Here is a 125920-nt window from a genome sequence, read left to right as displayed (position 1 = left end):
TTTTTTTTTTCAAACTCCCCCCCTCTGTGCTCTGCTGTTTTTCTTGGCAGGGTGTTGTGACTGGAAATTGCACTTCAGAGTGGTGTGGCTGCAGTTTACTTTGGAGCTTTTCATTGGAGGAACTGTTTGGGTCTTACTAAATCTTAACTTTTTGGCCACTTCTTTGATGCTTACACTCAGATTTACAGAACTTAAATTATAATGGCTCGTAAATGCTCTTGTTCTTTGCTGAGAAAGTTTCGTGAGGGAATTAAAACTTAATCAAAAGTTGCTTTTATCACTTCCCAGACACAATATTGCTATATCTTTAGTCTGTGAATATCTGCTGGAACTACAAAGGAATGATTCAAATGTTTTGTATGTGTTGGAGGGAGACTGTGCATCTGTAGGATATTTTATAAGCTGCTTTAAAACAAAAAAAGATGTTGGTTTACAATAGTTTAATCGCATGATGAAGTGTTTCTCCTGCTGTACAGCCAAGAAGAGGAGAGCAAGCATTGAAATGATAATAAGTGTAAATTCTATGTCTCAGTCAGAGTATTGAGTGACAACATATTCAAACAAATGTCTTTGCTAGATTGTTTTTCAGTGAAACAATATAAAAAAAGAAAGCAAACAAAATGATGACAGCATTGGCATATAGATTTTCCTTCAGTGATGTTGACGTTGTAAGGTACAGATAACTAAACCTGGATTAAACCTTAGATTATTAGTTCCCACAACACACAGAGCACCAATATTTTCCTAAACCACAATTATAGTAATATAAGCATTACCGTAACTAGCTACTTTCTGCATTATTTTTCAGTTTCAGACAGGCAGCAGTCTTGAAGACGCCACTTCTCTACGAATGCAAGCTCAGTTGTTGAAAGGTGAGTGCATTAGACTCAGGACATTTCAAAACTTCACAATGAAAAAATATACAGGCACTTCTCTTAAGCAACTAAAAAAAACACATGGTGAAGTATAGTGCTATATGCTTCTGTGTCCCACTCTTCAATAACACCATGTTTTTGAGGTGGGAGAAGCTGTACTAATTTATCACTGTGAAAATGTCTGTAATCACATTTATTATATGAAGTGCTGTTGGGAAATTACTCACGCAACAGATCAACAGTGACTTTGCCTTGGATCCTCTCCAATCAGTACCATGTGTGACACAGGCTAGCAGCAATATAGGCCTTACAGTATCACCTCATTGATCAAATAAGTGTCAGAATTGTGTTTCAGAGGTAGGCCCGTCCGATTCCTTTCCTGGACAAGAACATATTTTAGCTGCTACAGATTATTTGGTGGCACGTAAAGTTGCACTTGAGGTCAAATAACAATAGTAAAAACAATAAACAGATGCCTGGTATCAGGAAGAAGGATTTTGATTTTACAAGTGTAAAGTTTACAAGTTTACATATTCAATCACCACTTTCTTTGTTCATGCTTTTTCAGTTAAAGCCTTCCGTTAAGCAGTGTAGCATAACGGCTGGTCATTTAAAAACCATTTCAAAATCGACACCAGATAAATGTGCCCTGCTCTGTCGTGATGTTGGACGTGCTCATGAATTGCCAAATATTCACAAGGAGAAACAGTTTGCTCTCTAGAGAAGGTACCGACCATGTCAACCTACGTCTGAACCCGTTCTCTGGCCCTGGCCAAGTTTAATCAGCCCCCTTCCTGTCTGTGATAGACCCGGGCTGATTTTGTTGGCCATTCTTTCATTAAGAAAAGAAAAGATTATTCGCATTGAGACATTTAAATCAGATGATTTAGGAAACCATAATATATCAGACGGTACTTCTGTTAACAGTGTGGTTCGACGCCATTACACCAAGCCTGTGTAAGTCTGCACCTGGAAGATTCGGTGCCAAAAAGTCATCTTGTCGTACAGTTTCTTACTACCACAATTACATCTCAGGATTCAACAGAAAAAGGAATGAGGTATAAGTTTCACATTTTCAGATGACAGGAGAAGGTTTATGTTCAGTTCTTAGGCCAAACACATACATTATATAGTGGGAGACTTTTATAGGGAGATAGAAGGAATTAAATGTCTTTGAGGGATCTTCCTATTAACACTATACAAATATAGCAGACTTCTGCCAATAAATAAATCAATAATAATATAAGAAAACACCACACAGCCACTTTACTATGCCTGTCGTAAAATGTTTGTGATGTCTCACTTTTATAATAGCTATACAAAAAAGAAACCAACTGTAAAGCCATTTCCGAGATGTCTAGACTAAGAATAATAGATCGTAGTAGTAATAATATGCTCATTTATAAATTGCTTATTTATTTGCTGATGAACAAACGGAAACTGTGATTCTTCAGCCTAGCACATCCCACCGCTCAGATGAGTGGGTCGATAAAAGTTACTTTTTTATTGACATAAATATCCCTCGGGTACAGGACACCTGTACTCAGGGCAGGACAGAGGAGACACATGTAGAACAGGTGGTAACAGTATTAGTCTGAAAACACTTGGAAATAAAACGGACAAATGCCTCTGAAACTAATCTTCTGCATGTCTCCTAGAGGACAAAATAAATGGAGAAGAATAACAAATTACATAAAATAAGTCAGAAATCGGATTACTGCTTAAATAAACATCCATAAAGTTTTGACTCTTCTTCAATGCCTCTCGAAGGCTGTCGTAAGCTATTTGTTTTCCTTTGATTTTATCCCGCATAAGTCAGACTTCCTTTTTCGCCAAACCTTAGAAATGGAAGGTCACTGCCAGTTCAGCCGTCCTGACAGACAATGTGCTGCTGTTGCTCGTGGATGAAATATAAGTAGCAACTAAAAATACCACTGTACTGGCATGGCGCTTGGTAAAAGACATCATTCACTAGCATCCAATAGATCTCATTCCTGCCTTCCGTAGAAATGATTCGAGTTCTCCCTGGAGTGGTGACCTAATTTGTTCTTCCAACTCAATTTTGAAGAAGATACTGTAAGCTAGTCTCAAAATCCTTCAATAGCTAAATGAAATAAAAATGGGGCCTAGTAAATGAGCAATGACTTTAAGGGTGAAATTAAATATATGTTTGAAAAGTGAAGCCCAGGGAGCATAAATTATGCAAAGGATTGGATTAGATGAATATTGTACATGGTCTTAAAATGAAGTGCAGTGCAGATACATCTGTGTGTGTGTGCGTGTATACAAATGTGTGTGTATATATTCAATTTACACACCTTAGTCAGAAGCATTGTCATCAAATAGGTCTTGGCATTTTCCTAGTGTGGGAGTGTAAAACAGGTGGCCATGTAATTGTTTAATGTGTCCCTCAGAAACAATTAAATACAGCTGGCATGCCACACATGTAACGGTTGGCTACATCACAGAGGAAACCACATATTTCTCAGATTTCCAGACAGGGTTTATTTTCGGTGAATGCCAAGCAGAAGTTACCATTGTTCTAATGATTCTAGATGAAGGACTTTCACAGGCAATCATACCCTGGTAGATCAGGGCAAAGTTGGCAGATGGGAGAACTGGAAAAAAAAAAAAACGAGAGAAAGGAACTAGGATAGACTATCTTCAGAAGAGGGATCTATATAACTTAGTGAGAACAGCTTGAGCAAACTGTTGATTGTTTTATTGTAACTTCCAATGTAGAACAAGAAAAGCACATTTGAAAACGGAATAATGCTCAGGTATTTCCATCTATTTTTGGTTCATCACTTCAGCCTATCTAAACAAACTGCTTATCTGGGCCGGAAATGTGGGGCCAACCATATGAAAGAATGGACTTTTAATGCTGTACATGTCAGGTGGTGAAATAATTGTGTGGGGAAGTTCAATTTAGAGGGATTGGGCCCCTTATTACAACTGGAGGGAAGAATTTCATCCTGGGATTACTTTTGTGTCAGGTGTTACCAGCCAACAACTGAACGACAAAGCTGACATCAATTACACTGCAGGTGTGCGCTCACTGGTTTCACCAACATAACTGAAAATGTCAGCATCTCCCTGGGTGCCAAAGTCACCAGATCTCAGCTGAGCATCTGCACAACGTGTGTAGGACTGTGCGATAGAGAAAGACAGCCCACAAACCATTGACCCTGAAGGAGTCGGAGCTCAGAATGCTGGAGGAAGGAGGTAAAATGGAAGCTCTGCCATGGCACGTTCGACTTGTTATTGCGGAGAAGATTCTTCTTCTGCCAATTCGTTTATAATGTTCAGATTTTCTTTGGGGATCTTGAAATACAGAATGGTTCCCTTCATATTTGCAGTATCAAATGCCAGATAAACAACTCTCCTTCCCTGTGTGAAGGAAATAGGAAGGTGACACACAGGTAGAAATTCAGCACCTTAAGTGTGCTGTGAGATGCATATTAACTAGCTTGGGGAACGTTTGCGTTGGCTGGTTTTGTTTCATTTCCTTAATCATGAGGTCTGAGCATAATAAAAATCTGAATGAACTTTTCCCCCTGTTATGTAAACTGGTAAAACTCATCTGATCACGACTGAGCACTTGTGCTGTCTGTGGAGAGTGTGCTCATGTTCTCCCGGGCAGAAGCCCCCACGTCAAATGGAGACAGAGTGCAAACACTCAGTTTCACACCAAGGTTATCTCTGGCATTCCTTGCCTGTGTTAAGATCTCAGCTTAGTCACTTTTTATTACATGTTATTTTACAACCTAATTGAGCTTTCTCTTATTAACCATAGTGAATAGTTTTGTGTTTTAACAGCTGTTAACTAGAATTTGACTTCTCATGGGTACTCTCAACACTTACCAAATATGAGTCCTTTTTCTTTTTTCTTTTCCACTCTACATAATGACCCTTGCCAGTGTATAAATCAGCAAATCGAATCATATAAAGTTTTATTTCGAACCTCGGGCCACCCTAACTTTGAGTCTCTGTGTTACACAAGTATGCCTTGAGCTCATGTGTTTGTGTTGGGCTGCTTTCTTATTAGTGACATATATATAGAGTCGACATGCGATAATGTTTGGATAGCGAATCCCTTAATTGCTGGTTTAATCTCCAAATACCATAACTCATATTTCCCCTTCCTTAAAAAATTGGTTTTTATGACTGTTACTTAAGGCACAAAATATGTACTGGTTCTGAAACCTTGGTCTCGCACACAAAGACAGGATGGAGTTATATTTCATTGTTGTACTTTCACAACAAATGCCAAATGGTTGACAAGAAGCTACTGGGGGCCGTGCTAAGTCATACTGGCCTTTTTATAATTTTTCTGAACAACTGTAATAAGTTGGTACCATTAAACCACCAGGCATTAGTCTGACTTCTGTGTTACTCAGCTTTTATAAAACCAAGTATGTGAACTGTTTGTAAAGGTAACCTATTCTCTTCCGAACAATTTAGTAGAACTTTTAAAGGCATTAATTTAAGTTTTGTGACCGATAGCTTTCAAGTAAAATGGTGCACACTGAATTTTCTCATGTAGCTCTCTTCCGTTGTCTTCCTGTGTTCATGAGAGTGTCTGCCTCCTTATTGTGGCTCACAGTCTTTCTCCTGCTTTTTTCTTTTTGCGCCCAAACCCCCCAACATTTTTATATTTTGTGAGACGCATTACATTAACTTATACTTTGTGACATCTATTAATTATCTCCAAACAGATAATACATTAAATAATGTCCTTATTCTTTGCCTGTTGTTGTCTATGTTCTTCTGTGATATATGAACAGTTTTAGTATGTAGCTTTAGCGCTGCTCCTGGAGTGCCACTGATGAAAACCACAACCTCGATTTCAACTGGTGAGCTCTATGCTGTAGACCCCCAGTCAAGACAGTTTTCTTTTTTTTTTGCTTGGTAGGCCGCTTCGTGAAAACATACCTTCCACTGACTGAATTTAGTTTTGTTCATGGACACGAGCGATATTATGATAGAACATTTGATATTTGATTGCAGTAGTCCAATCCATTCATCAACATGAAGCCGTCTCTGAGGTTTCTTTTGTTTCTAAGCAGCTATGCAAAGACATTTTTAATTTGTCAGGCTCTTACTTTTCCCCCCAGATCGTCTCACAGCTTTCCCTCTGTACTGTATTTAGGAGAGCAGGACATTTCTGCAGTGAAAAAAACCTCCCCCCCCCCCGATCTTACACTGCATCTGCGTTACATTCATAGCACGTTGCCTTGAACTGGCCGAGCTCTTGTCAAGTGGGATACTTTCTGTAACTAGTCTCCACGGATTTCACAGCAAAAGTCAATTTCAGCACAGTCCAGTCTTTATCTTAAGGCAACGAGATTGATTGCATTCAATATGAATTGTATTTCTTTTAAATATATATATATTTCAGGTGTTATATTTCCAGAAGGTTTATGGCTGTTGTAAATTTATATAATTATTGGTTTAAAAGTCCAATAATTTATGTTTTCAACTTTTTGGTGTAAAAAGTCACTTAGCGTGGGAATGAACACACAAAGTGTCCTGGAAGGAGCTGATTTTCTACAGTTTCTTATTAACCAGTTCTTCCTCAAAAAGGAGCTGAAGAGAAAACCTGATGCCTGATACCCCTTCCCACTCTATCCCACCACACCCATCCTACAATTCCAGAGCACCATATTGCGTTGCTAAAGCGGAGCATGAATTAAGGAAATAATTTGATATAGAAGAAAAATAACAAAAAGAGAAATTGCAGGGTACCAGGGTTTCCAGGAAACCCCTCATTTAGCCAATTAAATCAGCCACTTACTGCAGCCATTCATTTAAACCTTAAAACAACTCAAAGGTCAAGGCAAGGCCTGCTGGGTAGGGGAACAGTGTTGACTGGAATCATTTAAGTCTGCTGCACCCAGAACACCCATTTAAAGCCCTGTGGGAACTTCTCCCCATTGAGAGATTGACTGACTACAGTTTGCCAGAGATAAATCTGGACCAGAGACACGCTGAGAGGAGGGATATTGACAACAGAGGTTAAGAGGGGGGCAGTCTTCCAGCCCTTTGGAAATCATTATTCATTGTAATGTTGTTTAGCTCTTTGAAATGACTGAAGCTGTCTGAGACTCACCCCTATAATTACTGTAACTATAAAATTAAACCGTTAGGGTAAAATGTATGTTATAGTGCAAGGTAATGTACAACAGATGAGTACAGAGTCTCCAAACACATCTTGCACCTTCCGCAAACAGCTAGCTGAAATAATGGCATGGGAGGCACGAGGGCCTTGCTGTCTGGAAAAGCCACAGTGTGGTCCTATTAACTTATTTAATACTAACTTGAGCAGCGGATGCACAAACATACATGTTTAATTTGCAGTGATCCGTGGGGCTAATTTGCAGTAAACTTTGATTGACACGACTCTTGGAGTCACTGTGAAATTGCCTTCTGTCTTTAAAAAAACAGTCCCCTCTTAAACGGCTTCCTATCCAGCCCACCTCACAGCACATTAATAATCACTAGCCGTAGAGTAATCGGAGCCAGGGATTATGCAACGGTAATAGCTCCATAATGTTATCGGCTGCAACAACAAAAACAGGTACAAAGACAAACACATTGAGCGGCTCTGTCTGCCCTGGAATGAAAAGCACACTGTCTGTTTAAGAAAAACACAATTTTCTATCTGTGTGATATGGTTAAAAGCTAGCTTAGGGATCAAATTGCCCCCCAGCTTCCTGGAGAGAGTGCAGTTTCTGAACACTGTCCAGGTAAGGATTTAGTAGCTCAGATTTATGATCCTACTGGGAGCCCACAGCTGGGGTGGGGATTACCAGAAGACTGGAGCAGGAAGGTTTGGGGGGAATAAATCAGGGGGTCTCAATCTGATTTCTAGAGTGTCCACATAGAATCGAGGGATGGAGAAGGAGGAGAGCTCCCTTGGTTTTAGAAGCTTAACACACTAGATGGGACTTAAAATATAAAATTAAACTTCATATTTTGGGCTGACCAGACATTTTCTTCTGTAAATATAACTATTTCTATGTATTATATATCTGTAGAAGAGGGAAATCAAGAGTTCATCCTAAAGAACTCCAAGAAGCCCCCAAACATGGACACCTAACAGAAGGATGTATTATAGTTTTAAGAGCAGAATTTATTTTTAAAAAACCATGGTCGAGCCAGATACACTTCTAATAATCATACCAGATTAGTGCAGCTGGAAGTTGGCTTCCTCCACAATCTTGGCGAAAATTGGTCATATGCCTGAAAAGCTACCACATCCTGTTTTTAAAGAGATGTCAATTTGCTTAAGCATGCATGCAGTAATATACACAATTTGCCCAGAAGTTGGGACAACGGTACTTTTTTCACATATTTTTACTGTAGCATATGTTTTAAGTTTAACTCCAAAGTATGAAAAATTGCGAATAATAGAATGGCAAAATATACATTCCTTAGTACTCACTTCAGTGGCTGACTTTGTTTAGATTTGCTTTGTGTGTTATAAAACACATATAATTATACAAATAAACACCTACACTCAATAGTATAAAAAAAGTTTGGATTGAAACTGGAAAGTTATATATATTTATATAGTAGTACTATGCCTGATGCGTTTGTTCAAATTTAAGAGTTTTGCTAAACTACACTGTTAGAGAATAGCAGTGAAATGAGTTGCATGAAATATGTCAAGTTGTAAAATTCATAATGTTATGATTATTATTAATATTATTATGGTTACTTACAGCATCAAAGTCTCATAACAATATATAGTTTCTTAATGTAAAAGATCCCTGTCCCTATCCAATCATTTCTACCACAAGAGTAAGGATGCCCTGTTTTAATTAATGTAACCCAAATGTGGCCAGTCTGAAATGAAGACAGATTGTCTTAGCTGTGCTACTGCAGCTTGCTATTTGTATGAGGAGGGTTAGGAACTGCATTCTTCAAAGCCTCCTCATATCAAACATGGTGTTTAAAATAAAGAGACCTGCCTTTTTCTTTTTGTATAATTAGATCTAATCAATTTCACTGTGGTTTATCTACCAGTGTCTGCACTGCTAAAATATGATGATGTCATTATATGTTGTAGGCACATGTGGAGAAAAAGGGAAAGAAGAAAAAAAGTTCCTTATTTGGGGTAATTTGTAACAGATCTGAATAAAACTGGCTGCCAAAAGTTAACAGGACTGTTTTTCCTCCAATTAAAGGACTGTAAACTCAAATGTTAGTGTGTGCAGGTGCCACAAATTGGGGTCAGGCGGTATCAAATCTGTTAGTTTGCTGAAAGATACATTAGTCAATTGCATATGCAGGGCCGTTATTCGTCATGATTGTCCACAAATGCACTCCAATGTCTGCCAAAGTCTTCAAAGTGGTAGAAGGATTCTATTGTCAAGTGAGGAAAGGACAGACTAAACAAGTCTCGGGATATGTGAGAATGAATGCAATCCACAATCGCTTGCTTTTTCAGTGTGTTGTCCTTCATGGGTGATTATGTTTCACTTCTTCTAAAACGCTAGTGTTTCTGAACTGGAATGGCCTTTTCGGACTCCAAAGTCTTAAATAGACCTTGCCAGTCTGTTTGAAGATGCAGTAGAGGACTTCCAGAAGATTTAATGGGCTCCCATTTGAAAAGAAAAACAGTAAACCACATTGCAGTAGACAGTACACAACATTTTGTCTACTCAATCCAACATGCCAAGTAATAATGCCCAAAACTGACAACATCAGAAAATTAGTTTGGAAGATATGTGGTTCAGTAAAAATGTGTCTTTAAAGACTACCATTACAAACAACAGTTGTCCATGTGTATCACGCTGCAGTAATGTCACATTGGAGTCTCCAGCTATATAATGAAAGCAATGAACAGGAACCAAACATGAACTGTCTGGTCCCAAGTCAGACGCACTGTCTGTTCAGTGGAAAGAGCCAAGGGACAGACTTGCCGATGCATTACTCAACTGACTGGGGAGTTCATTACTCTAGCGGCAGCCAATAGCTCAGACTATACTTTCATAGCTTGTTTCTTGCAGTTACTACTCGACTACATCTGATACCCTGTAAGACTGCTTGGCTCAATACATTCGCAAGAGCTTGATTTCATTACAATGGAGTTCAGATAAATAATAAAATTCCTGTGTTGCTACAAAATCATTCAAAAACCAAAATTTGCTTAAAAATATGATCTCCCCGATTTAGACAGGAAAACCTCTACTGTTAACTGTGGTGTAGATTTAGGAAAAACCTTTTAAAAAAAAAAATCCACAAAATACCAAATGCAAGGAAAATATTAATATACCCTTGCAATGTCAATAATGTGCTTGGCTGCTACCGTTTGAATGACTCAACTTTTGAAAGGCATTGCAGCCGAGTTACCAAAAGCCATCTGTCTTTGGTATTTCAGGCTCTTAATAGAAACCTTTATTTTTCATGTTGTTTATCATTATCATATCCAGTGTGTCAAAGACTTTGGTCACTGAATGCTTAGCTTATGATGGAATCCACCAACAACAAAAAAAATGACGTCATCTCAAAGACTGCTTAGCTACTTGAATCCCTGACATCCCAATCGAACTCAAAGAGCTCTGATTCGACTTCCTGGGCTGGCCAGATACTTTAATGATGGTGACACCACTATGTGACTGGAAGCAAAACAGTAGGATGCTGTATTCACACAGGTCTAAATACTGTAGTATTACTGTGTATCAATGATGCTATACACAACGAACATTCTCCTTTCCCCTTTCCCCAGCTTTCCCCTGAAGCAACACCGAGAAAGGCTTTGAAGAGACTCTAGTGGTAAGACTAATTTCCACTTACAGGAGGCAGAAAATACTAATTTGAATTATCTCAATTTCAATAGTGGATATTAGCTGTTTGCTAAGACCTTCTGATGATTTGACTGTACTAAGCCTACCTTGAAAGAAAAAAAGAAACCACAGTATGGAAAGCCTCATATTCTGCCAGGCCTGTTTCCATAGCTTTTAAACTATTCAATATGATGCAATACGAGTGTTATTGAGTTTCACTGACAGGAAAACCACAGGTACACAGAGCTTGGTGTCATTATGAGCCAGACATGTAATAACAGCAGACCAAATATTCCTAAATGCTCATTTTGCTTCAGAAACAGATCTTTCCAACGGCATTGCCTATGCTAAACCTATAAAACCAGGGGAAGTGTAGCTACTTAACCAATTGCAAAAATATACAAACTTATTGTTTTCACTTACGTAATGCTGTACCTTAAACCTTGATGGAAATCCAATACAGGCCGCAGGAACTGACAGAAGTTTTCATTTTGTTACTTCAAATTCAAGTTTGAACAGCCCAGTCCTGAGAGGACACAATTCAGAGACACTGTTGCACTGTATTGTAGCTTAAACACTCTTTAATTTTGGCACACAAGCTTCTGTGAAAACTTTTGAATTTGATTCTAAGCCTTTGCATTTGGTGACAGTACTTTGCACAAAATAATATAGAATGCCTTATTTTTATGAAAGCATGCAGGTTAGTATCAATAATAATTTGGAAGTTACTCTAAGCAGAAGTGATATTTAGGTCAGAATTAGATTGCGTCAGTGATGATATGTGATAATGTAGCAGTATTATAATAGCAGGTATATAATAATAAGTTAGTATAAGTATGTCAGAAGCATGCTGAAACTGATTGAAGCAAGGAACATATCCTTATAGTAGGTAAGTAGTAGTACTAATTGTGTCTGTAGCATAGTTACAGAAGGATGTGAGCAATATTCTGTGATGTTTTTATTTTATATTAAATCAGTTAATAATAATGAATTAAATCAGGTTAAAAGCACAAAAACAGTAGTATTACATAAGAAGAAACATAAGAAAGTGTACAAACAAAAGGAGGCCATTTGATCTATGGTGCTCGTTTGGTGACAATTAATAAATGATCCAAGGATCCTATCCAGTCTTTAAATGTTCTCATCGCTGGGGAGTTTGTTCCAGATTGTGACGCCTCTCTGTGTAAAGAAGTGTCTCCTGTTTTCTGTCTTGAATGCCTTGAAGCCCAATTTCCATTTGTGTCCCCGGGTGCGTGTGTCCCTGCTGATCTGGAAAAGCTCCTCTGGTTTGATGTGGTCGATGCCTTTCATGATTTTGAAGACTTGGATCAAGTCCCCACATAGTCTTCCAGACCTGGAATAAGTCTGGTTGCTCTCCTCTGAACTGCCTCCACTGTAATATCACCACTTTTGAGGTACATGTGAAACTCTTCAGGGTTAACAATTGACTACGACTTGATGGTGTTTGCTATTTAATATATGTTGCAAAATATGTTACTGTTACTCTGATATTTGCTCCCGTATCATGCAAAATGCAGGGCCATAAGCATAGGCCATCTAAAATAAAAAGCTGGGACAGTTCAATAGAAATCAGGTGTCATCAATTAGTGTAATTTAAAGTGAAGTGTAGTGCCGTTCCTGTGCATGCATACGTGTGCTGGTGCATGTTTATTTGCAGGTGTGACTGCGCATCTTGTATCTTAGAAAATGAAAAGCTCTACAACTCTACTAGGGCAACCTGGCGCAGTTCAGTGGGTTCCTGGTACTTGGAATATTCTGAAATTACAAGTTACTTGCCCAGCGACTAAAGCTCAGCCCGATATCCAGTTTGATATACAGGGCGCCTTCTTCAGTAACGGGTTGATGTGGTGTGACGAGGTGAATCAACCCCAGAGGATTTTCCATGCCTAACCGCTCGCTGGAAGCCGGTTCTGCACTCTCCACGACAGCCATGGACTCTTGCCAAAACCCTGCATATACACTCAGCTCTGTCCTTAAGAAGAGGCACTTAAAATTGCTCCTAATTGACCGAGGGAAGATGGAGGGTCTGTACAAGCACAGAGCTGACATGGGGCATACGCACACATGTGGGCCATTAGGAAGTCTGACTATACAGCTTTAAGATTTGTACCGCTTTTCAGACATCACAGCCCACCATAAGGCAACACTGAAGCATGTTATGTTATGTTATATATGTGTGAAAAAACAATGTGTAGCGTAAAATATTTGAAATGAGACAGAAATTAAAAGCCCTTTTTTTAGCTTTATAATAGCCCAAACATTGCATTCATAATCAAACATTAAAATTAGTTTGTTGCTATATATTTGCCATAGATTTGTCCTTATCCTAGCATTACTAAACACATTGTGACATAAATATCATATTGTAAAATGGAACACTTGAACTGAAACTTGCAGGATTTATTTTGTTTAAGAGAAACCTGAACTCCTATTTCTTTCTTCCTTTTTGATGGATTGACCAGCTGGTAATGTAAAATTACAACAAATTTGGGTTTCAACTTAATTACACCTACCTAGATTTCAGCATTTCGAAGGCCTATGATGGGCCTCAGTTGATATGGGTATAGGCTAATCCAGTCTCAGAGTTTTAATTTATTTTTTGATTACACAGAAGACTACCTTTTATGCGTCTGTTGCCAATCTAAAGGCTTTAACTACTCCATAGATTTTATGATAGCATGCATGAGGAAATATCTGCTCCCACTGCATGGATTAAATACAACGAAACAACGAAATCAAGACTGAGGCAAACCTTCCCTCTGAATGTGTGAGCTGGAAGGATTTTCACCAGGGTTTGAGAGATACGGGAGATATGGTAAAGCAGCAGATGAAAGCGCCAGCTGCAGTCAATCAGACTGAGACTGAGGCTCCTCGGGCTACTCCTAGTGTTAATTGATAAATGTGCTAAGGTGAATGAAGTCCAAGTCATTTTGGGGACTTCAAGGAAGAAAACGATTAAACACTGGAGAGTCATTGAAATGTGTTTTTCTAAAGGACACACATTTCATCAGTCATGTTTAATACCAAAGTACTTCCATCTTATTCAGTGTTCCTCCTTAAAGTACTATTTCAATATTTCAAGAGCACAATCTCCCAATACAATCTCACTCACTGCAAACACTGAAAATGTACCAAACATTAGGTTTCTTACCTTATATATATATTTAGTTTCAGTTCTGAATTCAATTAAGCCTTCAGATCTCCTTTTGGGGGTTATTAGATTTACTGCTGTTACACCCAAGTCAGTTTTACAACCCTTTACAATGGGCAGTGGCACATTTACCAATTTGGTCACCTTTCATTCCCCACAAACTCTTTTTGGAGAGTTAGACAGATTGTTTGCACAAAAATGCAAATGATAATAAACTAGTAAATAAACTGATTATTTAGAGTTGTAAAAATCACACTGATGTGTGTGTGTAAGTGTAAAGTGTAAGTTGCCCCTAAACTAAGAAAAAACAAGAATAATTATGTTATTTAAATACTTAATTTCGTAGATTTACTCTAATCATCCAACTCCACAAACCCAATACGACACATTAAAACCTGATCTGTGAATTATAAGTGAAAGTGCACTCTGAAATGTTGGGAAAGCAGACAACTCAAAAGAATAAGTAAAGAAAAATATTGAATATATATTTGTGAGGTATCACTAGATTTTCCGAGTTGTCCAGGCATCTGCCCTGGGTGCCAGCAAAGTAGCATTATTGCCCTTATGGTTATCAGGCATCAAGCGGGTGCAAAGGGGCATCTTGCAGATTTTGTTTGGGATATTATCCTCCTCCTCCTCATCATCCCAATTCCGTACCCAACACTTGGAACCGGCCAGCTGTCTCTTCTCGCTGCCCCAGGTGGCCTGGACTGGGGTGGGTGCCTTTTCAGTTTGGCTGGACAGAGCCTGACGGTCCTGATTAGGGGCTGGGGAGTTGGCAGTGCCAGTGGTGGACATCAGCACACTGCAAGGCTTGGCCTCCTCCTTGCGCCGCTTGGCACCCTTGCTCTGGCGGCCTTTGCCCTGCGTAGCACTGGCTACACAAAGAACCATGACAACCTGAAGATATCAGAAGATATTTGAGGAGCAATACAGTACTTCAAAGCAGCTGTATGCCAGTTGATCTCAAGAGAAATGACTAGTTTAGCTCCGGAAAAGTTCTGATTTGCCGAACAGAACACCACTGAACAATGCAGGTGTTGCCAAGGTTACACTGATAAACATTCGATGTCTCCATTTCATGTTTATATGCCATATATGGATATGATGGCTTAGAATTTTCTTTATAGTTGCCCAAATAAAAATCATCCCAATAATTAAAAAACAATTAAAAATACACATCTCTCATCAGGACTTCCATACTACCTATTATGCAAATAGATTTAATGTCAGATAAATCAATAATCAGACATTTCATCAGGTAAACTGCACCTGCGGTATTAAAACCAGTTTAGCTTTCTAGACCTCAGAAGTGTTTCAACCTAAACGGCTTGGCAAGCTTTTTTCAGACAGCATCATTGAAGGAAATGGTCATTTGCATTTAGAAAGGGGTAGTGCAGTTAAATAATTAATGTCATTTATTCAACTTCATTCATATGTGCGAGACAACAATGCTTGACCATGACAATCCTGTGCAATGATATTCAATGAGAGTTTGCATCTTCTGGCTTTTGTTCCCATTAAGGTCCAAATCACCAAATTGGTCTGCACCCCAAAAAAATAAAAAAAATAAATCCATATTTTGGGGGCGTGTTGCTGCCAGAGGATTTTTATTTTTTTCGGTAGGGAAAAAATATATATATATAAAAATGTAGTCCAAGACCTGACATGTTTTCTGTTGAAACCCTTCTGAATGTTATCATACTGAGCACAGGTCCGTTTACGTGGCTCAATCATTGTAATGCATCTTTATGCTTAAGACCAAGGTTAAAGAAATGTGGACAGTGTCTGACACTAGCTAGTGAAACAGGGCTCACATGGTATATGAACACATTACAAGTGACTTAACCACTCATCAGAAAAGTCAGTACGGTGTCAAGCCATGTTGTGAAAGCAGGTTTTTCAGTGTAGTGGGCTTAACACTGTACTGTGCCGGAGTGGCCTGGCTGCGGCTCCTGTGGTGCGCAGCTCGAATCCTGAGCAGGCAACTCCGGCTACGCTGTTAGCATTTTGTCTGGTACATGTTTCTAATTAGTATAATTTATGGCAGCATTTTGATTTTGTTTCATAACAACACAACACAATGAAATAGATCAGGCTTTTAACCAAAAACGATTCGCAGGAGCAAAATAGTTTCAGTTCCTATTCATTTCTGTCGACTCGCGAGGTTACCCCTAAGAACTACAAAGGGTTTTGGACTACAGTTTTTTCATTTTTCTTTTATTTTTTTCTATTTTTTTATTGTTTCGAGTGGCAGCAATACACTCCTGTACAAATTTACAAACAATAGCAAAATAAATGCTTTAATTGGCTGTAACATTACCACCCATTTTGTGCAATAATTCACAGTAATACAACATAGCGTAATACAATTCACAGTGGTAAACACTGGAGCAAGCTAGTGGTGTAATGCAAGCTTTACGAACAAGGCGGAGCTTGGATTACAGTGGAAAAGACATCACTCTAAAACAATCATTACTGATACAACCCCAAATTAGCAGCCTTATATTCTACACCCCTGCAAAATAAAGCAGTTTTCCAAAGAGCAAAGACTCCTGTGTAATGCAGAATATAAAGCCAGAGAACAGTGATCCAAAAAGAAAGGCATGGTCTGGTCACTTCTGATGGAAAGCTACATTGTAGGACCACCAACAATCTGAATACTTTGAAAAGGTAGGGCTGTCAAACAGGCTTTTTGCTTCATGGTGCTGGAGGGGAAACTGAACAGGCAGAAATCTCCAATCCCCCTGATACAACTAGTAATTACTGTACATGGATCACCGGCCACAGCATTCCCATACCTAAAAATAAACACTACAACCACTGTGAAAGAAATATTAAGAAAAAAGCAGGGGGAAAAGTCGGCAACAATAAGTATGTATTAATCTTACAGTGCTTGCTTTGCAGGACACCAAGCAAGGAACTCTAAATATTTTAAATAAGGTACTGATTACAGTCATTAAAAAAGCAATACATTTTAATAATAAAATAGAATCAAATTGTGCTACAGTTATAACAAATGGGAATCAATCTTTCCTGGTCTGGAAGATCAGAGACACGAATCTCAGAGGTCTCCACTTCCAATTCTGGCCTTGCGGTTTTGTGATCTGAACAAGAAGCCTGTGGCTATTTATAACACACATACTTAAAGGGATACTTCTATATTTTTCAACGGCTCTGTTGTTTCTTGATGAAAAAAATTAAATAATGACCAACAAGGCAGGACATTTCCTGGCTGTTTCTCCTCCTAGTGGAAGAACTGATGGTCTGACATTTAGCAGAGCAGTTTTCAATATTTTAATAGCAATAAAACTCAGATTTATGACTTCTTTTTAATTTTCTTTGCCCGTTTTTTTCTTGGTGTTGATGTGGTTTCTCGACATTCCAAGGGTCTTTCCTGGCCATTACTCCAGTAGCCAATCAGAAGCCACAATTCAGGTTCTACTCTCGACAGGTTTATAAGGACTATTATTCCCATGTCCCAACCTGACACACATTTCTTTGATTTCCATGACACAAATAAAGAAAATCACACCACAGGGACTTTCGAAGCATAGTTTTAATTAAAAAGAAGCATTGAAAGAAAAAACAGTTCATCATAAATTGAATAACATCACTGACACCAACAGTCTGATCATTTCTTGAATTGCATATGGTCTTCCTTTCTAAATGAATGGATACTTGCACATTAATTTACTAAACGGCACAATCCATTAAACCCTCCACTGCTTTGGTCTCCACAGTTGTTTCCATTGGCACGGTTTTCTATGTGCATCTTACTTTTCATTGGCAGACTCGCGCTCCATGCATTTGTGGTCAGATTTTATGTGTTATGTGCACAGCAATGGCAGCTGCACATTTCAGCGATTGGAACAGTCTCCCCAGTCCAGACTGGGGTGGTGCATGAGACTAAACATGCCTGTTACCCCCTCTCGTTCAGCAGGAGTATCCTTGCTGCCTAGTGGATTCATCTTGAGGAGCAGTTGGTTCTGGGCTTTTAAAAAAAGTATTTGAATCAGGGGGGAAACACCAGGGACAAATATGTATTAAGATATAGGCATATTTTATATATAGTGTGCTGCTATTGGAAACATGGGGGAAAGGGGGTCTGGTTAATAACAAATATTAAAACCTTGTACGATTTTGCAGTACGGTTTAAAAGAGGTTTCACAAACTAACCAGACTTTTTATTTTCTTTTTTTCTTTCACTAAGTTTACGTTTTTCCTTTTCTTCAAGGTAAGGTAGAGGCGTAACACTGTCTGCTTGAAGACTGAGGTTGTTTCTTCATGGGTTCCAGGCTGATCAAACCAGCAGGCGTGTTCTTTACGCACCCACACCGCCCTTCGGGACACCTGCGCTAGCAGCTGCTCTATGTGAAGAGTCTGATGGTGGTGTCGGCTCCAGACGAGAACACCCAGGGCTGGGTGGGGTGGAAAGTCACATCCAGGACTCCCAGGTCTCTTGAGATCTCGTGGCCCTTGAGAACCTTGACTGGAACGATCAGAGGATTCTGGAGCAGATCGCTGGAGAGGAGATGGAGAGAGAACTTAGTAAGATCCAAGAGCTAAACCAGACTGGGCCTTCCTGGGCAGTTACAGTAAAGACTGTTTAAAAATAAATAAAAACAGCAAACTCCCATTACAGATAACATTGTATGCAGAAAAAGAGATGGGAAGAATTTGAAAGTTATCATACTGAGCACAGTATTTACAGATATCTTTAATTTGAAAAATAATAAATAAATAAATAAATAAATAAATGTGCTTCTTAAATGGATAAGATTTTTTGTTATGTTCACTAAAATCCTTGACAATACCGTGATCAGCATTGGCTTAAGGATGCAGTTGTCTTTTTTCCATATAGGGGCTGGATGGAAAGCAGAGGACAGGGGATTGGGAGAATAGGAAAGTCAAACTTACTTGTAGACCATGCCATGGCAGACGATCACACTGCCGTCATCGGAGGCAGAGGCAAACAGAGGGTAGTGTTTGTGGAAAGCCACACCGCGAAGAGCCTTCTTGTGATGCCTAAAATATTCAAACACACCCTATCAGACTACGGCTGGCTGAACAGAACCAAAGGGACCCCTCATTATATGCATATTAATATATCCATCCTGGAACGCTGAAAGAAATTATATTAATGCCCAAGAACAACATATGGACTATTTGCTTCAGCTGCCTATTCATGCTTAATCCTTTGTTAATACCGAGGCACGTAACTGGTATTATTCTGCAATTCACTTGTTTAAAGTATCGGATTCTCACTCACCGGAGAACCTTGTAAGGTTTTGTAGAGAGATCCAAATCAAACCATGCCATCCGGCTGTCGTAGCTTCCACAGATAACATTGTCTCCTGCAACAGACACAAAGACAGAAAAGTCAGAACACGCTTCAAGACAATGATCCCAGTGCAGGCCTCCAAGCCACAGACCCTTCACAGTCTATTTATAACACGTGGCACCTGTGGTATATTTGCGCTCTTTGTAGAACAGCAGAGCATGGCGAGGTTTAACTGCTTAAATACAAGACAAGTCACAGGGACACTGACCTGCCGGGTGGACTGCGATGCTGGAGATCCACTTGCAGTTGGCCATGAGTTTCTTGGTGAGCTCCTGCTTGATGAGGTTGTAGACGCGGACGTAGCGCTGGGTGGCCACAAAGAAGTAGGGCCGGACGGGGTGGAAGGACACGCACTGCACCAGCCCCTTGCTCTTGCGAAACGGGTTCTGAGTGCGCCGCTTGCTCAGCTGGTGGATCAGAACCTGCGTGTTGCCGTTGTCGGGCAGCACACTGGCAAAGTAGTCCCCCTTCCCATGCCATGTGACCTGCTTCACTGACTGGAGGACAGAAACAAAAACAGGATCAGAGGAACATCAGAGATCAGGAGAACGGATGGCAGCATTATACCTTAGAATAAAGAGCCTTAAAATGGGTAAAAATTCATGTAGCCCAATCTCAAGCTTCTAACAAAATTCCACATTTTCAGTTTGTCCAACATACACCTGCATTCCTGCAGACAAAGTTTCAAGACCAAATATAATACTGAACTAAGTGTTGCATTTGCCAAATCTGTTTTTTTTTATATTTTATTTCTTGTCCAAATATTTTTCATTAGAAAAAATACATTTATAAAGTATATGTGCTTTTAAATATACAATTTATGAGGAACTTAGCTTATCAACCAACAATCTTGGCAGTTGGTTACAGACCAGGAAAAATGTTAAAAGATGACTTTCTATTATTACTGCTACTACTTCCAGGGTCCCCATTGTCTCATATTTCATGTCAAATATATTTTTCCTATACTTTAATTCAAACGCATTACTAGAGGTTCCTTTATATTTTTTCCATTGGAAAAAATACCATAATCTACCCAACACAGTGCCAAACATCTTGCAGTTTCCCCAAATACAAATCATGTGAAAAGCGACAGGCCTCTTGGAAGCATTTCTTTGCTTGGTCATTCACACCAAAGTGGAATTCTGCAGGACCGACCAAGAGGTGTAAGCCCTGGATTTAATGGAGATGAGGTTTTCATCTCTGCTACCTTGAGGTGAACTGGAAGTCACTTCACTGCCCGAGTCAAGCCCACTTTGAGTGGATGTTTCAGACTCAATTCCTGGAGGGCCACAACGTCTCCCGAGCTCTGTTTCTAAGTCACCAGAATCTAAACATATATCAAACATTTGTTTACAAATATAATTCAGCAGTTCGATCAGCTGGGTAACAGATCTGAAGATGGACTGAAAAGCAGAGCAGCATACAGTCCTCTTGGATATGAGGTTGAGACCTGGTTTTGGAGTCGCTCATGCTAAAAGGAAACTGAAAACGTGTGCATGAACGCTCACCTTGGGATGCTTGATGGTGAGGCGCAGTCCTCTCTCGAAGTCCTTCCCCTCCGAGATGAGCCACTGCACGGGCTGCGGCTTGTCCTCCTCGGGCTGCTCATAGGAGGAAATGAGCTGGTCGGTGGCGCTGCACACAACTCGGTCTCCCAGGTTGGGATTCACCACCATCACGGTCTGCTCACTGCAACACAGACAAAACCGTTTGTTTAAGATATGTGAATAAAGCAATACACTACTGCAGATGCATAAAGAAAAAAAGAAAAAAGCCAAACACATTGACAATACACAATATTAATAACTTCAATTTCTATGTAAATTTAGCACCATTAGCATAGTACGGTTTTAGTTAGTAATCTAATTAAGAGCAGTCAACACATTTTACATTTTAACATGTAAATATATGCGTATGTAGACAAAAAAGAATGAGGTCACCTGTACAGTACAAAAGTCACTTTATGATATGTAGAGACAAGACTTACAAGCAGAGTGCGACTAGGCATATAGCTGGGTTGGGGTTCCATGCTATGCTTTTGACTGCTCCTTCAATTTCAATCGTCTTCATACAGCGAGCTGTGCTGACCTCCCAGAAGCGCACAGTACAGTCATCCGAGCCTGAAGTCAGCGGGAGAGAAAGCAGGAAGAGTGAGAAGCAGAACTCAATCACATGGACCAACGCAATGGCCACTAACAACATCAAACCAAGCAAGAGCAACAATCACTTTAATCCTTTAAGCAACAGAGTGGGCAGAAACTGATTTACAACACGTCTGAAGTTAGAAGAAAATCAGGTTTCAAACAAAATGTAAAGAAATGTTTAGCCATTCAACAAGGATTATGTTTGTAAGCTTAAGGAGTAACATTTGCTTTCAGAATCAACTCTTTTTGGTCATGTTAGCACTTTTTATAGAGCGCTAAAGTGTAATTAAATCAGGTAAAGTGCTGTATTTCTCCTGAGGTAGATGAGGAGAGAAGGGGAAATGCTTCCTGACCTGATCTGCTTTCTATTAGTGCTCCACCAAGGGGTGATGGGGGAATTGAAAGGGGATGAAAGACCTCTTCATACTTTGGGCTCTGATGCATGGAAGAGTAATGACACAGTCCTAAGTAACCTAGAGTGAAGCCAAATACTATTGTACCTTGAATAATTTCATAATCCAGTGTTTATACTGCGCACCTCATTACGACAAAGGCCAAATCTGGGCTTGAATCAGCACAGGATATACGTTCACAAAACACTACATTAAGAAATATGAATGCACACGGAAGGTTATTTATTGGGCCAATCTGTGTTCCTGGAGATCCCAGGGTACATCAGCTGAGTTTAAACAGACTCCTGCCTTCAAACTTCAGGCTTTCCAGTTGTCCATCAAGCATAGCTTTATATAAATAACTACAAACACGTGCCCATCTCGGGAGATTATATGGACTTCTGTGCAGAATCGTACAATACAAGACAGCAAATTAAATTAAATCAAATTAAATGTCTATTATGTACACAGAAGTGGACCCATTTGCAACAGAAAATTGGGCTTAATACATTAGGTAAAAATTCAGAAGTTTGGTAGTGTATATGTGGTTTGTTTGGGCATGATTTTTCCATCTGCTGACAAAACACTAATAATGAAAAAAACAACAGACAAGCAAATTTAAAATGTAAGATGTGCAAATGTAGTCAATTTGAAAAGCTCTGGGAGAATTATGACTAAACAGAACACATGCTATTCTACATATTCTGCTCCCCCACCTTACCACTACAGATTAGGGGCAAAAGTGCAACAGATTTCTATGAATAACTTCACATTTCCCCATTAATATTACAAGTTATGAAGGGTGTAAACTAACTCAGCAAATGGCTTTGATAAAGACTTTTCATATATCTTGGCAATTTCTCCCATTCATCTCTGTGAAATTCCCTTTATTTGCAACATGCAACTCATTATAACTTATCAAAAGCCCCGCTCTCCCTCTCTAGGCTTATAATGAGGAGGGTTATTAACCACAAGAGAACATGGCCACAGATGTAATCAAGGCTACTTTACTTTAGCAACAAAGCACTACTAAAATAACAATTTATACCTGGACGCCTCTTATAAAAAAAAGTATATAAAAAAAAAAAAAAAAAAAAAAAACATGAAAAAGCTTGGCTTACTTGTGCACGCAGTCTTTGAGGGTGGAGTGTAATAACTTGAAAACCATAATCACTTTTTAAGTATTAAGCGCTTTCACGACAGATATAGAAAAAGGAACTACTCATAAGGTTGTGTCCCGTTGGTGGTTTAAAAATCCTGTCTGGCACGCATAGCTGCGGTAAGCAATGGAAATGCACAGGGAATTACCATTAGGGCACAATTAAAAGATGATCGGTTACAAAGGCAGGCAGTTATGGAGCAAAAGTAGCTAAATATATGTGTCTAAGATGGTCAAGACTTAAGCCCCTCTCATCCCCTGCAAAACCGTTCGCTCAACAGCTTTCCGACACAGATTTTATGCTTAGCCTCTGGAAAATATGAAAACTTGAATTAAAAAAATATATATATATACACACACACACACATACACACCAAATTTATGGTCTTTCATCAAGCATGCTGTGGTTTTGTGTTGTAAAGTTTTTTTTCCACTGTTTATTTTCAATTTAGCCTTTTCTATTTTACAGCCTTTCACAAACACAGTGTAATGATTTTAAACCACCAAAAGCCACACTGGCTTACATCCAAGAGAGTGAACCAGTGTTTCAGATTTTTCAGCAGGAAAAACTTTTACGGAGGTCAACAGGAACAGAAGAAAGAAGCTAGTATCTGACACATTAAGATAGTTTCAAACAAATTTGTAGTGAATTTGGTCCTGTGCCCATGACAGAAGTATCAAGCATTGCTGGATACATCAGGTAGTAATATGAATAAATATCAAATGGAAGTATTGAAAGTTAGAAGACTATTTCTCTGTTAATATGACTTGCATTGCCTAAATGACAGATTGGATCATTTAGTGCATATATCAGACATGGTTGATTGGTAGGGACACATGCAATCTTATTCCATTACCTGGTCAAATTAGTTTTCAATTCAGCATTTGAAGAGCACTTGTGTTTTCTGATTTGGCTATTTAGAAATGTCACCTCATAGGACAACAAATTGGCGAGTCTTGTATCACTCAATATACTAATTCTCTAGGGGCTGTCGACAGCTATTTTTACTATGGGAAAGAATACTTTATTACTGCTTTAATATATTTTATAGCAAGACAATGAGTGGCCACAACTATAGTGGTTTCTCTTCTAGGGTTTATAAAGTCCTTTGTTATGGAAGACTTACAAATATTGCCACTAAACTGATGCCAGCTCCTCTTAAAAGATTTTGCCACTTGTCACCGTCTGTTTCACATACGATCACTCAGTACGAACAACAGAAACCGCTGCCCTTTGTTTTCTGCACATTGTTCATTTGATTACCTACACCACTAAATTCAAGTCATCTGTACAAATATGACCACATTTTCAAGTCTTAAAATATATAATTATATTTCTCTTTCTTTGGAAATAGCTTAACCGAGGTTAAAGTCATGCAAAGTCATGCAAAGCCAGCTTTGATTTTCAGTAGTAACTTCTGAAAATGATCCCACATTTGATCTGTGGCCAATTTGAGATTCCAGCCCTGTCCCTTAAAATAACAAGTAGTGGGGTTCCTTTGAATATGCCGTGTTCCTGCAACTGTTTAAGTACTGTGCTTGTAATTTCTCTCTTTGTAGACTTCCTTTCGTTAACACCCAGTTTTGTACACTTTGGACTTTCCAATCCACAACAAAGACCTTTGTCAAGATGGCAAGTCATTGACTGTGGGTTTGTGCAGAAAGGCGTGTTCTCTGATCACTAATGGGGAGAAAAAAAAAAATCAAATGCTTGGCTTTTGGCTTCCATCCATGATCATGCCATTGCCCATGACAACCTGTGCACAAGATGAAGATGGAAGAGAGTCATTTTCTCCAATCCACGAGTGACATTTAAGTTATAGTGGAGAGATCTTTCCAAGGGAGGAAAAAAAAGTTCTACCATCTGCAGTGATCATTCTGATCATAAAACTTTTTTTTTTTTTTTTTTTTTTTTTTTTTTTTTTTACAGAACACTGGAAAACAATAATACTGTGTTCTTTCCCCATTTAACCTAGGCCCTTTTCTGTCCGTGGTGGTAAATCTGAGCACTACAGACTTCTGTTTTCTTGGAAAACAAGGGTTGGATTTTTAATACAAACAGACGCCAGTGTAACTTCATCTCCACCGTTTTTGGAAAAGAGAGAATACGTACTACATCTTAATTTGTATTCTGCTACACAAACCCACACTATGAACCACAATTGTTTACAGTCCCCGGGAGGTAACTTTAGTGTTTCAAGTTTTTGGATGCTAGCAATGAAGAAAAACATTTCTAAATGGTTGTTGCAAAATGTGGGGTAGTACAATATATAATATGTATTAATTTACTACAAAACAACATTTTTGCAGTCATCTTATGTGAAATTAAAAAGTGAACTCATGTCTGGGTCTAATATCTTCCATACAGCTTCTAAATGAGTGTTCACTGTTCTGCAACAAACCTGGGAACAATAGCTGTTTTCCTTTTCTTTATTAAACTAATTGCATGCATGCACTTCATTTAAAGCACAACATATTTTTGGAGATTAAATCAATTGCATAAAGAACCGGTATGATGTTCTATAAACTGTTCCAAAATGTGACCTGTGGTAGTTTATTAACTGTTCCTCTAGACCAATAATGTCAACCCCTGCCCTTGTCTTTGAATTATGTTTATTACAGGAAGGGCTTGTAAAATTAATACATTTAATACCGGAGATCAAAAAACAAAACCCCAATGCAATGGTCTGATTTCCTTAAGGAAAGGTATAAAGAATGAATTGGAGGACTGCAAAATTGACCCTTGACATTTGTTCTAAAGTGACTGATTCAACTTACAGCCGTAAGATAGGGGTTCATACTGGGGAGCTAAGACTGAACCACATTACCACTAGCCAGTAACTGCAGTAAGCCTGACAATCACAAATTACTGATAGAACTGGCGAGGGCCTGGAGCCAGAACTCTATTACAAAAAAACCTCTTCGGAACAATGCATTTCATACAGCTAAATTAACTAAATCATTTGTTTTGACTATTAAAAGTATAAATCCAAAACTTGGATATAAAAATACTCCAAGTTCAGCCAAAAGGTGATTGATATATGCCTCAGTTATCCGCCCCTCCCCCTACAACCCCTTTTCTGTGCATTATGATAATCATATGAATGGTGTTCTTGTCCTTCTTTTCAAACTGTGAAAAATCACAATCGGTAATGTTCTATAAAAGATTTTTAATTTTATATTAAGCCGTCACCTAAAGCAATCTCCCATAAGCTTGGTTTAATCAGCTCTTTATCATAGCATACATAGCAGCCTAAGGCCTAGTCTTGTTACTTTATTTTCCATAAATGTTGCCTAAAACTACATTGTCAAAAAGTGTGATGTTGACATAGGCGGGGAGAAAAATAACCTGAAATCCCCTCCTGGCCACAACACTGCAACTAATTTCTGAGGGCAAAAGCCAATTGTCTCATTTCTGCAAGCAGCACAGTCTCAATCACAGCAAGATACTGTGAAGGCTGTGGGTGAGCAGATTACAATTATGAGCCGATTATTTTCCGATTAGCAATACAGACAGGAGGGAAAAAAAACAAACTAAAAACATATGTTCAGATGAAAGAAAAAAAGTCACGGTACAAGAAAGCCTTCACACACACAGGACAGCTTTAGGACAGCACCCCGTCCACTGAAACTGAAACTGCATCCTAGCACTCGAAACACATCAGCCTCTATTTGAAACGGATTATGAATAGGAACTATTTAAAAAAAATTACATGTAATTTGTCTATTACCATACCTATTCTAGTTCAATCCTTCATTCTTGTTCCATTGATTCTGCATTCTGCCACAGATATGTTAGTGGTTAGAAATGTTGGCACACACAGCTGAACAGAGTCTAAGGTGGCACTGCATCGTTGGTACACTGTTTATTTTAACTTCCAAAGTCAAACCCACAAGGGTGATTTTGTAAACCATTTGAACATTTACAACCTGCATTAAGGGTTTTCATATTGTTTCCTGATGTGGCTCACAGTAAGATTAGGCTGCCAAAACTATTAAAAAAAAAAAAGACCAAGAAGTTTCATTTGGGGGAAAGGGGACAGAGTCTAATTCTTTATTTATTTAAAGTGTGCCCACAAGTAATTTTACCCACAAGGCATCTGCCTCCTCCTCTCCATCCACTCGGAATGGATCACTTGTTTTTGAAGATTAATCTCCGTTTTAAAGCCAAACGCATGACATCACGGCTGGCACTGTGCAGCTGATATAACCGGCCAGTTAGCTACTGCTTAAATTACAACAAGCCACAAGACCTGATCTATTGAAGAGCCTTGAGCTTTTAAAAATAAAATCACAGTGAAGTCTTGCCCACATCAAAGAGGAGCGACCTCTGCACTCACCCGAGACCAGCCACTGCCCACTGGGGGACACGCTGATGCATCGCACCAAGTTGGAGTGGCCGCGGTAGACCTGGGAAAGAAGGAAGAATGTATAAACAATTAGCTAAAGGTGCCAAGCACATTAGTGTGAGGTTTATTACATAGTTAAAATAAAGTGGTTGTATGAGAGAGGAAAGACAAAGAGAGAGAGAAAGGGCAAACAAAGAGAGAAGGGGGAGAGTAAAAGAGAGATAGGAGGGGGAGTGCAAAAAGAGAGAGAGGGGGAATCCTGGACCATAGAAACTCACAGGTGTCCGAGCACACCAGGATTTAAAAGGGGGAAACCATCTTCATGAATTTTTAAAAGCTCCAATTAAAGGACTTCAGTCAGTACACATGGAAACCATCAGCAGCACTGTTTTGGGGCTTTAGAATTGAATATGCACTCTAAGCAAATGTTCAAAGTTGTCCGAGATTCGAAGCCCCTTCGAGTTTAGACTTTAGACTGACATAGATCCATGGCCATTTTTGTGATAAAACAAACATTGAAAAATACAGTTTCCAAATATACAATTAAAGTGGAAGAAAGGGGATTGGTCAAGGATTGTACTTCTAATGACCGATACCATAGCGTGAGCTGCATCTTTTGACCTTTATCTTTGCAAAGAGACACTCTTCCCACTACATTACTCTTTCTGATGAGGTCATTTCCACATTTAAAAACTTAACATTACCAGGGGGAGACTGCCCTGAAATAGATCATCTGAAAGCAAATGATTTACAGAGCTGTGAACAAAAGAGTTCAATGTGTGAAGTTACAGTCCCGGGAAGAATAGCTGTACCAGTGACTGTGTGGTGGGGAATGGCTGCAGATCCTTTGGCTTTGGTAACTTGGGAATCAAGTCTTCTGGATCCACGTTGACCTGAAATTCAAGACCAGAAATAATCAGAAACTTCTTGGGACAAAATTAATGACCTGTGTGTGCAATTATCTGTTCCAAGCAGTGCACTTGGTTTCAACTCTGCAGCATAAATGTCTCTTCAATCTACACAAGCATTAAATAATATGCTCTCTCTCCGAGGTTTTATAGAGGACACTGACCCTCATCTTGCGCTGTCGGGGGCAAAGGTAGAGGTCCAGGCAGCGCTCAAAACGCTCGTGGATGAAGCGGGAGAAGGCAGGGACAGATCTCAGACAGGAGAATTTCTGAGGGAGGATGTTCAACTTCCTCTCCACTGGATCCTGCTGCTCCCATGCCAGTTTCTGAGGAGAGAGAGAGTTTAACAGACTGACAAATACAGATTGATTACTTTTTCAAAATGTACAAGGATACTTTAGAATAGGGGATAAAATGTCCATGAGTTGTACTTTGTCCAACCTTCACTCAAACAGAAACCTTTTGGGGTGCAGACACAGAGTTCACATTTTAAGAATTTTAAACCTTTTTTCCCCCCCTTTAGGTTTTACACATTTTCTAACCATCTAAAGGAGGTTTTCTTTCAGTAATATTGTTTTTGAAAGTCACAGTATGGAGACATGCCTTCACATAGAGGTTGCATAGAACAGTTGGCGAAATTGGCGAAAGACTCAAATATTCAAATCGGCTCAGCATTTAAAGAGAAATTGGGACCACTGGGCATTCCATGCGCAACCAAAGATGGCGGGCAGATGGATGCAGCGTTTCCTGGGATTATCTACAGTTTGCGGGAAAGCACATAGTAGTCGAGCAATACTATAAAAAAGGAAAACTTGACTGCTTTTATAAATAATGCCCATCGGCATGTTCCCCAGGGATGGAGAGGTTGTGGACCACTTTACCTCCTCCTCGGTGAGAAGATACTCGGGGGGAGGGTTGTAGGACTCCTCGTGTCCGGGCAGTTTGAGCTTTGGCGCTGGGACATGCATCTTGTGTCGCCCCAGGATAGCGTTGGGATCCTCCTTGGCCCACAGATCATAGTACTGTGGAGTGCTGTCCTTGGGCCTGCGAGGTTTGATCCAGCCCATCTTTATAGCATGGACCAGCTTGGACACCTGGACATCACGCACAGATAGAGACATGGTTACCAGTGAGAGAGAGCGGACAATTTAATATGACAAAGCACTGGAATAGAAAAGGGGAGGACTGGTTCTGATTATAGCTTCCAATTTATGTTCTATTCATAATTACAAAAATGATTAATAGTTGTAATTAATAATATAGACTTAACAGTTGAGTATCACTTATGTTTAAATCAACAGTCATTTTAAATGTAGATCTAATATCTACTAACTGTTAATAAATCGTATTTATAAAAATATTAATTTTGACGGTGGTATAATTTCCTACAACATTTAATATTTTCTTGGATTAAAGTACAGGTCTGTTCTGTAGGATACCATTCACGAAGTGCATTGTTGAAAGAAAAAACAATACAATTTACAATGCCAAAAATATTGGCACACAGCTCAAAAAATATGAAGTCATCAAATGTATAAGAGCTAATCTAAAACTGAAGTGAACCACGTAAAGATTCATTTAAGTTTCCTCATGAATGTCTTATTTTATAAAATGGAAAAAAAAATATGAACAAGTAATAGCAAGATTGACATGATATCTATACACACACATTTCTTCTGCCACTGTCAGAGGGGGGAAAACCCTGCAATTTCATTTTCAATTGGGGCTCTAATTTCTTTAAGCTTTCAATTTTAAAGCCCCATTATTACAGAATTTCACCTCCGCTTCCACTTTGAAAACTATGTGGGAATCATTACTTCTAATACTAGACATATGGGAGCAGTTATGATTCAAATTGGTTGAAACATGAAAATTATGTATCATTCAAGGCTTATTTATGGTGACTATAAATATCAATTTTCAACATTTTCAAAAATCATAAAAAAACACCATGCAAGTGTGCCTGTATCTTCTCAAGCAGACTGCTTTCACATCTGAAACAGAAAATTAAATACAATGGCCTGTACAATATGCAGTCTACAGCAGGGAAGGAGCATCATTTTGGACATTTTTGAGCTTATAAAGCCTCTGGTAAGGACTGGCTTTGCTCTTGCTAAATTTCTGACTGTAAATTTAGCAAGCCAGCTAAGCAAAGGTTAAGCTTTCACAGAAGGCTTGCAGAACACAATTCAAACCCTTGTTAGTCTGGCTCATATTAGCTGATATTTCGTATTTGGTAACAGCACAATAATACAGCTTCAGTGCAGAACATGTTTGTATTTTCAGCCAAATGCATCACTGCAGCTTTAAAGTGCTTTTACCAATCTTCCAGTATAAATTATAATAATATAAGCATCTTTGTTCTCATTAATGTTTTTTGTTTAATCAAATAAGAGCTTGTTTATGTTGTGTAGTCATTCTTGATTTCACATACAGTGAGTGTTATATCCTGCTGCTGTAAAACTGAAGTACTAGATAGATTTCCATTATTCTAAAAGTTTGAATTTGTGTTACAGTTAAAAATACAGATTCAGGAGTGGGCAACCTAGGTCATATTCGCAGAGTGAATGAAAACATTTCAATAAAACACTTGGTGAAAAAGAAACCCACGCTTTGACCATGTTGATAACTAGTGCTATTGCTTTCAAAATGTATGTTGTGCTAAATGTTCTTTTGTTTTTTGTTTTTTCTGGAAGGTATTGAGGAAGATTAACAGAATGGCAGAATGGTTTCCATGAAAGCATCTCACCTTCTCCTTCTCAATGAGGGAGGGGATGAAGCTTCGCTTGTCCTCTGGTCGGTTGGTCACTGGGTGGATCATCGTCTCGTGAGAGAAAAAGTCAACATAGGGCTGTGGGAGGAAAAAAGTGAGAGAGGGATTTAGAAATTGATTTAAATGCATTTAGATGCAGTTATTAGCATTCCTAAACCCCCATGTGATGCATCTCAGGTCAAGCTGGAAGGAACAGAAAGACTCCACACAGCCTCAGGCAGCTGGACTGGAACATGTCATGTTCACCTAATCTTATCCCGAATAGACCAAACAAAAATGAAATTATAAAGAAAGCAGCTTTAGTATAAGTTTGTGAAAAAACAATGGGGGTGAGAATAGAACACTGCAGAAACATTGCTTTCGTTGCAGGTCAGACCTTTAAGCAAGTGCATATAGGGCACATGGTGAACCATTAAAGTTTTATTGGGGGGGGGAAAAAAAAGCATCCCCCCTTTAGAAATATGCAGTTTATACATGTAAGAATTATTGTTTGATTTTTAATAACTTCAAATTAAGTTTTAAGAGTGTTTTGAGCCGTTTCAGCCCTCTGATGTTTGAATCATGTTTCCGTTAACTAAGAAATGTAAGCTGGTTACAACCAGCAATAATGTTAATGAAAGTGGAGTAATTATTCCAATCATGCAGATGACACAATCTAACCACTTTTATATTTGCTTATAAATCTAAATTACAATGTTTCTCTGTAGTAACTCCTCTGTTTTCCCAAACAAACCCATTTCACTGAAATTCTTTAACAATAAAAAAATAATCTCTCAAAGCTGGGAATAACGTTAATGCCTTAAACTCTTTTGTTATTGGGAAGGGCAGACTGGGGATGGGTCGCAATGGGACAACAGGAGGTTTCATGTTCCATGCCGAAAATACACTCAAAAACGGAATACAAAATAAACCGATTCAGATTTAAAATATATTGCATTTCCAGCCCTATATTGTTTTTGCTGACAATATCTATTCCTTGACAACATGTGACTAACTCTATACCAGAAAGTATCATGTGTTTTATTGTATGCCTCCCATATCTACTACAAAGGTTTAGCTGCACTGTCAGTAAGTCATTAGTGGTGAGGCATGGCCACTGTAAAGTTATGTGGTCGAGTGGTGTAGAAGTAGGCATACCAAAGCCAAGATAAAGTGCAAAGAGGTGGGGGTTTATTGAGGTGCAGACTGCTGAAGTGGGAGGGGGGAAGCAACCAAAATAAAACAATGACAAGATAACTATTGTTAATTCTCCTAAATATTTAACCATATACTTCCAATAAAATGACCAGGAATCATTAGCAGAATTTGATATATTGCACTGCTCACATGCGCGTCCTACTAACACTCAACATACCCAATTATGTTGCCATCTCTCATAGAATGAGGACCAAGAGAGCTTACAAGGAGTTTTTGACCCATAACTCCTCCCATGGGTGAATCAATCGCTTACATGGAACAGTGCCTATTTGACAGGTTTACCTCATACTGGTTGAAGTTGGGATCCCCAAACTGTCCTTTCTGCAGACGATGCACAAGGTCCACTTGTTCATCAGAGAGACGGATATCAGTCCCTGTCATCTTATCGTGCACTGTGCGCCTGGGAAACATAGGAATATGGAATAAGAAAGCTTTCACTAACTTTGTCAACCCCCTCTGGATAAACAAGTATATTGAAGGTGCCACTGACCTAATCCAATGGCCTCACTGGCTTGGCTTGCTCAGCGAAGCTTCATTTTGAAACAGTGCATCATAGCCTCCCCCTAATAATCTGTGATCCATTTCAGAATGAAAATGAAACGTACAGAGGCCTGTGAATGAAGAACCTTAAACATTAGCGGCAGTTTCTCACCAGTAATCTGGATTGTCCATCTTTTCCAGAAACTCATCCAGCTCATCTTTGTTTCTGATTGGCTTAAATATCTTCTTGCCATCCAGATCATAGCCGATGTGGGGATAATCCTTATACCATTCCATAGGAATATTTCCAACAGTGTTGCGGATATCCTGAACAAGGGAAAAAGGAACAAACACTTCATTAAATGATTAGTTAAAAAAAAAAAAATACAGCAAAAAGAGCTGCCATGTTTCTCTCAAGTACTGAATATACACCAAGTTGGGCACACCAGGCAGAAATAATTGCTTTCACTCAAATAGCCTGTTCCTCTCCCTACTGCACACCAGATTAACTGCTATGTTTTCTTTACTCTTTTACAAAGTTCTGTTTTTTGGCTGCAAATGGTTTTCAGTCATCAGAATTTTCTTTGCTGAAAGTCAGTGCTTGGATTATGGTTTAAGGCCTGTGTTGATTTTCTATGACTAGTAAGTTGCAAGGTTTCCATAGCAAATCCCTCACTTCCAGGCTGGCGTTATTCAGCCCAACACAAAGTATGCTTGCGGTGTTGCATTGTGTGACTAATTAGTCCTAGAAATGCAATACAGGCACTGGAAACTTTTGATATCAAAACTAAACATAACTAATACAGATATGGAATACTGAAGGAACTCTTATAAGTTTCTGCTTTCATTTTCAAACCCTAGACGACACCTGAAAACAATCTGAATAAAATCAACCCTGCCACATCCAATAATTCGGGGCAAGTAGTGTACATGCTTATTCACATTTCACTGGTGTTACCTCCCAGAAACCAGCAGGGAATGGAGGGCACAGGTGGTCCATTTTAAGCATTCTTTTAATCAAAATTACAATTGTATTTGAATTCTCTCAGTTTTTATATACCTATATTAAAAAAAACTAAACCTGAACAAAAAAAAAAAAAACTACTTTAGAAAACTGGAGAATACAGACATGTCATACCAACTCAAAGTACACTGTAACTTTGTATTTACAATCTGATTCAGAAGAAACAGCAGCTTCCCATCATTGTAAACAGAATGCCTCAATAACCCCTGAATTGGGGAACATGATCTGTGGGTTTAATGGTGAGCAGGTCTGGTGCGGTGCACAAAGCCCAGTTACAAATGGCTGCTTTGTGAATCCTTCCCTGTCCCAGAGACCCAGAGCCCCATAGCGTCTGGCGTGACTCATTTCCCGTGTGAGCTCCGAGACACAGCCACCGGCAGCGCAAATGCATCAGTCTCAGAGCTCAACTGCGTCTTTGTTATAATCAGGCAGGTAGGGCGAGTTCAAGTCTGTCAGTGACCATGAATAAAATCATCTACGCTAATTTGAAATTTCCTGTCTGGAAACCCAAGCGCCTGTAAAATATATTTATATATACACTTTTTAATTTTTTTTTTTAAATAAAGGCTGCTCAGCTAGACCTACTGTGAAATGTATTCCAGAAGTGCCCCTGATCATATATAAAACATTATATCTCACCCAGCCCAGAAACCGTATCAGCGCGAAGGGAAGCAATTTTTCCGGGCAACAACATGCACCTGCCGAAGATGTCCTAAAAAACAGCTGAAAAATCAACAGCTGCCCTGTAATGGGGCCTCTAGACAACTTCTGCTGCGTTTCCAATTGTCAAGGAGAACTAGCTGAAGACCATCCGAATTTACCCATCACACCACAGCCTGAGCCGCACAGTCACACAGAGGTGCTCCTTGGCCCGTCTGTGATGACTGGAGATTTAGTTTCCAACAAAGCGGAATCACTTGCCATCATTCACACTTGCGGAGGAAGAGATGGTACACGTGCAATTATTCTGAATGATTCATAATAATAATGTTCGTAATAAATGTTTTACATTCTTTCTACAGAATGTTGACTGTTTTTACAATTATAACTGTCAGATCCACGAGCATTTCTGTCGGCGTAAGAATCTCAAAATATTTAACACCGACAACTGAGAGCTTGTAAAAAAATAAGAGTAGCAAAAATAAGAATGGTTTAGGGAGGCATTGGCAATGTGTTTACATACATTTCATTTCAAATACAGATGGAAAAAGATATTTACAAACCCCTAAAACACTGCAGAAAACCTGACTCAACTCAAGCGCAGATGTTTAACTGAAGATTAATTTAACAAAACTAGTGATTCTGTCCATTCTGTTCCAGATGAGCTCCCAATTACACAATTAAACTAATAATTTGCTGAAATTTACTTTTGGCATACAAAATGTTGGCGCTTTATACAAAAGTGCTGAACAGAATTTTTAATTTAACTTGAAATGTCCAACAGTTTATGATGATTAATACGATCCAATTATGCAGATTAGATAAATTCTATAATTTAGAGTTATACTGTAACCAAACTTTAAACGTCAAGGGGGTCCCCAGTACCAGGGTGGAAAACTACTGATATGAACACATTTATATGAATTGCCAGCCCAAAATCGGTAAGAGAGATCAAAATCTTGACATTTAGATGGATAGATAGAAAGTTAGCTGTGTGGATCAACTGGTTTGAGCAGCGTCCTAATTTCTGACACCTAGTATGCATGGAAGTAAAGGATTACGCTTTTCACACATGTATTTACGTATACTGTATTTATTATATTTTAGGGCAAGCCAAGAACATTGAAATTTTGTATGTTTTTCTTTTGGGGGGTACTTGGGAGGAAAAAAAAAAAGGGCACTTGATTTTAACAGAGTTCCAAAATTAGCAGAAGAGCTTAGCAAAGGTTGCAGACTGGAGAAGTTTAATTTATTTTTTTCCCCCTGAAGTTAGGCTTTACGAGCGCTGGCCGGAGGGCTCCCCCGGGAACCCGCTATCCAGCTGCTGCTTTACAAGACGACAACATCAAACAGATGGGGCCATGACTTCAGCTTGCCTCACATTTCTCACAGATTTCTGTGGCCGAGTAAAACAACATGCACCACGTTTCACGAGTGATGACTTCTTTAAGAGATTTCAGGGCGCTCTAAATCCTTTGAGGTCTCCAGTACTGTCAAGAAAAGCTCAAAGAGGTAACCCCTTATTTGCCCACGCTGACAAAGGCTAAACCTTGCACTTTATTCAATGTCAAAAACAATACCAATTTAATTTAACTTGGTGTGCTCAGCATTTAAGTTAATCAAGGACTGTGCATTTAATCACAAAAGGACGTTATGCAGTTCATTTTACACTTTTTTCCAGACATTTTTAGACATACGAACGGCTACACTGCTTGTCAAAACCCTTTGGGGAGACAAAACAAAGAGGCTGGTGCTGAAACTATGATGTCAGATGGTGCTGAAATGCTCTGTATGAAAGAATGCAGCCACAGATCTCGGAGAATAAAATCACTGCATAATGTTGATGTAATTAGAAGTGAAATGACTTTGGTTTAGCCTTTAGAAAGCAAGTAGCCTTACAGGTCACAGGCAATTGGTTTAGAGTTTAATGTGAAAGTCTGAACTGTGTTCTACAGCCTCTGGCTAAGACATCACTGACTATTCAACATGAGTCTAAACACTTCTTGTAAAGGTTAAATTTATAATTTGCATCTCGCAGTTCAGAATAAAAAATTTAAATAGAATCTGATTATGTTGAAGGTGTTTGCCAATTAATGTTGCCCCTCTATGAATTCAATATTCATTGGTGATACAGAGGTAGGAATTCCTTACAGATAAATATAGGTTGATTGAGTACTGCTGTGAAAAATTAAATATTGCATTCAAATAATTATTAGGTGTTCATATAAGCAATAGGTAAACCGCTAAACTGAATATTTCAAAGAGGTTTCAATTGTAGAATGGTTAACAAAGGGGAGAGAAAAAAAACCCTTGATATTCAAATATTATTATGCCAATTTAAGAAACGTCACCAACAGTAACACTTGTCCAAGTTTCCTCCTATGCCAACAAACAGATGCCCTTTATGTCACACAACATACAACACATGCAACAATTAAGGAATACATTAAACCCTTTGTGCTCTTCAGCACAATCTTTTCAGACCACAGAAGAAAGATGACTCAAGGAGCTCACCGCATCAAGTCAGTCCTCAGTGAATTCATCTCCTGTTGAGTAGTTTAAGCCATCAATTTAGGAGAGGTTTTCTAGGGAGATTTGTCAAAAAGGTAGTAAAATGAGGGATTAAACCTAAGTCTGTATAAGTACTGATGAAAGGGAGGTATGGAGTTCTTACCAAACATCTCCCACCTGTGTCTGTGATAAATCATCGTCACATCCTACTAATGAAGACAACGATTTAATTGTATTATTCTTCATTCCATTTAAATAATTGTTTTGTGCCATGAAACCTGACCAAAGACTGCACTGTCGCTCTGTAGTCTAAATTCATTCTGTGCTATGGAGTGCCCATCCAGCCTTACAAAACCTAAGCCTATTTCAGCCGAGACTAATAAACCCGAAAGAGCTGGACTGATTGCAAAGAAGAGGGCTCACTCAACTGGGACTGATTCCAAGTGGGACATCAGATTACAGCCTCTAGGGAAAACATGGATTCCTCATCCCTACTGTACATCAGACTAGGGCTGTCATACACAATGTCTGGTGCGACATTTAAAAACAGTTAATAAATGTACCATCATTAGAACTATTTAAAAATGTGATGCATTTTTTTTTAAGTTATGAATTACAATAATCATTCCCGACCACATAAAAAGCATATACTACTGATGTAAATCTAAAGATGCTTAATGTAATGGAACAATCAGTACATAAATTAATATTCCCTTTTGTGCTTTTAACCAAGCATGCAAAGATTTATTAGCCCTGCAAATATAAGGCCGCTGATGGTGTTGGAATGCATTCTTCCAAGCAGGTTTATTTCCCTTCCTGACCTTATAAAAACAATATTTAAACATTTCTTGAGGTTAGCATCTGTGCTTAGAAATGCTGAAATAGGAATGTATGCAATGTAAGCGATGTGCCATTAAAGGGAAAAGTTCCTGTACCACCCACCACCCTCCCTATTCTGAATATTCAGTGGCAAAATAATCATAAGATTTTGAATATGCTGCTTACATATTGGAATACTCTATATCGAGAATCCAAGAGGAATAAAAGTGGCCACTTATATGTAAATGCACTGAATGATAGCTACTGACAAGGTCAAAACCATATAATAAAATTAGCCTTCAGGGACACGCCACCAGTCTCTCAGCTGGATAATGTGCTATGCCAAGCTTGGGCTGGTTTACTGAAGTAAATCTGTCCAATCTTGGATATTGACATTGCATGGAAAACAAAAATTAAATCAGAATCCCCTCTTAAAATAAAGTGTTAATCGGTTCCGCTTTATTACCACTTTAGAAGAAATGCTGTAAAAATAAGCTGGTGTGCTGTCAGAATAGCTGTGGTTGGCAAATAAATTCTCGAGTCTGTCTTTCAGACCGGCGCGCGGCTCACTTTTTCCATTCCTCAGCACTGCTGACCTACTCGAATGCTGAATTCCTTGGCAGGAGGATAACAGAAGAATTGCAGCATGGAATTTAAGAAAGTGACTTCATCTTTTATTACAAAAAAAAGGGATGAAAAGCCCCAAAAAACTCCAATAAGGCATTTAGGAGCTGTGATCAAGATCACCAAATTATTACTTGTGCCTTCAATCTACCTGTGGCTTCATCCATGGCAGCATCTCCGTGGTATTCGTGGACCATGTGTTGAGCCGTGAGCAGAATATTTGAAGGGCGTATTTATTGATTTCCGGTGCATGCGGCCCACCTTCTCTTCCCTCTCAGTACAGGGGGTGTGAGTATAAACGCCACAATGCAGCTCTTCAGGAGTCATTCCCCATTGAAGCAAGAGCTAGGCAGGTTCTTTATTTTCTCAGCATTGAGAAGTCAGGAGTGAAATGGATATTTAAATGTTTGACTAGATACATGGTGATGTCACTTAAGTCCATTAAAATGCAGGTACTGAATATGAGTTATATTCCCTCTTGATGAAGTCACTTTCACATATTGCCACAACTGTAAAACAATTTAAGTTGTACCTGTTGACTGTTGAAAACACTATGGATAGAATGTTAATTTAAATTACTTAAAAATGAAAATTGTTTTGCTGGGTGATGGATAAGTTGCAATTGAGTAAATAAAAATGTATCTAAAACAAAATGTCTATTCTCATTTTATTTTGGCGTTTTCTTTTTAGTGTACTAGAAACCTACTTGTGCGACAGAATGAAAAATGAACAGTCTAACTGCTTAAATGTGTATTTCTATAAACACAAAAAAAAAAAATTGGGCTTTGTTTTATAGATCTAATTTTTAACACTTCAATATTAAAACCTTTTCAGCTTCCATTATTTTCCAGGAAAATAACTTTCAGGAATGTCTTTGATTTACACTGAAACTACTGGAGTGTATTAAATGTCTTTGCATTCTTGAGTGGATCCCAGGTTTTTGCTCCCAGTTTGTCAGACAGTGATTACATCACTAATGTACCCATTATTTCTAGTAAAAAGCACATATTGCTCACCACCACCAATTTAAATACACACTTTAGCCTGGATGCGTCTAGACAAAGGCAAAAGACAGACCACTACATTACTACCAAATGCACTTCAGTTCTGAAATGAGTATTTTCACACTTGCTATGAAATTAAATAAAAGGTTCCATCTTATGAAAGGGTATAGAGTCCAACAGTTAATGTACTTTATACAGACTTCACAAAATTACAAAGGCTGAGATATCAATACTTTAACAAACCCATTCATCACAGATTACAAACCCAATATGATGACAGGGCCCTTCATGCTTTGAACCACAGATCATCTAACACTTTTTTTTTTTTTTTTAAGCAGTTATCAGTACCAGTTCAGTATTTTCTGCTTTTTGTGGATGGGTGAAAGTTTTGATTTAATCCTGGCCATAGCTGCCTTAATTTGACTTCCACATATATAAAATCAAAATCTTATTTAGTTTATTATAATTTTTGTAATACATGAATTGATAGATTATTATTAGGTAACGTGATTTGTAAAATAGCACATTTGAAATATGGCTTTTTATGAAGATTTTTTCTGTAGTCAATGAAAGGGGGTCAGGTGAAGGTCACAGCAGATTGCCACCTTAGATTTTGGAAAACGTTTTTGTGAAACCAGAGAGCCTTTTTTTTTTTTTCCTTCCAGGTTACAGATTTTGTATGCATCAGAGACAAACAATTGCAGATTCCCCGATTTAGAAACTGCAAGTGATTCAGCTTTTGCAGTAAGCCATGACTAAGTGTCACAAGTAAAGGAGAAACACCCTGTCTACTAGTTTTCCAATTTACATAATACAATATAAACGACACTTTACAGAATCGGGATGCTGTCTGAAGCTCAAATTTTTCTTGTTTCTAGCCTTGATTTTAACACACACACAAACACATACATAATTTAGGCGTTCAGATATATGGCATGCTCTTGGCATATTTCTTGAAGCTTTATGGTCATTTTATGATATGCAAGATTAAACTGTTTTCCAGCACAGATTAACACATGGCAATGAACACTTACATACTATAATCATGGTTACTTGTGAATGAAGAGACTCCAAGTAGGATTAATTAGATCCCAAGGAAGAACATTCATAGTACACTATATCATTCTGGAATCATCAGTTTGCTTACAATGAGAAAGAAAGCACAACTTCGGCCTTGAAGCAGGTCTAATCAGGGTTGAAAAAAGGATGAGGGCAGTAGAACCAACCTAAATTTCTAACACCTCGAGTGTTATGTTTATCCAGGAGCAGCTACAGCATTTCACCTGCCTTAAAGTCAGTTTATTGCTTTGGAAAGGAGTCTTTTCTTCACCTCCCCAACACCCCTTTCCCTGCCTGCTGTCACTGGGGAGCGCTAGTCTGGAAGTTGTTTTTGGACATGGAGAAGCATTCCTGGAAGTACAGCATTCCCAGAACTTGGACTGGGCTAGAAGGAAAAGGCTTCTTAAAAATAGTTTCCTTCAAAATATCCGGAATACGTGTAGGGCTCATGGGACTGGCAGCCGCTCCGGGCAAATTAATTGCTACTTGACTTCAGTTCTCACTCTCTCTCTCATTTGTATTATTTATTTTAAATGTCAGGACTTTTAGTGCTTGAGAGAGAGAGAGAGAGAGAGAGAGAGAGAGAGAGAGAGAGAGCGCAACAGCCAAGGTTTTCAAAGTTGCATTTACCAAAAGAGCAGGAGATGCCACCATGTCTTCCATTCCCTGCAGTGACTGGCATTCTTGCACATGAGGGGAAGGTGGGGAAATGCAGTCCTCTCTTAAGCTAACACTGGCCTGCAATCAAGTGCACATTATATACAGACATACACATATATTATAACTACAGATAAATGTGTGTTTATCTCACAAACACAATTTCCTCAGCTTAACCAAAAAGGCATCAGTAGCTAGTGTTTTGGCATGAGCTTGCACTTATAGTTAAACTTCCACTGAGAAAACCGAGTACTCAACTGCAGTATTAAACTACAGGTAGTGAGGATGGCATGCAATACAGTCTACCAAAACAAATATATGTTTTATAGTTACAAACTAAAGCATTTCAACAAGCAAAAGCCCGGGAGCAAAAAAAAATAAGTATCTTGTATCTTACTGTATGATCTAGGGGTTAAAATCCAAATTCTTTGTCAATTCCCTGCTAACATTAACTACAGTACAAACGTCTATAAATTAAGATTTATTTTCTCAATGATTAAGGACTATGAAAACATCATTGGGTTCTTCATTTAGCTTTCTTCTGTGCAATTTTAAATCAGAAAACAGCCAACATGGAGAAGATATAAAAGGACAGGAATCAGTGCAAGACTCCCATAATGCTTTCGACAGCTGGTAGCGGATGTGTTTTAGCACAAGTTTGCACAGCATATCTGTGTGTGTGCACAGAGGTCTATTAGTAAAGTGTGTTTGATATTCCAGACGTTTATAGACGGTCTGTTTGCTTGGGGAGATCCTTGGATTTCGGAAGGGAAGGGGGGCGGGTTGGGTTTCGCGTTACAGCACCTGTACATCACACTCGCTAAACACGCATCTGTCATTACCGCTGTCTGCATAGGTGGAGGAGGAAGAGCCTCCTGGGAGCGAGGAGAGGACCCCTTTCCCCTTAACACTGTAACTGAACAATCCTCAATGAGAACTGACATGTCGCGGAAACGCCGACAGCCAGGAGAACATAGGAGAGGAGAGGAGCAGAAATGCAAAAAACGGCAAGAGAAACTCAGATGGAGAACAGTTGCAGAGGAAAAACAAAGGCTGTCTGGATTGCTTCCCGCGATTAAACGATCACTAACTTTAACAGGATCAGATGGGAGGTTAAATTAAAAGTATATGGGCAATTTATGCCATCTTGGATTGCCGTTTAATTTTTGTACACCTACTGCCATGGCCGAGGCGGCTTTACGGGACATTCTGCCGACACACGATTCCCTCGTTGCCATTGTCAGTGGGCTCTGTGTAACACAGCCGGCTTCAATATCAGCATCGGATCTGATCACACGCAATGAAATTTCCCAACTTGAAACAGTTAGTGGAAAACCACAAAATTTCAACCAATTTTCTTTTCCATGACTAAATAGAGACCTTTAAAATTTTATTAGTGGGAGGAGATTTTTTTTACCACCGTTTTATCATACTGCACAAATTGTCACAAATGTCATTTATATGTGCATATAATAATAATAAAACAAATGTCACATCATTTCATTACTTCATCAGTTTCCGAGTCAGTTTGTCCTTTGAATTGAGTCTGCTTCCATTTGGTGGGAAACGCACATTGATTCCAAACAGAGTCTATAATATTGACCAATTTTTCAAAATTGGAAATTGTACACTTATTTAACAAGTTTAATTCAGTTGTTAATAAATATCTGCTAGTTTATATTTATCTTACACATACATACATATACACAGAGACAGTATATATATATTCTGACAACCTTCAGAGCCTTAATGCAGCACATAGTTTTCCAGTCATCCACAATCATGCTCCTGACAAGTGACATCACATGTGTCATATGTTTTCAATTTCATAACCGGGAGATCCAAGATATTGTTGTGTGAAGTTGGGGGCATTTAGCTCACTAATTGGATGGCTTATCCATATTGACTGATCAATGCAAGGTAAAACAAATCCACAGATGCACTCTAGTTTGAGAAACAAAATGTGGTTGAGACTTAATTTTATCATTAAGGATCCAGCCGTCCCCAGTTCTTACCACTGCGTTACACAACTTCCAAAAAATGTTTCTTCGTTATACAAGTATAATCTAAATACTTTTTTTTTTTTTTTTTTTTTTTTTTTTTTTTTAAGGCAAGTACTGAATTCCTGAAATAAGTTAAATGACAATGCTCACGTAAAACTTGCTGTCCTCTTTCCACTATGAATCATCCTCAATTTGGTGATGTGACTACTACTGGAATGTGTATTAGTTAATGTGCTGTGGGTTCTCTGAAGAACTGCAAATAACTGCAATATGTATACCATTTGATAAAGTGTTACATTAACCACAAACAAGGAAAGACTGGCGTAGCAGTGGAACCGAGTTGAATGAAACTGGAAAAGATTATTTGCAGTTCACATGGTCCAAAACCAAAAATGTCACTTAAAAAGAAAAGTGAGAGGTAAAATGGGCCAAAGCCGAAGAACTCTTTCATTGCATCATGACACTTCTATTTAGCAGATGCCTTAATTTGGTAAAATCCAATGCAAGAAATGAAAGGATTTGTTTTGGTTATAAAATGAAAACATCTGATGTTTCTTTCAGATGCTTTATAGTGGTCCAAATGTATACAAATATATATACAAGGGACTTACCATTACAGCAAAGATTGATGGCAAAATAAATGATCGGTGCTAGGTGGTCCCATGCTAAAGGCAGAGTGTCCAGGTCTGTCCATACGTTGCCCTGTGTAATAAACTGGGAGTCCATGCTCTGTACTTGACTATACATTTCCCTCCACCTCTGGTTCAAAGAGAACCCTGCATTTAAATCTAGGCAAGTTTAATCAGTTCAGGTTTCTCTCTCTCAGTGTATGGTATCCCCTGATGCTATTAAGATTTGTTACCACCTTTTTTTTTTTTTTTTAACTGGGGAAGAGAATCAAGAAAAAGAAAAAAAAAAAAAAAGCAGAAAAGGAAAGAAAAATACTGTTAAAATACAATTTGTAATATCAGCCTCGACCATTTCAATCACATGCAATACCCTGAGTGTTCAAAAACAAACGCTCATAAAAACGAATGGACCTACAAGCCCGAGCATGGTCTCTTTTTATGATTTTTTTAAGGAAGTTATAAAAACATGAAGGAGCCTGGAGAGAAAAAATTAAAAGTACTCCTCCTAGCTGTTCTTTAACAAAAGGGATTGCATTTAAACTAAAATCCTAAAAGCCTGTTTACTTTCTATTATTTAAATAAACTGCAGAAAAACATACATCAGAAAAATAAAAAAAGTGAATTAATGGAAAATTCAGATCAGGATGAAGAACAATAAGACGATCCTTGTTATATTTTTCCTTTCGTAAACCTTCCCCCCTTTAAAAATTAATTGAAGGCATCAGTTTTCCTGACCCTAACAGGTTCTCTGTTCCCAAGTCTCTACTCCCACTATTTTCCTTTTAATAACTGCAGCTGTTGTATCTGCATCAAATTAAGGGCAAGGCAGAGAGAAGGGCTGAAAGCGATACAGCCAAGTCCAGACAGCTTCACTCTCCCAGAGCTGCACATCAGGCTGGACAGCAGACATCCTAATGGGCCAGCCGGGCTGTCTGTGGTCCAGCGTGGGGAATTATTTCCGAATTTTGACAGGTCTCTGACCCGCGACAGACCCGCGTCAGAACAGTTCAGCAGCACCAGGATTTAGGGGGGGGAGAAATTCACCAAGAACTTTTTACAGATGGGCGTATGGATTAAATGTCAGAAGAGAGGGGAGGAAGTAAGAGGCAATAATTACAATCATATGCTAGACTGTACTTCCACTTTAAAGGAGGGGGAGTAAAAGTATGTACTCCTATAGGTGGGAGATAATGAGCATCGTCATTTGTTACTTCAAATGTCAATGTGTATGAGGTAACAAAATGTTACATCTGAAGAAAGAACTGAAGATGTCTTAAATATGCTTAATGGAGGTTGTCGTTTTATGAACCGATTCTTTCTTTTATAAATTGACTGCTACCATAAGGTTTTGAGTCATAAATGTTGGGGTCAACACTAGTGTGTCTCAAGAAATATTCATGATCATTAGGTGTTAGATGCTGCCTCATACCAAATTCAAAAACAGAAATGGAAATTAAGCGAATGACAAATTAGAAAATGGGTAGGTCAAACTCGTGTGTTGGAATGTGAAACCTTGTGTTCGAAGAGTGAGAATTTAAAAGCATCTGGGGACAAACATGTAATGAACATTCAGAAATACTGGTCTTCTTGCAAAACTTCAGAAAAGGCCATTATTAATTCAAATAATAAATATACATTTAATTTTCAAAACAACCATGATGATTAAAAAACAAGAATAATTCAGATATGAAGCATTACATTAAAATTTGATGAGCTGTAAAGTTAATTCTGGGTCATCCCATACCTAATTTCTACAGAATCTCCTATGGGATAAACTGGTACTATAGGCTATAGAAGTCAACTGACAATGATGCCATTATATTAGCAATGTCATTTTCTGTTGTTCAAATCCTCAACCATGTAAATTTGCAAGTGGTACTTCCGGTTTATTTAACAAGGGAGTATTTTGTTCGCCAAGCAGTTCCAAGTGCCCATTTTAGTAGCTATTCAAATGACAACACCAAATAATCCATTTGATAAAAGGAGGTAGCAGGTGCTAATCAAAATGTACTTTAAACACTCTCTCTTCTCATTAAGGACACCAGCCACCTGCTTCTTTAGTGTAGGTCTGTTACATACCAGAGTTCAACTATAACAAGCTCTGCAAAGCAAGAAGTGAGTTGGTGCTTAAAAGAAAAAATCTATCAGTTCTCTTGCACTTAAATAACATTAGATAAATACAAATCAAATGTCCAAAAATACACCTACTGTTGTTAAACCCCATAAATATTCAGCAACATTTCTAGAGACACTGACAAAGAAATAAATGCATATTTCAGCTTAGACCTGTACATGCCAAGTATGGGATAGCCTGTGTTGAATCTCACACACATTGAGTTGGTCTGCTTTGAGTCAACACTACAAGAGTGGGATGTACTGTATCTTACTATTATTTGGTTTGAGTCATCCCAAATTTAACAATCTTGTAACATCAGTTCTGTGTAAATGTATTTGTTAACAGACTCCATCAAAAACTAATTGATAGCAAATACTGTATCGATGGCAAATGTTAAAGATATTCTACCCTGAAATTGGTTTCAGAGGGAAATCAAATGCCAGACCAGTTGAAGTTTTTCCAATTATTTGAAAAAATGAATATAACTGGGAACGTTCTTACATAAGGAAAGCGTTTAAGTACTACTGTACTTCAAAATGAAATATTTATTACATGCTATAAAACAACCTTTTAATCTTCATACATTTTTATTGCATTTTTTAATTAAGAATGATCCTGAAAACCAAAAAAAAAAAACCAATGTCTCCCATATTAATAACTTAATTAACTTTGCATTAAGTTATCCAAAACATCTTAAAAAAATCAGCTATAACCAGTAAAATACAAACAATTTAAAGTACTACAAATCTCTTATAGGTTTGCTGGAGTAAAAACTAGCAATTAAGAAAGCTTCATAACTAATTTGAACACTAAACAGTTACACTTATAGCTTAATTCTGTATTAAGTCTGTCACTGCACAAACGAATAAACAGTCTCATTCAATAATGAAGTAAGACTTTTGTTCTTTTCCTTTTCAAGTTAGGTCAACACAACCAAGAAACTGCTATTAAACTGTTCAAGTCGAGTCATCTAATGGAATAAAGATGCCTAATGGCGAGTTGGGGGAGGATTAAATTTATGTCTTGGCCCACAATGCAACCTCCCAAATGCCGACCTGCAAGCAGTGGTTTTAAAGATATATTCAACATGACTATATAATTTTGTAGGTACCGTGTCTAAATTGTGTATATATAGGCACGTTTAAGTATTTGCAAAGGTGATGGTTGCACCCAGAATACGAGAACGTGAGGGGAGTGAGCGAAGCAGGACAGTATTTTGGAAATGGGGTCATGCAATAAAACAAACACCAAGTCAATCTGGCAGCCAGTGAAGTGTTTGGAGAGAGACTCAAACTGGGAGTGCATAAAGTACGCTTGCTACTGGTAGTGAGAGTTCAGCTAGGAGACACCCTTTGTGTGCCACAAATATGACAGATATCATCAAGAACCACACTAGAAAGTCTCTGGACGTTTTTATTACCGTCTTGCCCTGGATTTCGATTGATCATCACTTTATCATGCATTCAATTCCACTTTTCATTGAAGAATGGTGTCCATACATCAGTCTAGCACTGAGTTCTGTGGGTTACTGTGTTTGAAGTCAACGTTACATATATGATGCAGTGCATATGAAAGCCTCCACTTAAAGGCCACTACAGTCCTCAATGTTTCTACCATACCTCTCAGTCGAATGTCACAGAATGACAGGAAAAGTCTTGGCTTCGCTGGACTAATGAGGAGTCTTACTGTGGCAAGAGAACAATTTGACTCAAAACTCGCCATCAGTCACATGTGCCCAGTGGAAACAGGACCCAATGGAAGGCCTGTATTAAAGTGGATTTATAACATCACTGATTATGGCTTTGGGCTTCACATTTTTAATATTATCATTATTGCATTGAAGCCCAACTTGTCATTTCCAAAAAAAATTAAGTAAAACTGTACCAGACCACATCATTAAACTGGCAGACTAGAATTGACATTACATGTTAAATATTTATATAATAAGGCTTTGGAAGAAAAAGAAAGACAAAATATAACTTCACATTTTCCAACGAGACTTGAAAAATTGGAAAAATATGGTGAGTCTGATGAGGAGGTCAAGTTAGTCCACAGGTAAACCCAGTTAAAATTAAAATAAAAAGTTGATGTGTTGGATGGAATAAAGTGCCATTTTCCATAAAAACAAAAAGTTAAACCAATGCTAATTATTTTTGTTTTTTTTAATGCACATAATTAAACGATAGGAAGGCAGCAGGTGAATTTTGGGAAACATGACCAAAGTTATTGGGTCAAAGGAGAAAAATACAGAAGAAAAACTACAGAGCTACCCACACCTGGAGTAAAGCATTATCTAGCCTACATGCAGATTACATTTTTCAGTTAGTTAATAAAGGAAGTTCATGAAAAGCACCTTGCTTCAGTTATTTTATAAATGGTTTGGCAGTGAGCAAGTGCCACACAAATTATGCTCTCTGTGCACAATTTTCCATTCATTTCTTTCATTTTATTTTTTATACATCATGTCTAATCCACCTGGGGGTACAGACACATAAAAAATGAATCCTTTAAAATTAAAAAATATGGACAAAAATCCTGTATTGCAGGGATGATGTGAAAAAGTACATTGAAAAGGATGACGATAACAAAAAAACGTTTTCACGAACACATCTGACAGACCTGTATCAGGTAATGTATTTTGTCATGTCGAAGAGGGTTTCTTCACTTAACTTTGTGAAGTACTTAAAGAATAATGCAGGGAGTAATCCTCTGGGTAGTTAACCTTGTCAGATTTCACAATTTGCTGTCTTTTCCTTTTCATTCAGTTAAAGTGGTCATTACATTTGAGGCATTACCAGATGGGTTATTTAAAGTCCCAAATTCAGTTATTCCTTTCTCTGTGTTCACATTCATACTTCTCCTTTAGGTGCAATCATGAGCGCCATGAAAAAGCTACTGTCAAAATCCTTTTAACCTAAAAATAGTCTTCCTTGTTGACATTAAAATTAAAGCCTTTCAGTTTTATTGAAATCTTTCACTTTCTGGTCAAAGATAAATTATTCCAATGTAGAAGCCGGAACGCATTTTATTACTTCAAAAACCTGTTCTGCATTTTCCTCCCCCCCCCCAACTGTAAGATCCACACAATACAGTCCTTTCCCCTGCCTATTTATATTTTTGGGAGGGGGTAGGGGGTTAAGTCTTAAATAACACGGACAAAAAGAGAAGGTTCGAACTTTGAACTTGTGATATTTAATCCATCTTGAACCTTCTACAGTTTTATGGTGGAGTCCAGGGAAAGATTAAGGGTTGTGTTTTTTTGGGTGACATGCTGGCTTTACAATCAAAGTAGAAAGGTCAGTACAGCTCTGAGCTGAAGAGTATTCTACAGTAGAGGATAATTACAACACTGGGGAAATGCTCATACATTGTAATTGTAAATTTATAACAAAAAGGCTGCCCCCTTGTTATAAAAAAGGAAAAAAGAAAAGAAAAGCAGTCAGCTCTTTCAGGGTTAAATGAGTGTCAATAGTAGCTGAGCAGATACACTCATTCTCAGCCAACCCTTGGATTTGCATATGCAGCAAAGGGGCAGAGACATACCGGACACTCCCACTGGCTATAAAATCTAACCATACTGAAACACTCAGACAGAAATCACACGTGTATCTGTATAGTAGGAAAGGCATTTGCTTAACGGCAAGAGGCAGAGTGAGAGGAACTCAGGAACAGGCACCCAGCAAATCCTTTTAACAGCCAACAACCAAAAGGAGCTATATAAAAGTGTTATAGATGCCTCGCAGGACCTTCCACTGAGATCATGTGCAGTCAAGGAATTCTGAAATCAAAGGATTAACTGCATATAAGCCGCTTTGACTTTTTAAAACGAACGGTCAAATTCTACAACCTATACATGAGCAAGTCAAGGGGGTATTAGTCATCTTAAAAGAAAACAACCAGGCAAAAAAGAACTCTTACTTACTCCCAAATATAAGCAAAGATGTCTTTTGCAATGGTGCGCTCAGCCCCCAGCAGGTTTCTGTACTCTGAGATCAGCATGCTGTCAGAGGACGAGGAGAACGGTAGTGAGAGCTCGGGTTCGGACGAGAAGTCCTTCCACCTGGATGGCTCCGGCTATGAAATCAAGGTGGGCAGCAAACGGAAATCCGGCAGTCGGCGACCTCCGCAGATCGTGGGCGAGACGAGGCAGAGGAACGCAGCCAACGCTCGTGAACGGGACCGGACCAACAGCGTCAACACGGCTTTCACCGCACTCCGGACGCTTATCCCTACCGAACCTGCCGACAGGAAGCTGTCCAAGATTGAAACCCTGCGCCTGGCGTCCAGCTACATCTCTCACCTGGGCAACGTTCTGCTAGTGGGGGAGTCCTGTGGGGATGGGCAGCCCTGCCACACGACTTCCTCCTACTACCACCACAGCAGCCCAGGAAGGGACACTGAGAACTCCCAGCCCAAACAGATCTGCACTTTCTGCCTCAGCAACCAGAGAAAACTGGTGAGTACTGTATGAACAGAGTAACAGCCAGGGCAACAATCGGACACCTCAGAGTAGTCTCAAGTTTTTCCAGATTTTGTGTGTGGATTTGATGGAATGATGGATTTGAATATACAATAGAAATCTGAATACAACCTGAAATCGATTGTAATAGTTTTATATTTAGGATCTAATACAAAATAAAATGCAAACCTTGTCAGACAAGGATGAAAAATGTCATTTCAAACAAGGTTGGTGAATAAATAAAATGATACTAATGTGAACATTCACTGTCAAGACAATATTAAATCCTCAAAAATAACAATTTTAGAGAAATAATAAAATATAATTTCCTTATAAAATGCAGATGATCACTGAAGTCTTTTTAAGTTGGCATCTGTACAGCTGTCAGATATATAGTGTGGTAACAAGTTTCACTATTGAAGATGTAATCTTTGTTACCACATGGTGTCTACTGTCTCAGAGCTTCTCTCGGACTGATTTGTGCAGTCTTCAAACATGAAATCACTTAAAAACGGCTTGTTGAATTAAAAAACAGTACGTTGGAAAATGAATGCTAATTGTACAACCTTTAAACATATCAAACTGAAAAGGGGGCTTTTTAAAGAAGAACAAATGTAAACAGGTCAGTTTTTACAATGGAGATACGCTCAAGAGCAGCATGCCAGTCCTGAACTTTGCAGTCTTGCTATAGTTTACACTGAACAGCAACAAACCGAAACTTCAGGTCAATAAGTTCACAGATTTTATGCCTTTGTGCAAAGTTTATGTACCATATATAAAACAAAATCAGACCTCAGAGTACAAAAGACAAAAATACATATAATTTAAAAAAAAATCAAAATTAAACCTCAAACACTGCACCACAGTATTAAAAAGTGACAAATTGGGCTGAGGGGAGAAAAAAAAAAAATCCCAACAATAGTAAAAAAAGAAACCTTAATTAAAACTTACAACTTCATGTCTTTCAAACTTGAAATGTACCATATTCCTCAGAATGTTTAAAGACAAATATGACTTGGTTACATTTTTGGTTATATCAAAACCACAATACATATTTCATCCGCAGTAACTGAAAGGATTCCAGATTTCATTTATATACATTTAAAAATAGACACACACACACACACACACACACACACAAATAATGGCCATGAAACAAGGTTGATTTCAGATATTAAAGGCAAAAACAAACCAATAGTAATACAAAAAACACTATAGAACAGTTGATGCAAACACTGAGGACACCAAAATAATAAGCGTCAGACTCACAATAGCATTTAGCAAAACTCAAAAAATCAAAGCTGCATGATTTTCCTAACATCTGTTATATTCCCAAAACTACCTATGAAGCGATCCTGAAAGATTTAAGTGTACATCCTGTGTTGACCGAAGACTCTTCCCTACCTCCTAATTAATAATGCTGTCAACCCAAATCACCAAATGCTTTAATATGCTTAAACATTTTGGCAGTTGAATTGCATTTCCAGTACATATTACTGGGTACTGGGTATAAAGAATACATTATTATAGTGTTTGTATCAGAAAACGTAGGAAATTAGGCAAATGTATGCCTATTTTCATCATATGCTTTAATAATTAGAATAAACTTTGCATTTTTGAAGTACTAGTGGTGGAAATCTCAATTTTACTTCAAATTGATTAAGCTGATCATCCATTTTTTTTTAAAGATATCTTAGCAAAAGTAGCCTATACAATAACCGCACCAAAGCAATGCAAATTTGTGAAAATTACTCTTCTTGTAGTTAATAGTTATAGATCTTCATTTACGCAATTATCTGATGATGCTGATTGGCTGTTTGACACATTTTAACTGGAAGAACATTTGCTGCAATACATTTAAGCAGTTTTAGGTTCAAGAACAATAAAATGCAATTTTCCATGTAAATTGCTTATGAAACTAGTATAATATTTTAATAAAAACACTCATCGAAGTCAGATTTTAAGAAGTTTTTAAATAATCTATGTAACATTTTTCTTCATGCAGAAATTAATATCTAACACTTCAAAGCTCAGAATGCTAGGAGTTCCCACAAAACAATAAAAATAACCAGTCCCCTACAAAAAATAAGCATTCCTTTAGCTTTCCACAAATTTATATTAAAAAAATAAACATTTTCTTCACTGTGAAAAACCTCTGAGAATTTAGTGTTAATGCTGAGCTGTGACATATTACCAAAGAAGCCTTAACATTTTAAAAGTCCTATTCTGATGTTTTTCCCCCTCACATGATGGACCATAAGAACTAAGAACGGCTCACCACATCAGCTTGAATTCCTTAAAACAGATTTGCTTTTAAATGAATAAGATCCTTAAAAAACCAAACCTTGAATAACTAACATGTTGTGCAAAGATTATTTTTTCGGTGGCCAGTGCTGCTGTGCAGATGTTGAAAGTCCCAAGCACCTAAATGGACGCAGTGGGAAAGGTTGCTGTCATCCTCTGCATGTCAAAGCTTCTCCTGTGACAAATTACATGTTTTCAGGTTCTTTTAAAAATACTATTCAGGGCTACTTTCCAGTTTCTTCCTTTATGATGACTTTTTCTATTTTCATTTGGCATGCATTTCTCATTACAGTCATATGGAAATATAGGCAACAGCAACTGAAAGTCACACGATTTATAACAATGAAACATGAATGGACATTTGCATGGCTGGAAGCAATCCCATCCCTCCCAGCTCTAACAGAGTAAACCAACAAATGAGATAATAGTGCTTTAAGTGTCTTTATCCAGTATTAAAAGCCTTGTCTATACAGTTTCTCCTCAGCTGATATTTGAAACAGATTGGTCTTTTCTTTGATGTCGGGTTTAAGAGCTAAAACCACTCACTATAACCACACTTGCCTTACCCATATTAAGCGCTCATTACCAACTGAAGTGCTGCGTTGAGCCAAAACCATTTCTTTTTTTCTGTTCAAAGAAAAAAAACACATTGGGATAATTCGACTTTGCAAGTTATAAATGCACTGCTTTTCTGAAAACCATTTGATTATTACACAATAAAGGTAAAATGGTCGGTAGAGATTTAAAAAATAAGTGTTACAAAAACAGCAGGATAATGTGTAATGATTGCTCATCACGACAGACAAGACTAATGCAATAAAAATAAATGATTACGGAAACTGCAGGAGATGCATACTTTTTGAACCTCAGAAAACACTTCTGTTCCAGCTTTATAGGTTAAAACAACAAGACAAACCGATCTGGGATCACAGGCTTAGTCTACTGGCTTGCTATGATGGATCCCTACCAGATCTTGTGTGCTGTTCTGTGACACTGACTCAAATGAGACATTCACTTGTTACCAACCTCTTTATGGCTGGTACTACAAGGGTTTCTTCCTGGTTTGCATCCACCAGGTTCACACCGTTGTGGTCAATGAGTGGATACTGACTTGTCTGCATCAATTCCATATAACCAAGATCAACATTTATACCACTTTTTATTCTGGAAATGTCTGGAGGATACAGCACAATTTGAATCATTCACAAATAAAAGGTTCCGTCTCTCAGTGTTTTGAAAAATAAAGATTAAATGGCCAAACACATTTATTTTCTACTTGTAATAACTTGTACACTACTAATTGAGTAAAGCGTGACGTCAAGCCCCAAGGCTGTGTTCGACTACTGTTTCTTATACCGAGGTAATTAGCATTCACCGATTTTTTATTATCGACAGCTGGAAACAGTTATTAGTCTAATCCAACAAGTTACAGAAGTCTGTCTCTAGCTGTGAATGCATCATGAAAGTATAGGTTTAGGGTAAAACCAATTATAAAAAAAACCTTGCATAGAAAGTGAAAACAACATTCAAACAAGTAGCAAAGGCAATTGCACATAACTTACAAGATCAAGCATTTAATCTCAATGCCAGTACCAATCACAAAAAAATAAAGCTATCAAGATTTTTGCAGCAAGAGTGAGTTTGTAACAAAAAACTCCCTGTTCTGCAGTCTCCTTTACCAGCTTTACCAACCACTTATACATCCAGGCAACTACACATTTTTAAATATGTTAGTTTTTAGCTAGGGAGGCTAGCATTCATAAAATAAAAGTAGAAATAAAGAATCTCTCATCATATCTATCATCAGTTTTACTATAGTTTAGTATAGTGTAGGTAATATTAAGTTACATAAGTAATGAACGATTATTCAAATTTGAAAAAATGTATATAACCTAATCTGGGGAACAGAGTTAAACCGTTATGTTACGCTCTGATAAAGAAGAGCTAGTCGGCTTGCCATTTCATTTTTCTAATCAATTAACAATTTTTCTGATACTTGGCAAAATGTTTCGCAGAAAGTTGTATACCTTCAAATTTTGAAGTAAAAATGAATACCTGAAACACGCCCTCTGAAACTTATATTACAATAAAAACAAAACAATAATAATAATAATAATATTATTATTATAATAACATGGTTTAAAAGCTGTAAGAAGTCTTAGAATTGTTCATAAGTGAAGTATTTCAAATGACCAAGTTGAGGTCTCGTCATAAGGTGTAAAGTTACAGGTTTGAAAATACATAACCTCCGAACACAGTGGGAGTAGCTGACAAGTTCCCCCATTGTAATCATTTACCAAGCTGCCAACACATCCTGTCAGGCAGGACGAAAGCTAAATATTTGTGTTAAATCTGAAGCCCTGGGTGACAATGATGAGAGATTGAACGCCTGGGGGAAGAAAGGAAAAAAGTTGTACTTCTCTTGTCTATTTAAAAGAAAATTTAAATCTACATTTAAATGCATAATAAAATCTTGTTTAAAACAAAAACAAAACAATATTAGCATTGCTAAATGGAACCATGTTTTGTTCTATATTATTGACATTTTCTCTGCTTTTACAGTTTGGTTAGTATATACAAGTATATATGCATTTCCCATTCATCTTTAGGATTACTCATATAAAATTATAGTTTTATTTTGCCAGCCTGCTATACAGTTACTGTACTTTATATTGAGATGAATACATACTAGCAGATAATGTTTGAAAAAAAGTTTAAAAGGTGTCGCCTCTCACGTTAAAGAAACACTGTCATCGTTTAAGTGGTACTGTAAAGAAAAGAGGGGGCTACAGTTCTGTTTTCAAATAAGATTCCATTTGAGTGAAGCAGTTTAAGGGGCATGTTTTGACTGCGAACACCAGCCTACATCACACGCTGCAGCCGGGAACAATGACATTCCAATTACTTTCTTTCTCACCAGCGCAAATGAAAGTAATACAAGCCAGGTGTGCCACAAACGAGGGGAAGGTGAGAACGGAAAATATGAGGCTAACTGTTTCCAAGCTGCACTTCCTGGCCAGACAACCTGGACGTCAAGGAAATACAGTCTCAGAAAATGTATTTATCAAAGAGCTGGGGGGTTAAGCTTCGTATTGATGAATGGGCAACAGCTCGAAATCAATCCCCTCGCCTGGAAATCCACACTCGCTTCATTAAGATCTCTCTGAATCCAATAACTAATAATGAGTCGATGAAAGGCATTTATTACTTGAATTATGCTACTTCTAAAGTATGAAATGAAAGATGACATTTGGTACAGACTAAGAATACATCATTCAAAATGGTCATAAGTGCAATCACCATCTCAGACAAAAAAAAAAAACACACAGTAATGTAGAAGCCTACCACAATGCGAAAGTACTTTAAATTAGACAGCTGATAATATATTTGATAGTGCACATACCCCACACGCACACTGGAAATTGCTTGCAATTATCATAAACTTCTCATCAACTGTCACCATGTATTCTGGTACTTTTTAAATACTATTCTATTTTCTATAACTGCAGTTGCTGAAATTCAGAGACAACATCAATAAGGTTTTTCAAATCCAACATTTGGTCAAAGTATATTTTACTACAGTGAACTGAAAAAGCACATTTAACTGTCATTTAACTTTACCATTGTGACATTGTGTTTCCATTTTCTTTCAGAGCAAAGACAGAGACAGAAAAACAGCCCTGAGGAGTTAATATTTAAAGGAATGGAGAAAAGAAAAGAAAAAAAAAATACAAAGCATAGAAGAAAAAAAAAACAAAAAAAAAAAACCTCTAGCTTGAGAGACATGTATTGGTTGTATATATAAATGTATTACGAAGTGACAATGAACTCAGCGATTTAATTTCATCTTCTCTCACGGGATGGATGTTGGACTTCATGGAATATGCCAGTATGTCTAACAAAGGAGGTACGGACTTTGAGTTTCCCCCCCCAACCCCAACTAATACAGATGTCCATTCTTGGTGGCAAAGTGCATCACTACATCAAAAAGCCGCTCCTTCCGCCAAAAAACGAAACTACACACAGCCAACTTAAGCTTTTGTTTCTACATTTAATAAATAAAAATACATTCAAATGTTTTGTATTAAATGCTCATTCCCACCCAAAAATACACAGTGGCTTAAATTGAACGCAGAGACATTTAAAAGAAAAATCACCAGCTCTTCAGTCCCTATGCTACTCTAATGACATTTTTGTTGTGATTGAAAGACGCGATAACAACGGAGGATGGAAATCTACATTATAAAAAATAAAGTGATATGAACCTGGCATTTCGCCTACTGTAGACCCACATGAGGCAGTTCAGCAAACTGCCACTTCAATCACTAGGTCTCTGGAAGAGTCAGCGATTCGTTATGGATCTCACCATTTCCTTCCCCGACAGAAGTACAGCTGTTCTCCGCGCCTCAGTGCTGTACATGCGGTGTCCTTTATCGTAACTTGTGCACTTGGTTGAAGTGGGACCAAGAAAACCATATTACCCTGGGTCTACTCTCTACAGTCCTTTCCTATCAATACATGCTGGATTTTCATGTCATTGATGTTATATATGAAATGGTAAATATTTTGTTTGAAAAATAAATTACATTTATATTGAAAAAGCATTACTGAGTTTTCTTTTTCCCTCTTGCCCGTACTGCACAGCACTGCATCAGCAACAGGTTTCAAAATAGTAATGATGAGTTAAAGGCCAATCAAATCTGAAGGCATGACATCTGAACGATGCAATAAAGACCATTGTAAATATTTATTTAAGATTAAATACATTTTAACAGAGCCTGGAAGCACATTCAATTTAAATATCTATTGAAAATATTCTTATGACTCTACCTATATTTGTTTACCCTAAGGTACAGCACCTGTACAATGTTTAGTCAATGTGGATGCTTTGCATATTTCAATTTGCTGATTTGAACGGCATCAGTGCCAGTGCAGTATTTTGGCATTTCAAATAAAAATCTATGTTTTAGGATTTGATGGTGTTAAATCAATTCTAAACTTTAGGCGATATTGGCAGAAGAATGTTAACACTGTTTTGAACACATTTATACACTGCCCAATCTTCAGAGACAGTTTTATCTTTTTTCTTTATGGCTGTCTCCAAGGTACAAGAGTACAGAGATTTAGAGGTGAGAACAGGTCACTTTGGAATATCAAAAGATCTTCTGTTGAAGACAAATGTCACCTGTCTATAATCTCTCTATCCATCACTGGAATGATATTAAGCCTTACATTTTCTTAATTTCTTTGGTGTTTTTAAAAAAATGTTATGGTCTAAAAATGAAAACCTTCAACATTATCAAGCACAAATCGCAAAAAGTATGGCACAGAAAAATGAGTTGCTTTGAGATGTAAAGAAACAATATGCTTACTACTACGTTGGCTTAGAACCCAGACATGTTTGACTATGGGCTAGACCAAATCAAAACTTTAACCCACCCGTGAATTGCAAATTACAATTTTTTTTACCCTAATACATTTTGATTTATAAGTAGAAATTGGCTTCTGACAATAAATTAAACCATAATAGAGCATAGGTCTGTACATTGCGATGTCAAAGTTTTGATTTGGTCTAGCCCTATGTTTAAACAAATCTGAGCAAAGATTCAAAGAGCTTATAACAACCATTTTCTTCCAATGCACAGTATGTATGCTATCTACATTAGAAGCAGCAAATATAAGAGTTATTCACATTTAAAAGAAAATAACTAGGGCTGTGTCCAAAGTTTTATATATAAAAAGGTTATAGAACAAAACATTTACTGTATAACTTTTCCGATTTACAATAGTAAAGAGTTAATTTTTCTATTACTATAAAATACTACTACTAATACTACTAAATAACCCAATAGTAAGTTACAGTGGAAATAATAAATTGTGAAAATTAGAACAATCCACTTTTCAAAGCTTCAAAACATCTTCATTAAGGTGTTAAAAATCTTCAGAGGTATTTTTCCTAATAAAAATACTTATTCTATTCCTCATTATTTCTCATTTATATATGGTTAACCTTAATTCTTAGAAACGTTCCTTGAAAATGCAATTTTTAATAAGGGTTTGGTGGTCAGAACACTGATTTTGCTGCTTCTACAGTCACAAGAACTGGTGTATATTGGTCACAGGTATCACAGATTCAAAACATCTTTAGCTTTATACTTTATAGGTTTTGTGCATAAAACTGGCAACAGATTTCACAATAAATATTGGCATATTCTTCCAATTCAGTGGAATCATTTCACAAAGCAAAAATATTAAAACTAATAGACTAACAAAAAAGATGTACAAAGAATAACGTAAAAATCTACAAAACGGGAAAGGGATCAACTGCGGCTGACAAAACATTGAGAGAGAAAAAAAACTGCCAAAATTGGCATTAGTGACATCATTTCGCAGGTGGTCCAAAAAACATTTGAGGTCATCACCTGCACCATACGTTCCAAGGTAGAAATCGAAGGTTAAATTGTGTGTATTGCTTCAAAAAACTGAAAAGAAACAAAATCTGATAGCAATCAGTGGTGAGCTCCAGGAAACACCAGGAGCAGCAGAGCTTATGCATCACCCTTTAAATGGCCAGCTGTGAGATGCGGCAGGACAGATTAGATCTGCAGGTAGGGCCCTGGCAGTCTGCCCATCTCCCAACTGTCCGTCTGGCTAAAGAGGAAGCCGGCGTACCTCTCGAATTCCTCACTCTCCCGATTCCTGCTCTCCTGCTCTCCGGGGAGCCTCTCGCAGCCTCTCATGGTCGGATTACAATGCCTGCAGTGTCTGCTTGTTCCCCTGCCGCATCTTAATTCTCTTCCACCGTCTCTTTACTGCACGACTTGCCTTCTTTGACCCACTGTCACTTTCCTCTTATCCGGTCTTTAAAATAAAAAAAAGTGTGCTGCGTAACATGAAAATATAAAACTGCTACTGCTCGCCAGAGTCTTTAACTATTTTTCAATCTATATACATCTAAAGATTTAAACGCAAGTTTCAGAGAAAATAACTCACAAATTAAATAGGCTTCAGGGCAGCATTCGGGGCCACAGATTTGTGGTTTTCCTCAAATGCATTTACGAGTAATTTGCTAAGGCCTAATTCAGTCTGCTTATTACAGACTACTGCTCACTGCGCTGCAACAACTAATGTTCATCCTCAGCAAACAAGATGCCTATATTTGCTTGTGTATGTTGTGTATTTAAAAAAAGACACTACATTATTCATTGCTACACTGGTAAGTTACAGCACACCACAAACCAAAGGTCATGACAGAAGAGGACTCGCACTTTGCGTTCACATTTCCCATGGAAGGCACTACAAGAGATACTGCTTTTCTCACAGTTCCCAAACCATAGACTTCACCTCAGCACATGATGCCACACCAGAAAGTACAATCCATACACTTTAGTTAAAGACATCTGGTTTCAGTTGTTAATACCTTGTCCAATACAACTGCTGTGAACTGTGAACAGTATAATTTGACTGTTTAAACTTTTCCTCTTTCTTATCCCACAATATCTTCCAAACACAAATGTTCATTAACTGCCAGTAATACCGTGGGCAGAATTTCTTGAGCTTTTCAATTTGTCATGCTCCAAGACCCCCAGACCACCAGGAACGGTGGTTTAGTGGTAACACACAGGTGGTGTCTACCAATGTATTTTTTTTTTTTCATGCCCTGTACCCGAAATTACATAATGTTCTTCACTAAAGTAAAACATAATAATAAAACTAGCAGGTAATGGTTTGTCTGATTATCATCTTGGACAGTCAACTCTCTAAGATGTCTTAAAGCCCACCCCTAAACAAATTTGTTTAATCTTACACAGATTCCCTGTTAGTTTACAGAACCCTTTTTGCACATATACCTTGCCCAGCGTTTGAAATTAAATCAGGAAGGGTTTACAAACACACAAATAAGGCTCACTCTCTCCAAACATCTTTGGGAATATGTCTTGGGAAAATGTAAGGAAGTTGTGGCATTGTGCATCACCGTTGTGGTCAGTCTGCATCCTGACAGTACACTGTCAAGGGTGGATGTCACGCATCATAACTCAAGTTCTCCATACTTCACAAGACATTTTCCAAAGAGCATTTGGGGAGAGAAATAGTCATCTGTAAGTCATTTGAAGAGTGCAAGGATACAAGAAAACTGAGATGTAAGTATTGATTTGGGGGGGAAGGGGGGAGTAGCAATATGAAATGCTTATGAATAACTGGGATGTAAATCAATTCTTTCCACATGAAACAAAATGAACAGATGTGGGGAATTACTTATCCTGTCTCATCTCCAAAATACTGAAGTGACTGTCATGTTCGAGTGGCTTGTGAGCAGATTTATGCATCTTCTCGTTGCCCTAGGCTGGTCCTCTTACAAGGGCTGGCCCTGCCTACACATAGGGTCACATCTTTTAAATTTCACACTAATCACCTCTTTCCCAGGAACACAAAAACCAATCACAGTACCGTAATTAAATTAAGTAGCTTCTAGAGAGAGACTTGCTAAATTCTTAACATTAAAGTGACCTCCTCACAGGGTTTGGCGAGTTTATTCCTCAATGATACTCATACAGCATCATAGCAAACAGTACCATTCAGTACATATATCACATTTCAACAATGCTATTCTTTTTTGTGGTAGCTAATAAAACAAAGCTCTATGTGGATTACTTACTACATAATAATTAAATGACTTAATTTAATCTCTTCCTCAAATATACACAGTGCAGTAAGCCCTTCTGGTTAAGAAGTTTTGTTCGTTTTAAAAATCAGATCAGGTATTTCAAGAATATATATTTTATATAGATTTTACCTGGTATTGCTAACTTCCATGACATTGTATTTTTTTAAACATTATAATTTCTGAAAACCTACTGCTACAGCTTTCCACTTACTAAAATGTAATTGTTTTTTTTATATCTTTTTGCATATAAAAATTATCTATACATAAAGGTTTTTTTTTCTTCTATAAAACCAGGGCCTAAATATAGAGCAAACTGACATGCAACCACACTATACTCCCAGAAATATACATGCATGGATATAGGTATAAAAATATATTGTGGTGTCACATTTTCTGAAGCAAATCCAGTTTTATTTATTTATACATTTGCAAATTTCATTTAACTTTACACTAATCTATGCCAACTAAAGACTTACAGGAATCCTTTTATAATCCCCACAAAAAAGGGAAAGCTGCACTCACTGAACTCAGTGAAGAGTACAGTAGTTTTGGTTTTGTGGTCCTTCTGACAAGAGGTAAAAAACTTTAAACGATTTATATTCCTAAGAAAAACAACTGTCAACGTATTTTTTTTCCTCTTTCTTTTATACATACAAAAAATAGAAAGAAGAATAGCTAACTGTCTTGTCATTTTGCACCTGTCATCCTTCACTGGTCATCAGTAACGGTGCAAACTGTCTAACTGTCTAACCACTACTGCTCACAGCACAGGGATTACACAATGGCAAATCTGGAAGTGTGTGTGAAAACGATGGAGGAAATGAGACCGGAGCAAAGCTCTGGTAGTGTATCTTGTAGGGAACTCATTTCTTCAGCTGCTTACAAAAGGCTGAGATACTGTTGGTTTTCTGTACACTGCATGTACATCTATTTTTGTGATATTTGGAAAACACTATCTATTGTACAGTTAAAATAGTGTTAACTACCACTGTTAATCACACACTGGATCCGATGATGCATCCAAATTGTATGCGTGTCAAAAGAGTGGAAAGAAAAAAAAAAAAAGATTATGTGCATCCCTGTCTGTAATCGTCGTACGACAGTGATCCGTCAATTTTGGAATCGAAACAGGTTCAATTGTATCCGATTTAATTGCACCACAAATGACACTGACCAATGAAAACTGACAGGAAGACAGGGGGATTTATGCACTTTTGTGTCCCCTGGAAAAGCTTATCTGCGTGTCTAACCAAGAAGTATACACGCCATTCGGAAGCTTCAGGGCGTTTTTTTAAACCATTGCGTCTCAGACGTTACTGCTCTCGGGAGCTCAGTTAATCTTGAGAGGTCTTGAGGGTTTTCATATTTTTTTTATGTAGTTTTGTGAACCAGCAAACGCACACATACATGCAAATATATACTGTACAAAAATTACTTCTTAAAAGAGTAATATTTTTCAGTTTAGACCAAAAATACATTTTTCTACTTGTAACCCAGAAGCACGCAACAACCGTTACCCAGTGCATGGATGCACGGTGTTCACCTACAGTTCAGTGCACTGAAGGGGGGAAATGAGGGAGAAAGGAAAAAAATTAAAAATGATACTGCCAAATCCAGTACATGGGGGTTAACCCACTTGTATGCATGTGGAAAGTTAGGATCTGGCTATCCAAATTTAAATGATTTTCCACCTGGCCCAGCATCCGTTATATCATTCTGAGAAGTCATTATTTATTGAAAATTAAATGTCTAATGATGCCCTGAAGCTTTCACTGACAGAGCTCTATATTTTGACAGAGGAGAAAACTATTTCAGCTGTAAACTTAGTTAACCCACAGATGCAGCTTTTGGTCCAAGCAATCAACATTGTGGTATCAGACACTATACTTTAAAGAATTCCAGAGAAATAATATATGTATTTAATATGGCAATTTCTTATTTTTGTTTTGTATTATTCTTTTAAAGCCCTTCAGGACAGGCTATATAGTGTACTTGCGTTCAGTCAAAAAACACTGGAATTTGATTTAACAACTTTTTAAAGTTTTATTTTTATTTTTGAATGAACCTGCAAAAAGTTATGAAAAAGACTAAACTCTGCATTTGTTACACTATCAAGCATTTCTGTTCAAGGCTGAGGGCTGACTGTACACTTTTCTTTCGGAAACTCATCAGCTTAAAGTAAATACAAAAATAAAAGACAAACAAAGCCATTATCTGTGCAGTATGTATGGATTACTGTCCGTGCTCCCTGTACTGAGGGCCCCGTGCTCTCCTCCTCCCCAGGGCTCACCTAGCAAGCCGTGCAGCACATGGCAGCCCCCACTTCCAGTTGGTTTCAATCAGGACTCTGGCAGGACACATGCTGGGCCGACTGGGAGCAGTGCGAAGACCGGATGAAAGGAAGTCCTAAAAACCACGGAACGACAGGTGGCTAGTCTGGCAGCCCCTCACTCCCACGCACCTGCAAGGGTCCCTTGCACCGCAGCTAAGACTAGCAAGCACAGTGAAAGCAGCACGCGATTCAGCCAGCCACTTACAAGCCCCTGCCAATGAAAACCCCCCTGACGAGTCTTCTGTAACAACATTCCGACTTAGAAAAACACAACTCCGCTCTCCTTAAATAGACTATTAAAAAGATATTTCCTGCTGACGGCGCACTGACAGGCCAAGATTCCAAATAATTCACTGCCGATCTGTCAATTTTATCGCTGTATTGATTTCAGGAGAACAGGATGGCTTCAACTTGGGCTGAATACAAACCTTTGTGTCCAAGAATGAGAGCTTAAAACTCGAAAATGAAAGGAGTCTGTCGTCATCCAATGAGCAAGAAAATAAACGATGGGCTTAAGCCTTGAAGGCCCAAAGCTAGACACCAGAAGTTGATGTTTTATTAGGAATAACAGCCAGCAAGTGAACTCCAATATATCAGCTGACCTTCTCCAGTCTTCAGGGCCTCTCTGTAAAATTGCCATGTACAAAAATGTTCCTGCAAGGTCTGAAATAGTGACCCTCTACAGCTCTAATGTGGTAGCCTTCCTAAAAATCTGACGCATTTTTGCCTTGTCAATATCAAATCGGTGCAAAGAACATTCTTCCAAATCAGAGAGTAAAAGAGCAATGCTACCAGATAACCCAGGATGTTTGACTTTGAAATTGAATTGCACAGACCAGTAGGGAAGCAGGCCATCTGGAAGCACTGTAACAATGGGGATGGCTTGGTGTTCACAAGGCTGTGCAACAGTCAAAGCTGGCAGACATTGTTTCTCATCAGTGTGCTAGGCATGCAGAGAATATTGAATCATTAGCACTGCTTTTCCTACAGGCAGATGTTGAAATGCATTCAAGTTGTTAAGATTTAACAGAGGCCATGGTATAGTTTTATAACAAGTGGTGTTTCATCCCTCCCAGAAAAATATTAAATTTTGCAGAAACTCAATTGAAAATGTCTATTTTCACAAAACCCATATGGGGACCTGCAAAATGTGGGAGTGAATCACACTGCCTGGTCATTAAATTACAGAGCAGTTTACTGCATTTAACTTCCAAAGAGTTTTACCACTGGTAATTGAACACCACTCATGTTCTCTTAGTTAGTTTAATTTGATAAATCCAGAGCAGGTTCATTCCAGAGGATTCATGAACAAAACCACTCTGTCTAAATAGCGTAGACGTATCATAAAACCATACTCTGTCTGCCATAATCCAAAATATATGAATTTTGATTTTTTTTTTCTTCCCCCCACCCTCTTTCCTTCACAGATTTCAGCCAAATGGCATTCAGGAAAAAGGAATAAAAAGCTATGCAAAGTTGGGCCTGCTCGTGCATTAATAAAGATAAGAGTCCTCTTATGAATGGGGGGAAAAAAAAAAAAAAAAAAAAAAAACATTGGGTAAACTTAAATCAGAAGCAGATATAGATGAAAAACATTGAAGGCGCAACCAACCAACCATAATGGCTACACGGACTTCCATAAATGACGTTTAAGTGGCTGCCGAGGGCTGCCAATGGTTATTTCATTCCTGCTCAGTAGCAAGCACTTTTTTCTCCATTACTGATATACCTGGCTTGCAGTGTCCCACTATAATTCTTTTGAGGTAACTGGGACTTTATTGCTTGTTAAAACATAAAAATGTACCATATGAAGAGGACGTGGGGTGGGGGGGTAATTTCAGTTTAGACCTGCATGTGGGATAAGCATTCCCAGGTGAGGCCAAGATAGTACATGTAAGGCCACATACAGCCTTTGGGCAAAACCGGACTGAAAAGGTTTAGAAGGTCATCACATCAAGGTCTGTGTCAAACTGGTTCATTGGGCATATGTCTCAATAATATTTTAAATAAATAAAACAGTAAGTGTCTGGCAAAGCAGAAACTGGCCAGTTTCAATCACGTGAACACCACTGTAAAAGAATGTGTGCACATTTCCCCATGGCAAAGAGCAGGCCACCCTGGTGCAGTAGCACAATGACTAATGCAAAGTGTAAATTATACTCACAGAAGGGGTTCGGATTATCTGGATTAAACAATTCAAAGTCAGTAAATTTAGGACATACATATGTCAACAAATGTAATTAGAGCCCTGTGGCTGGAGAGAGGGATTTAAAATTTGCCTGACTCCGACAAAAGTGGATGAAACTAAATCATTTTAAAGACACACATGGGGAGCGGTCCTAATATCAGCTGATGATATCAAACACCGATTCTGTACTTCTGATAGGGGGAAAAAGATTGTAAAGATTATTTTTTATTAAATTCATTATGAATGTTTTTTATTTAAGAATTCTAAATCAAGTTTTGCTTGTTTGGTTCCAATATTTCAGGAATGTCTTCATGTTCCCTTTAAAGAAACATCCATCACTTTCCTCACGCCTGCCCCCAGCAGGAGCCCAGAGAGCGAGTGTAGAGAAGTGGAGCTGCCCCGAGAGCAGCCAGCAGCTGGAAGCCTGAACCGAGAGCACCGTGTCCTGTTCAATTGGGCCCGTATTTTAATACTGGAAAAAAAAAAAAAATCCCCGCTGTCAATCTCGGTCTTTAATAAAAACATAAAGTATAACGTTGCGGTCTCACTCGCTCTCATTACCCTCTGAGAGTCTGAAAACGAGGGTGTCTGCGGAACTGTGAAAATCCCGGCTTTTATTACAGACGTCCAGTGCTGGAAAATTGTGATCGTTGCGAATCCCATCTGTTCTACATTAACCAACCACCTGGAGCCTTCCCAATCATGAAATTAAACTTTGGGATTAAAAAAAAAGAAAAGAAAGAAAAAAGGAAAAACCTGACTCCCAGACGTTTGTGCCACTTTTTAATTTGTTTCATCACATTTCCGAAAAAAAGTCTTACCTCATTTCTAATGGGATACCCTAAACTTCACATTAAAGTACTCGACTAGCAGGAGCGGTTTTGCTCTATAATGAAAAATAAACAACTCCCTGCGTTCAAACAGGCCTGCTCCCGACCATGAGGGAGTTCAAAACAACACACGCACACGCATCACCATTTCATCAGTATGAAGAACCCCAGCTAGGAAACAGACACAGCATCACAGCACACAAGGGAAAACCTTTGATATTATGTATTTTCAGGCTAAAGTTCATTTAGTGTTAGACTAACTGTACCCATGAAACAATGTACTGGAAAATGATGATCCTATTATTCAAATCAAGAGATGACATCATGTTCTGCTTTCTGCATCTTTAAGCACTTTTCTGCAATTGATGGTTTGTATACAGTTTAAGAAAGCACACAACAACTCTAATTAAAAATTAATAATAATGAAAGTCTTTGCACACAAAAACCTTTGTATATGTCCATTAGAACCTAATATTAAAAATACGGGCTATTCTGAAACCTAATAAATCATTAAATCACAGCACAGTGACTTCCATAATACTGTAGAAGCTCTACAATTACGGACAACTAAATCTCTAATTACACAGTAAACGTGCGTGTGTCCAGAGAAAAGGAAAATCTTGCATTTTTAAATTTAGCAATAGTATAACTGTTCAGCTGTTAGGGTCACCTAGGGATCCGATATCCAGCCGTCCTTAAGATTATGCACTTAAATCTCAGCAAACAGGTCTTAGTATTTCTATGGTCATACCTACAGAGACATTCAATATTTAAAAGAACAGATGTTAAAATGAATGCATTTTAGATAACAGGGAATCAGGAAAAACACCTATGATTAAAGCACATACATTAATCAGTATTTAACACCAGTACCACACATGTTCGAGTCTTAAATTTTGATTATATTCTGACCTAAGTAAAAAAAAATGTGTTTGTAGATAAATGAACACTGCCCTCTAAAGGAGTTTATATTAACTGCACATGCCAATGAAAATATGGCAGTTTATTGGCAACATGGTTTTGCAAAGTCAATATGAATCATCATTATACCAGTGCATTCTGCTGGGTACAAACCTGTAGAAGGACTATAGCCAACTAAAGAAAAAAAAAAAAAACATACATTTTCTGAATTGATCACAAGAAAGTTAAATCTTACTTTATAACAACCATATCAAATAGTATCAAGCAACCTACTGTACATAGAGACCAGTATTCAAGAGAGACAGAAAACTTACAAATTCTTAGGTCTGCAGGACATTTTGCAGCATTTTAAAACTATTTAGTCAATAAAGATCTTAAGCATCTATCCGAAAACGTGACAGTGTAATAGAAATTAAATGACTGCACAGATCCAAGTTTGAGTACTTTCATCTCCATTCAGCTGCAATGCACGAGAACCATCTAATGTTTCATTATTGAAAATGCTATCCAAACTATACACTCATTTCAGTGGGTGTCTCACATCTTGAAAGACACAGGTATGTGAGCAGAGCACCATTCTGGACCCAAGAAGGGCTTACATCATAAAGAGAACGTATGTTTGGCAGGGACACCCAGACTGAAGTAAAGAGAAGAAAAAAAATACACCCCATTTTAGGAGAAAAAAAAATGACCTAAATATTAATGCTTTCCCTTGAGAATCCATTCCAAATCCCTGCTCTGTACCCAGACATATTAGGTTCGTCTGTGACCTGTCAAACACACGGGCAAATGACTAATCTGAAAGCATTCACGTCCTGTACCTCGTATAAATCCAAGCTCTTTCCAAACACACATATATACACACACACACAGAGCCCAGTTTCACTCTAACTTGTTAAAAACTTGGCCGCCTGCTGTGTATTTTTGATTGTGATTTCCCCCCCCTTCCCTCTGAAGCAGCTACTGAATTGAGTTCTCCTGCACGGTGAAACCTCAGGTCAGTAGCAGTGCGGGGCAGGAAGCTGGTTTCGAACTGGAGCCAGAGCTTTTTTATTCCACAATGTGTCTTCATTCATTTCACACTCCACATGGAAAAGTCATTGCGGAGAAAATCTCTTCCTCCCAGTGAGCCTTAGGACAGACACTACAGTCTCAAATATTCCCTTTCAATCTGCGAGCAGGAAATGACCCTTTATTGCAAAGGAAAAGAACAGTGCCTTTCAAACTCGGTGGAGTTTTATTTGTAGACAACTTCTGCCGAGGGCCTTCAGAGGCACAGAGGCAACCCTATCTGCCGTACATGGGCAGGGGGCTAATTTAATACAAGCCAAATGGCCCAAGACCACCAATATTAAGTGCATACACTGGAGTATACCATGACCACACATACGTACTGACGTCTTGCATTTGTAGCATTACAACTATGGAAAGTTGAACATTTACAAGATTACAAATGTTTTAAAATAAACAAAACTGGAAACCAAATATTAGAGACCACTTTTTCTATTTCCACACTAATCTGTAATTTGTTCACAAATTTCACCCCCTTGTTCATATTTGTACTACTATTATGACATTGCTCGTTAAAAATCAATTGATTGCATTGCGTGTCAGTTGCACATTAGCCCTGCTCCCTCAGAGGAAGTCTCTCGGTCTTCAGTGTCGGGCAGCAGCTGCGGTGGGCAGTCTCAGGCCATCAGTCTGGAGATGCCTGCTGCTGTGTGCAACGCCAGAAGCGCTGTCCTGCCCATGCTGGTTTCCTCCTCCTGACCAGCTCAGTGGGCCGCTGCCGCTGCATGGCGTGACACAGGACTCGGGCAGGGAGAATTCAGCGCTGCGTCCAGTCACTCAGCTTTTGACAGCTTTTGATGCTGCCATGCCAAAACCACAGGTGACCTCCCACCAGCTTCTTATTGATTTCCAAAAAAGTGAACATTGACTTGACAGTTCTCTTACAAAGACCATCCGGACCAAAAATGAAATTCCTGCACTGTAACTGAAGTGCACTTATACTTATACTGTGGAGCCCTCTTTTTATGTTTTTTTAGCTCCTACAGCATTCAATCAATGCTCTCATCGTTTCAGTTGTGTTACACATAATTTCACAGGATATTTATTCCATCCATATTGCCATAACAAAGGCCATACCAAGAACAATACTAACTTACTACACTTTTGCTGATCCAAAGTAAGTTGCCAGAAAACTATTTGCATGACTGATGCTTGAGGTTATATGGCCTGGCAAATTATCGAAACCACAGCGTGGTTCGGGATCAATGTTTTTCAATGGACCTTGTCGATTAAATAGCAGACAAAGAATGTTTAAATAGCTAAACATGCAAATTTAAAACCATGAAGGCTACAAGACATGTTGGCTTTAGCAAGAAATCCTGGTAAACGGTAAGATTAAGTTGATTGCATCTAGCATCCATGAAAAGAATTGGAAATAATTCAAAAAAACAAGTCAGTTTCCTAGGGAAGCATATAGACACTTTGTTATTCCTCATTATCTCACACTTTAAAAATACAGTCTCTTTCGGAGACTACTTCTGTTCAACATCAAAGCTGTACAAAAATAAGCAAATACAACAAACTTATCAAATGCAAACTATAACAAAGTCCCTTATGACAGGATTGAGTAGGCTGCTTAATGTTTTCCACATAAAAGCAGAGAAAAAGCTTTTAATATGGAAGTACTTCACATTTTCCATTATTAAGATGTTGCTATTTTCACTTGATATCATAAGCAACATGAATACCCACGCTGTATCATCTGAAATCCTATTTAAACTTTATAGATTCACTGGATGAATATGAAATAATTACAGCACATAAGAACACACATTTAAAGGATTCTAGTTTGATTTACTGCAAATTTAAATAACTGCACCATGTAGACCCTTAACCATCAGAAAACCACATATCCTTAAAGTATGCTTTTTTTTTTTTTTTCCAGGCACAGCAAGAGTGTGGCCTATGATGAAGTAAGATGTTACCGGAACGTAGATAACGTAGTGAAACAAAGGCACTGCAAGACTGTTACGGCCATTTACCTCTTTCAGTCTCTCGAGGCAAGCGTCAGCGCTTTGCAGAACTGCACGAACAAGGTGCAACTTAAATTTTATGTCTTACTGTATACATGTTTGAGCAGAGACACTGCCAGACACAAAGCTTGAGATTTCAAATCCTCTTAGTCCCAAGATGACAAACCCCACATTTACAACCCTTCAGAGAGCTCGGTCACTGGGGCAGTACCTCAGACATGGAGAGTGTTCGGGTCTATGTCACAGGGAATGAGCTCCAGCCTGGACAGACATGTTTTTTTTTCCCTTCAGTATATGTCTGATCTGTGGCGGCTGGAATGCCTCAGCCTAGGGAGACTAAAGTCATCTCCTTACCTCCTCGTCTGAGGTGTCCTGCTCGTACTCATCTGCTCGCTTAGGGCTGCTGGGCTGGCGTGCCGACTTGCTCTGTCGCTCCAACTTTCCACTCTTTCCTCCTCCTCCACCTCGAACATCCGTCTTCTGTGCCGATTTTGCCTTCTGGGCCGCTTTCGGACTCTGAAAGACAGATCAAAATAAATAAATCAGCACAAATCTAAAAGGGAGGTTATTTCAGTTTACATCTTGGAAACGTTCTACATTTGTGGCTGCGCTTGCTAAAAACAAACAAAACAAAACAGCAAAGGTCTAGAATACGTCTAGACATGAATGGTTGTATTTCAGTGAAACCAACATGCTACCCTTTTGGTAAATGGACAGGGGTTGTCAAGCTAAGTCAGTAAGGTATCAACAATTTTACTGAAAGGCTGCTGTGGTCCCCAAGGATTTTTAAAATGAATAATTTCCTGAGAGGGAAGGACATGTTAACAAAAATATAAACTGCATTATGCTCATCTTCAGTTAAAAAGCAGATAAAAAGCATGCTGCTTTAGCAAGCGTTTTTTTAATTTTTCCTTAGCGATAGACCACATTTTTTTAAACCCGAATACCTGCTGAAATACAGAGGTACTCCTTCCTCCCTGGAGACCAGTTAATGTGCATCAACATAACGCTGGCTGTACAGTTTATCCCCCGGCTATATATCACAACCTTCCGCAACTAGAGTGAAACAAAACATCCACCACCAAAATGACTGATTGTTCAGCGATACAGTCCAAGTTTAGACCTGCCAGAGTGAGACCCTAAGCATTTAGGAACACAGTAATTGGCAGTTTTTGTCACGTATTAAAGGCATATTTGAGAGATGAAGTGAAAGGGTTATTTACTCCCTAACACTGTAGCTAGCATTTAAAACAAATTAGGTCCCAATGAAGGAACAGAGCCATGTTATGAAGTGTTACGGCACAATATTTTAGTTTTAACGCATTCAATCTGTTTACTCGGAAAGGAAAAAGGGTGCAGATGAATCGGCCAGATGATGTGCAGCCAGCCAAAAAAAAAAAAAAAACCTTTCAGAGTGACGGCAGCTCAAAAACAAGCTACACTGGACTTACAGCCATGGCTGGCATCCAGCCCACCTCACCACAAGGACCGGGGAGAATTATCCGAGCAACGGAGGAAGGGTACATGCATTTGGCAATGGCGGAAAAATATAGAATAATAAATAACAAAAGACAAACAAGCAGAGTTCTAGATTTTCCTAAAAAAATATGTTTTTAAATTTTTTACGATCAGGCATTGGGGTTCATCAGTTTACAGTGTTCTCTGCAAGTTTCTGTTTAGGCAAAATTTATGTCAGTGGAAAATGAGGTTCAAATCCAGAACCTCGTGGAGACCTCTGCGCTCGCTCACACACACACACACACACACACACACACACACACACACACACACACACACACACACACACACACACACACACACACACACACGCGCGCGCGCGCGGGCCAAGCTAACGTGTTTTTAATGTCAGTTGGCTTGCACTCTCCAAATCAGCTCGAGAAGGCGGACACAGGCCCCAGGTTACCCATAATCCCGTGCTGTAAAATGATGGAATGTACGATGAAGGGTGACGTTGATCAGCAGGGAGCATTTCCATTCCCCACAGGATTTGTCAGCTATGGCACAAATGTTAATATAGGTGATATTATTTCCTTTCATTAAATTCAAAGGCAATAAAAGGAAGTGTTGTGCCGGAAGGTGGGAATTTAACATACCTATTTGGTCCCTTAGTGGAAATGTGAGAGACAGGGCTGAGAGGTGTCTGCTGGTTAGCTTTCCTGCGTGGGTGCGCATATAAGGAACAGTGCTTTGCATGAAAGCTGAGCCGCTTTACTCTCCCACTCACATGGCAGCACAGTTGCCCCCCCCCCTACTTGTTAAGTGATCTGAGCACATACACGAAAAAGAGCAGCTCCCTCTGGGACCATTAGCCCACATTCGGACACATTCACTCCTGCCTTTTATAAAATGTACCTAAGCACTTCACTCGAATCCACAAGTAAAAGAATCCACCAATGGATTAAAAAGCTGGAGGAGAACAATGTCTCCTGTTAACACATTTTTATTCAGACACCATCAGTTCTAGGTTACGGTGAAAGTCCAAGATTTTTTTTTTTTTTCATCTTAATTTTATAATTTTTCCTATAAATCTTTTAACGCTTTCCTGTGAACTAGCTTCTGAAGAAACATTCTCTTGCTTGCTTCCTAGAAACAAAAAAACTAAATGGTATACATGGAATATAAAGCATCAGAATTACCTCTAAAATGTATGAGCATACAGAGTTTTACCTCTACTTAATTATCAAAATAATTAAGAAAATGCAATTAAGGGGGGCAGTTTATTTTCCTTGCAAATACACTGGTTAATTGCATACAAAGTTCAGCAGCAAGCATAATTTGAATGACTAATACAGTCTAACTGAGGAAGGAACCACCATAATGATAACAGCAGGAATACAATAGCCTATACTATGTCTTTTTTCTGATCCTGAGCCAGGACTGACAGAAGGCTGAAATAAGGCCTTTGTGTATGTCTGCCTGGCTGACTGTAAAGTAGACGGATCCTACAGAGAGTCAGGCAGCCACTCAGTCTTGACAATCCTGCTGGCTTAAGAGAGCATGCTGCCAGCACTGTAATCACTGCTGCAAAACTTGGCTCGAGCAGCGGCTACACCAAGGAATAGAACTGCCGGATACTCCTGCAATCCCCGTTTAGCAAAGAACCTCATACTCACTGACAATCCGCACATGATGTCATAGGTTCTAGAATGAGTTTAATATATTGGATATATTGAACCACATTTTCATTACTGGAAGTGCTGAAATTTGGAGGCAAAAGGCTGCTCTGTTGAATTAGCCATTAACAATTATTATTATTATTAACAACAATAGGACAAATATGAAGTGATACAAGCTAAAACTTTATACTCCACAAGGGGGCAGCAATGCTCTAAAGCATAATATTGTAAAACTTGATAACTTGATAACTGACTTTCAATCACATTATATTATATATATATTATAAATAAATAAAAAAGTGGAGGAGGCAAATATATAGTTTTTAATGTCTAAATAAAAATAAATGACTTCCTGAAAGGGAAAACCCTGATGTGTGATTACAAACTGAAAAGAAAATGGGTCATTGCATAATTTACTATGCAGAAACATACAAAGCAAATCAGGTAAGGTGGTACTTCCTGGTTTCCTAAATATCATTTACATGAGTGTTTGTAAATAAGAGTACAACCGTTTGACTTTGTTGACAGTATGAAATAAGAAAATGCATGGAAAAGGAAAACTGGAGTGGAAAACAAAAACAGGTGTAAATTAACAATTTGTAGGTCTAAAAAAATTGGGAATTTTATGGAGTCATAATGTATATATGGAAGGTGAGGGCTCTGATACATAGCTAGTTGTTAAAATGGATGAAACAATGTCAGATGACTCTACCTTTACATAGGTAATGAATGGCATATGTAGTAAAGTCAACGTATCTTGTCCCACTGTGATGATCCATTTTAATGCATTTTGTTGAACCCTATACAATAAACTACACCATGCAAAGAACTGCAGGAAAGGATGGGGTGAAATAAAAATATATATATATATTACAGAATGAATATGCACTTTCATGCACAATGCAGTACAAATACGCCAGAGCCCATGCAGACATGTTGGGGGTGTAATTCACAGCAATGGGACTGGCGTGAAAGAGTAATGAGAGGATTATGTTTTTTGCTCAGCCACCTTTTTAGATTAAACAAACAAAATATTTTAAAAGTCAAGAGTTTACCTTCAGTTGCTGCTGTGACATTTTAGCAGAACTGCTGCTCTCGCCATTTTCATCTGCCTTGGACTTTGGTTCATTTGACTCTCCTTGCTCCTCCTCCTCTTCATCATCACCATCATCACTGTCACTCCCTGAATCCTCTAGACCGGAGAAAACGCTCTCCTCACTGTCAGACAGGTCGTCATCCCCTTCAGCATCACTGCCTTCGGAGTCAGCCTTACCGAACAGGGGGAGCTGAAAACCCTAAAGGCAGGAACACCATTTAGTTGCACAGAACAGTTCTGGGATGTACCACAGCCACACGAGCATCCTAAAATACCTGCTAGCCTCATATCGTGGCTTGCTCAGATGTGACCAGACTATGGGCCACTCATACAAACTAGTGTAAAAGGAAATGCAGAGATCTGTGTTTGGTGATCGTTCAACTTCATTACAACAACGCAGCATTGTTTTCTACACACAAGTTCTGAAAAGGGCTATTTGGGTTTTTGTACTTAACTTCTGTTGAAAAGTGTATGTAGGTTATATGTATAAATGACGAGGCATTGTATATGCCTGTGAGGGTGGGTTTGAAACTTGGGCATTTATTATACCATGTGCTTGCCATAGCTACAGCAACACCTTACATGTGAAGAGCACCATCTGACTGCTGTCCACCTGGAGACTGGAAGTCAACACACAAAGTTACTAACCATCAGCAGAAGAGAGGAGTGGATGTCCTCACATATGTAAATCTGCATGTGGTGTGTATACACACACATATACATATTAGAAAGGAATTTTAGTATTGCTATTGTAGACGTCTGAAAACATTTAATCTCAATTAAACTACCTCCAAAAGACTGTAAATCTAATAAGTCGCTTCCAAATACACATTACCTACAGGAATTACGCAAAGAAGGGTAAACTGGATCCTGTGATTCTCAAAACTATTGTGTTTGTTTGCTAATAAGGTGATCACATGTCTGGCGATACATACATTAAATACCTGCCACAGGCATTGCAGTCGAGTGAAATGCACAAGCTTTTTATATTCCACTTTAAAAAATGTGGGCTATATAATAAACGTCACATAACAAATCAGACATGTTCCCAAATCAGCCACTGCAGCATTGCAGTTAAGTGGTAAATAAAGAATACACAGTGAAAAAAGCCAAGAGTGTACTGGACTATTTCAAAATATCACTTTTGAATGACTCCATGAACCACGTATAATAATTTACATACAGTGTAGGCTATGTTTATTTAGCATTAAAGAAAAATATGACCACTACTGCTTTGAGCCTCGAGCACATCCTTTCGATTCTAATTAAGGTTTCAGAAAGTATTTTTAACCATTAAACCACGCATATACATATATTATACCTGCTCATCTTCCTCCTCGACCGTCCTCTTTTGTAAACTTTTGCCTTGAGTTTTGCTGCTCATGTTGCCGCTCTGCCGGAGTTCACTTTTGGAAGCAGACATGCTGCACCGATCAACCATGTGCAACACATACGGGTCAGAGTTCACAGTTTAAAGTTGATATATAAAACATTTTAAAAGTATTATTTTTAAAACATAGATACTAAAATTAATCTATATATAACATACATAATTACATATATAGAAATAAATATATTTTTGTAGGGTTTAATAAAAAACATTTTTTATAAATCGGGGTTAAAAGTCAAAGGTTATGAGGTTTATTTTTTCATTATTTTTGGAACTATTATACCACTTTATATACGATAATATACCTTTTAGTTAATATAAAATATGTATACAATTAATTTAATTTTATTTATGGTGAAGTCGACTGTGTATTTTTAGTTTTTCTTTAGTGATGTCACAAAATGGCGACAACCATGCTCCTGTGGAATGTATCGTCTCTACGCAGTTCGTAAAAATGTCGTTTTGGTGATATAATCAATATCAAATATTTCGATAGGACAAAGTCAGTACATTGATATATATACCAGTAAATGAGTTGAACGTGAAGAGGAGGAATTAAACGGCCTAATATTAATGCAGCATCTCCCAAAGGCTGCGACGTAGTTTTTAACTTCTGTGCTCCCAGTTTGGTTGTGTTTGTTGTTGTTTTTCCCTGTCTTGGTTGCCATCACTTTTTTAACATTGATGGACATGGAGTTTCATGGCGGTGGTGGTGCCGGTGGGGTCTTGGTCAGTGGCAGTAATGTCCCGGCCTTCCTCACGAAACTTTGGACTTTGGTGGAAGATCCAGACACCGACTCGCTTATTTGTTGGAGTCCGGTAAGTGTGTAAACAGCAGACCTGAAGATGAGTTGTATTCGTGAGCCCCTTATGTAACATACATCTTACTGCATTTGTGAATTGGTAAATAAACTATTTGCTGGGTCACCGTTATATTTGACAATTATTTAGTTTTACTTTTATTTTCGTTTCCCCTCTGCCCCAGCCGTGTTTTACAATTTGGCAGCTACACAGGCTGTGGCTGTATATTCACACTCGCTTTCTCGTCAGGCATTAGTGCACAGGCTGTCTGTTTACATTCAGTAGCCTAGTGTTGTTTTTATATTCATCTTATTCGTGGACACCATCAGCACCGAGCTGTACAACAGCAACCACAATGTGGATGATCTACTCCAGCTTACTGGTGAAATAGGGGATGATCTTGTGTATTTTCTGTGTACTGTTCTGCGATATAAACCCAGTCATTTCGTCGTGTGGAGCACGTAGGCAGCACTTGTTGCCAACTGAGGAAGCCATTTAACTAGATAAGGGGGTGTGGCCGCTGTGTTCAAACTGAAGCATGACATACTTTACTTGTTCAGGCTTTTCGAGGCAAGAAAACGCAACCCAGGTGTGTGTGAATGTAGCAATCAAAACGCAACCATCTCGATTTGCGATTTGCAAAGGAAAAGTACGTGGGTTTATTAATATCCGAAAGAAGCAGCATCCCCTTTTTTGGCCTAATTTGGGCCTTGGTGCAGTTCACTCTGCCCTGGTTTCAATGCAGTGGGTGCTAAACAGAATACTACTTAGCTACGTTAAATACACACATTTGAATCAACATGGTGGTCATATTGCTTGCATTCATTGATGTTTGATTATAGCAGTTGTACAACCTGCACTTCTGCTGAAAGAGAAGGTTAAACATTAATTCAACACATGTACAAAGTAGAATTTAAAGTATCTGAAGATACTGTACCTGCATGCGAGAGCACCTTTTGCATAATATATTACTGAAAATGTATATTGTCTGGTAAAATGCAGATTATTATGGGTGATCGTTTGTAAGTTGCACTCAATATTTCTATTTAGAGAATCAGAGAAAGTTAGTGATAGTGTAGCTGTATTGTAATAGCAGGTAGGTTAGTGTCCAGGATACAATTTAAATAGTATTGATGTATATAGAAGCAATTATAATATAGTATTTGGGTCAGTATACATCATATGTGCAACATGGGTAGAATACAATGTTGATACATATGTTGTACACATTATGCTTAGTGTGCCGGGTGAATTAGGCACATAGGTCATTTAAGTACAGTGTCTAAAGACAATACACAGCTTATTTACATGTCATGGTTAAAGTCAGTATTCAGTACATGAACTGTGCTCTACTGAACTGTAATACACTACTATATACTGTAATATAGTACACTGCACAGTAATAAGACACCTTTTGGCTGTCCCTCAAGACACATTTTGTCTGGCCCCTACAACAGTTTGCAGTGCAGTCTAGACTGTACATTACTGCTTTGTGGAGTCGGCTGCAAAAGGGTCAGCGCTGTAGCAGGACCTAGAGTTGAGGAGGCTAAACATCTTTACAGGGAATGGACAGAAGTAAAATATAGGCAATTGTGTTCATTCAGTTTGTTTTGTTGCAGTTGCAGCGGTGTTGGTAACTAGAATATTAAGCGGTAGTAAGTCACTTGAATTTGGCTAATACATCAAAGATATGTATATTAATCCAAATGTTGTGAAGAAACTTAAAATGCAAAACTGTTACTTCTACTTACAGTACTTTTAATACTTAAACTACTACTACTAGTACTACTGGAATTGAACCAGGCCAGAATACAGTGAGTGTATCACATGAGAAAAGGGCTTTGTGTTAAGATTAAGGTATTTGCAAGCATTCACTTTACTCTGTTGTATTTTAATGTAGCGCTAGATAATTTGAAGCTCTTGACCAAAAATAAATGTAGATTATATATAGTCCTTTTAACAAGAAGTAAATATGAAACTAATGGGCATGCAGTATGTTGGTCAGATTTGTATAGCTTATATGTTTCTGTGATGATTCTTTGGGGAATTTGTGATTGGTACAAACTCCAAATCTTTGATCTCTATATTCTTGTTGCATTCCTCAGCATGTCTGGGTCTAAACCTTAATGGATTCAAATTCTCTTTACTGTATGCATAATGTATATAATATGCTTTTGTTTTTCTTTTACAGGGTGGTACCAGCTTTCATGTGTTTGACCAAGGAAGATTTTCCAAAGAGGTGCTGCCCAAATACTTCAAACATAACAACATGGCTAGCTTTGTCCGCCAACTCAATATGTGTGAGTGTTATCACAGGGCTTTGGCAGTGCCTGTGTTTTACCTACAGTCTCTTCTTATAATTCCCCTTATTATCACAGATCTCTGCCACTTTAAAATGAGCACACACCCCCAACAACTCCCCATAATGTTCCCATGACTAAGGTTTAAATATGAGCCTGAATTGTGTACAGGGACAGTCTACCAGATGTCAGTGTATGTGCGCCATCTGTGTGCCTGCTACTTTTCTTCACAGTTAAGACAAGGTTTCCCATCTCATCATTATATGTTTACCTTGAAAGTCTAAGTGATACTATATCCTAAATTGTTGTCAGATATATTGCTCTATTGCTTATGTCTTAATTGAATAAGCGAGATTTCTCATTCACCAGGCTCATACCCAATGCCATATTTTTTATTTTTTTAACAGATGGGTTCCGCAAAGTTGTTCACATTGAACAGGGTGGTTTAGTGAAGCCAGAGAAAGATGATACTGAATTCCAGCATCCATATTTCGTCCGAGGTCAGGAGCAGTTGCTGGAGAATATTAAAAGGAAGGTAACAAATGTGAGTATACAACTTCTGTCATATTGCTTTTTCGGCATTTTACACTGACATCTAAGAACATGAAGCATGATGTAATTTGCACAATTCTTTTTTTCTTCTAGCTCCCTTATATAATCCTTCAAACATGAGTAACTATCTCTGTATCTGCTATTTTAAATAACATTAAATTAAATTAATTGGTTAGAGTTTTCTGAATCTGTATGGAAAAAAAAGCCATAATTTAAATACACCGACCCCTAGCTTCTAGTTATTTCAAATCTCCTTTTTTCCCCTAGAAAGTAATTTCCCTCCTAGCTATAGGTATAAGAAGTAACTGAATGATTCAGTTTGTCTTTCTGAATATAGATTGAGCAATATTAGTGTGTCATGGGTTCAGGATAGGTAGTGGCAAAGCTAATGCATTTTTCACAGTTTTCTCTCATCGCCCTTAGGTTTCAAATATTAAACACGAGGATCTGAAGCTACGCCAAGATGATATCAGTAAGTTATTGACTGATGTACAGTTTATGAGGGGGAAGCAGGAAACCATGGATTCCAAGCTCATCGCCATGAAGCAGTAAGTTTAATATGGGGATGGTTCCCGATAAAAGATACGATGCCAGCAAGGAAGTCGGTGTTCCTGCAGTCCTTTATTGGCTGTTGTATTTGTTCTTGTTCAGTCGTCCGTTTCACACCCTGTCTGCTGGAGGGAATATGAAATGTGATTGAAGGATATTTGAAAGCCTCTCTATGAGTTTGCAAACCAGGTGCTCTCAGGGTTTTGTTAACCAAGTTCTGCACCTCACAGCATTGGTGTTTTTTGTTTAATTGACTGCACAAACCAAATACACTTTGGCTGTAATGTCAAGTGGTAGCTGCTGGACATTCATTTTGTGGTGTTGCAGAATGATTTACAGTTGACCGGGGTATCTAACATGCTGATGCTCTGCCCAAAAATAAAGGTGGCAGTCTTAGACTGAAGGCTGAACTGGTAGTCTCCAGGACTCTTTTCAGAAATGATAGATTTGTTTAAATGAAAGCCATAACTGTGTATCCATTGTAGGAAAAGCAAGATAAGACAATATGATATAGTTTCTTGCTCACTTACCAGGAGAATTAGTCACCGATCTAAAAAAGAATATTGACTCCATCCTGCGCTAATGGGGAGGCATACCCAGCTGTTGCCAAGATGTCACTGTAGTTGTCAGCTCTGTGACATTTATGCAAGCTGCCTATTTCCACATTCTCCGGGCTCTTTAAACTTGCTGTTTATCTATTCATTTTGCTCATATAGGCTAATACGTTTTGTACAACATTTTCCTATTTTTACTAGCCAAATGCTCATGCTATAGGGCTTCAACTAATAGGACTGTGTGTATGATAAACCAGACTTGTTGCTTCATAAGAATAAAAGCTTAATAACAAAATAAAAATCAAAACATTGTCAGGGAGGTGGCAGAATTGGGAAATGGTCTGGTTGTGACTTGCTTGAAACTCTGATTTACAGTATTAGCTGTCTATTTCGAATTGTGAAAGTTTTGTTAAGACTTTAATGTGTTAAGATGTTATGAGTTCTATTCACATTATATGAAGCTTGTCTGAGTTTAATTAAACCAAGCCAAATATTGAGGGACAATAATGTACTTCGCAGCTGTGAAGTCAGTCTAAATGTTTAACATTGTAAACATGAAAAAATGAAGTGCCAACTACTATTGTTTTGTTAAGCAGCTCCAGGCATCCACTGTCTAAATTCCCTGGCAACACCAAGTTTAAACAAACCTCCAACAAAGTGGCTAAATATGGCAATAACGACTACACAGAATTTATAACTAGAGAATGACCAAAAGACTATATTAAAGCAGAGCCGGAAAATAAATTGTATTTTACTTTACTCAGTGTTATTAAGCAGTATTTGTGATGGTGTGGTTGGATTTGTGGAAGTCTGTCTTGTTCTGCATGGATACTGTAAGTGATAAAAGCTTGTATAGGGTTACCCATAATTAAGCAGTCAAGTGCCTGTTTATAAGCCCTGTTTACAGCAGTTCTCCATCTCAGAGGCATTTCAGATAAATGTGGTGTTGCAGTGTCCACCTGCCCACGTACTCTGTTATCCTCTCTCTCCTCATTTGACTTGTATCAATTTGGATCCTTTATCTCATCTAATAATATTTTGTTAACGTTATTTATTTCTTGTTGTTTAAAGTTAATAATTTGGGCTGAAATGGATTCTGTCAATAGTTTGTTTTTGAGAGTTAGAAATTGAGACTTTTGGTATATTTATAATTAAATATCTATACATACTCACCTACACATTTAAAAAAGACACATTCCAGCAACTTAAAAGAAGGTATAATGATACATTTTTTCCATCTGTGAATGTGTGCTTGGTCTTCTCCAGGGTTTTGGATTTATATCTGGATCCTCGTTAGGGGCTGGGGAGTTGCAGCCATGTGCGCCCGGCTCTTCTGTGGCGTCTGCACCTGTCCCTATAAACGATTTAACTTTCCACCGCTGGGAATGTGCAGGCCAGCTCCGGTGCACGAGGTGTTTCTCTGAGACTGGATAGATAGCAGAGCATCCTGTGCAGACTTCTTTTATGAGAAGACACAGTTTTATAAGGCAGCCGAGCCAGCAGATAAAGGTCTATAAAGAAAGATAAAGAATTTCATCCGCCAAGATCACTGTGGTTGGTAATACTTAAAAGATGTGGAGCAAGGAAATTTTACCGCAAGGCATTGGAAACCTTCTGCTCTCCCTTTATTAAATGCTTGTTATGTACTACATATGGTCAGGACATAATGTCATCTGTGAGGAAGAAACTAACTATTCCAGGGATACATCTTATGACAGTCAATACATCTTCTAAGACCCAAGGGGTGAGGGAATCGGTGTGCAGTTTTTCTGTTGTTGTTGCTGATGGTCTTTTTTATTATTATTATGTAAGATGTATTAACCCTAAATGTATACAGTACATTGGACTAGTGTACATTTATTACCCTTATAAGGTGAATAAAAAAACAAAACATAGACCAGTTGGTTTGGCACATTTGGTGGGAAATTAAGTCCAGATTAGTGGCTTTAATTGACCTACAACAGGAGGTGAATGGACACAAATGCTGTAAGCTATAATATTCTAAAAACTATCTACATGCATTTGGAATTTGATTTACTGTTTGATATGTGATATGCTTTATTCCTGAGTATAGTAGTTAAAACCAACTAGCTCATAATTAGAGCACCCGTAATTTCGCCCACTACATGTACCGGCTCATGCTAGGCCAGGGTCAGGTGCCAATCCCAAATGTATACAGAACGTAATATAAATTTCTTCTGTGTAAAATTAATTGGTTTACAAAGTGTGGGAGGGCAACATGGCAAAAATGAAAAGGTTACAGTTTTGTTTCTCCATAACTCATAGATTTGGCAAACTGCGTGTAACATTAACTTCCTTTCTGTTCTGTTTCCATAAGTAAATATAAATTGGCCTGTAACAATTTAATCTGTTGCACTGAACTTCCAGCTCCTTCTAATGTGTTTGTGTATATTGATTTAAATTAAATGAGTAGACTGATGAGTTATGAGAGCAATTAATTAGATGTATATAATAAGTGAAGGCCATAATTCAATGTTCCTTTTATGTGTCTGACGAAGAAGCATCAGAGTGCACACACGATATGGCTTTAGGAGAGTCAGGAGAGTCTGGGGAGTTGGTTTAAAAGGGGCAGATGGAAGGGAAGGGTTTATAGACTGTATTAAAATCCAGCATAAATAAAGCTGCTAAGACCTTTCAATAACCATTAACTTAAAAAACAATCTAAAGTATTTCTAAAATCTGTTTTATTTGCCCTTCTTTACTGCACAGTAAAACCCAATGCATTTTTTTGTAGTCTTGTTCAAATTCCACAGTTCGAGTCATTATAAAGTGAAGTCAGTATAAAGCAGTTTTTTTTTTTGGGGGGTGGGGCGCATCTTTGAGCAACCACAATTTGGTCATCAGCACACACGGAGGAATAGTTAATAGCTTGTGTGTGCCTAAAGTATTTTTAACATCAATTCAAACTTGTAAGAGATTAAATTTGGTTAGATTTTTATAGTGTCATTTCCTGTTAGTATAATGCATTGATTCATTTTAAAAGTTGAAAGTGTACTTAAATTGTACTGTAAGGATTGTGTTGTAAATATTGTAAAGTGCTAGTGCTGTGACAGTCAGAGTATGTAAATACTTGATGAGAACAATGTTTAAATAAAACCTTACATGTACAGATACAGTCCCCTTGCCTTCTGCATAGTAAGGGTGTCTGAATTACTGGAGCTTACCTATTTTGTGATATTTTGCCTATAGTTTATGGGAATGGAGCTCTTTGTAAACTCAAATGCACACATTAAATGAGCATGCTAATAGAAAGTATTTTTTAAAAGAATGGAAATTACTGGTGTTAGACAAAGAAAATAATAATAATAATAAACTTATTTGTAAATGTTTTCACCTTCAACAGCACTACCATCCATAATTCTTAGGAAATAGCAGAGACCATATGTGCATTCACTATCATAACCTTAAAAATGTTGCTTTTCAGTGAGAATGAAGCTTTGTGGAGGGAGGTGGCAAGTCTGAGACAGAAGCATGTCCAGCAACAGAAAGTCGTGAATAAGGTAATTGCTTATTTATTACAGATTGACATTGATGTGAGGAAACTCACAAGTAAACATCTGGAGAAATTATATCTCACAGTTTGTATTGTGCTTCTTTCACATGAAATATTATTCCCTTTGCTGAGACTTTACAGATGTTAACAACTTAGTTTGTTAAAAAGAAAAGCAAAATGCTGAAAGTGATCTCAAGGTAAAAATAGTGATCCTTTTTGTCTTGCAGAAACTTTTAGTAAAAAAAAAAATTATACTATTTTTTAATCAACATTTTCAAAATCATATTCTCAGTGGTCCCCATGTTATTTTAAGGTCTAGTTCTGTTAACCAATGTCATTTGCACACAATCTCTAACTAAGGTTTGATGATTGTTTTGTTTCCTCAGCTCATTCAGTTCTTAATCTCACTGGTGCAATCTAACAGAGTTCTGGGAATGAAAAGGAAAATGCAAGTATCTGGGGATCTTTTCTGTATATGGGTTTTTCTAAAAGCAAATGCATGGTCTTTTTTGCGGGGGTTATAAGCGTCGAATTATACAAAGTTATGAATATTGCAAGACAAAATATAAACATCTCCCTGATGTGGTGATTTATTTAGTTTTCCTAAATGAACCACAATTAATTATTCTATACCTTTTAATGAGTTACAATGTATTCATCCTAAGTTTGACATTACATATTTATAATTGCTAATATGAAATAGTGTTCAGATATGTTTTTGCCTTTAAAGTTTGCCATGTTTGATGTCCATATTAATTGTAGCTTTCTCCTTCACTGTAGTCCTTTGATGCTGAACGACAGCAGCTCCGCACATTCCATGCCCAAGTTCTCTCGACAGTATTCCCTCGAACACCTACAGGGGTCTCCTGCATTCACAGTAAGTACTGTGTAGAGTATCATTTGTACCACTGGTGTGACTTCAGGCATCATTTAAGAAAGTATAAATGTGTGTATGCTTTTGTGCATGTTTGGTTAAACAACTTTAATTTGTGTTTGATTTTCTTAAAGGCCTCTACCCAGCCGTACACAGGAACAAACCTTTACTCTCCAGACTCCCCTGTCCAATCTGGTCCAATCATTTCTGATGTCACTGATCTGGCACAATCGAGTCCCTCCGATACTACAGAGGAGTGGAAAGAAGGAAGGTAGGTGCTGTTAACTGTATGCATTCTGATTTATCATTTGCCAAAGGTACTGTTCTGGATCTTCGTTGCTGTCTGCAACATGATTTCTTTAATTTGTTGTTAAAAAATTATACCTTATGAGTATGTGCTTTGTCTGCTAATGCAACTTAACCCACTTGTGCATTTTCAACTATGAATACCTACAATAATAGTAACATTATAGTTTGTAGTTCCAAGATATATGGTTCATGAACAGGTTATTCCTCATTCATAAACATTTGCTTCATTTTTACTACGAAATAATGCCAACTATATATATATTTTAACTATATATTTTAACCTGATGATTCTTCTCTCGCCTTTTGACAGGACAAGTCCATTAGTTCATATAAAGGAAGAACCCGCAAGTCCGGCTCACAGTCCAGAAGTGGAGGAGGTCAGCCCCGCCTCTGTGGCTGCAGATACCCCTCTGTCCCCCACCACCTTTATCGACTCCATACTGCAGGACAGCGAAGCCAGCACAGCTCAGCCCCGGCCAGAGGAGAAGTGTCTCAGCTTGGCCTGCTTAGATAAGTAAGTGTGTGACACTTTCCTACCCTCGAACAATGTAATTGTATTGACATTAATCAAATATAATTGACTTGCTTCAGTGGCATTCAGGATACAAATAACCCTGTTAGCCAATTATCCATCATGTTTGTTTAACCATTTAAACAAAACTAAACATTTTGCCCAGATCATTGCAAACACTAACACGTTGAGAGTTTTATTAGAAATGAAGTTTAAAAAGATAAGACCATTATTTTGCATGTCGTATTTAATCCAGAGTTTGCAATGAATCATGGGAACCTGCCTTCTGTCCTAAGTTTAATATTTTGTAAGTTACATGTAGCTTTGAACAAGTACTTGAATAATAGTTTAGGGTCTACATGATTTCATGATTAAACTTCCTTAATTATATTAATCCAGTGTATCCCAAAATGAGACTCAAAAGGTAAAACCACAGAAGTATATATAGCCGTGTGTAGGACTCTTGGGCTTTCCCCCTTTCTGGCCGAATGAGACGCTTAGCCGGGGCTGCGCTTTACTGTAAGTGCTTTCTGAGCATTGACCTCCAGCTCCGTGCTGCACTTCTAATAACACTGAAGGGCACACACTGTGCAGACCGCTTCGATCTGTACTGATACATATTATGTACCTTACAAAAATGGGTGATCCCTGCCATTTTTGTCACCTTCTTCATAATCCTCCCTGTATATATAAATGTATTGTGGTCCTGTTTCGTTATGTCATTCTACTGACATAACTTTTGCGTTAGTCCCAACATATAGCTACATTATGGGTTTCATTTGTAAAGCCTGGACATAAAAATGTGCAAGGCTCTTCAAAGGAACACAATGAAGAAGCCCTTCTGCTTCCCACCCTGCCCATAAGACGCACTCTCGGACTGAGGAATATGATTCCTGAACTGTGTGATGCCAGATCATCATTTTCTGTCTTCAGCACAGTGTCAGCTATATTGGTCTATTCCTAGTACCTTGTTTTGTTTGTATCTTTCAGTGCTCCACAGATGTCTGAAGTCTCTTGTGTTTTCCCCAGTCCTTCCTCTACCTCTCTACATCCCAGAACGCAGCAAGGGTTAGCATTTCTGTGACCAAGCTGTCCCCAGAGCACCTAAAACTGTGCTTGATCACTGAAGAGCTTCTTTAGGCAGAGAATGTCTTTACACACTAAACGATTGTAAAGAAGCAGAACTGTCTAACAAAATGTATTGTCCCTCGTCACTTTTGACAGCCCCAAGTTGAAATGTGACTTGTGGATAAATTGATAGTTCTATTTCGAGACTTATTTCTAGACAGTGCTTTCTTATCACAGTATTTATTACCTGGGGACAGGCAAATATGTATTTCAGTTGTCTGTCAAGCTGCTGTTGGTGTGAAGTACTATCATGCTTTTTTATTTTTATGAGCCGTATGGTTATCCAAAACATGTTATTTTTGTCCTTAAAACTACTTTTCATTCTTATGTAAAAAGGAATATGCTCAGTTCTTCCTCCCTTCTTCCAATTTTCAGGTTCAGCCTTCAGTTGTAAGAGCTGTCCCCCCAATCTCCACTTTCCAATACTAGACATTGACGAAACTATTTAGTCTAAATTGGGAACAAAATCAAGATTAGTGCTTTCTCTATGTCAATCAAAGAAAAGTACCAATTAGAGCAGATTATGGCTTGTTTCCACTAGGTTGGCCACTTCTGATAGCGGGTAGAAAAACACGCCAGATTGGTCATTGGAAATGGGTCACTGGTCTGCTGTTTGCACTCCTCTTGGCTGCAATGTGTGACACTGGTTAGGGTATGAAAGCACAGCGCCTTTTAGGTCAAGCACACATTTTAAAGGTATATGTGGAATTTTTATAACTGATCTAAAACCCTTCATTTATGCATTCATATAATGTTTTGAAACCACTCATTTTTCACTGTAACATCTGCTTTTGCATTTGGAAAAAGAAATAATTTGTACAGCTCGTGTGTGAAATGCAAGAAGTTTAATTGGTGTTCTTGAAATTGCAGGGATTCTTGCCAATTGTGAAAGGAGAAATCCTTGCATGTCCCATATTTGGTCGAATTACCTCTAATGATCCCCTACCGTGCAAGAAGGGGTTGAATTAATGTTATTTTAGTCTCCAGAAATACCTCTAAGCGTAATGTTTCATCCCATAATAATAGAAAAGCATCCCAGCTCTGCACCAATCAAGGCCAGAGCCACAGATACTGAAATAAACTTATCATATCTTTTGCAAACTTTCAGATGTGGTTACATAGCATTCTTCCGGTGCATTGAATTATTAGTATTATTATTAGTTATTAGTTTTAATGGTTTTAATGTAAATGCTTGATTTTAATTAAACCTTCAGTACTTCCTTTTTCTTGTTTTCCTTCCTTTTTCTTTTTCTTTTCCCCGATGTCCTTCTATGAAGATAAATAAATGAAAACTGCAGTTGAAACTACCTTGCACTTTATGTGCAAATTAAAATGTGTTAAAAATCTGGCCTGAGAAATCCTGTAGTGCTTTTACTAGATTTTAATGAAGACCACCATTCTATTAATTTATTTCCTCTTTAAAAGATGGTTTATTTTGCCAGTTTTTATGTAGTCCTGTTAAATGTATTGCTTTGTAGACTACCTTTGAAGTCATTGTGCCTTATTATTTATTTATTTATTTATTTATTTATTTATTTGTTTATTTTTATTATTATTTATTTCTTGGCAGATGCTCTTATCCAGGTCGACTTACAACATAAGTGCAAAACAAAGTGCAAAAATACAGTTCAATAAAGGCATCAATCATTACAAATTCAATTTGCCATCAGGGAATGAAAGCCACAACATACAACTAGGCACTTAGTATTTAATGTCTACAAAACCTTTCATTGTACAGTAGCAAATTCAATAATTTAATTGCTGCCTTTATAACCTGCATCTCTGGTGGGCCTTGGAAAATGTAATGATGCAGATTGCCTGATTGGTTAGATCACAGTAGGTTATTTTTGCTTGTGCTTATGATTTGAAATATATTTTCTTCAGCTAAACTTATTCTTTTCATTCTAGGCATGAGCTAAATGACCATGTTGAAAACATTGACACCAATTTGGAAAACCTACAGACAATCTTAAATGGGCAGTCCATCAACTTTGATTCTTCCCCACTTTTTGATGTAAGTGTTAACATGTACTTTGTCATATTATCCTTTGCCTAATGTGATAGGCTCGTATTTATGCTGCACTGTATAATATATTGTAATTCAAAATCTGACTAATTCAGTTTGGGCATTTTATATGGTTTTCCACTGGTATTTGTGAGTTTAGGTGACAGATTACGTATTAAATGTAGGTGTCCTTGATAAACAGTAGTAGCCCAGTTACATATTTGGGGATTATTATTGTATTGTGTACAAAACGGAACACCTGAAAGAAAATTACAACTTTTTCTCTATTGTAGTTCTTCAACTCGACTCTGTCAAGTACCGATTTTAACCTGCCAGATTTGGACACCAGCCTTGCAAGTGTAAGTATGGTCTGGTCATCCCTATAATTTATAGGAGTTGATTTGATTTTTTGACTGGATTTATCTTGAAATATCACTTTTATTTTAATTCTCATTTGAATTGACAGTGAGGGCTTTGTTTCTCACTTACAAATGCAAATGGTCTTGAATCCTTTTAAAATATTGTGCATTTGTTTTTGAAGATCCAAGAATTGCTAACACAAGACCAGAAGGCCACAGAAACGACTGGAAACTCCTCTGATGCAGGTAAGTCAGCTCAGGCCACTTCAATATCAAATGAATATTGTATTTCTTAGCAGACTGTGCAGATCTCCCTGACACAGCAGCACATTTAATTGGTGGTGGTGGTGGTGGGGGGGGGGGTTGAAAAAATGCAGAATCATGTCCCTATCCTCCTAAGGGTGCATTCTCATAGATGGCCAGAAGCCTCATCAATGTTTGTTTATGCATTTATTAATATCATGTATTCTGCAGGGAAACAGTTGGTTCAGTACACATCCCAGCCTGTGGTTCTAGTCGACTCCAGCAATCCTGAAAGTGCGAGTGGGGATCTTCCTAATCTCTTTGAGCTGGAGGACGACTCTTACTTCGGGACTGAAGAAGACGCAGAGGATCCCACCATCTCCCTCCTTTCAAACGAGTACCAACAAAAATCAGAGGACCCCGCTCTATCTTAAATGTTATTTTTATAAAGGGATACGCAACCTGTATTTTGTGTTTGTTGGTTTTTCTTCAGCAGACTGTTTGGAGGCTTTATTATAGATGCAGTGAGGCCAGCGCCTCCTGTCAATATCTGAGACAGGATGTCTGATCATCGCAAGTTAAGACATTACTAGTATATCGGCAGTTTCATCTCACTACACACTTGCTCTCTGCTGTTTCTCCATGCTCGAGTAATATTACATAGAAGTTGTTCATTACTCTAGCTTAAAGTTTACCTATAAACATTTAATCATCCATAAGGTATTGTGGTTTGAAACAACGTGTCATCTATCTGACCACAGAATTCAAAAATTCCTTAAAGGATGAAATTCATGTAAAATTGCAATATGTTCTGTTTGGATATTCTAGGAAGTTGCTGATTTTCACAAACGGCTGACAGTATAAAGGAATAAATCACAGCAGCACGTCTTACTGTTCTACTGTTTTTGGACTCGTGTCCTTCCGATGTCAACGGTTACATGAAACACTGCCTTGTACTTGTATATCTTACCTGCTCTTTTTCTCCAATACTCTTTATAGAGAGGAAAACCACGACAAAGAAAGTTCTCAAAGAATGCATTTCGGTTACCACCATGTGTGATATGTAGGTATAAATCTGTGCTTACTAATGACTCTGGAAAATAAATGTTCTTAGATTGCGTAGCTATGTTTTAATGCATCATTTTATTACCCAGTTGCAGTTTAAGAACCCTGATTCAGATATTTGTTTGAAGTCATCTGATGTAATTTGTTGTGAATTACATAAAACCCAAACTAACAGTTCTCCCAAAACCAAACCTGACCGAAGGTAAAACAGTTTGTAGTGTCATAAGTTTGATTTGTTTGTTTGTTTGTTTCTAACACTGCCTTTTATAGTATAGCCTCATTTGCTACCGTTTTGTACATAGATGAAAGAATTGTGTATTGCTAATTTTACATCAGTGTAAATATGTATAGTATATATGCATACATTCACAAACTGCAAAAATAAGTTATGGGACTAGTTTAGTCTTCTGGTGGTTTTATTGTACTACGTAGGAGGTTTGTTTGTTTTAAACCATCTACACACAGAACAAGGATATTTTGTAAGTAGGATCTTGAAAACAAGGGAGGCACGGGAGAGAATATTTCACTCTTAGTCATTTCTCAGTGTATACTGTCTCAATATTATTTGAATAATAGGGATGCTTACCTGGGGGGGAGCAGATCAGCTTCATCCCATCTCATTGCTATTAAACTGTGTCTGCTCAGTGTTGATAAATAAGCTCTGATTTTTTATTTTTATTTTCTTTCTCCCCAAAATGTCATTGTTCCTGACTTGTATTATCATGGCATTGTAATGAGTCGCTTTCTTAACATTTATACATAGCAAAGAAACTATTTATTAGGTTTTATTTGTCCAGGGGCAAAATTGAATTACCCAACAGTCATTCAAAAACTGGTCCCACACAGACATCTTCATCTTTAGCAAACTTGTGTTGTGCACAGCGCTTGGCTCTGATATTGTGCTATGTAGATTATTTTTAAATGAGAATAAAGTTTCTTGTTATTGGTTTGAGGTTTAAAGTTTTGGTTTCTATAATCTAAATTTACTGTACTCCTGCGGTTTATCATTTTCAAATGTTATTTGTATATTTACATTTAAAATGTTAATAGTGAATTTGTATTTTAAATTTTTACATAAAATACCCACTTAATATATTTATCGATTTCTGTAGTTCAGAAGTTTTATTTTTGTAATCTGCTTTACTTTTGAGCTCTCTTATGGTTATGTGTTTGGAACTTGTTTTTAAGTACAATTTCACTTTGAGAGAAAGTGCCACATTACATTGAATAATTACAAACCCATCGCTTGAAGTGTTTCACACATTTTTTGATTGTTCGGTTCATTCTATTTGAAGGCTTTTTTTTTTTTTTTTATTCAATGCCCAGTTTCCACTGCTGCCAATTTCCAGGTGTAACAAAGCTCACTACAGGGTATAGTTCTAGGACTTTTCTATTTTTGTTTGACTATAACACATTTCCAGCTACACATTATAAATTCACATAGCCAGCCAGGGCAGGCAGCTCTGCACAAGAGAGACTCCCTCTCCTTGTTAAACGTAGATTCATATGACAAGCGATTACAAGACAAAAAAAAGTAGACAATTATTTGCAAAATACAAATTAATTAATCCCTTAGTAAAGTATGAGACGTTTGTTGTTATTTTTTTATGCATGTGATTGCGTAAATTGGAGGGGAAAGAAATGCTATTTACAATAAAGTAAATTCAAAAATTGAACCCATCTTAGAAAAATGTGTTTATTTTAAGCAAATCACTATAAAAGACCATGACACTAGGGTTGTCATCTGAGCTTTAAAAGTAATACAATCTAGAAGAAAAAAAGAATCGAGCTAATTAGTTATGTGTCCTGTATTCTCGTAATTGTGGAATTCCAGTGATCAAATGTAAATTAGATTCGGCCGCACCTGGCCTTAACCAGCTGAGCTGTACGTCAAAATACATAGTGGAATGTAGGCTTACATTTTGGGTTAATCGCAAGACCTTGTCTAAAGACCCAGTACGAGATTTATTATTGCACTTAGCATGTGGATGGAAGCACAAGCATTTCGTATTGCTAGTTCTAGCTAAAAACAAAAAGCAAACCGCTGAACTTCTATAGCTGCGATGTCAATTTAAGCATTTTACGGCACTGCGTGGTGCACTAGATATGTTCTGGCTGCTGTGGTAATTGGAATCAATTAAAAATGGCTTTGACACAGAAACACTCGAGGGTAAACCAGGAACGGCCTATGAATTCAATGATGAAGTGCAGAATGTCGTGGTGCTTTTTCATTTAGTCTTTGTTTTGTCTTTTTAATATAATCATCTCCATAAACATTTTCAAGCATAAAACAAATTATACATTGCAAACTTTTTTTGGCACTCGCCTGTCTTTCTGTTATTTAGTGAAATCAGACAATTAAACAATACAATCTGACGCATGGTGAAGTTGGGATGTTGAAACCAACAGTCTTTTTGTCCTAGACTTCTAGCTTGAGAATATAACTACATAAAAACAAAATCCTTTTTCTCTGCTATACCATTAGTAAAATATGTATCCAATGCCTGATTATACTTACAAATCACAAAACAAGTCACATTATATGTGTGTAATTTAATTTTAAATTAAATATTCTAATAAGAGTTGCTGTGTAACTATTCCTTGTACGATGAATAGTTCTAGGATGTAAAGATTGTTGTGTTTGGCTGTTGTTAGTAAGCAATACATTTCATAGCCTAAGCAGTATGTAGAAAAGCACATTACTTTGTGGTTAAGATTTTTTTTAATAGGAAATAGAAAAACGTATTTATCATGTATAGTTTTGCAGGAGAGATTTTATACATTTATATACATACTGTGTGGGTTGCTGCCATGTATAACAAGCTTTGCTAGACACCCGTTTGTCTTCACTCCCGTGTAGTTGAAGGCATCATCAATTTCATGATCTCTCCACATCAGTTTAGTTTGTTACGCCTTAAACGGCCATATCCAGGAGAGTTATGTTGGTATGAAAGTAAATAAACTGCAAACTACAGTTTTTTACTTTATTGTTTGTGGTATTAGATTTGTTACACAAAAATCTGACATCTAATGTAGATCTCAAGTAAAGTTTATTTTATACAGAGATAGTGTCGCTTGATTTCTTTCAAGTTTGTTTATTTGTATTTCTTATTTCAGAATAACTTGAGCTTGCCTGATTATGAGAATACAGCAAGAGATTGATCATTTAGGGTAAAATACAGAAACCTTAACCTTAACCAAACTGAATGAATATATGTTAGCAAGTAAAAGCCATGTAACCTAGACATTATTTAAAAAACAAATGACACAAAGGTTTCCTTCAAAACTAAAACTTCACTTCCAAAGATTACATGAAGAATCAGAGAGAGCACAGTCAGCTTACAGAATGGCATAGGAGGTCAGTGTTAGTGTTGCACGATCTTTGACGATTGTCCTTCGTGGGACACTTATTTTAGCACAACAGGCCTTCGATATATTCAGATATTACATTATATCTTGGTGTTCACAAGCTGAAGCCATGTTCTTGTTTATATACATAGTTTAATTTCTATTATCTGTTACCAAAAAAGAGAAGAGGTGACTCCCAGCATCTGGCAGCATTTTCCCAGATAAATATCTAAGCCCTTCCCATCATGCTTCGGAGCAACAGGCTAATCTCATGTGTATATTAGCATTCTCTTACTCTACCTTTTAGAATGTGGAAAGTCAGCATTTCAGAAGGCAGTGTTTATTGATGAGCTTGTATGATTACTGGTCTAGACATGGGAGAGTTGTATTGCCTTGATTTTTATCCCAATGCATTTTGAGCAGGGGCCCTGTATTCATTTGAAACGCTGTTGTGCTTGGAAATCTGGATCCGATTGTACACCAGGTGATAATTTGGTGACCAGAAAGTAACACCTGCAGCTGTAAAATGGAAATTGCCCCAACCACTAATGTTTTGTTTTCTATTGCTTGGCCAAATACTGAGGTTGAAATATTTTGATGTCATCCTCTATTCCCAAAATGATGTTTGAGATACACTTGACGTACAAGTGAATGAAAGACTATTGTAAAACTGCATCTGGAAAATCATAGATAACAACTCATTACATTTTTAGGGAGGTGTTTAAAACACTTAGGTAATATTCAGTGTGCATGCATAGTTTCCCACTTAAAGAGAAATATTAGTATAATCCCATTCTTATATTCCAAATCGATTCTCTGCCCTAAGATATTTCCTTCTTGATTATTTTTTTGTTTCTTTGTTTTGTTGTTTTGTTTTGCTGAAAAATCAGTTTCCTATCAATTAAATCACAATATTGGTCTGCTAAAACACTAAGACAAAATCCATGTAGTTCAGTAGGCATTAATCTGTCAAAAATAAAAAGGCTGCATACTCTAGATGGTATGTAAGGCAACTATATGAATCCTTCAAAGTAAAAACAAGATATAATGCACAGAATAGCACATAGTTACTATAACAGTGCAAGCAACCCACAACAAGGAGGTGTGGAAGGTGCATGTATGGAAGTATGTCCATTGGTCCCAGTTACTCTCTTGTTCGGAAAAACATTCACTTCTCTGCAGTAAACATGCCACGATTCCTCTCAGAATGCCGATCCTGTTGCTAATTCTTGTTTGTGAGGAATGTGGATGAAACTGCTTTTTTTTTACTAATTAACAAATTCTGTTCAACGTTTTGTCTGCAGTCAGGTTTATATTTGTGTAATGTATAAATATTTACACTTTGACTATAGCCAAAGCTTGTAGGTGGGGTCCCCTTTAATTAAAAATACAAATAAAATAATCTTGTTGTAAAACAAATAAACAAATAACATATAGATAAATATTACCAAACTTTTATATTTCACCCTACCTTAAACAGTTTGGCTTTTACTAAAGAATCTTTTAGAACAGGCGTTCCCAAACCGGTCCTGGAGTCGCCCCTGCCCTGCTGAGTTTTGTTCCAACCGAGCTCTTAATTACTTAATTGAACCATATATTGCATTGTTAGTACAATTAAGGATTAAATTAAGCAATTTAGCTGGGGAAAAAAGCAGCAGGGCTGTCCAGGACCGGTTTGGAAACCGCTGTTCTAGAACAGTCAGCAATAGCTCCATGTTGATGTGTTATGTAGCAAAACAGTATGCAATCTTGTTTTCTGTTCCTTCATTTTGTTTTTTCAACAATATAAATAATGGCAGCTATAAATATTCCACAGATGCAGGATTCCTGGTGAAGTCTTTGAAGAAGAGGTTTTGTTGTTGATGTCTCTTCTTTTACTAAATATGTTGAGAAGGGCTTCTGCAATAAGAAAGAAACTGTATATGCTGCTATTGATTGGTCAATAAATGGCTATATATGTAAATTGATTGTTGTTGTTTTATTTTATAGCAGCTACTTAAATCATATTCAACAACATATTCTGAACATGCTTGTTTTCAATGTTTATAGCAAATCTAGTTCTTCCACAATGCATATTACTTAGGAAGCTCGGCCATGCTTGTACATTTCATATGTATTTTTTGTTGCAGTAGTGCCTTATGTTTTTTAACGTGAAAAAATAACAATTCTATTCAAAATAGATACTGTTAATTTTATTGTAAAGTGTTTTAAAAGGACATACATTTACAGTTTGTTACACTGGAATCACTGACATATGTTCTAACAAAATTAATACAGTACTTGCACACATTGCAAAACAATAAAGCTTTGATATTTTTAACTTTTATTAATTTGTGCATTTGTACAGCATTATGTTTTTGTTTAGTTTTTTCCCCAAAAGCAGGATAACTTTAGGCTTTGAATGAAACACCTGTCCTCTGCCACTGAAACGTATGCTGATCAATTAGTAATATTGTTGTCCTTTTCCTCTTATGAAGGACCTCATACGACCTGGCAGGAAAGTCCATATGCAGAAAAGAAACTATTTTGTTTTTAAATATGTTAAAGAACCACATAAAACAAACAACATTCAAGAAAACATTGTACTATTCAGAAGCTGGGTCACTGCTGTTCTTCCTCCAGGCAGTTTGGTCTGTACATGCAAGGCTGTAACGCAAAATCTTGACACGAGGTTTAATGTGAAAATCAGCAGGTATCCTCCAGTTCCACATTTTGTGTACCTTCAGTATGAGAAAGGGGAAAAGAACAATCAAGTCAAATCCAATATGTCTCGGTTCCTGAGATGAAAAGTGCATAATCTTTAATGTAATCCCAAATTCACATTTCGGTTCAACGTCAGTTTTTTTCCCGGCAGTAATTCAATAGAAATGGACTATTCTGTTGCTTTATTTAAGGTGTGGTAAGCATATGCTGCAGAATGTTCAAGTACAAGATGGTCTCCCAAATTCTTTTACCAGGGTGGATGGTATTGAGGCGCCACTCTTATTATGTACTGTACCTGTTGGCTTACCCATGCAGAGGGTTTGGCAATTCTTTCCCTCTTCATCTGCTCAATCGAATTTTAATCACAGCGCTTGGTTCCAAATGTAAAACAATGTTATCAAACAAAGTGGGTCCTTATTAGAGCCACAAAACCTTTGACCTCAAATGACTGAGCCACTAAAGCCGTCTTTGTGTTTTAATCAAGTTCAGGAACGGATGATGGATGTGCTCAAATGGCACAATTCAAACCCCCTGCTTCTTGGCCTTGAGGACTTGACCAGATCTAAAACGTGTCTCCATCTCTCAAGGACAACTGAAATTGGTCACAGTATCCAGTTTGTTCTTCTACCGTTCTCCTTCAATCCTCAACATAACGTTTGCTACATTATTCAAAGTCGAACTCGTTCATGTCTTAAGTGATAAAAACCCGACACAAAAAGAGCTGATTTACATAATAGCCCACCTTCAGGACCCTGACCAGAGGTGATGTACTGTTCACCGACGGAAACTGAAAAAAACAAGCAAAACCAAGAAAAGAGAAGAGCTCTTGAGCAACTACTCAACACAAACGCTCCACAGAAAAGGATATGATTGTCTAGCTTCATCTGAATGTCCCTCAATCTCGCTCTCACACACACAAACTTTTATCTGATCAAGCAATTGTGGTATTAACTTTTACACTATGTGCTGGAACTGACCGTATAAATCCACTTTTCAGCATCTACTTCTTACTCTACCCATTTGAACAACCAACCTAAGATGTTTAAAAGTAAATGCCAGGGAAATGTTATTTTTTAAATTCCTTTAAAATATATATAAATTAAATGAAATAAAGGCAGTTATAGTCAGTGATATTACATTTAATATTAACTGCTAGTTAGTAGTATTATATTAAAGATTAACTACCATTAAACTTACCAGCTGGCTCTGTAGCAGAAGTAGTTCCTGGATTGCCTACAGTAATAAAGCAACATTATAACATCAAACATTCAAGCAGTGATCTGTAATGATAACACTAAATTAAATATCAATGTTAATCATACTAACTAGATCAACACTGCATTTAAAGGTTTGAAAGTCTTTGTTAACTTACTTAAACGATCATGAATGTCACGTGGATTTGCTGTAACTAATAAAGAAGAAACATTAATAAAGATATATAGATAGATACATAGATATAAGTCTGTTGGAACCAGATTTAATGCACCAGAAGAACGTTTTTATACTTTGATATTTCCATGGTTAACATTGACAGTTTCGTAGGATTTGGCTTCCATATGGTTCAACTTAAAAACTATGAAAACATTAAATACTACTGTAAGATAATAAATACTGGATGGCTGTCAACTGATGCACAATTGAAGCTGGTTAGTACAAATATATTTTTCTCTGAATAATATTATGCACAAATTATGAAACTGTAAGGAATGAATTAAAAAAAAAACTGAATTAAAAAAATAATAAAACGATGTTATAAAAATGTAAGTTTTAAATGTTGCTCTTGAAACAGATTGCATGGAAGGGTGTAAACTTAAATCTCTCTTTTCTTTGAGACATTCAATAGACTTACCAGTAGAATCTGACTGAGCCATGCTGACCAGGGGATCTCCTGTAACTATAGTACAAAGTTTTAAAAAATAATAAATCAACACATATCTGTATCCTCTTTAATCTCAAGATTTGCATGTCTCATATGAAGCTGATTGTCAAGACAGAAAAACAAAACTGTGTAAATATTAACTTACAGGGTGACTCCGTATGAATGACTGAACTGTGTTGGTCCACTACACCTGAGATGACAACAAGAACAAGAACATTAAAAGTAACATGAAGGATAAAATCCGTCTCAAATAATGATCTGATTGCGTATTATAATAGCCTGGCAACCAGATCATTGTGACAAGAAGTCTTCCTCTCCATTATCAAGCCCTTCATTCAATCATATTTACCAAAAAAATCAGGAATTACTCAATAGTAAAATCAATAGCATCTACTCAGTCATCTTTTTGTAAAAAATGGTTGAGCTCACCTGCAGAATGTGTGTGTGTGCTGGCACCAGGGTGGTCTCCTCCTGCTTAACAATACAAAACACCCCCACAGAATTCCCAAAGTCAAGAATTCATCAGCAACAAACAATTACATCCATTGAGTCATTGGACTACAGCTTTAATACTTCCTTTATAAAGAGTTTCATTCTTTAGGTGATACCTCATATGTATTTAATTTAGGATAGAAAAAAATCATATATATATATATATATATATATATATTGGGGGGTTGTGTGTACATAATAAGAATAAGAGTAGAAATCGTGTTTGGTGCATGATGCAGATATGTTTGGATCATATCTGGAGACAAGACTAACCAGTAGAATCCATGTGCATACTGGTTACAGCTACACCTGCCACTCCTATACAGAAAGAAAAAAATACAATCCATCTATAAGATATATATATATATATATATATATATAGATATATATATAGATATATATATATATATATATATATATATATATATACTCACCTAAAGGATTATTAGGAACACCATACTAATACTGTGTTTGACCCCCTTTCGCCTTCAGAACTGCCTTAATTCTACGTGGCATTGATTCAACAAGGTGCTGAAAGCATTCTTTAGAAATGTTGGCCCATATTGATAGGATAGCATCTTGCAGTTGATGGAGATTTGTGGGATGCACATCCAGGGCACGAAGCTCCCGTTCCACCACATCCCAAAGATGCTCTATTGGGTTGAGATCTGGTGACTGTGGGGGCCAGTTTAGTACAGTGAACTCATTGTCATGTTCAAGAAACCAATTTGAAATGATTCGACCTTTGTGACATGGTGCATTATCCTGCTGGAAGTAGCCATCAGAGGATGGGTACATGGTGGTCATAAAGGGATGGACATGGTCAGAAACAATGCTCAGGTAGGCCGTGGCATTTAAACGATGCCCAATTGGCACTAAGGGGCCTAAAGTGTGCCAAGAAAACATCCCCCACACCATTACACCACCACCACCAGCCTGCACAGTGGTAACAAGGCATGATGGATCCATGTTCTCATTCTGTTTACGCCAAATTCTGACTCTACCATCTGAATGTCTCAACAGAAATCGAGACTCATCAGACCAGGCAACATTTTTCCAGTCTTCAACTGTCCAATTTTGGTGAGCTTGTGCAAATTGTAGCCTCTTTTTCCTATTTGTAGTGGAGATGAGTGGTACCCGGTGGGGTCTTCTGCTGTTGTAGCCCATCCGCCTCAAGGTTGTACGTGTTGTGGCTTCACAAATGCTTTGCTGCATACCTCGGTTGTAACGAGTGGTTATTTCAGTCAAAGTTGCTCTTCTATCAGCTTGAATCAGTCGGCCCATTCTCCTCTGACCTCTAGCATCAACAAGGCATTTTCGCCCACAGGACTGCCGCATACTGGATGTTTTTCCATTTTCACACCATTCTTTGTAAACCCTAGAAATGGTTGTGCGTGAAAATCCCAGTAACTGAGCAGATTGTGAAATACTCAGACCGGCCCGTCTGGCACCAACAACCATGCCACGCTCAAAATTGCTTAAATCACCTTTCTTTCCCATTCAGACATTCAGTTTGGAGTTCAGGAGATTGTCTTGACCAGGACCACACCCCTAAATGCATTGAAGCAACTGCCATGTGATTGGTTGGTTAGATAATTGCATTAATGAGAAATTGAACAGGTGTTCCTAATAATCCTTTAGGTGAGTGTATATACATACACATACATACATATACAGTACTGTGCAAAAGTTTTAGGCAGGTGTGAAAAAATGCTGTATAGTAAGGATGCTTTCAAAAATAGACATGTTAATGGATTATATTTATCAATTAACTAAATGCAAAGTTAGTGAACAGAAGAAAAATCTACATCAAATCCATATCTGGTGTGACCACCCTTTGCCTTCAAAACAGCATCAATTCTTCTAGGTACACTTGTACAAAGTCAGGGATTTTGTAGGCATATAGTCAGGTGTATGATTAAACAATTACACCAAACAGGTGCGAATGATCATCAATTCAATATGTAGGTTGAAACACAATCATTAACTGAAACAGAAACCGCTGTGTAGGAGGAATAAAACTGGGTGAGGAACAGCCCAACTCAGCTAACAAGGTGAGGCTGCTGAAGACAGTTTACTGTCAAAAGTCATACACCATGGCAAGACTGAGCACAGCAACAAGACACAAGGTAGTTCTACTGCATCAGCAAGGTCTCTCCCAGGCAGACATTTCAAGGCAGACAGGGGTTTCCAGATGTGCTGTCCAAGCTCTTTTGAAGAAGCACAAAGAAACGGGCAACGTTGAGGACCGTAGACACAGTGGTCGGCCAAGGAAACTTACTTCAGCAGATGAGACGCATCATGCTTACTTCCCTTCGCAATCGGAAGATGTCCAGCAGTGCCATCAGCTCAGAATTGGCAGAAAACAGTGGGACCCTGGTACACCCATCTACTGTCCGGAGAAGTCTGGTCAGAAGTGGCCTTCATGGAAGACTTGCGGCCAAAAAGCCATACCTCCGACGTGGCAACAAGGCCAAGCGACTCAACTATGCACGAAAACACAGGAACTGGGCTGCAGAAAAATGGCAGCAGGTGCTCTAGACTGATGAGTCAACATTTGAAATATTTGGCTGTAGCAGAAGGCAGTTTGTTCGCTGAAGGGCTGGAGAGCGGTACATGAATGAGTGTCTGCAGGCAACAGTGAAGCATGGTGGAGGATCCTTGCAAGTTTGGGGCTGCATTTCTGCAAATAGAATTTGGGATTTGGCCAGAATGAATGGTCTCCTCAATGCTGAGAAGTACAGGCAGATACTTATCCATCTTTCAATACCATCAGGGAGGCATCTGATTGGCCCCAAATTTATTCTGCAGCATGACAATGACCCCAAACATACAGCAAAAGTAATTAAGAACTATCTTCAGCGTAAAGAAGAACAAGGAGTCCTGGAAGTGATGGTATGGCCCCCACAGAGCCCTGATCTCAACAACATCGAGTCTGTCTGGGATTACATGAAGAGAGAGAAGCAACTGAGGCGCCTAAATCCACAGAAGAACTGTGGTTAGTTCTCCAAGATGTTTGGGCCAAACCTACCTGCTGAGTTCCTTCAAAAACTGTGTGCAAGTTTACCTAGAAGAATTGATGCTGTTTTGAAGGCAAAGGGTGGTCACACCAAATATTGATTTGATGTGGATTTTTCTTCTGTTCACTCACTTTGCATTTAGTTACTTGATAAATATAATCTATTAACATGTCTATTTCTGAAAGCATTCTTACTTACAGCATTTTTTCAAACCTGCCTAAAACTTTTGCACAGTACTGTGTGTGTGTGTGTGTGTGTGTGTGTGTGTGTGTATATATATATATATACCCTCATAAAGTTTTGGGTTATTTTCACTAAACAGCTCTCCAGCATGGCTTAGACAAAAATAATCTTAAAAAGTAGAGCCCAGTAGTATTGACTGTATTGACCAGCAGAATGCTTAACTGTCATATGTTCAACAATCTGTTTCAACTTGATTTAAGGCTAAACTAGTTGCTGATGAGATAATAAGCATCACACACATGTGAAGCAAAACACAATGGAGAATAAACATCATGCAGTACTTCAGACCAATACATGCAGTGAATGAAACCTGGTAATTAATCTCCGGCTACTTACCAACAGGATCTGGTGACACTGAACTGTGTAAATGTCCTGCGGCCAAATCACACAAAATAAAGTTTTAACGCTTCAGAGCACTGTGTTATATCCACCTAAATCCTTACACTTCTGGATAATAGATGTTAATCTGAAATGTATTACTGAAATGAAACATGCTTGTATATATATATATATATATATATATATATATATATATATATATATATATATATATACACACACTTTATTAAAATACTTTACATGTATGTATTTATTTGTATTATTGTAAAGGGTATCTTGATTGGTTATTGCAGTCTTGCTAAATAATTATTATTTACTTAAGTATTAATTGGTTGTCACATATCAACACAATAATTGCCCTTATGGAAGTTTACAGCAGTACATTTGCTGAATATTGTGGTGCTTCCTATAGTGTTACAAAGATTTATTTTGGCTTTGCTTTGCTATTCCTTGGTTTACATAATGGTTTACTTTCCTATACTTCACTGTGGTTCTACCATAGTATACTACAGTGAAGTTATACAACATGGCCATACCAATAAATCAATTTTCAATTTGAATAATACAGCAGAGTATATACAGTAAGTTGCAGTTTCTAGCACCTTTGTGGGTTGGTTTCTTACCTGTCAAGTCAGTATTTTGGCTCAGTCCGTGTCCTTCCCCTGTACCTGCTACAGACAAGAACAATTGTGTCTTCTGTGTTTTAGTGTAAATTACATTTCAAAGTAAACATTGTTTTCACAAGTTTCTATACTAGCAAAGTTACTCGGCAGGAATAAATGCATTACCTGTGATGTCTGTATGGAAAATGACACCATTTTGATCGCCTCCTCCTAAAATAAGAATAAACATGTATTTCTAAATATCAGTTTAATATAAAAACAGTTTAATATAATTATCTACTTTGTTGAAAAAACATTCTGTTTGTGATTCTGCAAACCCTAGCTATTTTCACAATGTAACTGTATATAACATGCTTTTGTTTTACTTTTCTAAATAATTGTACTTGAATGTCATTACATGTATTAGTCTAAAATCAACACATTTTCACTAAAGCCACTTTTGTGCTATACCTTATCAACCTGCAACATCATGCAAAGTTAAAATCCTAATACTAATAAATTATATAGATTACATATCAAGCATTGCACAGCTTCTTATAAAGTAAATATATTAACCTACCCATGACTTGTGTGTGAAGATCAGTACCCTGCAAATCTCCTGCACCTGTTCCAGCTAACATAACATCTGCATGACCGTGGAAGAAAGAAACATATTTCTCAGTCACACAGCCAGCTGCCTCAGCTTCAATATAGATTCTATGTGAATGGGGCTTATGACTATTTTCTGGCATTTTCAGAATGTGATGTCTGCAGTTCAGGTGATCATTTTCACAAATGGACACATTTACCTAATAAAGTAATCGAATGTGCTGTAGATTAATTATAACTGTGCTTAGGTAGCCTGCATGTTTAGTCAGACTTAGTTATCTGCTGAATCTGTATGTGAACTGATCGCCTAGAAGTGAAGTAAACAATGTATGTCCGTGAGTGAAACACTGCATAGTGGTAGAGCACATTCTGAGCTGATTCTGACTGCTGTGGTCTTATCCTTATATGTACCCCCAGAAATCTGACAAACTTAAATTTTTCATCCCTTGAAGAATTCATTTAACTTACTTGGCAAATTTGTGTGGGAGATGGTGCCAGTCTGATCCCCTACATATAGCCCATAACAAAAAATAAAATAAAATAATGATAATAATATTATAATAATAATATTGTTCAAGCAATACTCTAAATAATATACGAATACTGCATTATGGTTTAACATGACTAAATGTACCTGGGGAAACTGTCTGTGATACAGGACTCTGGCGACCACCATTTCCTGCAACACAAAGGTTTATTTAATTATTTTATGTATTTATGTTCCAGTAAGAAAGGATTAGGGTTCATCCTGATTTTAATCCTAATTCACAAAACTCTTTATTCACAGTTCTAGACTTCATGTCATATACTAAAAAGTTTTTAATTATTATTTTTTTAATTATATATACTTGTTGTGAGATATTGTTCCTTTGTGTGTGAGGGGGTTCCTGCTGGATTCTGTCCTGTTACATTTTGTCCCAAATACAAGTGAGGTAAGTGTTTTACTTTTTTTTTTTTACATGCTTGACCTTACAGAGCGCCCATCAGGACTAATAATTTGTGTCAGAGTTTGATCTACGGCATTGAATGAAATCTAATCATCTCTTACCGTTGGAATCTGCAGAGTCAGTACTGCCTGGATCAACACCACCTTCTAAAACATAGAATGCAATTAGTGCACATCCTGGCCAGACAATCAGTCAACTGAAACTAAAATACAGTGGAGTGTTTAATACTTTACTGTCACATAACTGCTCTGACCAATTAAGTACTGCTCTTCAGAATAAAAGTAAATGCTTCAATCTCACATTTCAATCAAAACATTTTTATTGATATAATCATACCTGTATGATCTACAGACTGAACTGTTTGTGAACTCGTAGGTGACTGAACTCCTAGATCTGAAAAACAAAGCTAAATGAAGGTGTTTCTTGCCATATGATGCAACAATAACACTCTACAAAAGCAGTGTTGGCACAAATCCCACAGTCATCATTAGTACAGTTTTTTACTAGTGACTCAGCAAGTACTGTAATCCCAAACCATGTAATTCAATGACTAACTTAAGTTTTGTTTCTTAATCATCTTCATAGGTTTTTGAAATATTTTGTCATAATGGGGGACTTTTTGGGGCAGTGGGGACAATATAATATACAGTGGGGGAAAAAAGTATTTGATCCCCTGCTAATTTTGTATGTTTGCCCACTGACAAAGAAATGATCAGTCTATAATTTTAATGGTAGGTGTATTTTAACAGTGAGAGACAGAATAACAACAAAAAAATCCAGAAAAATGCATTTCAAAAAAGTTATACATTGATTTGCATGTTAATGAGGGAAATAAGTATTTGACCCCTTCGACTTAGTACTTGGTGGCAAAACCCTTGTTGGCAATCACAGAGGTCAGACGTTTCTTGTAGTTGATCACCAGGTTTGCACACATCTCAGGAGGGATTTTGTCCCACTCCTCTTTGCAGATCCTCTCCAAGTTATTAAGGTTTCCAGGCTGACGTTTGGCAACTCGAACCTTCAGCTCCCTCCACAGATTTTCTATGGGATTAAGGTCTGGAGACTGGCTAGGCCACTCCAGGACCTTAATGTGCTTCTTCTTGAGCCACTCCTTTGTTGCCTTGGCTGTGTGTTTTGGGTCATTGTCATGCTGGAATACCCATCCACGACCCATTTTCAATGCCCTGGCTGAGGGAAGGAGGTTCTCACCCAAGATTTGACAGTACATGGCCCCGTCCATCGTCCCTTTGATGCGGTGCATTTGTCCTGTCCCCTTAGCAGAAAAACACCCCCAAAGCATAATGTTTCCACCTCCATGTTTGATGGTGGGGATGGTGTTCTTGGGGTCATTCCTCCTCCTCCAAACACGGCGAGTTGAGATGATGCCAAAGAGCTCGATTTTGGTCTCATCTGACCACAACACTTTCACCCAGTTCTCCTCTGAATCATTCAGATGTTCATTGGCAAACTTCAGACGGGCCTGTACATGTGCTTTCTTGAGCAGGGGGGCTTTGCGGGCGCTGCAGGATTTCAGTCCTTCACGGCGTAGTGTGTTACCAATTGTTTTCTTGGTGACTATGGTCCCAGCTGCTTTGAGATCATTAACAAGATCCTCCCGTGTAGTTCTGGGCTGATTCCTCACCGTTCTCAAGATCATTGAAACTCCACGAGGTGAGATCTTGCATGGAGCCCCAGACCGAGGGAGACTGACAGTTATTTTGTGTTTCTTCCATTTGCGAATAATCGCACCAACTGTTGTCACCTTCTCACCAAGCTGCTTGGCGATGGTCTTGTAGCCCATTCCAGCCTTGTGTAGGTCTACAATCTTGTCCCTGACATCCTTGGACAGCTCTTTGGTCTTGGCCATGGTGGAGAGTTTGGAATCTGATTGATTGATTGCTTCTGTGGACAGGTGTCTTTTATACAGGTAACGAGCTGAGATTAGGAGCACTCCCTTTAAGAGAGAGCTCCTAATCTCAGCTCGTTACCTGTATAAAAGACACCTGGGAGCCAGAAATCTTGCTGATTGATAGGGGATCAAATACTTATTTCCCTCATTAACATGCAAATCAATGTATAACTTTTTTGAAATGTGTTTTTCTGGATTTTTGTTGTTGTTATTCTGTCTCTCAGTGTTAAAATACACCTACCATTAAAATTATAGACTGATCATTTCTTTGTCAGTGGGCAAGCATACAAAATCAGCAGGGGATCAAATACTTTTTTCCCTCACTGTATATAGCATAGTTATACCTTTTATTAAAAAAATAATCCATGTAAAACCAGTAAATTAGCTTATTTAAAAAGGTAAGAAGTGGGAAATTGAATATGTATTGAAACTGTAGAGAAAGGACAAAGATAGATGGAAGGACGTCTCTATAAAATTGGCATTCAAGCCATTTATGTTAAGATCCCAAGTAAAAATGATCTGCGATCCTATTACAGAGAGTAACACAGTTTTTTCAATGTAAGTATCACGCTGCCTCAGGAAATACTGTTCTGCTGCTTTTGATGTTCAATGAATAAATGAATGGCTACCTGTAGTCCCTTCAGGAAGTCTGGTGTCTGCATGATCTCCAGCACCTGCATCTACAAAAGCCAAGACAAGTTTCTCATGAACCAACTCCCAATGGGCAATGAGCTGAATAAAGTTAATACAGCTGCAGGTTCTGTAGTCCAGTGCGATCACTGACCTGTGGAGCCTGTTTGTGTGCTGGAGCTGCTTTGATCGCCTGTGCCTGTATATAAAGATTATAATTTTAAGGGCAGTTTTCTGAATCATCCTGTACTGCTATAAGGACATATTTTAAGCCTTGTATCTTTGGAAAAATGCTGTAGTTCATGTAGGACTCAATGTTGTAAGAATTACTGTATGCTAATGTACCCAAATATAAAAGTGGTACTTTCATTATTTTGATTTTATGTAACATTTTTCTGTAACAATATGCATTATATATATACATCATAACTGCACTTCTCATCTGTGTAAACCTGTGTTGACCTAAAATTAAAAACTGTATTTCAGTCATGCAAAATGCAGGGACCTACTTACATCCTACGTCTCATGATGGAAATATAATACTTTAATTATTAGGAAAAGCAGCTGATCGTATTGAATAAAATATTCAGATTCACCTGTAGACTCTGAAGTGTGGGAGGTGGTTTCAAGGTGATCAACCACAGCTAAAAAAAAAAAAAGACAAAACTATCAGAACAATGACCCTGAAAAAAAAAAAAGCTTGTATATAGTGGAAAATATGTAATTATTGATTCAATTTACTCTTTCTAGAAATATACATTTGTAACAGTAAACACTGAAGTATTTTCTCAGTGTCTGAATTGTTGACCTAATTGGAAAGGCTAACATCCGTAAGCATGGTCGGGGTCACAACCATTCACCATGTTCACTTGGTTTCTGGATTTTAAAATGAAATGGTGCAGCTTCAATTCAGTATACCTGTAGTCAGTTTGAGTGATACTTCCTGACTGTATTAGTTTAAATGACTCAAACATGATCTATGATATGCTATATGACAGATCATATATGGTGTGTATGTAAAATGAAGAAACCAAAAAACAAGCAAGCCACCTGAGATTAAGTCAGAACTCATTACAATCAAATCTTAACTATTCAAAGACACTTTTTAAATGAGAGAGCTGAAATCCCCACAAGAAATGCCCCAGCAGTCTCTGTATAACTTAGATGAAGGTTGGTCTGTAAGCTGGAAATGGACCTGAGTGATCTGTCGCCAAGCTGCTCACAGAGGGATCCCCTGAAAGAGTTTTAAATATCTATCAGTGAGTGAATGAAAATCAATCAATTCAAATGTGTAAAAAAGAACTTTGCGTTCAGTCATCAAACTGGAAAAAGTACATTTAACTGCAAGGAGATGTTGTCTTTCTTTACACTCCTTGAGAGAAGGCTGATGATAAAAGGTTACCCTTCAGGTGAGCTAAACTAATATATACTTATGGTCGGAGTTTGTTCATTAATCTGTTTTTGTCCCTGTGGGATTGTGTGTTCACGGTGAGTACAGTGGGATTTTATTCATACAGGAGTCTCCCATGCCACATTTCCCCACCAAAAACAAGGGAACAGTATAGTGAAATCCCTATTCAATCACTTGCTGCACTCAGACTGATTATTCTTCGTATTTAAACACCTAAACCTTTCATATCAAGTGCCTTCAATAGTCCTTCCAATCTAAACAGTCATGTGTTAGAATGACACAAGTTCCTGGAGATGGTATGAGAGTTTATTAAAAATATTTTCCATGCTGACCTGTGGGAGGTGTCTGGGAGTTGGTCCCAGTTAGGTCTGGTGCCCCTAGAAAAAAAAGAGTTTGGTATGTGTTAGACATTTCAATGCAATTCAAATATATATAACTCATTGAGATCTATTTTATTATAGTGACCTGTGGAATCTGTAAGTGACTTCATATTGGACTGAAGACTTGCCCCTGAAACAACCAGAATAATCAGGATATATAATACATACTTGTCCAGAATATATTTTCTCTTATTGTTTGAATCACAAGTTAGTTCTGTGCCTCGAGCAGGAAGGGCTTAAACCGTAAGACTGGAAAGCAATATCGTGACTTTACCAAAGCCAGAATACATGTACAAAACATTCAAACGAGAAGGTTACTTTCTTTACTTGAGAGCCATTGTCGATTGGAGTGAACATAGGGGTGATGAAAGGTAATGTCACACCTGCACAGTAGTGCTGAATGCTATCTAACAGTTTTGCTTACCTGTTGATTGCATATGATGGTCAACACTGGATTGGTCTCCTCTGCCTAAAAAGAAACCCTAGATCAGTGACATACTTTGCTGGGTTCCTATTCTTTTTTAAAAGGACATTTTACTGACCTGTTAAATCTGTGTGAGAGCTTGCACCACCTTGATCTAGTGTTCCTGCTAGGAAAAAAAAGTATATATTTTTTTTTTAACACAAATGAAGAATGTACGTACTGTTTAAAATACACACATGCTTTGTGACAAGTTTATTTACAATGGAATATGCAATGGCCATTTGGCCTCACATTGGATGAAGCTCCTTAAATCTGGACAAAGGAATAAGGCAAATAAATTGACCCTGACGTACCTGCAGAGTCTGTGTGAGAAGAACTGCTCTGATGATGGTCTGCACCTAAAATAGACAGTCGACACAGCTGAATCATGTTTACATACAATAATTAATGTTGCATGAAATACGAGTAAGGTATTTTAGAAATAAAAGTATTAGCACAATTATGCTCTCCATGTCCTCACCTGTAGGTTCAGTGTGTGATCCAGGCATGTGTTTATTCCCATTTCCTTAAAAATACATAAATAAATATTTCTAAATCATTAGAATAGTGCATTCAAAAATATAATTCAGTAACAGTAATTCAGGATATTTAAACCAATTGCACATTACCAAATACACATTTCACACACCTTAAAATAATAAAACTATATTTTTGTATAGCCTCAATATTGTTCAACAACTGGGCTCATGACTGCAGCACTAACACAGAAGAGATCTAGGCAGCTAACCCACGTCCTCCAAAACATCTGTCCTCTTCTTTTCACAGCGTGAACCCAGAGGACAAACAGCAGAGCTATAGCATCAGGGGGAGCATTACCAGAGCTTTCACTGAGAACACTGCAGGCCTCCAGACCTCTTGTAACACACAGATGCCCAACCAATCCGGACAGTGCCAAGCCAAATGTATATGCACCACGAGGTAACCTAGTCATGGCCAGTTACAAGGAAAAAAAATGATGTCTGGACTAAAGTTTCACACTATTCTCTGAGTAGAGACTTTTACTTGTTGACGGTTGAGCAAGGATTGTAACTTTTTTACTATAAGAAAAGAAGCATACACATTGTGTTCACGTCATGCTGTCTAGAGAAATACATAAATATAAACATACCATTAGACTCTGTTTGAGGGCTAGAGTCAGGACTTGCTTCTGGACCTACTAGAAAAGAGATCAAATTAATCAATATATTTCAAGAAAATCATGCCTCATTATCACAAGTAGTAATCATATTGTTATTTAGTTTAGGGAAAAAGCACACTTACCTGGGGCTGCTAGCTGAGAGCTTGTGTCTTGTATATCTGTAGCACCTCCAGCAGGACCTGAGAAAGCATGTCGTTAATTATTTAAACTTCACTCCCAATGATCTTTCTCTCTAACTGAAACCCAAAAATGAAACTTTACTGTTTTAATTTACATTCCTAACCTAAATATAGCCATTCAATGTCCTTCATCCTGTCCTGAATGTTTACTCAGATTTTCATAAAATAAAAATAAATTAAAAAACCTCACCCTTCATAGTCTCTAAATATTACAGTCAGATGATCCCTGAAAGATCAATCAGTACATCGTCAAACGTTTGTGCTAATATTTTAATAACCTGTCTCAACTCACCATTTGTGTCTGCCTGAGAGCTGCTCCCATGATGTTCTAATACTGAAAACAGCAAGAGATCAGCAAGCACCAGATAAGCATTTAAAACAAATATCTTTGAAATAACTCCCTGCTTAACAGAAAAAGTATTTAAGCTCAGTCTGCTTTCCTTTCTTCTACCATTCTTCTTTTTTTTGCATAAGTCAAGTGTTTAAGTGAGTTCTAGTAACACCAAAAGGAAGGGTATCCGATTTGCTTTGTTTAAGTGCCAGTTTCTGAAAAAAAATGAAGCTTTGAATGTGTCATATGTCAGTGCACAGTGAGAAAGAAGTGACCTTCTCAGTCTTACAAATTACTTTAAGGTCCAATTCCCTGTTACAGTACCTGTGGGATCTCCAGCAGAAATGGTATCTGTAGCACCTCCTTGCTGACCTCCTGCACCTACAGTAACAATATTGTTAATAGTTTACACGGTCTGAAGATCTCTTCACATTTGCTTAGATAGAAGCAGTACACCCCTTGATTGTACCACTGATTATAAAGGATACACGAATACTAATAGAACGCACGTGCATTGTGTTAACTGAAACTATTTAAAATGTTTAGTCATATGATTAATTACATTAAACAATGCAACCCCTTAGGTTTAAAAACTGGTAAGTCAATCCACTGTCAATTACTTCTCAGTCACACTTCACACTTAATTAAGAGAAGAATATACATAGACTGTCTTTCTTACTATGAGAGGCTGTTTCAGAAGTGGCACCTTCAGCACCTAAACATCAGAAATGAAGCATTGGGTTGAGCTGTTGTCAAATTCAATAGCAGTTAAAAGAATTGTAGATTTCCACATCCATAAAGTGTACACATGTTACATTCCACAAATGCCTGTAGGTAATGTTTTGCATACAATATAAACAGCATGCATGTTTTTTTAGAGAGCCAAAGTAAAAAATATATACATGTATGATTGTTCCTGGGAATATGCTTTTCTTTAGCGGAGGTCTGATAGTGTTACCTGTAGAATGCAGTGTCTGGGAACCTGGACTTCCATGGTCACCTCTACCTACAAACATGGTAAAAGAGCTGGTATCGAAACAGATGATTTTTAACAGAAAAAATAAGAGAAAACATCCCCTTTAAACTGTAACTAATGCAGTTCCTGTGCGTTCATTCCCCTATAACGTCTTCTAGATTGTGATGTTACACCTTCTGTGAATGTTGTCTCTCGTATGTGTAGAGCATGTCTATTGCTAACAACATAAACTTAACAAAATCTCAGCTATTTCTCTGTTTGGTTGAAAACGAATAGGGGAAAAAATTACCTGACGAACTTGTTTCTGTGGTGGACCCCAACTGCACACTGGTATCTAATTGAGAAAGCGGGAGACAATACAAATAAACACCACCGAAATATGTATAAACAAAAAACTAAAATAACCTAAGAAAATGAACACGAATAAGCTATCTCCTTACCTTTAGCAGTGGTGTCCACAGGCGTGTCAGTCTGCACGCTACCACCCCTACCTAAATTAAACAAGCAGAGTAGGACGGACTGAAATCAATTGTGCTTATTTTGTGTCAAGTATAGATTTAATGTATTCATATCATGGGAATGTTCATGAATGACAAAATCATTCTCATACATTTCTCCAGTTACATGGAAGATGTGGAAGCTATGTGCACTGCAGAGTGAAAAACAGCAGTACGTAGTGTATGATTTTGTCCTCATTAGGAGGAGTCCTTTAACCCTGTAGCTCTTTAAAAATTGAAGAGAAGTATATTTCTGTTTTACCATTAGTTCCTGAGACTTCGGAGGCACTGCTTGGTGCTGAAACACAATATATAAATTCATGAATGGTTGTTCCAAGCAATAGTAATATAGCAAAATGATGGGTTAATACATTTTACAGTACTGAGGCTACGTGAAATACATTATGGATATATTTTCTTAGGGACTTACAATCAGGCTGTGTGGTACTGATACTGGTCTGCTTATTTCCTGTAACAAATAGTATAATAAATAAAATACACAGTTCAATTTGATTATGTTTGAAACTTTCATTCATAGCACCTCATATATTCATCTCCCATATGTAATTTAATTTGACAGTTATACTTATTATTATGGAATGAATTATAATGGTTTTTTAAGTAATAAATACATACAAATTGAACTAGAGTTTAAATATAAATTGTATAGCTTACCATTAGGCTCTGTTTCAGAAGAACTCTCTTGGTGACTTCCTTTACCTTGAACAAGACCAGCGTTGCAATGGGGTTGGGATTATTTCAGACTTGATTTGACTCTCAACATGACCATATTCAGATTGGTAAAGAAATGGCCCACTGCTGTGTTGGCTAGAGCTGTTTAAAGCACACTTAGAAGCAGTCAGGCTGCTAGCATTCAGAATAAAAGGTATGGACATCATTGGTCATCAAAGACTGTCGACCACTTTCATTGTAACAACCGTGCATCACTCTGCCTGCTTGAACTGTCAATACTCAAACACAGACATAGGCAAATCATGCTAGGAACTAAAGGTGATCATTTCAGAATTCAGTTTTTGTAAAAGGGTACACAATAGGTTTCAATTTTCCATTCTCTTGTTACCCCAACTGTTGCCTTCCGTTGAATGCTGTGTGTTGCCATAATTGTGCTTAAGTCTCACAATACCCAAACCTCTAACAGAAAGGGGATGCATGGGCTTTCTCAGACTTCCACTGAGATTTCTGAAGCTGGATTTTTCCTCACATGGGGAGACTGGACAAATAGTACTTAACAATAACATTTTATTTATTGGTCATTGGGATTAGCTTCAACTCACCCTTGTCTTTTGATGCAGTGGTTGCTTGCTGAGATCCAGCTCCTAAAAAATAAAAGGAAATATCTGTTTGCTCTTAATCAACTAAAGTAAAGCGCTGATTCTGAAAACATGTTTTTAAAAAATAAATACATAAATAAAATACCCAGACACACAATGTAAGGACACATGTGGCAGCTGTTTCTGCCAAACTTAAAAAAGCATCTGGTTGCGTGAGCATTGGTTCAGTACTTTAAAATAAAGTGAGTGAACCAATCAAAGACAAAGATATGACTCACAACTAGAAACATCCTTAATGACGATAATATAAATGAATATAAGAAAGAGATGTCTGACAAACACTCAAGCCTGACAGGACAGTTGAACACAGCATTTAGAGGCAGATAATAAATGTACAGGCGATAAATGTACTCTTAATTAGACTCCTAACACTATGTAGAACCATTTCATCTTACCTCTTAGGTGCACAAAAATAATATAATGCAAACGTTGGGTGAAAAGCAAAATGAAAGCTTTACAAATATACACAAATCTTACTTAGGGCTAGACCAAATCAAAACTTTGATCCACCCGCGAAACGCAAATCACAAACCTGTACCCTATCGCCTTTTGATTTATAAGCAGTAGAAAGTGGTTTTTGACAATACATTAAAACGCTATAGGATAGAGTTTTAGGGTAGGTCAAAGTTTTGATTTGGTCTAACCCTGAATCTTAGTATGGCCCATGAAATGAATGCTATAAAAGTAATCATCAACATAAAGCTAATTATATCTCAGCAATTACCACCATACGTTCAAACCAGATTTCATAACACAGATATTGTAGAATAAAATGCCATCTTATTAAGCGAATACAAGTACAAAGACATATAAGATTAATACTCCTGTATAAAAGCCTTGCAATAAAAAAATAAGTGAATTTGCATGAACAACCCATCAATCACCTGGATTTCACATTACAAATAATTTATGAAGGTGAGGGACAATAAATGTGTAAATAAAGATCCCCACTTTAACCCACCCACTAATAGAAAACTATAGAACTGTATTCAGTTGCGGCTGCATTTTCAGTAAGATACCACTTTCTCCTAATCAGAAATGTAACCGCTATGATGTGCAGGTTTTTAGTTTGATATTAGCGGGTGGGTCAAAGTTTTGATTTAATCTGGCCCAAGGTTAATTTTAAACACACTTGTATTAGAATGGCTCGAATTCTGCCTATTTATTTGAGGATGCCAAGTCAATAAATAAAGGTTGGCTAACTCAATGGAGGCGAGGTTGCCCAGTGGTTAAAGAAAAGGAGTAATTACTAGGAAAATCTTAGCTCAAGCTTTGTTTGTGCCACTAAGTTACTTAACCTTCTTGTTTGACCCATTGTTACCTTGAACATGTAACTGAAACTCTTTATGTTCTGTCCAAAATAAAAACACCTTCATGCAGAGTTACCTGCCTTCACACTGTAGGACATTTAGGGTCAATTAAGCATCAACTTCATAACAAGTAATAATGAATGAATAATCATTCTTCAGATCAATTGATTTGTTTTGGCTTGATATACATCTTGTTATGACTGAAAACCAAGTACCCCTTGAATTTAGCAGGGTGTTAAGTATGTTATTATCGCATTAAAATTAATGTACTGCAGCATACCAAGAAACAGAACCTCCCACACTTTCATCACATTGTTTTCTTCTGGCTTTATTATTTACCTCTTTACTTATTTACCTGTATGTCCTCACCAACTTACAATGTCTGTAAACAGTGTATGTGTATTCTCCAAATGAAAGCCTTCCAATCAAACACATTTTTGTTTTATATTTTAAAAAAATCAACCACTGCCTCATTAAAAGTTTAAATGATAAACCTTGTCGATAATATATCATTTCCGTAGCTCAGCAAATTAAGTTTTTGATTGGTGTGTGTCAGTTTGAACTGATCTACACCTCATCTGAATCGCTACCAAAGACACTGAGCCTTCTACATAGGTGGCAAGTTATTAACTTCTCACCCAAATTCATATCCTGACTTTTGGAGTCATCATCATCTGAAAAGAAAAGGAAATTGATACAGTTGATAAAAACTGTTCACATTTTTCCTTCTTTTTGAAGACCAATGTTTTATGTGCTTGGAAGGTGTCGTCTGCGCAATTGGAAATTGAAGAAGAGAGTAAGTGTGGGTCAGCTTTGTCATTTTTCTGGTGGTCAGCTGTACCTTATATTTCACAAGAAGGGAGAGGACTCATTGTGTTGTTTCAGTCGGTTTTATAGTGTCCTAAAACACGATTTGAAACATAATTTCAGTTTCCAATTTTGTTTTTATATCTTTTAACTTTTTCACATTCTGGAGGCCAATAGTGAATGTTCTTTTAAATGTACTGATGTTTATTTATACATTTATTGATATGTATAATATACTACAACAGCAGCAGTAGTAGTAGTAATAATAAGAATAATTCAAATTTACACAACCAATAGAAGATATGAAAACAAACAAGAAAATTGAGATGTGTTTCGGGTGTGTTTTATAAAAAAATTATGATAGTGGATTCAAAACGATCTTTACTCAACTCGTCTTATTAAAGAAAGTTCTCTGTTTACTACTCATCAATAGCCTGAACTCTTGTCCTTTTTCTGTTTCTCTATGAAGATGACCTTGAGTGAGATCCTTGTTTCCAGTTAATGCCAGATGGAGTAGTGGGTATATTTTCATATTTAATAGTTGCATTCACTAACTTACGTACAAATAAGACTCACATACAAACAGGATATCTATCGACCCATTGTGATTAAACCACTCCTGCTGAGATGCATGTTTAAAATCTGGGTGTTTCCCAGGTAATGCATGTCTGCATTTAGGTTACTTTTCATACCTTCTTCTTCCTCAGAAATTCCTTCAATTTCAATTTCAATTTCTTCAACTTCATCATTTTCAACTTCCTCTGTTTCCTTTTCTGTAAGCAAGACACCGAACAATTTGATGATTTATTTTTCAGTTTTTGTATGTACCACATTTTATATATTTTTTTTATTTTTGTGGGCATCTGTCCTTAAAATACAGCTGTTGTGATCTTTTGATGAAATGCACACAGATTTTTGCGATAAAGATTTGTAAATCTTCTTTTCAAATCAACAATTTTTCCAACTTTTCACACTACTATTAATATCAATACTGACTCTTGATCTCTGACCTATGCAGTAAGTCCATTTAATTCTCTGATATTAATTTAATTGATATTTTATTGGTATAGTCTTGCATAACAAACATTTACTGAAACGTATGTGCTGTTTGAACAATTTGATATGACTAAGGTGCTGTACCGATACTCCTGGTACATTTGATCAACACTCAAAAATGAGAGATGGAAATACATATGCATTTAAAAAAACTAAAACAAAAAGAATATATATATATATATATATATATATATATATATATAAATGTATTTTCATACCTTCTACTGGAGCTGTTCCAACTGTGGTCACCATCAAAACCAAGGCTGAAAATATTAAAAGATTTCTGAAAAGAAAAATTCACAATTGACTGATACATTCATGTATATGGTATGGAATTTTGACAATTACATATTTTTCTTTACAAACTTCGCAATTCAACATTGTGATTATTAAACAAGCAAATGTATGGTAAATGTGGTAGCAGTAGTATTAATGTGGTAAACTCTCCCAGCACAGAAAGTATAATGATCATAATAAACTGGTTAATTTTATGGAGTTTTGGAATGTAATTACCTGTAGAATGACCTGCATTCTTTCAGTATAAGTAACATAAAATACAGTAAGCTGTAATTGTTTTAATCCAAGCTCACATAATTAATAGTAATTGTGTTATTGTGTCAAAATATAAAAACCTACAATTATTCACATAGCTGTAAGCAAAAAAAGCATGCAGTGGAACATATATAGAGCATATAGTGTAGCAATACATTCCCAAACAAATAAACACAAACAAAGGAACAAATACTTTCTTAACTCCTGGAATTACTTTCCAATAATGACATGCTATATTATATAACATTCAGGTGCTTGTGTTAATACTATTAGCAAAATATTGAATTAATCTTGAACTAATGTGACATATAAAATAAACGTTTTATATTTGGTGTGTACATGTATTTATACATTTATAAGACCCAACTGAATGCTAGTTATTTGTGTCTAATAATTGTATTACTACTGCAAATGAGACCCATTACATTAATGGGTGTATACTAGTTTTTGTCTCCTTTTGCTGTGAATCACTTTAACGTGTAGAAAGAAATAACTGTTGTCCATATAAAGCAAAACGTAATAAATTAAAGTGCATTCTTTGTTTATTTATCTTAAGCTTCCCTGAAATTTTAATTATTTGAACAGCAAGGTGTTTGCAAAAAAAAAAAAAACCTTAAACCAGGTGTATACATTGTTCAAGATCCCTCATTTAGATTGTGACTGGAAGAGTTCAGAACACATGCTTATTCTTATTTTGTTCTACAGAGCAGAAATTCATCAAAGGCCACTCAGAATCACTCTAAGCGCCCCACAAGTCATGCCAATATTTTTGTCACAAAAAAGAAAGGCTATCCTTTTCTCTGCTTAAAGGCATTGTGCATGATTTGAAAGCTGAAAGGCCTATCTCTTCAGGTAGTAAAAGATCACAAGCCAAACTGAGATTCTCCATTGTGTACTTACCGAGACAACATCTTTTAAGTCAGGGTAGGTATAACACGAACAAACAGGGAGTAGGGAACATACAGGCTTTTGACTTCCTTATGCTTGACTGGGCACCTCTATATGTTTTATACCCTTTCAGCCCCCAGTCAGCAGAAGGGGCAGGGCTTGCATGATAACCCCAGCCCCTAGGACTGAAGGGACTTCAATCTTTCTGTTAATCAAAATACAGTAAAATAAAATGAGTTATTGTAGAAAATTGAACTAATGATATATGTGAAGTAAAGCAAAATAAATACAAATCTCTCTCTCTCTCTCTCTCTCTCTCTCTATGAGACACACATATATATGATATCACATATCTATTTTTTAAATTCTGCCAAAATAAAAAAGTATATTTATTTATTTATTTATTTATTTATTTCCAGATTCCATTCTGGGCTTTATCTGTTTGATTGTGTGACTTGTTTGGGCTACAGTCGGCAGGGGTGTTATTAATTGTGGGACCTGACCAATATATGACTTAAAACTATTTAGCTAAACTGCCAGAGGAGGGCACAGCCACCCTTCTTGTAAAATGTGAAGACTATGGTTTAACAATAGGTAGGAAAGGATACTAATAACACGCCCCACCGTGTTTCTCTCCTTTCCTACTTAATGAGAGTCTAAAATGGACTCAGCTGACAAGAATATAATGTGTTGCCTGTGGTCACTCTTAAAGACCAGCTTCAGAAAGACTACTATGTGCAGTTCTTCCAAATAGCTATGCGATTCACACTATAAATGCATATGTGGCACAATTCCTATAATGTATTGATAGAAATCATATGATGTTGTAAGCCTCTTCATCAAGAACTTTTCAACATTTGAGCAATGTTTTTGAAAAGTAAATAATATTTCTTAAAGTTTTCTTTCACCAGTAAATGCACAGTTCCCAACTGGGTTGAAAAAAAAGTGCATAAGCTGCTTTCCAGAAAATGTCACCTACAATTTAAAGTAATGTAGTTTATTGTGTGTATATTTGTAAAATGTAAAATGCCTAGTCTGTTCTTTTGAATCTAGCTATTGATTTTTGACCTGGTGTTAAGGTAAAGACTCCAGATGGGTTGTACCATAGTACAGAGATCTAAAAATCTACAGTAAAATGTATTTTAAAGCCCATTTTCTTTTCTGCTCAAGGGACATATTTTGAATTGATTTATTGTATCCAGTTAGTGTTATTTGTCTTATACCTCTATTGAAGACAACTCACACTGAATTCAATTTGGTGACATGCTGCTACTGCTAAGGTGACACATTACATATTAGATTACATAAAATGAAGTAGAAAATACATAAAATAAGTTATACAGTTATACAGAGGACATAATATATGGAATGTGAAAATTCACCAGCTGAGATTATAGGACACTTGATTAGCATGTATGTAGAACTATTAATTAAACAATGGTGCTTGTGTTTGTGACATAACTGGCAGTTGTTTGCCTGTTTATCTGTCATTGTATTGTGTTTTTTCCATGTGGCTGCAAACAGGCATTATAATCACAGACAACAGTGTTTCTTAGTCTATCTACTTATCTATCTATCACAATATCTGTTAATATACTATGTGTTATCTATCTTTATATAGCTAGCCAAATAATTGCTACACCAATCCCAGGTAAACCCTGTTGATGAGCAAACCAAGCTCTGGCACTCCTGTTTTTTAATCACGACTGTCTGCTTTTTATTATGTAATTAATATTGTGATGTATAGAGAGCAATCATTGGTTTAATGAATAGTCAATGATGAACTGGGCTAAAAGTCTCGTGTTACATAAGTAATTACTTTTATAGCACACAGATCCTGATTGTTGACCTGTGAAATATAAAACGCTTTTTTGCTAGATTAACTTAATTCAATTCCCTGCTGGTAGAACTACCAATCTTGGCAAAATCTACAATGCATGATGATATCAGCATATTTAAAGCACAGGATTAATAAGCCATTTTAATTTGACTCTCTGGACTCTCTCTCCATCAGCAGTATCTTTTTATTTCTTTATAGTTAAACAAAGGAGGAAGTGAATGGCCCTGGTCTGTCAAAACAATATTGTATTTCATTACATAGGTATCTTATTTCAGAAGAATGATCCCTGATTGAGATAAAGCATCCTTTACCTATGGCTGCTGTAGCGCCTGTTTATTGAACATTAAAATGTATTTCATAGATGAGGCCTTCACAACTGAACAAAACCAAACACACAGGCTGAAACTTAAACACACACCTGGGGACTTATCAGGTTTTCTTTCATCAATGACTGAGAGATGTCCCCAATGGCCAAAACGCAGTTAGATCTAAAGGCCTTCCAGCTTTCAACTTCTGAGATACCACAGACCATGGACGATACGTTCAGGAATCTTAAAGCAGAACAAAGCGCATTCATGTTTAATAAAGTAGAAAAGGTTTTGACTGTGAAATTCCCTTTATATTATATATTCCAACAACTGTATTGATTACTTCATAACCTTGAAATGACTGATGTCTTAGGACTTAGGTGTTTCTGACTTCAGGTGGTAAATAACAATGTTTGTGCAATGAATTCAAGTATTAATGAAAAGCTGAAATGTAGAAACTGAATTTTAATTAAACCTATGCAACCAGAATAGTAGAACCAAGGATGCTTTGGTGCTCCACTAAAAATGACAAAACTCGCAAATCTTCAAAGACATGTACATCACTGATGATACTGTCTGCAGTTGTCTCTAAGGTCATAGAGCTTCGCTATGTGTGTATGTGTATTGTTGTTGTTTATTTGTTTTTCTTGGACTCAGATTACTTTGGATAACTGAAGCTGCTATTTTTATCACATGGCCTAGAAGCATTTTCAACCGTGACCCTTTTAAAATGTGACATTTCAAAAATGTTTTTAACATTTTTCCACAGTTCACCTTTGGCGGCAGGGATATACGCTCCACAAATCCTCTTGTGCAGTGGCCTTTTGGGCTGCTGAATGGAGCATAGGAAGTGGCCTTTTGGGCTCCAGAAAGGGAGAACTTTAATGGGATCTACATAAATTCAACAATCATATCAAAATAACCGAGTTAATGGAGAGGACCTATAGAAAGGGTGCCTTATCATTTTTATGGACTCTTAAACCCATTTGCCAAGTTTCCTCTTAGCTAGCTCCAGGTTACAGTTCATGCTGGCTCAGGTGTTTCTGCACATCTGAAGGCAAGACAATGAGTTCTTGTTATCAAGTGAAACCACAGCAGCAAAATCAGCCTTGATGAAATTAGAAGCCTGGATGGTGGTGGATCCATCAAAATAATCCCCCTTCCTCGTGAGGTATCCAGACCCAATATTACTAAATTCCTAAGGCTATCACTATCATGTTCAAGGATTATGTCTAATTAAATGTCCCCTATTTGACCCACTATACCTTATGAACGGATATGGAAAGTTTAGTCTTGGCTAGACATCAAGCCAGGATTTCAAGTAAGAAGAAAGCATATGCCACACTTCTAGGTCCAATGGTATCTTGATGTGATCGTATGGATATTTGAATTCTATAACTATTCTAAGTCTTTATTGTGGCTGATTACATCTGAGTCCTGAGTACGTTGCATATGACACTGAAATATTATCTCACCTTTTTCTTAAACAGATTCATTGTTTTATCATGTAATGAGAACGATGGAGAAGCTGAATTTCTCCTGCAAGTAACAAGCACATCAGGTGGGTGGCAGGCAAGTGCCCCTGTTCCAGTTTTATTGACATGGTGCATGCACAATGATACATTCCCAACCTCCTCTCACGTTTCACTGAATTTAAACCTGATCTTGGAGTTTGCTAAGGCTTTTGTTTTATGGTCAGAAGCAAGCAATGATTCTACTCATTTGGTTTAGAAAAATTATATGTTGAGAATTCAAAGTCTAGGACTATGATCATCATCGGCTCGGATTACTCGCTGACTCTGAAAACGAATATATTCTGGAGTGGAAAGGGGGTGTAACTATGGAATCAGGAGATTTCTGCTAAACACGAAATTTCAGTCATTCTCAAAAGGCATTCTGGTGAAGAGTATTAAGGGCATATTGGGTTGTTAATCAATGAGAAAACATAACAGATTCAGTTAATTCCTGTTTTGTTTGCAATAATTTAAATTCATAACTATACCCAAATTTAACTGCTCTGCAGAATACTGCCTATCCTAGCTAGGGTGAGCATGGCAAATGTACATTGATTGCCATGTCACATGTTCTGTGGCAACACAACAATGTCTGTCAATACCAAGGTTCATTCCATTGTTTCCATTATCACACAATGGAGTCCTCCTTTTTTATGGTTCTCCATCAGCTACTAGTGAGATGTCTATGCAACACACGTTAGTATCCCACTTAAACATTCTAGTATAGTAGCAACAACATCCAGTCATTTCATAAATCATTTGTGGATACTTTTCTTATTTTAATGCTCCAGCAAAAAATAATTTGGGGCTAAAATCTTGAAGTGGTCATGAAAGTCTAAGAAAGTAAACGATCTTTAACAGTGCAGACAGGTGCTTTGTTTTGTGTTTTGTCCACCTTAGCCCTTATTTCTCACAGATATCATACTCTGAGAATTAAACCTGCCGGCAGAGCCAAATGTAACCCACTACACCTTAAAACAAAGTATAATACCCAGGTTTTTGTTTTCTTTCTCTCTTTTTTTTGGGACTGCTGTAATGGAAAGGCCTTCAGCACTTTTTTCACTATGAGAAAATGGATGTGGGGGACTAATGTACTGCAGAGGTCAGGCATCAGTGGATACATTTTTGGAAGCAAAGCAAACTTATCCATCAGTTTCCTGTCAAAACTAACCAGGCATTTACACTGTGAAGTAAATAAGACCTCTATTTTGGCAAAAGGCTAGGCACTGATCGGAGCTGTTTGGGGTTTTTGTTCAGTGAGCGTCTCCTACCTCCTAACTTTGAGCAGGACCACCACGCTCAGTGTATTTGTAACGTGAGTAAGACTTGAACTTTGGTCCTTAAAGGTGAACGATGTAACTTTAGAACCCTGAAGAGCTTCATTGGGGTCAAGAAATCTCATATATGAGAATACTTCAAAAAGGGAAACAAAAAGAAATAAGGAAAATTACACCTTTAATGCGCTACAAATAGTATTTACTTCAACTGTCTGTGGATTGCTTTATGAAACTGAATATATCATATGAGAATTAAACAGCAATCAATATGCTTTCTCTGATACGAATTGAAAATAATTCATGAAATACATTATAATAATTGAATTTGTGTCACATGTAGATCTATATGATATTTGCATATATTCCAAATTAGCTTTGAAAATTTGTTTACTGTGATAATAGTTACTAGTGGTTTTATCTTGTATTATGAAGTCCAGACTTAAAAAGAAAATCCATTGCTCTTATGAGAAACATAGCATAATCTGATTAGGAAGGTGTCTTTACCCGAGCTCAGAATTGTCCATCTTATTTTCTGGAGTAATTTATGATTTGAACTATTGTTATCTTAACAGTGGGGTAATGAAATATCTATTTGGACTGGGGTGAACAAACAAACTGTAATGTTTGGGAGAATCTGACACAATGCCGAGTAAGAGTGAAAAAGAAACGGTGTCAAAGAATGCGATTACAAAAGAGCCTTACCCTAGCCCAAGTATAAAATAAGAAGAAAATATAACAACATTTCGGTGCACAGCCCTAAGAATTTGATGAGACGTTTATGTTTTAAATAAGCCTCTACTCCATTCAGCAGTTTTTAATAAATTTAAATAAAAGTATCAAAGACAAATCTCCTTACTCTATGAGCGCATTCATGGAAATCACTGAAACAAGAATTCCAGGAAAGAAATATACAGTGATGAATGTCTGCATGTATTGTAAGGAATACTAAATCATTTCAATGGTTGTTACAAACAGCTTGCAAAAAGATACAGGCAGGCTGCTGACACACACAAGCCTTCAGTAATGCATGCTCTAGCTAAGCCTGGAAAATACCTTTTGGAAAGCTATTTTTTTACCTTTATACGAGCATTCTTGATTGAGGCATCCATTTAGGAAATTGTACAGGAACATCAGCAGCTCTACTGTCTGGAAACTGTAATCTCACTTCTGTCAACAGAGAGAAAACAATCTGCCCTTATGTTGCAGTCTCAGGCCACTATTTAGGGCACGTTTCTCATTTTGGCCTTTTATGTTAATGATGACATTTCACTTTTCACCTTTTAATTTGTGTTCTCCTGCTCTTGCCCCTGTGCAGTGCAAAGCAATTCAATTAATTGGATAATTGGATTACAGAAAGAAAGACTTAAAGCCCCTCTGTCCCCACTGCAGGTCAGAGGACACACGGAGCTGGTTGAGAAATAAGCGTGAGTAGAGCAAATGTAAAAGAATGAGAAACATAAGTACTTTTCAATCCTCACTGCGTCCTCTAGCTTACACTGCTCCCTTGTTGTTAATCTGTTTTTGTGTGTCTTTGGCGTTAATTTCATAATAATCATCATCATCACAATACAACGTGTCTGTCCCATGGCTCGGCGCACCTCATGCCCTCTCCTCAGCGCCTCCTCTGGGGGTCTTGGGTGCTACATTGAAACGATCATCTTCGGCCACCGCCTCCAGCACAACCTGCAGAGAAAGCCGACGTTGGGTAGCCTAACCACACCTTCCCTTTCGGGGCGGAGGTACTATGGACGTCAACTTGGGGTGTCCCAATACCTCTGGGAACGAGTGAAGGGCACATAATCGAGCTCTTGTGCCCTTCACTGCTTCATAATAACGCGTACAAAAACCGTACACTGATGCGGAAGTGTTGTAGTGTTGACGTCCCAGAACACCTTGCGTTAAAGGCGGAGGCAAGATAATTGAGACGTGAGCTCGCCCTGCTCACTGATTGGTTTAGAAAGAGCCGTCACTCAAACCTAGTGGACCAATGGAGAGTGATCTACGCCTCCCTACAAGCCCCGCCCTCAAATAAAAACCGGCGGCGAAAGCAAAGATGGCGGTAGCGCCACTGCGGGC

The 125920-nt window shown here is 37.6% G+C and overlaps 4 protein-coding genes across 13 annotated transcripts; 2 read left to right on the top strand and 2 right to left on the bottom strand.

The window, feature by feature from the left end:
- Positions 1 to 17382: 17382 nt before the first annotated feature.
- On the bottom strand, positions 17383 to 76127 carry bop1 (BOP1 ribosomal biogenesis factor). Its single transcript, XM_066715801.1, has 16 exons — positions 75991 to 76127; positions 74629 to 74868; positions 70791 to 70952; positions 32760 to 32914; positions 32390 to 32507; positions 30887 to 30988; positions 29019 to 29231; positions 28302 to 28463; positions 28042 to 28122; positions 27221 to 27290; positions 21173 to 21305; positions 20694 to 20874; positions 19394 to 19682; positions 19114 to 19198; positions 18762 to 18869; positions 17383 to 18365 (listed from the first exon to the last, which is right to left on the bottom strand). Exons 1-16 carry the CDS (start codon positions 76108 to 76110, stop codon positions 18212 to 18214), a joined length of 2373 nt encoding a protein of 790 aa, XP_066571898.1. The 5' UTR covers positions 76111 to 76127; the 3' UTR covers positions 17383 to 18211.
- Positions 49293 to 57030, top strand: scxa (scleraxis bHLH transcription factor a). The gene is made up of 2 exons (XM_066715800.1): positions 49293 to 50149; positions 56110 to 57030. The coding sequence occupies exons 1-2, from the start codon at positions 49634 to 49636 to the stop codon at positions 56146 to 56148; spliced, it is 555 nt and encodes a 184-aa protein (XP_066571897.1). The 5' UTR covers positions 49293 to 49633; the 3' UTR covers positions 56149 to 57030.
- A 315-nt stretch (positions 76128 to 76442) lies between the features above and the next one.
- Positions 76443 to 96134, top strand: hsf1 (heat shock transcription factor 1). 3 transcript variants are annotated; one of them, XR_010820201.1, is made up of 15 exons: positions 76443 to 76878; positions 79052 to 79160; positions 79568 to 79704; positions 80136 to 80260; positions 84261 to 84336; positions 84716 to 84777; positions 85110 to 85206; positions 85338 to 85474; positions 85823 to 86026; positions 87014 to 87091; positions 89060 to 89165; positions 89450 to 89515; positions 89698 to 89761; positions 89990 to 90821; positions 95988 to 96134. XR_010820201.1 is itself a non-coding variant. In XM_066715798.1 (14 exons), exons 1-14 carry the CDS (start codon positions 76744 to 76746, stop codon positions 90190 to 90192), a joined length of 1599 nt encoding a protein of 532 aa, XP_066571895.1. In that variant the 5' UTR covers positions 76443 to 76743; the 3' UTR covers positions 90193 to 96134. The 3 variants fall into 3 exon arrangements, 2 of the variants coding, with proteins under 2 accessions (XP_066571895.1, XP_066571896.1); XM_066715798.1 differs by having other exon boundaries at positions 89990 to 96134; XM_066715799.1 differs by lacking the exon at positions 87014 to 87091 and having other exon boundaries at positions 76444 to 76878; positions 89990 to 96134.
- Positions 96135 to 96471: 337 nt separating this feature from the next.
- On the bottom strand, positions 96472 to 119073 carry LOC136760406 (uncharacterized). Of its 8 annotated transcripts, none has more exons than XM_066715790.1 (40): positions 118918 to 119073; positions 117684 to 117748; positions 117102 to 117182; positions 114236 to 114277; positions 113616 to 113660; positions 113371 to 113409; positions 113203 to 113238; positions 112884 to 112934; positions 112733 to 112777; positions 112426 to 112473; positions 112147 to 112182; positions 111792 to 111848; positions 111429 to 111470; positions 111080 to 111136; positions 110928 to 110975; positions 110280 to 110324; positions 110113 to 110157; positions 109878 to 109925; positions 109760 to 109804; positions 109288 to 109332; positions 108740 to 108778; positions 108141 to 108188; positions 107699 to 107743; positions 107544 to 107594; positions 105342 to 105398; positions 105107 to 105151; positions 104693 to 104737; positions 104527 to 104565; positions 104030 to 104095; positions 103636 to 103680; positions 103471 to 103518; positions 102845 to 102880; positions 99519 to 99563; positions 99183 to 99227; positions 98899 to 98943; positions 98724 to 98768; positions 98247 to 98282; positions 98072 to 98107; positions 97617 to 97661; positions 96472 to 96891 (listed from the first exon to the last, which is right to left on the bottom strand). In XM_066715790.1, the coding sequence occupies exons 1-40, from the start codon at positions 118926 to 118928 to the stop codon at positions 96857 to 96859; spliced, it is 1827 nt and encodes a 608-aa protein (XP_066571887.1). In that variant the 5' UTR covers positions 118929 to 119073; the 3' UTR covers positions 96472 to 96856. The 8 variants fall into 8 exon arrangements, with proteins under 8 accessions (XP_066571887.1, XP_066571891.1, XP_066571890.1 ...); XM_066715794.1 differs by having other exon boundaries at positions 99183 to 99224; XM_066715793.1 differs by having other exon boundaries at positions 105107 to 105148.
- Between the last annotated feature and the right edge of the window lie 6847 nt (positions 119074 to 125920).

The sequence above is a fragment of the Amia ocellicauda genome, chromosome 10 (assembly GCF_036373705.1).
Source record: "Amia ocellicauda isolate fAmiCal2 chromosome 10, fAmiCal2.hap1, whole genome shotgun sequence".
Classification (NCBI taxonomy): domain Eukaryota; kingdom Metazoa; phylum Chordata; class Actinopteri; order Amiiformes; family Amiidae; genus Amia; species Amia ocellicauda.
The sequence above is the reverse complement of the archived record's forward strand: the minus strand, read 5'-3'. Positions and strand labels throughout refer to the sequence as shown.

Coding starts and splice junctions, on each gene's coding strand:
- scxa (XM_066715800.1), top strand. CDS start 49,634: ATGTCTTTTGCAATGGTGCGCTCAGCCCCCAGCAGGTTTCTGTACTCT. Junction 50,150..56,109: donor TCAGCAACCAGAGAAAACTG/GTGAGTACTGTA, acceptor ATTTTCTTTCAG/AGCAAAGACAGAGACAGAAA.
- bop1 (XM_066715801.1), bottom strand. CDS start 76,110: ATGGTTGATCGGTGCAGCATGTCTGCTTCCAAAAGTGAACTCCGGCAG. Junction 74,869..75,990: donor TCGAGGAGGAAGATGAGCAG/GTATAATATATG, acceptor TCCTGCCTTTAG/GGTTTTCAGCTCCCCCTGTT. Junction 28,464..29,018: donor ATCTTCTCACCGAGGAGGAG/GTAAAGTGGTCC, acceptor CTCTCTCCTCAG/AAACTGGCATGGGAGCAGCA.
- LOC136760406 (XM_066715790.1), bottom strand. Junction 111,849..112,146: donor TTCTGAAACAGCCTCTCATA/GTAAGAAAGACA, acceptor TTGTTACTGTAG/GTGCAGGAGGTCAGCAAGGA. Junction 111,137..111,428: donor CTCTCAGGCAGACACAAATG/GTGAGTTGAGAC, acceptor ATGCTTTCTCAG/GTCCTGCTGGAGGTGCTACA.
- hsf1 (XM_066715798.1), top strand. CDS start 76,744: ATGGACATGGAGTTTCATGGCGGTGGTGGTGCCGGTGGGGTCTTGGTC. Junction 76,879..79,051: donor CGCTTATTTGTTGGAGTCCG/GTAAGTGTGTAA, acceptor TTTCTTTTACAG/GGTGGTACCAGCTTTCATGT. Junction 84,778..85,109: donor CTGGGAATGAAAAGGAAAAT/GCAAGTATCTGG, acceptor CCTTCACTGTAG/TCCTTTGATGCTGAACGACA.